The 123,448-nt window shown below is 46.6% G+C and overlaps 1 protein-coding gene across 1 annotated transcript; it reads left to right on the forward strand.

The window, feature by feature from the left end:
* Nucleotides 1-16,175: 16,175 nt before the first annotated feature.
* Nucleotides 16,176-94,922, forward strand: LOC126522209 (decapping and exoribonuclease protein-like). Its single transcript, XM_055066313.2, has 6 exons — nt 16,176-16,908; nt 36,064-36,293; nt 65,241-65,466; nt 74,274-74,409; nt 88,844-88,929; nt 94,419-94,922. Exons 1-6 carry the CDS (start codon nt 16,514-16,516, stop codon nt 94,537-94,539), a joined length of 1,194 nt encoding a protein of 397 aa, XP_054922288.1. The 5' UTR covers nt 16,176-16,513; the 3' UTR covers nt 94,540-94,922.
* The last annotated feature ends 28,526 nt before the right edge of the window (nt 94,923-123,448 follow it).

Consider the following 123,448-nt stretch of genomic DNA (forward strand, 5'->3'; position numbering starts at 1 on the left):
TGGCCAGTAAATGGGCCGTAATATTGTGAGCACCTTCGGCTAAGCCATGCTAGCGGACGATGACACGGAGACAGCTTGTACAATCCTTGTGTCGTGCTATTTGCCACAAGGTGCAAAACGAACTTATCAATGTATCTATCTCAATAGTTAGGCACATGTCCATTTGCAGCTGCTGCGGCAGCCCATGAGTGCGGATAGCAAAGTGGCTAGGGAAAAATTGGAGGTACCTTGACAAAACCGATAGGCCAAAATCAAAAGGTGTCCATGGCGGCTTCTCCCGTAGACGCTGTGCAAGGTTCCTACACTAACCGCCATATGCAGAAATGCATCTTAAATTGAAGCCCATGCTTTTCTTGATTTACATGACGGCTATCATGAACACGCCGAAGGAAACGCTGTGAGCGTCTGTGGGCACGTTAACGCCAGGTGTCATTTAAATCAAATAAAGCATGGGCTTCAACTTCAGTTACATTTGTGAATACGGGAGTAAGGATGTTTTCCGACTGAATAAAAGCTGCCGCGAAATGCTACCGTCGGTTACCCTAGCTCGTTTACTCGGTAGCACAAAAAAAAACCGTATCTGCCTTTTCGAAGCCTCTCAAAAGCCTAGAATGAATCATTGCTCGTCACGACTAAAGGCTCTTAGGATGATAAGTCATTTCTAGCCGACGAGCGGCTATGCTTTATCAGGAACACTGATAACGCCGGCGGGACAAGCTCCGCGGTGAAGTGCTGTGCACAGGGTTAGCTTTTAATTCTTGTATCTTTGCTGTGCTGACGTCGCCACTACGTCACCGCGCGAAGCTTGAAAATCTAAGGACATTACGTCACGTGGTGGCACTCCCGCGAACTAAACCCTCCTGACGTCCTCAGATATTTCTGGTTTAACGTGACAATAGAGACGAGTCAACTCATCCGTGAATACCGCGACGTTCTCTTTAGGGAGCTTCACTCAGGCTTTTAGTAGAAGTAAGGCTCTTTTTCTTCTGACGATGCTTGTGAAGGTCTTCAGGAACTCGCTGCAGAACACATGTCATGTCGTTAACGAGGACTCTCGATTTTCAAACCAAGTCCTGGCGGAGTCTCCTAACGAAAAATTGGCGTGACGCAACTTTCCTTCGGGGTTTCACTTGTCGTAGGCTGACACTCTGCAATGTCTCGAGCCTGGTCTCCCGGTCTTCCGACGAAGGTACCTCCACGGAAGGTAGGTGGCTCCTTGGGTTGCTCAAGCACTACCGTTGATGGCGATGCTGTTGCTATTATCGTTGCTGCTGACTCGTTGATGTTTATGCTTCGCTTGGGTAGAAGACCGTGCTCCGGGGGCTAGTTTTGTGGTCTGAGGCTTGCTCAATGATTCGGCGCGACGCTGGTGTTATCTTCAGGCTTTCGGCTTGGATCGCAGCATTGCTGGGGCATCCACTATATGAAAGTAAAGGCACCTCCACCAAATGTCACGTAATGGTGATGGTCAATAACACAGCAGAAACACTGTGAATGACGAAACTGTTGTCAGTGTTATTGGCGCATCACTTCGTACGAGGACTGGGGGACGACAGACACAAGTGTAAACCTTCAACAGCTTTTAATGGTAGGAAGTCAAGTGGTTTATCTACGTACATAAATATGACGTAACAGGAGACATCATAAAATAGGCATGTGCTATCAGCAAGACAGACTTTCACACGTGCAATAGCAAGATAAATTCTAAATAGTAATAAGATTAAAATTATTCCCGTGTTGATTAGTGTATTGCGCCTTCTAATTCCCATTTCTATAGAATGTCGAGATTTTCTACGACTGCTGGTAGAGTAGGGTAGAGGGTGTCAATTTATGCACCGTCCTGTGTACGTTACTTTTATGATATCGAAGCCTATCGTTTAGGCATCGGCCTGTTTGGCCAGTGTACTTTTTCCCACACTAACTAGCGCAAATCAGTACCCTTCTCAGACAAAAATAACTTCTTATTGTGCCAACTTGTGTGGCCACAAAGGAAAGTTGCACTGAAAACACACCGACAGCGTCGTCATTTATTTATCACTCGTCGGAAGTTCCAGCGTAATTGCTGGTGCCCGCGTGCATTCCAGGAATTACTACACACATGTCGCGCATGCGATCAGATTAAACAAGGTTCGATGGGAGTATGCACAACAGGTAGAATCAACGATAACATTCTAGTAAATTCGATATTATGGGGGCGCGTTTTGCCCCGAGTGATAATGTTTAACATTTGTTAGCCGTGGAAAAGTGGTGACCGTGTGAAGCTAAACGAGTACGCGTTTCAATATTCTACGAGACGACAGCAGACGAAGTAATGATCAGCGGCCTCAGTTTCAATAACAGCTGTATACATCGTAAAATTTCAGCACTGGGCATCAATACGTTAACCGCAGCATTTGACCAACTTTCCAGATAAAAATTATTCTTGGGTTACTTGATGTATTCCGACTTGTAATCCCCCTTTCGATAGAAGGCCGAGATAGCGAGCGGTGGCAAAGTAGGGCGGAGGGTATGAATGCTAATTTCTCCTAGCACACACGCGTAATCTTCAAGAGAAAGGGATTACAGTGCTGCATTGAGTTCAGACAAGAACAAGCGTACGTTTCAACAAGGAAGCCGGTAAACAGACAGTACAACTATTCACACCTTAGACGAGCATAGTTGTAAAGTAACCACTTGAGCTTGCAAAAATTAAAGTAGTATCTTTAATTCAGGCATGATGTCTTTCACGAACACGGTCACAACCCCTCCCCTACGCACTGCCAGTATATGAAAACAGTTCATGGCCGGGTATGGAATAAGAAGCAGTGGTATCGGCTGAAAAGTTTAGTAATCCCAAAACACAGACATCAAAAATAGACAGGAAAGACGACATTATAGCAAAAAAAAACGATATTACAGTTTTCTGATGCTGGGGACATAAAGATGGATGGCAGTAAAAGCATTATGCATATTAGCAATAAAAAGGTGCCCAACGAGAGTGGACGGGCAACGCTCATATTTAGACAAGTTTTTTTAACGTCAATCGGAATATCAATGTCGACGAGACGGGAGTCTTATGCCTTTCTAGCCAGCGCCATTCCGTTCCGTTTTCAGGCAAACTTTATTCCTTTTCCTTTCTTCTTATGCGGTGCTGACGAAACAAGTTCCGGTTGGCGCGCGTCAAATTATCATTGAAATATAGACGAGAGTTCAGATTCATGCCATCCAAAAGGAGATTCGGGTGACTATTGACAGCATCCAGCCGCTTTTGCTTGATTGCTACAGTCTCCGTTTGAATAATGATAGCCGGAATACAACCAATGCAAGCTCGCAGGCTGTGTACAACGGAATCATTCGAAGGCCGATGCTGTATATCTAACTTTCCTGCCATTTGGCCAAGTACAGATAACAGGTCTTCAGTGCCCTGTACGGAGAAGCCATGTATTTCAATTTGCACCTTCTAGTATACTGTTCAGGAGCATTGATCACTGTGGTCATGCTATGGATGGCTGTGGCCTAAGAAGAAAAAGTCGAGGAAAGCGCCTTGCACTGCGCACGAAGCTGGCCATGTATGGCTATCCGGCCCCGCAGGGTCTACGGAGTTGCATTTTGAGGAGGAAAACTCGATAGACTTCTGCATTTCTCCAACAGTCTCAGCCAGCCTTTTTTCTCGTGGTTTTCAAGGCCAAAAGTTCTACTTAAACTTTTGGCCTTGAAAACATGTCAAAAGTTAATTAAAAATGTTTTCGTTCATTGCAGCGCAGTTTTCTTTTCGACACATTACACATAGATGTGCTCTTCAACCCGCATAACACGTTTTTTTGCCAGTTGAACGTAATTTTTAAGACATGAACATTATTTCTTCCTTAAGGCTGCATGCATTCTGGCGTAGTTCGTATAGATGCCATCACGTTAGATACCGTGCTTCGCCAAATACTTTGTGGAATTGGTTGTCGAAGTGAGCCATCTGTATAAGGTGATTCATTGCCACGAACATGTTATGTCACTCTTTGATGCCCGCAGGGGCGTCTGCATAAGCAGACGTTTGGTGTGTTGCGACACCACGTACCCGAGCATACGAGGGTTGGCCCCTCCCGCGTGTAGCCGTGCACGGCTTAGCCGTGTCTGGGGAAAAGGGGATCCTGGGGGTCCGGCGGAGGCAACACACCTCTTCGGCCTCGGCTTCAGATAGACGGCTCCTACAGACTGACCCACCTGGAGGAAATCGGCAGTCGCCTTTTCCTGTCCTCCTCTCCAATCTCCGTCTTTCTCTCCCACTTTTCCATCTTTCCTGTCTTCTCTACACTTCTTATTACTCCCGTTTTTCCTGGCGGCAAAGGTTAACCGTGCGTAATATTTGCAGTCTTGGGTATATATACATTAGGTTATAGCGGTGATGCATGGCTGGCGTCTGCAGGTATCATTCCCAACCTAGTAGCGTCCCCTAATTGGACTCGGTGGTGGGTGGCTACCATCGCCGCCGAATTTTCCGATGGTTAATGGCAAACGCTTCCCCCCCTCCAAGATCGCCCTCAAAAACGAGGGAGCACCGAAGCAACATTTCAGTTCATATTGAAACCAAATCATCAGACCTTCCCAAAATTCCATGTCCTTCATAGTGAAGGCAACACAACTATGAGAAAACTATCGCCTTTCTTAGTATCGAAATGCCTATCAAACACGATTGGATCAGGCTACAAAACATCAAAGATGGCAAGCGGAGACCTCCTCCTCGAACTAACAAAGAAAGAACAAATCGAAAAAACCAGTGAACTGACAAGTATCGGTGACATTAACGTCACAATTTCCCCACATCGCTCGCTCAATACCAGCAGAGGAGTAATATCAGAAGAAGATTTTTTGAACCTTAGTGACGAAGAGCTCCTTGAGGGATTCCAGGAACAAAATATTGTCACGTGGTCGTGACGTTGAATAACACAGTAGCAGTACTGTGAGCGACAAAACTAACTTTTATTGGGCGAACTTGTGCCCACAAAACAGGCTACACTTATAGCACAACGAAAGCGGCGAACACAGTCGGCGATCGTCGGAAATCTGATCAGCGGGTCAAGCGCGTCGGCTTTTATACAGAATCATCGAATGTTCCAGACTAATCGTTAGGACCCGCGTGCCTTCCACAAAGTTCTACAGCATTCGCGTTAGGCGAATAAATCAGATAACACAAGGTTGGGCGACAACAGACTGCGGATAGAAGCACCGATAACTTTCCAGAAACTTCGGATACATGCAAGCGCGTCCCGCGCTGTGCGATAAGATTTGTTAGGCGGCGAAACGTGGTCGCCCGATAAAGATAAGTACACGTGTCAATACCCCCCTCTTAAAGAGCATCGTCCCGATGCTACAAATGTACGAGAGCGAAACACAAAAGGACACTTATTAAACATAAGTAACAAAACAACGAAAAGAAACAAAGTCCAAAGGTCAGTTACGCGAAGCCCCAAAGTTCATTAACGCTGGTAGTAGGGCTTGAGTCGCACAACGTGGACTATTTCCGGTCGTGAGCGGCGCCGCTGTGATAGCGAAATGCCGTCTGGCGCGACCTCATAGTCCAGTGCGCCAATACGTCGGATGATCTTGTACGGTCCGAAATAGCGACGCAAGAGCTTCTCGCTCAGTCCTCGTCGGCGTATAGGGGTCCAAACCCAAACACGGTCACCGGGCTGGTACTCGACAAAGCGTCGTCGGAGGTTGTAGTGTCGGCTGTCGGTCCTCTGCTGGTTCTTGATCCGCAGGCGGGCGAGCTGTCGGGCTTCTTCGGCGCGCTGGAGATAGCTAGCGACGTCAAGATTTTCTTCGTCAGTGACGTGGGGCAGCATGGCGTCGAGCGTCGTCGTCGGGTTCCTGCCGTAGACCAGCTTGAACGGCGTGATCTGTGTTGTTTCTTGTACCGCCGTGTTGTACGCATAGGTTACGTACGGCAGGACCGCGTCCCACGTCTTGTGTTCGACGTCGACGTACATTGCTAGCATGTCGGCGAGGGTCTTGTTCAGGCGCTCCGTGAGACCATTCGTCTGCGGATGGTAGGCAGTTGTCCTCCTGTGGCTTGTCTGGCTGTACTGCAGAATGGCTTGGGTGAGCTCTGCTGTAAAAGCCGTTCCTCTGTCGGTGATGAGGACTTCTGGGGCACCATGTCGCAGCAGGATGTTTTCGACGAAAAATTTCGCCACTTCGGCTGCGCTGCCTTTTGGTAGAGCTTTAGTTTCAGCAAAGCGGGTGAGATAGTCCGTCGCCACGACGATCCACTTATTCCCGGATGTTGACATCGGAAACGGCCCCAACAAATCCATCCCAATCTGCTGGAATGGTCGGCGAGGAGGTTCGATCGGCTGTAGTAATCCTGCTGGCCTTGTCGGTGGTGTCTTGCGTCGTTGACAATCTCGGCATGTCTTGACGTAACGGGCGACGTCGGCGGTCAGACGCGGCCAGTAATACCTTTCCTGTATTCTCGACAGCGTCCGGGAGAATCCGAGGTGCCCAGCGGTTGGATCGTCGTGTAGGGCGTGCAGTATCTCTGGACGCAGCGCTGACGGTACAACAAGAAGGTAGCTGGCGCGGACTGGTGAGAAGTTCTTCTTCACGAGTAGGTTGTTTTGAAGCGTGAACGAAGATAATCCACGCTTAAATGCCCTAGGGACAACGTCGGTGTGCCCTTCCAAATACTCGACGAGGCCTTTTAGCTCCGGGTCCCCTCGTTGTTGTTCGGCGAAGTCTTCCGCGCTTATTATGCCAAGGAAGGCGTCGTCATCCTCGTCATCTTGCGGCGGTGGGTCAATGGGGGCGCGTGATAGGCAATCGGCATCTGAGTGTTTTCTTCCGGACTTGTATGTTACAGTGATGTCGTATTCTTGTAGTCTGAGGCTCCACCGCGCCAGCCGTCCTGAAGGGTCCTTTAAGTTAGCTAGCCAACACAACGCGTGATGGTCGCTGACCACTTTGAATGGCCTGCCGTAGAGGTAAGGGCGAAATTTCGCCGTAGCCCAAACGATGGCGAGGCATTCCTTTTCGGTTGTAGAATAATTGCCTTCCGCTTTTGACAACGACCGGCTAGCGTAAGCTATCACGTGTTCATGTCCATCTTTTCTCTGGACTAGGACGGCACCGAGGCCTAGGCTACTGGCGTCAGTGTGTATTTCGGTATCGGCGTGCTCGTCGAAGTGCGCAAGTACGGGCGGCGACTGCATGCGTCGTTTGAGTTCTTGAAATGCGTCGGCCTGCGGCGTTTCCCACTTGAACTCGACGTCACATTTAGTTAGCTTTGTCAGCGGCTCAGCGATGCGTGAAAAGTTCTTGACAAAGCGCCTATAGTAGGCACACATGCCAAGGAATCTGCGCACTGCCTTCTTGTCGGTTGGCTGCGGGAACTTTGCGATGGCAGCTGTCTTCTGTGGGTCGGGGCGTACTCCTGATTTGCTGATCACGTGGCCTAGGAACAAAAGTTCATCGTAAGCGAAACGGCACTTTTCCGGCTTCAGAGTGAGCCCTGATGACTTGATGGCTTCTAACACTGTCGCAAGCCGCCTAAGGTGATCGTCGAAATTTCCGGCGAAGACAACGACGTCATCCAGGTAAACAAGGCACGTCTGCCACTTCAGTCCGGCTAACACCGTGTCCATGACGCGCTGAAACGTTGCAGGCGCCGAGCACAGTCCGAATGGCATGACCTTGAACTCGTAGAGGCCGTCTGGCGTGATGAAGGCAGTCTTTTCGCGATCTCTCTCGTCGACTTCTATTTGCCAGTAGCCAGACTTGAGGTCCATCGACGAGAAGTATTTAGCGTTGCAGAGCCGATCCAATGCGTCGTCTATCCGTGGAAGGGGGTACACATCCTTCTTCGTGATCTTGTTCAGTCGACGATAATCGACGCAGAAGCGTAGGGTTCCGTCCTTTTTCTTTACCAGGACTACAGGAGAGGCCCACGGGCTTTTTGACGGCTGGATGATGTCGTCGCGCAGCATTTCGTCGACTTGTTGCCTAATAGCTTCCCGTTCTCGCGTCGAAACTCGGTAAGGGCTCTGGCGTAGTGGTCGAGCGCACTCCTCGGGTATTATGCGATGCTTGGCGACTGGTGTTTGTCGAATCCTCGATGACGTCGAAAAGCAGTCTTTGTATCGTCGAAGCAGACTTCTGAGCTGTTGCTGCTTAATCACGGGGAGACTTGGATTTATGTCGAAGTCTGGCTCGGGAACTACGGTCGTCGGGGTAGATGCAACAGAATCCGAGAGGACAAAGGCATCGCTGGTTTCCTGAATTTCCTCGATGTATGCGATCGTCGTGCCCTTGTTGATGTGCTTGAACTCCTGGCTGAAGTTTGTCAGCAACACTTTCGTGTTTCCTCCGTGCAGTCGAGCGATCCCTCTTGCGACGCAAATTTCACGGTCTAGCAGTAGACGTTGGTCACCTTCGATGACGCCTTCTACGTCAGCGGGTGTTTCGGTGCCGACCGAAATAACAATGCTGGAGCGAGGCGGGATGCTCACTTGATGTTCGAGCACACTCAAGGCGTGGTGACTACGAGGGCTCTCCGGCGGTATCGCATGATCTTCCGACAGCGTTATTGACTTCGACTTCAGGTCGATGACTGCGCCGTGTTGGTTGAGGAAGTCCATGCCAAGAATGACGTCTCGTGAACACTGTTGGAGGATAACGAAGGTGACAGGGTAAGTCCGGTTGTGAATGGTAATTCTTGCCGTGCACATTCCTGTCGGCGTAATCAGGTGTCCTCCAGCGGTCCGAATTTGAGGGCCTTCCCATGCAGTCTTAACCTTCTTCAACTGGACGGCGATGTGTCCACTCATGACTGAGTAATCGGCGCCTGTGTCGACTAAGGCGGTGACTGCGTGGCCGTCTAGAAGCACGTCGAGGTCGGTGGTTCTTTGTCTTGCGTTGCAGTTGGGTCTTGGCGTCGGATCACGGCTGCGTCGTGTTGAACTGAAGCTGTTACGTCGCGTCGTGAAGTCGTCTTTCGTCGGTGTAGTCTTGGCTTCCTGACTTCCTCGGGACGGCAGTGTGTCGTTATTATGTCGTCGAGATGGTTTCTTCGGCGTCTTCGTCGGCGGCGGAGGATCTTCGTCAGTTCGACGAACAGCAACCGCACCTCCATCGGTTGCTGCTTTTAGTTTTCCGGATATGGGCTCGCTGACCGGCCCCGAGCTGGGCCAGTGTATGGTCGGCGCTGCGGCGACAGGTAGCGGCCTGGTGATGGTGAACGCGACGGTCGTCGAGAACTCCACTGAGTAGCCGCGAGGTAGTCAGCGATATCGCGAGGGCGTTCACCTTGCTGCGGGCGCGGAGCGTTGACGGCGAAACCTCGCAGTCCCATTTCCCGGTATGGACATCGTCGGTAGACGTGACCCGCTTCCCCGCAGTGGTAGCAGAGCGGGCGGTGGTCAGGAGCGCGCCAAACGTCGGTCTTCCTCGGGTGGCTCCGCTGGGCGACGGGTGGGCGCGCTGTCGGCGGCGGCGGCGGTGGTCGACGGAATTGCGGCGTTACAGGGCCCTGGCGCGGTCGCTGAGGAGGGCCTTGACGGCGTACGACGGCGGCGTAGGTCATCGCTTCGGGTTGGGGTTGCGGTAATTGAGGTTGCACCTCCGGAACTCCAAGCGACCGCTGAACCTCATCTTTGACGATGTCAGCGATCGAGGCCACTTGAGGCTGCGACGACGGGAAGATCTTCTGAAGCTCCTCTCGTACGACTGCCCTGATAGCCTCGCGCAGGTCTTCGGAGGCCAGTGATTGAACTCCGGCATAGTTTGTAGCGTTGGTGCGGCGGTCGAATTGCCGGTTTCGCATCTCGAGTGTCTTCTCGATGCTAGTGGCCTCGCGAAGAAACTCGTCGACAGTCTTCGGTGGGTTTCGTACCATACCGGCGAAAAGTTCCTCCTTAACACCACGCATTAGTAGCCGGACTTTCTTTTCCTCGGACATTTCCGGGTCGGCGTGGCGGAATAGGCGGCTCATTTCTTCTGTAAAAATCGCGGTGGTCTCGTTGGGCAGCTGCACTCGGGTTTCCAGTAGTGCTTGGGCTCGTTCTCGGCGTACGACGCTTGTGAATGTCTGCAAGAAGCCACTTCGGAAAAGCTCCCAGGTCGTTAACGTGGCTTCTCTGTTCTCGAACCATGTCCTGGCAGCGTCTTCTAATGCGAAGAAGACATGTCGCAGTTTGTCGTCGCTGTTCCAGCTGTTAAATGCAGCGACCCTCTCGTACGTCTCGAGCCAGGTTTCCGGGTCCTCGAATGTTGAACCGCGGAACGTGGGGGGCTCCCTGGGCTGCTGCAGCACGACGGGGGATGCTGGGGCTGCCATTGGGGAGGACTTGGTGGCAATCTTCCTGCACGTCTCAGGTAGGAGTCCGTGCTCTGGGGGCAGTCCTTGCAGCCGGCGGCTAGCTCGCTGGTCTTGGGCGACGTTGGTTTTGTCCTCCGGCTTCGGGCTTGGATCGCGGCTTTGCGGGGGCGTTCGGTACATGAACGCACAAGCACCTCCACCAGATGTCACGTGGTCGTGACGTTGAATAACACAGTAGCAGTACTGTGAGCGACAAAACTAACTTTTATTGGGCGAACTTGTGCCCACAAAACAGGCTACACTTATAGCACAACGAAAGCGGCGAACACAGTCGGCGATCGTCGGAAATCTGATCAGCGGGTCAAGCGCGTCGGCTTTTATACAGAATCATCGAATGTTCCAGACTAATCGTTAGGACCCGCGTGCCTTCCACAAAGTTCTACAGCATTCGCGTTAGGCGAATAAATCAGATAACACAAGGTTGGGCGACAACAGACTGCGGATAGAAGCACCGATAACTTTCCAGAAACTTCGGATACATGCAAGCGCGTCCCGCGCTGTGCGATAAGATTTGTTAGGCGGCGAAACGTGGTCGCCCGATAAAGATAAGTACACGTGTCAATATCATCAAGGTACAAAGGATAACACTTCGACGAAACAACCAACAGATCCCCACAAAACACGCAGTACTCCCATTTGGTTCCAGTACTGTGCCCAGCTCACTCGACGCAGGCTGCCTGAAAATCAATGTCCGAACATACATACCGAACCCGAGGCGGTGCTTTAAGTGCCAGAGGCTCGGACATGCATCACAATCATGCAGAGGAAAGGAAACATGCGCGAAGTGTAGTGCCAACGACCATCCATCTGACAACTGCAATGCTCCCGCACAATGTGTCAATTGCAAGGGCGATCATCCAGCTTACTCGCGGAGCTGCCCTTGCTGGAAAAGAGAAAAAGAAATAATTGCAATAACTGTAAGGGAAAAGATTTCATTCTATGAAGCGATGAAAAGGCTAGCGCACTTACCTCAAGTAAGCTATGCCAGTGTGACGCGGCAGGGGGTACCGCCACACCGGTCTCAGGAATCTACAGGGTCCACGTCCGGTACTCCTGTAGAAACCCCAACCACCCCTTGGTGGCTGCAGCCTGTGCTACTCCATCAGCAACGAAGACGGGCCCGCAGATAACAGTGCCGCAAGGTCCGAAGTTGAAGCGTACCCCACAGCCCGAGACGCGCGTCTCGGCGCCTGGCTCTCGATCGTCCAGTGCCTCGGAAAAGGCGATGGAGGTCGATCCTAAAACCCCAGCGTCATTGACGCCAAAAGGCCCGCGCTCCTTGGAGCGCTCACAGAAGGAGAAGCATATTATTAAAAATTAAATTATGGGGTTTTACGTGCCAAAACCACTTTCTGATTATGAGGCACGCCGTAGTGGAGGACTCCGGAAATTTCGACCACCTGGGGTTCTTTAACGTGCACCTAAATCTAAGTACACGGGTGTTTTCGCATTTCGCCCCCATCGAAAGAAGCATATTATACCTTCGCTGAGAAAGGGAAAGGTAACCTGAACGGTCACCGCCCTTCATAAGAGTAATCAGCTTTTAAATACATGTCACCTACAATTTGTAAGCTCACACACATAAGTATTTTTTTTTCAATTCCAATAAGATGGCTTTCATCATTCATTGGAATTGCAGAGGACTAATTCACAATCGAGGTGACATCAACGACATCATAAATAAGTTCTCACGAGTTGCATTCTGCCTACAAGAAACATACCTAGGACTCAAACATACACATTTTCTTAAAGGTTTTACTGTCGTAAGAAAAGACCGCGAGCACTCCAGTCGTTTATCAAGAGGTGTCGCTATTGTCGTCCAAAGCGGCATTCCCACACAGAACGTTTTATTAAATACTGCGTACGAGGCAGTACGAGACCGTTTTGTCATTTAAGACTGTCACCATCTGCTCATTGCACATTCCTCCCCATAGTCATTTAAAAACTCGAGATTTGGAAGATTTAATTGACCAGCTGCCGGAACCTTTTGTTTTAGTTGGAGCTTTTAATGCTCACTGCACTCTTTGGGGTAGCGGTAAGAATGACCAAAGAGGAGAACTTATCGAAGATATTATTTTGACTAATAACATCTGTCTTTTAAATTCAGGTGCGCGAACTCATTTTTCACCGAGTTCACGTACTTTTAGCTGCATTGATTTAGTATTCTGCTCTTCCGACATTCTTACCGATATTAAATGGGATGCACTGGAGACATCATATGGCAGTGATCATCTACCTGCTATAATAAACCTCACCTCAACGCTACCCATTATGTCACACAAACCGCGCCATTGGAAACTACAAATGGCAGACTGGTCTGTTTTCACAGAAAGTGCCAGGCTAGAGGAGCTTACTTTAACATACTTAAGCACTGACGAAATTAATGAAAAATTTACTAACCGTATTATTTCTGCAGCCGAAAAGGTCATACCGCAATCTTCTGGCGTTGTTCGGAAGAAGCTTAATCCTTGGTGGTCGCATGAATGCACCGTAGCAAAAAAGCAGCGAAATAAGGCCTGGGGAATCTTACGCAGGTACCCAAGTATAACAATCTTCTAAAATTTTAAACAAGCCAAAGCGAAAGCTCGATATATTTGGAGACAGGCAGAAAAATCTTCCTGGCAAAAATATGTATATACAATTATTAGCACCGTCACATCCAAAAGGATGTGGGAACAGGTCAGGAAGTGTAAGGGGGACTACCCATCATACACGATACCCATACTTACACCTTCAGGCACTCGGACAACACTACAAGAACAAGTGAATATACTTGGGGAACATTTCTATAACATCTCTAGCTCGGCTAATTATTCAAACACGTTCTTAAAATACAAGCTGTCAGCAGAAAAGGAGAAGCTACCAACTGCTTGTATGTCAAGGGATGAATACGACTCTCCATTCACGGCACAAGAACTTAACAGGGTTCTCTGTGCTGGCAAAAAAACTGCAGGAGGTCCTAACCGGATCCATTATTCTATGCTCACACACCTGTCCCAAGCATCCGTAGATGCTCCCCTTAAATTTTTTAACAAAGCATTTGAATCTGGAAGCATGCCAAAAAGTTGGAAAAACGCAATAGTTGTGCCTTTTTTAAAAACAGGAAAATCCCCCACATCCCCAAGCAGCTTTCGACTCATTGCCCTGACAAGCTGTTTGGCGAAATCGTACGAAAGTGTCGTAAATGCGAGGTTAACCTTCACGCTTGATAAACGGAACTCCATTGATTTTCACCAGTGCGGCTATAAAAAAGGGTGTTCAACGACAGACCACATCGCCCGACTTGAACACGAAATACGTGAAGCATTTTTACACAAACAGCACTACCTGGAAGTGTTCTTCGACCTAGAAAAAGCGTATGACACCACGTGGAGATTTGGAATCTTACGTGACCTCGTCGCATTAGGAATCCGTGGCAAAATGCCAAACTGTCTCGCTGATTTTATGTCCAACAGAACATTCCGAATCCGTCTAGGCACTTTGCTCTCGCGCACATTTATCCAAGAAAACGGCGTGCCGCAAGGTTGCGTACTTAGCACAACACTCTTTATAGTGAAAATGAACTTTGTCAACAAAGTCATTCCGACCTCTGTTATGCACTCCATATATGTCGATGATCTGCAAATAGCGTGCCGCGCCTCAAACTTACGAACATGTGAAAGGCAGCTCCAGATAACAATAAATAAACTAATGGAGTGGGCTGAGAAAAATGGCTCCCGCTTCTCTACTCAGAAAACTGTTACAGTGCTTTTTTCGCAAAAACGAGGGTTGTACTTAGACCCGGATGTAAAATTGAATGATGTCGCGCTGCTGGTAAAACAAGAATATAAATTCTTGGGAGTAATCTTTGACAAAAAAACTAAACTTCCTATCCCACATTAAAACACTAAAAATTAAGGGAAATAAAGCATTTAATATCCTCAAAGTTTTATCTCATAAGCACTCGGGTTCCGACCGAACCTGTCTTTTACGTATTTACCGGTCTCTTGTGCGTAGCCTTTTAGACTACGGCTCCGTGGTTTACGGCTCATCCAGACAGTCCTATATCCAACGACTTGATCCAGTACATAACCTCGGACTGCGACTGGTAAGTGGTGCCTACAGAACTTCACCTATTCAAAGTTTATAAGTCGAGTGTAATGAACCCTCCTTACAGCAGCGCAGAGCATAACTCACTTTTTCCTACGTACTAATAATTCAGTCATCACCCCAACACATAAGCTACAATAACCTCACACAATGCAACTCACGCCTACACTACACAAATAAACCGAAGATGATAAAACCGCTTGTCCTGCGATATGTAGGATATGTTCGGGATTATGACATTCCTTGCGAAGTCCTCCACGTTGCCAGAAAGCCACAGCGTTTGCCCCCGTGGAACGATTTTGAACCGGTATGTGACTGGACATTGACACATTTAAAGAAGAAAGACACCCCACACGAACACATTACACAAGAATTCCATGCACTTCAGGACGAATGTCAAAATAAAATGCAATATTACACTGATGGCTCTAAAACGAAAGAACACGTGGGTGTGGGGGTCGTAACGGAAAATTGGGAAAAAAGTGTTCAATTGCCACAACACGCCTCTGTTTTCACGGCCGAAGTTTTTGCTATATGGGTTGTTGTTAAAAAGATTATGGCTGATAAACACAAACATGCCGTCATATACACAAATTTTTTAAGCACACTGAAGGCTCTACACCTGAAATCTGAGTGTGAACCCCTGATTGGAGACATTTTAAGCATGGTGGCTTTTAACGAATACGGGAGGTCAATTCGTTTCTGCTGGGTCCCAAGCCACGTTGGGATACCGGGTAACGAAGCAGCTGATAGATATGCATTGATAGCAGCGCACAAAGACATTAAAAACAGAACACTCCCATATAATGATAGCATCCGTGCAATTAGAAAAGCCTTCACGGTAAAATGGCAACGCGAATGGGACCGTTGTGCTGACAACAAGCTACATCTCACGATACCCATAGTTGGCAAGTGGAAGTCATGCTACCATCAGGAGCGGTTCATCGAAGTAGTTCTATGCCACCTACGCATTGAGCACACACACCTCACACACAACTACTTACTTACGAAAGAAGACACACCAACATGCGAGAAATGTCAACAGCCACTAACAGTTATGCACATATTACTCACATGTACGCAGATTGAAACACACAGACGAAAGCTTTTGCACAAATTATATCAACTACATATACGTTTACACCCTGCTCTAATTTTAAGTGATGATCCGCTAGTCCCATTATGTGACGTCCGTAAATTTCTAGACGACACGGGATTTTTACATAAAATATAGATTACTAATACAGCTTTCTGCTTCATAAACTGGATTTGAAAACACCTCGTGTTTGGCGCAGCATAGCCTTAGCTGCTTTTGCGCCATTAAACCCCATTTAACTAACTAACTAACTAACTAACTAACTAACTCTTTGATGCTCTCACACCTATAAAACATGTCGGATGCGGGGTGACTAACACTTAATTTGACTTGCAGAAAATACAGAAAGACTTTGACTTGCAGAAATGCAGCCAAGCAGAAAATACAGAAAAAAAATTCTGGCGCAGCACACTCAGCGTTACGCTGATAGGATTGAGAAACCTATGACACGCTTCTTCGATTCTACACAGCGCGAGAGAAGTCGTAATTTTCGATCATCGAACGCAGTGAGCAAGGTTAGGCCCACATTTTAAAACTCCACAATATTTGGGATTGACCCACACCTTTACACGGCAAAGTCTTCGGGTTCGGCCTATATTTTTGATTCGGTAGATAGGTGGAAACAGAAACTTGTCCAACAATGACAATGAAGGCTATTCGCACTAAAAGGCAACGTCAACAGGGACAGCGGGACGTTCCAAGCAGCAGAAGAGCGCACTGGAAACGATGGGTCCAACATCGAGAGAATCAACCCGCGTGGCTTGCATTGCCCATCAGCATTCCGGCGTGCCTTCGCAGGGTGAACAGATTGCTTCCTTTCAGATATACAGCGCATTCGCTTGCCGCAGGGGCAAGCGCCGCCACATCGTCCATGCGCACGCACATCACGGCGAAACATAGGGGACGCTGGTAATGCTTTCAAGCGCTAATGCGCGAAGATTAGCTGAATCGTCTGCACAGAGGCTGGGACGCTTCTGTCAAAAATGATAGGCGGCGGTTTCGGAGGTTCGGCAGGTTCGGCGGCGGCCGACGCAGTTCACCGCGGTATAGGTCTTCTTCCCGCTGGGCAACGTGTCGCAGTCATAACCGTACGCGAGGCACTCACGCGGTGGACCGAAGACTTTGCCGGATACGGTGTGCCCTGCGAGATCGGCCATTACTCTGTGCAAGGGGAACGGCGCGAGTATGTCGATGGTGCCATTCAAAAGAGGTACCTGCGTACGGCAATCCCCTTGAATCCCGACTGGGATCTGAACACCGGATACGAAAATGCACTACGCAGAATGGGAGAAAGCTCGTTGCCGACGCATAACCTACTTCGCTGGGTTATGCTCAACAAGGACAAAGTGGTGTCGCCTTCGTCGCAAGAAGCTAAGAGGTGAGTGTGTTGTACCAATGTTGCGAGGCGAATCCGAGTATGCAGCAATCATCGCGTATCAACAACTCTATATCGCATATTGCATGAGGTACAGGGGCCTAGCCAGCGTTTGGCCACCTGGGAACGTGCCTCCCAGCACTTGCTTCCCCCACCTCCGTAATTTTCGTACCACGTCTTCGCGATGACGACGCACCGCTTTGTATCGTGGAAACGCAGCCACCAGTTGCGCGTGATTCAATGCAAGTGGGCACCCCATTCTTTCGACGTGACAGTAGGCGACCCTCTAATCTCAAGTATACATGGCACAAATTAATTTTCGACCACTATTTCCAAAATGTCTTTGAAAAAAGCAGTTTGTTCCCACAATACACATCGCACTTATGTTAGAGAAAAGTGCAGAGTAGCACGAAGTAAACCAATATTTGCCCCAACCACAACCTTTTCTTAAAAACGTAGGAGCAAGATAGAAGGCATTTTCTTTAACGCTTTCACTGAGCACACGTTTTTTCGTCATGCGCCCTGCTGTAGGCCTCGCTCGGCGCTCCGATCTATAAAAGGTGCAAATTTTCAGCTATCTCCGAGTCGTCGTATCAGATATCCGACTTCACCGGCTACTGCCTGATGCAGCGATGAGCAGTGTAAGCGTGAACACGTGAGCGCGTGATGATGATGAATTATTGGCATTCCCTTTGTAACGATGCGGGGACAAATCGTCGCCTAGCTTGCTTGAGTGCATTCACTGCGGTCGCGCATAGAAGTAAGCCTGCAAATGCACACTAATGCCTGGAGGTGTGTCCTCGTGTCGTCTGCTTCATTGTTCACGCGTCCAAGCTGCGTCACAACGAACAGAATTTCACTTTCAATAGCATGTCGCCGTCGCGGCGAAGCAAGCTTCGTCTCTGTTTACCACATATAAAATGCCGGCGGGTTCACCAACATGAGACAAAATTAGCTGCGTAGAAGTCGGCAAACGTTTCCGTAGAAACAGTTTCAGCCTTCTGATTAGCTCTACCTTTCCACGCAAGAACCATGTACCTTTTGGCTAAGCGAAAGCAGTTTGCTGAGATTGATGCAGTTTATTTGGCTCTGGATGGGGCATTGAACCTCCAACTCGCAAATGCAATGCTGACTTCAGATAAAATGTGTTCCTGCTACATTACTGCAACTTAAGTTCTATTTGCCGCATGCCACTTGGCAGGCGAACAATGAAACAGGTCATTCTCTCTGGACTCAGTTAGCCTGACCGCTCTTTTTCTTCTTTTTTGCGCTTTGTCTATTGTAGTCTTGTCTTTGATTCATGACTGTGTGCGATCACATTTGTGGTTTTCTTTCTCTAATATCTTTTGAAATGTTTGCGAAAGTACTTTCGCTCTTTTCCATGTGAACGTGAGCAGTATTCGCAAGCACTCGAATGATTTTTCCAAGTTGGTTCTGTACGCCACAAAGCTGATATTTTTGTATTTACTGAAATATTGGGCGAGGGCATATCGGTCGGTTTTCCGTCCAACGTTATCACAACCATTTTTTTCGCGCAAATGAACCCGCCATGGTTGCTCAGTGGCTATGGTGTTGGGTTGCTGAGCACGAGGTCGCGGGTTCGAATCCCGGCCACGGCGGCCGCATTTCGATAAAGGCGAAAACACCCGTGTACTTAGATTCAAGGGCACGTTGAAGAACCCCAGGTGGTCAACATTTCCGGAGTCCTCCACTATGACGTGCCTCATCAGGAAGTGGTTATGGCACGTAAAACCCCATAATTGAATTTTCTTCTTACGCGCAAGATCTTGCCCTGGTGCTGGAATTGGGGTTTTGATCAAAGATTTCTGTATTTCGAGTCCTCTGAGTATAACCTTTACAGCTGCTAAATTGCTAGCGTTTGTATTTATACACAGCACCTTGCCATCGCTTTGCTCGGTACGTATAGGCCTCCAAACGCAAGCTTCAGGAAGTTTGTGGATGAGTTACGTCTACTTACTTTTCCTTCTGGTCACGTGTGCATGATAGGTGACGTTATTACTGACATGCTGAAGAAAGAATGGCACATCATAACTGAATACTTCAACACGCTTGCTGATGTTGGGATAGAAGCCGTTATCAACATTCCAACACGTGCCCAAGATTTGGGCGCATCAGTCGCGTCTTCATGTTAGATCCCGTGAATTTCCGTACGATAACGACCAGGTCTTTCTGTTTATTCTTGAGCAAAAGCTGTCCAATTACTTCATTGTGGGGTGCACCTTTTTATAGTGACAGCACATTACCGTCCAGTCACCGATACCAGAAATATTGATTTTTGATAACAGAAAACTTGACTCGTCGTTACAGCATTACGATTTGCGATCTTTGCTTGCGGAAATTCCCGGTAGTGAACTGTATGAACCTTTTATTGCTGTCTATAGACAGATAGTGCGCGCATGTTAAAGGGTGATCGTCATAAAACAAGGAAAACCGTGTTGCCCATGGATGAATGGAAATGATTTATCCGTGACAGCAGAAAGAGAATCAGCTGGGGCGAGTTATCGTCGTTCCCCTAAGAATAAGTTTCTTCGTGCAGCTTATAAGAAGGCTCGCAATAAAGTTACTGTGGTGCTTAAAGATGGAAGACGAAAACACTTCGAAAATGAATTTTCTGAATCTAGGAATAATCCATGTAAGGCTTGGTTTGTTATTAACGAAATAAGGGGTCGTACCCGTAAAGGTGTGTACCAAATATTTGCTGAAAATTTTGCAATTGCGCCTATTCCGCTAGCAGCCCAATCCAATAACTTTTTTCTCGTCGATTGCAACAAGCTGGTCTGGTAATACGACCAGTGATCCTGTTGCTCAATCGGTGGCCAAGTCTGCCTTTCTGCCAGAGTGCACTGAAGAGGACGTTCGTGATATCCTATTCAACTTCAAACAGTGCAAGTCAGTGGGATAAGATGACGTGGCTGCGGCCATTCTTCGCAGAAACAGTGTGACCCTGAAGCATGTTACGCTAGCAGTCATAAACATTGTAGTAACACAAATCATACCACCTGGCCTCAAGGAAGCTCTTGTAGTTCCCCTTTTCAATAGCGTACAGGTTAGTTTTGTTGCCAACTACAGACCTATTTTCATACTTTCATGCATTGCTCTGATACTTGGAAGTCATTTTTCGTGTAATGAAAAGCTTCATTGACGCACATGACCTGCTATCCCCAAACCAATATGGATTTACGTCCAGACGCGGCTCTAGGTTAGCTTTAGCTGAACTAACCGATCTCCTGAATTATGCCCTTGAAAACAGCACGTTTGTTCGCGCATTATTTTTAGATTTATCACAATTTTTATTCTGTGAACAAGTTTTTCTGCTTTGTGACCTTCATATCTATTTTTTCTTCCGAGGGCCTTTCCTATCTTTCCTTGAAAATTTTTTGCATGGTCAGACTCAAGTTGTAGTAATCGGAAATATTAAAATTAGGCCCACACAGTTGTCTAGCTGAGTTCCTCAGTGATCGCTTTTATCCCCCCTTTTAATTTAACTTATGTTAATTATCTCATTCAATTCATTTTTAATTGCCGGGTTTTTCAGTACGCTGACCACGCGCTTCTAGTATCCCGTCATGCTAACTATGATGAAGCCATGGCTGAATAAGAAATTGACGTCATGAGTTGGTGCTGTAATAACCTAAATTCTATCAGTCAAACTAAAACTAAACTCGTATGTTTCCACAATCCCCTGAAACGCATTCCTGTCATCATTCCTTTGTTTGGTCATTCTCCGCAATGTAATAATTGTGCCTGCTGTCTTGTTCCACATCTTTCAAGTGTCAAATACCTGGGTGTTGATTTTGATTCGAGCACGTCTTGGGATAGTCAATTGATTAACGTTTCTTAACAGCTGCGTGAAATAGCATGTCTATGCCCAATCCATATGAGGAAAATGACAGCTCATGCACTAGGATACAGTGTGCTGCGCTATGGAATTCGTTCTTTTCATATTGTTCAGTGTTTTGATGCAATAAACTTTATTGCTCATTAAAATCTATATTTAGTGCCGTGATATATGGTGTTCGAATTCCCAAAAATTCTATTCGTTTTCTTTTTGCACACGTATGCCTTCGTTCAGGTTGTTATTTAAACAATGTGTTATTCTTACGTACCTGTGGAATAAACAATTTAGCCTCTCATATAACTGACCCTCGCAACGTTTAACACCCGAACCCTCTTGAGTGAGACTAGCTTAGCAGGGCTCCTTGAGGAACTATCAGGGATTGGGATATCATCGGCCTTAGTGAGAGTAGAACGGGTGAAGCTTATACATTGCTCAATAACGTACAGATCATCTGCTAAGGAGGTCTCTTAGATGAGAAGCAATATGGGGTAGGGTTTCTAATCCATAAGGACATATCGGGCAACATTTACGAATCCTACAGCCTTAATGAGAGGGTAGCTGTAGTCGTAATCGAACTGAATAAGAGGTATAGATTAAAGGTAGTACAAGCCTACACTCCAACATCCAATAATGATGATGAGGAAGTAGATCAGTTTTATGAAGATGTTGAATTAGCCATGTGAAAAGTGCAAGCTCAATATACTGTAGTAATGGGCGACTTCAATGCAAAAGTGGGCAAGAAGCAGGCTAGGGACCTAGGGACGCTAGAGGAGAGATGCTGGTTGAATTCGCAGACAGGAATAAGCCTCGAATAATGAACACCTTGTTCAGGAAGCGTACACTCTTAGAAAAATTTACACCCTTTGAGTCGTATATTGCCACACACCAATAAACGTCATCTGTCTTGTACGCATTTCCTTTCTTTAGCGCTGCAACCCCTTACTTCCCAGTAACTAACGGCATGCCCGTTATCAGCATGACATGGCACTGCGGACACGAAAGTAGCGGGCGCGGCATCTTCAAGAAAGGAAATGCAAGCAAGTCAGGTGACGATTATTGTTGTGTGGCAGATATGCACACCAAAGACTTTTTTTTGAAGTGTAGCAACAGAAAGTGGACCTAGATAGGGTGAAACAAGAAATGAAATTCATTTCATACTTTCTGCTGATCGCAGCATAGTGGAGAATGTAGAAGTGATAGGTAGAGGGGGGGGGGGTAAAGTGCAGTGATCATAGGTTAGTGAGGGCAAGGATTCACCTCAATTTGAAGACAAAAAGAGTAAAATTGGTCAAGAAACAGGTCAGCTTAGAGGTAGTAAGGGTAAAAGCAGACAAAATCAGGCTGGTACTTGCAAACAAATTTGTAGCCTTAAAACACATAGGGAGGATGACATAGAGGTAATAAATGTAACCGTGATGAGGTTGGGGGCTCCAGAGGCAGCAACTGAAGTGTGAGACAAGGCACCAAGGCAACCAGTAGGCAAGCTGTCCCAAGTAACAAAGGACCTAAGGAGAAACGACAAAGAATGAAAGTGTCGAACTCAAGAATTAAGACCGAATTCTCAGAACTCTCAAAACCGATCAACAAGGCGAAAGCAAGTGATATTCGAAACTATAACGTGAGAAAGACTGAAGAAACCGCCAAAAATGGACGCAGCCTGAAATCAGTGACAAAGAAACTTGGCATAGGACGAACCAAGATATATGCACTGAAGGATATGCAGGGTAATATCATCAGCAATCTGGAATATATAGTAAAAGAAGCGGAAGAATTCTATACTGACCTCTACAGTACCTAGAGGAGTGGGGATACCTCCCTTAAAATCCGTAATGAACAGAACACAGAAACTCCTCTTATACCTAGCGATGAAGTCAGAAGCGCCATGCAAGACATGAAACGAGGAAGAGCGGTAGGAGAAGATGGAATAGCAGTCGATTTAATCAAAGACGGAGGAGGCATGATGCTTGAAAAACTGGCGGCTCTTTATACGACGTGTCTATTGACTGCAAGGGTCCCATAAAACTGGAAGAATGCAAACATTCTAATCCGCAAAAAGGGAGACGTTAAAGAATTGAAAAATTATAGGCCCATTAGCTTGCTCCCAGTATCATATAAAATATACACCGAAATAATTTCCAACAGAAGAAGGGCATCACTGGACTTTAGTCAGCCAAGGGAACAGGCTTGCTTCAGGAAGGGATACTCTACAATGAATCACATCCATGTCATTAATCAGGTTATCGAGAAAGCCGCAAAATACAATAAGCCTCTCAATATGGCTTTCATACATTACGAAAACGAATTAGATTCAGTAGAGATACAGCAATCATACAGGCATTGCGTAATCAAACAGTACACACCGCTTACGTAAATACCCTGGAAAATATCTACAGAGACTCCACAGCCACCTTACTTGTATACAAGAAAAGTAGGAAGACATCTATAAAGAAAGGGATCGGACAAGGAGACACAATTTCTCCAATGCTATTCATTGCGTGCTTGGAAGAAGTAGTCAAGCTATTAAACTAGGAAGGTTTTGGAGCAAGGATCGATGGCGAATACCTCAGCTACCTTCGGTTTGCCGATGACATTGTTCTATTCAGCAACACTGCGGACGAGTTACAACAAAGGATTGAGGACCTTAACAGGGAGAGTGTAAGAGCGCATTCGCAGGTCGGTCGGTGGGATCGGTCTTTTGATGCAAGGGGCTAACGTCGAGCCCATCCGTGGGAAGTGCGTAGACTTCAGGCTCCCAAAAAGCAATAGAGTTACCTCGTATGCGCCGGCGATCGCACATAATTGGAGGTGGAGTCCGGGGTAATGGTGCGACGGCGTGGGGGGTATATTGCGATTGGTGCAACGATTATGATTGCCCGAGGCAGTCATCAGATCCCCTGGTATAGGCACTTAGGGAAGACGGCTTTATTAAAAGCGGACACCCTTGATGCTACAAGTGTGTCCTGGTGTGTGCTGACGTCTGCTCACATCCATCTCCTGAGACATGTAGTAAGCTCGGGCATTAAACGTGCTCCTGCTTGAAGTGGGGTCCTGTATCTGGAGCCAGGGTAAATATGTACAATAGACAATTTTCTTTCGCTCGTGCTCCCGGACGTTCGTACTCACGCCTGTGAATAAAGAACTGCTGGTTTAACTGCTACCCCCAGCCGATTCAATGAGATTGAAGCAGCAGCCAACGCCGATTGGTGCTCTTGACTGCATAGTTTAGGGTGAGTGCCTGGCTTTGCGCTTGAGATTCGTCGGGTCTTATAGCCTAGGCTTACTAAAGAACCGATAGAGCGTGCACGAATCCCTCTTGTGATACTGTGGTTGTTGCGCATCTCAGCAGAAAACAGCTTTCATCATAGATCTCAACCAGCTGCTAAAGCCAGATCTCATACTTGCGTGGGAGTAATTGGAACAGTGGAGATCTACCGGAATTAGAATCTCTTAAAGAATACTAAGGATTACGACTTCTTGTAATCGATTAGATACACTAGACGGCAACTTCGGGACTTGGCACTACTTCTTTGTATAGGCGTTTGGCTTCTTCTATAATAGCCAGGCTTCAAATTCTCCTGAGAGAAAGAGTATTGAGCCCCTGGTAGATTTTTAATTACATTCCAATTTGTTTCGCATCAAATATTGTGCAATTGCTGAGCCTGACCTTAAAGTAGCAACCATGGTCCTAATGAGTTTGATGAAGGCTAGCTTTTTGCGGTTGTGGGAAGAGCTGGACGTAGAAGTAGAGGATGGCAGCTCACACACGAAAACTCGAGTATTCATTTTAGAAAGCAACAGGTATAATAACACTTCGGCAAGCTAATTCTAAAAGAACAGGAAACAATGGTAGACCTCTATGAATTACGATGAGGTAAACTACCAAATAGAATAATTTTTTGCAAAGTACTCCTACCGTCTTTTAATTGTCGATCCATAAATGACAACTGGGTACTCTACAGGGAAAAATTAACTACATTAGTAGAACGGTACCTCACGATAGTCTCCATAACTAACGACAGATCCAGCCCTTGGTTCAACAAGTCTCTTCGCAAACTAAGGAATAGAAAGAAGCGTTCGTACAACAGGGCTAAACGCGTGCGCACTACCGAGGCTTGGCAGATATACAAAGGCTCAGTGGCGTAGCCAGAAATTTCGTTCGTGGGGGGCTCACTTTGCAGCTCGGCCTCCTCCTTATAAAATTAGTCGAGGGATCTATATATATATATATATATATCTGTCATTCAACAACCTTGTTTACATTTTCGTACATATGCAACGACCAGGGGAAAATCTCAATGACGCTGTCCTTTGTTAAAATGTATTGCGCAGGAGCAGCTGTCACCGCTCGTGTATTGCGAGCACATGTAAAAAAGCAGCAGTTCTGCAAAATATACGAGGGCGAGTCAAATGAAAGTGAGCCAATGCGAATATATGATAAACGGGGTACTTTATTTAAAAGTAGTCACCATGAGTATTTAGACACTTGTCCTACTAACGTGTCGCGTAATTCCCGTCTCATAAAACTCCTTGCATTGCTGCCTCAAAAATCTGTAAGTGACTACACCTCATCTTCCGACACGAATCTGGTTCCCTTGAGCAGTTTTTTCAAATTTTACCAAATGTGGAAGACGCAAGGCAACAGGTCTGGGCTGCATGAGGAATGTTGCAACGTTTCCCACTCGAATTTTGCCAGTTTCGTATTAACCACATCAGCGACGTAGGAACGGGCAATGTTGTGAAGCAAGATGTTTCCAATGCTCAATTTTCCACGTCGTTTGTTCTTGATTGCGACACGCAGCCGATCCGACCTTTCACAATATCTGAAATGATTTAGAGTCTCTCCAGGTTTAGAAAATTCGATCAATAATAGCCCCTAACGATCTAAAAAGAAGTCAACACTTTTCCGGCAGAAATGACGGCCTTTGTTTTCCTTGGGAGGGGTGAATTCAAATGCTTCCACTGTAAGCTTTGCAGTAGTGTTTCAGGCTAGTAGTAGCGGCACCATGAGTCATCCCCGGTCACAATTGCAGACAAAATGTCGTCACCCTCATCTGGGGTTCTTTGACGTGCACTTAACTCTAAGTACACGGGTGTTTTCGCATTTCGCCTCCACCGAAATGCAGCCGCCGTGACCGGGATACGATCCCGCGACCTCCGTGCTCAGCAGCCCAACACCATAGCCACTGAGCAACCACGGCCTTTTTAATTGTGTTGGGGATGATTGCACGGTGGCTTTGACCCGGCCATGGATAGTCTTTGTAACTTTCATGTCCTTCTTTGAACAGTTTGCTACAATGCTTCACACTGGCCAATGAAACGCAATGTTCAACGCATACGGCAGCCATATGGCGAATAATTTCTTTTTGGGAAACATCTTCATTTGTCAAAAACCTCACGACACCAAGCTGTTCTACTTTTGGAGTGTCCATTATGTCACGTAACCTTGTTCAACCCAGTGTATGAGAACATTAAAGAACATTTAACCTCACCTCTGCATGTCACTTGTAAATGAGATGCGTATGTGCTACGCGCATGCCTCGAAAATAATGAACCGAACCATTATTGCGCGGGGCGGCTTGTCTCACTTTCATTTGACTCGCCTTCGTACATTAGAAATTCGAAGATACAATGGAATATACAAATGTGAAGAGACAGCGTGATACAGGGCAAAAATTGGCAATGGAAACAAAGTTCACTGCGCATATACGGAAAACCTCGCAACAAGATGTTTAAATATGCGTATAAGTATCCAATAAATCTACGTACCTAAGAAAAAGTAACTAAATATAATGCGTCAAACAAGGCAAATAAACAGGTTGCGCAACCACAGATTCACAGATCACAGCACCCCCTCCCCCTCCCTCCACTCCCAAAATGTATCGCGTGCGGCAGAAGGCGGCGCGCTTCCTTCCCGCTTTTCTTCCTTGCGCACACAAGCGAACGCGTTGCAATCCGTCGAGTCCCCGCAGTGCTGGCGGCGAGCGACTATGCATTGTTTCTTTTTCTCGTCTGCTAGCCAGAAAGCGTCCAAAACTCTGCCAGGTGAAATTGCAGTCGGCCAGAGAAAAACGTACTTCATTAAAACTTCTTTCTGGGCGAGTTGGTGCATACTTGGCATAAAAATTGTAACAGCGCAAACACATGCAACCACTAAGTAGCAAAGACGAGACACAAGCGCTGTGACACAAGCGCTTGTGTCTCGTCTTTGCTACTTTGTGGTTGCATGTGTTTGCGCTGTTACAATTTTTATGTCAAGAGAAAAACGAACGCGCATCCAAGTGCGCTGCGCGGTTGTCGATGCAGCACGAGAAAAACGCATGCGCTCTGGCTGGATCGGCAGCCCGCGGGTTGCGAGAACAAAAAAAAAAAAACATGAGAAAGAGGCCTAATGTATCCTCGCGAATAAAAGTTTAGGTAGAAAAATCAATAAGAACTTAGTTAGAATGGTGGCTTTAATGTCTTGACATGGATGCTTTGGCGCAGGTGAAAAAAAATTCATATTCTTTTCTGTGACCTGATGGCACAAATGAACCACCACAACGCTTTGTCTCATCGGACCTCGCTGCGTGCTTTGTCAACTTGTATCCCGATGTACGACTTTAGAAAGGTCGATGCACCTTTGGCGTCAAATGTTTACAACAGCATTAAACCCACAAAGTTCCGGAATCGAACATCTAAAGCACGACTTTGGAAATGTCAATGCACCTTTCGCATCAAAATGTTATTGGAACTTTATACCCACAAAGTTTCAGAATTGAAATCCAAGCGCTCCGTAGATTCCGCGGCCTCCACGAGATGCCGAGACGAGCCCGCTCGCCATCAAAACGCCCTTGAAATTTTGTGCTCGGTGGGGCTCCTTGCGTTACGATATGTGACTCCCCATGCATCGGCGTTTCCGCGAAATCCAGCCCGATTTCTCAATGTTCGCGCTAAAATGTCTTTTCGAGCGTGAATTCAGGACGTTCTAGACAAAATCGAGCATGATTTCCGGCGCCGAGAGTTGTTTTTGTCGGCGGCGCATGACAGCACGAAAAAATTTCGGGGGGGGCTCAAGCCCCATAAGCCCCCCCCCCCTGGCTACGCCCCTGCAAAGGCTGTGTAAACAATTACTGCCCAGCGATAAATACATACCTATTTCTAGCGCCGATTGCCCCACCGTATTCAATACGTCTTTTTTTTTTCATCTGTTTTGACTCAGGAGGACTTTTCCAATGTTCTAACTTTTCCCGTACTTGACGCCGCATACATGGAACCAATTTTTATCACTGTTGAAGGCGTTAAATTACTCATTAGTAACCCCAATATATCCACTTCAGCCGGTATTGACAACATTAATTCCAAGATATTGAATAACACCGTCGCTGCCTCAAGCAACATCTTATGCCATATTTTTCAACAATCCCTTGCATTGGAAAGTTACCTGCCGATTGGTTAATTGGAAAAATAATCGAAATTCACAAATCTGGAGATGTTCACTCGCCTGATAACTATCGGCCCATATCTTTAACCTGCATATCTTGCAAAACGCTTGAGCACATAATCACTTCACACGTGTACAGCCACCTCGAAGCTCACAATTTTTTTTTCTAATCAGCAGGGTTTTAGGAAGCGATTTTTCTGTGACGGACAATTATTTGAACTAACGACTGACTTGCACTTTAACATGGACTGCAATATTCAAACTGACTGTGTCTTTCTTGACTTTGTTGAAGCATTTGACCGCGTGCCCCCCTACCGCCTAATTTCTAAATTATCTGCCCTACGACTTGACTTTTTAACATTATCCTGAATTCGTAATTTTCTTTCTTTTCGAGAACAGAGTACTGTTGCTAAAGATTTCTCTTTCCCGCCTTCTTCTGTTACCTCCGGTGTGCCACAAGGCAGCGTCCTCGGCCTCCTTACTATTCTTAATCTACCTTAACGACTTACCCACCCAGAATACTTCCTGCATGCGCCTTTTTGCCGATGACTGCATAGTCTACCGTCATATTCACACGACTGACGATCACTCGGCACTTCAAGCAGATCATTACCTTATCGCTAACTGGTGTAACAAATGGCTCATGACCCTACACTTTACAAAGTGCGAGGTAATGTGCTTCAGCCGAAAATGTGTAAAATCCAAATCTTCGTATCACCTATAACACTTTGCTCTGCCACACTTCATCATATAAGTACCTTGGTGTTCTTCTTACAGAGAATCTTTCATGGGTCCCACACATCGCTTCTACATGCACGAGAGCATCACGTTCTCTTGGCTATCTACGACTCGACTTGCGAATCGCCCCGACAAACATTCGAAAACTCGCTTTCCAAACATTCATTTTGCCACAGTTAGAACTCGACTCCTCAATTTTGTCCCTTCATCAAAATTACCTAATCAATATGACGGAAAGGATAGAAAATAGAGCAGCCTGGTTCATATCACGTAACTACGGTATAAACTCAAGCATTACACAAATTGAACTAGGCCTTCTACTGCCGCCATTAAATATAACATAAAATGCCCCCCCCCCCCCCTACTTTAAGCCATGCCATAGGTCCTGTAAGGTTCTTTTGAATAAATTAACAAATAAATAAATAATTAGGTAAATAAATAGGTAAATGAATAAATAAACAGAAAGATTGGAACATCATTTTGACGACAAGCAGCAAAAATGTGCCAGGCACCCGTGGAAGCAGAACACGGAAGGTGCGAAGAAGTAGCACACTTCAACCGATGTTAGGAGGAGATGCTAATTCCTGTGACCCTAAATGTACGTTAAGGGGTGAAGCCAGGTTCGTAGACCGCGGCTTAGTTGCTGAGGAGACCGTTCATGGGGACCGAATTGAGTACAACTGTGCCAATGGAATGCTACAGAAGCAGGAAGACCAGCTGTGGACGATTTCGCACAGCTATAAAGGGAGTACGTCGCGAAGGCAGCTGTTGCAGAAGTCCGAAGTGACCCCGGCTCATTAGCCAAGAGCCCCAGCGCTGAGTTCATTCGGTCGGAATAGTGCTCTAAAGCACAATGTAAGCAAGGTAGTCAAGTTGTGGACAGCTCCCAGGGTAACGAGCTTCGTTGCACAAAATAAAATAGCTGCATCGTCCCAAAGTGTTTAAAGGTCGCCGCCAGTCGAGGTGGCAATGACAAGGGTGATTTACCCGCAAATCATTCAGACTGAGCAGGTGAGGTGGCATTCGTGACTGACGGTATCAGTGTGGCTCACCCAGTGTTATACAAGCGAAAAGTTCAGAAATGAGCACCAGACAGCGTGCTAGAGAAAGGTGTTGCAGAGTCAGGAATGCAGTAGAGAAGGCAACGCGGCCGAATAAAGGGAACGGCGCTAAACTCTGGGAGCTGCGCAGTGAAAGCGTTAGAAAGGTGCGTTGGTCGCTTAGAATGTTTGAAGTAAGAGCACGTTCGAAACTGCCAGACGAGGCAGAAACACAAAGGACGTTTGGTGTGAAAACGAACAAAAGCCAGGGGCAATTATGTTCCCCTAGTTGGGTTCTTTCGAGGTATATTAGGCATAACACAGAAGAGCGAGGTGGCAAGTGGATCAAAATTGGTCGCGCAATGCACTGGTGCCGACTACAGATAAGTCACCAAAGAAGCTCTCCGCTAGGTGACAACGACCACCGGATTATGTAGACGCGGCAACAACTGCGAAGGCCAGGCTTCCCGGGTCACTGCAAGTTGACCGTCATGTAGAGGCCGCTAACTTATGCAAAGAGCCAACGTCGAGGACATCCGTGGGAACTTCGTTGACTTCACGTTGCGCGGGCGCTCACGGAAATTTGGAGGTGGAGTCTGGCGGAATGGTGCAACTTCATGGGAGGGACGTCATGTGAGGGATTTTAAGAATGGTTCGACAATTATGATTGGCCGAGACAGTAATCAGATTCCCTAGTCTAGTCACCTTGGGAAGACTAGTTTGAAAGCGGACGCTATTAGTGCAGTGATTATGTCCTGACGTGTCCTGGCATGAATGTATTCAGACATGTAGTGAGCTTGGACATTTCAAAGTGTTTTTACATGAAATGAGCTCCTATATCTGGGGCCAGTGTGAATGCGTAGGACAAATCTTTTTCATTCGCTCCTACTCACGGACGTACGCACGTTGAGGATTCTGACCTAAATGCTACCCTAAGCTGAAACAGTCTCTAATGCAGACTGCCTGATGTTTTAAGGTGACGCATTGTTTACGCCATTCAACGCACTTTGCGGCAGGCTTTTGCGTTGGTCCGTATGTGTATGTTACGACGGTTAATGGCTCAGGCCTGACGTTCTCCGAAAACATGAGTGCTTTTGTAGAATCATTCGCCAATAAATTATCTGCATTACATGTGCAATCGCACTACATCTCACTGCTCATTGGCGATAAAGGCATAGCAGTCCCAGCATATAGGCGATTGAATGGTTACGACATGATTAGCTAATACAAAATGCGTGACCAAACCGGACACAAAGTAAGAAGGGGCACGACGGATGGATGCTTACAACGAATGCTGTCAATCGAAGTTTGGCAGAGCCCATTTCACGATGACTGTCGACGGTAATGCATTAAGCATTTAATCAATATAGTGACACAACATAATCCCACCGTCAAAGCGATTGATGTATGAGCGCAGCGCTTCCCTAAGAACAATCCGCGCCATCTAGCGTCGCTGCTCCTAACCCAGTGCGTGGGCTCCGAAACTCATGGCGCCTCTGAGCGTACGAGTGCTTAGAAACGCGTCGTGGGGCAACTGGGCTTCTCTCTCGTGCTTCTGTTAAACACGCTGGGCCGTAAATGACGCTGCCAAGAAGCAGGCGCCTGATCTTTGGAACGAGAAGCCTTGCGCGCCTTGTCTGCGAACGCTCAAAATTGTTCCCTCGCTTTCTGCACGCCCACAGGCACAGACGCAGTGACACAGGTTTCAGAGATAATTCGTTGAAGAGCGGCACATACCCAGCGCATTCGTGCCACAGCTTACCAGAGCGTTCAATACTTTCATATTGGCATGAGTACTTACCTACCCCTTTGTCGTGCAATGCTGTTCGTCAGCTAATAACTTCATGTGGCCGATCAGCGATAGACGCGCCTACATCATTCAGAGCTTGCTCGAAGGTTATCGTTTATTCTATCTGTGGCGCTGTTGTCTCCAAACGCTGTGTAATCTGATCGAATGCGCGACGCAAATTCTTTTGTGTATTCTGGGGCGCGATCGGAGATCTTCGTTCGATACGCGTTCTGTTCAGTTGCTGCAACGTCACAAAGTTGCAGTATGCAAAATTTGTGACAGCGGGGCGGAGAGAGAAGCCAATCAGGAAGCGGTGACCTCCCCGGAAGTTTACTTCCGTCGTTTGTCGTCTGCTTGCAAACAGTATACTACAAAACCAAATGTTTCACGTCTTCCAAATGAATTAAATCTTTATCTAAAAAAATGTATTTTTTCTTCTCAAGCCCAAACACGTTTTCAAATAGTAGTACGTGGGACTACTGCAATTTATAACTATTAGGTTCTTTGCGTCGTCCCTAGGTGGTGTCGCGCACAGCGAGAAGAAAAAAGAAAAAGAAAACGTCGGGAAGAGTGGCGCACTTTTCAAGGGGCAGCGACAACATTCCAGTGGCTCGCTGGCACCAATGATGTTGTCGATTTCTCTGTACAACCAACGAATTATTTGTTTCGAGAAACAAAAACGACGCCGGAATTCACTTTCTGCCATTTCTTCAAACGCGTTTCGCACCGCCACCCGCTCTCCTCCTTCCTCTAGAAACGCCAGTGCAACAACCTAAGTTCCCAACGGAAGCGCCATTTTCTCGAATTAAACTTTGGATTGGATTCAAACGTGCTATTCCGCAGCCGAAAAGGCCGCCTGTTGGATCCAATCCAATCCACCAGACGCGCCATGCGAAGCCGTATGATCGCTCCAAACTTCCCAGCTCCCGTCGGGTTCGGCGCCTAGCAGACGAAATGCTCGGTGGGAGGATGATTGACAGGAGCGTGTCGTCATTTTGACGTCACCAAAAACGTGGCCGCGCCCCGCGGCTGGCGACGTCGGCGCGGAGTAGGCCAATCGCGCGCGCCGGTAACCGAACGAACGCGCCGAACAACCATCTCCGAACGCACCCCTGGAAGGCACTCCGGCACCTGCGATTTTGCTTGTACCTTCCAAGGGTCATGACAAGAGCCAACGGGCTTGACGCGCAGATCCGATTTTCCACGATCGAGGACTTTTCTCGCCAACTTTGCTCGCCGCTCTCATTGTGCTTGAATGTTACTTCTATTACTGGGCCTAAGCCCGTGCAATGAAGGGTTAAATTTCTAAGTCGTTTTTAACAATGCGTCGTTCTTCAGTCACTGCTACGTCACCATGCAAAGGTGGCACATACTTGCTGCATTTGTAGCGTAGCCTGCTCAGGATGCTCTCCGTGAAAAATCTTTGTTGCTTAGGTTCGATTCCGTACAGCAGCGGATAAATGTAAGATATTTTTCGTCATTGTAGAGGTACCTCCTTCTCAATGGCGTCATGCTCAAGTTGGCATCAAAGAGGTTCATTGAAGACCAGCACAGATGAATCGCACACACTCGGTGACCCATGTCGGTCTCAGAGTTTTGTTAAACAACGGAACTTACATAGCACTGCATTTAGACTACCATGTCGGCGTGAGAGAGATTCGTTGAAGAGCGCCACATGCCTTTCTACACATTTCAACATAACACATGACCCAAGTTTGCGAACGCTGTTCCTTCAGCACATCAGCGCGATGCACTACTCATTCAACCATGGACAACGCAGTGGCTCACGTAGGCTGGAAGACAGACAGATAACGAAAAAAAAAACCTGTATGTGTAGAGCCAAAGTGTCCTCTCCCCATCAGTTGCCCTACTGTCAACACCATAAGCTTGATTAGAATTCAATAACAAACTGACGTCGATGTGATGACGAAGGCTCTTGTATGATGACGAGGGCACGACAACGTGCTCACAGTGTCAGGGCGCATGGTTTGACGATGACGTTATTTGTTAAACGTCTGCAATATTATATCGTTCAGTGGAACGTGCCAATCAAGACATTTACAACGTTGTAATTGCGCTGAGTGACTCCGAAGAATTAGGCGATGGCAAATTAAACTTGAAGTAACTGTCGTGTTAAATTTCTTTTCATCTCATGCCAGCAACACAATGCGGAAAAACGAAACAGATACCCAAGAATGGTGGCAACGCCACTTTGAAGTTCTTGATACAACTATGCGTTAAGTACTTCGTTCAAGAGGTGCCTCGTGGCCTTTTTCTGGAACGAGACTCAACCTAGAACCAACATTTTCTGTCTGGTAAATAAAACGACAGTATTGATGAACTATTCGACCAACCTAGGTTGGTTTATTATGGCTATTTAACGTTATTTCATTGTCACGACTAAAGATAAGGCAGGCAAAAAAAGCCGCGCCAGCAACCTGAGCCGTGTTTCTTGCAATTACTTTTGTTCAGTTTTGTAAATTTTTATTGCCATCAGCATTGCTTCGATAAGAACCTTGGCCGCATCGTCAGCGTGATTGGCTATTCGGCACCGTATCTAATAAATAGCTTTACAAAGAAGTTTTCACTTGAAAATGGATCCCAGAATCTTTGAAACTAATTATTCGCGAACCATTAAGAATGTTTTCGCTAAATGATATCACGCAACAGATCTTTGCAGCCACTAATAAAGCGAGAATTGTTCCCACCACTTCTATCAGTAATTTATTTGCCTTATTTTTTTATTTGCGATATTCTAACAAGAATAATGCTAAGACGGAAAGAAGAGGTACAAAAGAAGACATAAAGAAGCGCATTAGTCTCTTTTTATCATTTTGTGAATAAGTCCTCTAAATTATTTTAATGCTTAATTTGCGTCACGCGAATTCGATTGTTTGCTTTGTAGCCTTATTTGTCTTTTGTTCGGTGCACATTACCTCCGATGTGGCCAATCCCCCTAGAGGGTACAAGTTTGGAACTACAAAAACAATGTTTATATACGTTTCCTCCTATTTTTCTGGGCGCAAGTCCAATTCCTGCAAATTTTTCATGTAATTTATCCTGGCATAGAAGTAGACACAAATCTTAAGTTTATTGAACACTTAACCAAAGTAAAACAGAAGATTTCCTACGGGATTAGGTTACTTCTCAAAGCACGAAACATATTTAACCATCAAATATTTCTATCATTATACGTTTCATTTATTTATTCCCACATTAACTACTTCGTTACTTGCTGGGAAAACACTTACGTAACCCATTCAAACACATTGCAAATCCTACAGAATCAAGCTATTAGGATAGTTACATTTAGCCCATATAACAACAACGCCTCATACTTTCTACGAACTAATCACATTCTTTCAGTCACGCAACTCGTTAATTATAACCTAAGTACCTTTTTGTGCCGTCAAATTAAGTACACATGATGCGATAGCTTGATACCACAATCTTCTCTAATAAATACTAATATTACCAGGTTTGCAATAAATAGGAACTTCATTTTACCCATTACACATACTAATTATGGCAAGCAGAGTGTCCATTTTTCATGTATCGCATTCTTGAACACACTACCATTACATATAAAAACACTTAAAATTCACGAATTTAAGAAACGACTAAAAGAGTACATTCTGTCGAATGCTGATGTCTAGTTCCTACTCACAACCATTATTTCAGGGCGCTTTCATTTCACTTACATTGCCTTACCATTAGGTTTCTGTCTCTGCCTTACATATCCATTCGAGTTAGCAAATTTTGCTGTTTGTCACGTCAGCTTTATTCATTGTCAACGAGATTATGTTATGGTGCTTTTTTTTCTTGACATTTATTCACATGTAATTCTTCAATCATGCTGTTCATACTAAAACCTGTAATTCTTCCATGTTAACAATTCATTGAAACTGCTCTAATTTTTTTGGTTTTATAGCGTTTACACTGTAAAAGAGGTCCCATTGCAGTCTTTGACTTCGGGACCTCCTTCTGTATATTAACATCTTGTAATCTTTCTAATCATCCGAATAAAAGCGATTCTGATTCTGAACCCAAACATTGCTGTGAGACACCTTGTCTGCTGTTGTACTTCACTGGATGTGTAGTTTTCCTGTTCACTATCATGAACTGTATAAGTCTATCTTGCTGCAATCGATGAGTGTTATTTCGGCTTACACATTGCTTGGCATTCCGACGACGGTCGCTGCATAGATGGTGCCACTTCCCCTCAAATCTTGTTTTTTGACATTGCTGCTACAATTTTCCCGGGATTATGTATTTTCCCTATGATGAGCACATCCCGTTTCTTTGTGCACAGCCCACGCACGGATTTTATCTGCGGCCGGTACACTTTGGCAACACTTCTGTGCACACCGTTCGAGGAAGGTGAAGCCTGGAGGATAGCGGCGTGTCGGCATAAAGACATCGTGTACATCCGTGGCATTCCTATGAATGAAGGAGTTGAGCAGTCCCTCAGTGAAAGTCGCGACCGGTATCGGGATCGCCTGCGCTACTGGAGCCAGAAGTTCCAGCTCATCATGACCACGGGTGAGTGGTGCCCAGCATACACAAGAACATATATGGAACTTAACGTTCCATTTGTTATTACGACATGATGCATTATTTTCGCGTAATCAGACAGCAACCAGAAGTACATTATGTAATTATGTGTAGCATAATATTGAAAACAATCAAGCGACAATGCGCAGTAGAATTTCTGAATAAATAAGTACTCACGTTGTCTGAGTAATTGGTGATGCATCACAGCTGAAACCAAGAGTAAACGTGAAGAGCTTTTCAGTTAAACAAACAGATTGTTCTAATTCTTCGTATTACTTGTCTTTCAAATAAAGCCAAATAAATGCATTCTTAAGATAATCTAAATTATCTTGAAGTCAGTAGACGCAAATATATTATGTGTAGACCGATAGATATCGTGTGCCTGTGATTTAAACTAACCATAGCAGTGAACAGTCATCAAAAAAAGTATCTTGGTGACCTTCAACCCTGTGAAGAAGAATGACCAGCGAAGCTGTGTATGTGGGCCCCTTAATTGCGAACTGTACCTCCACCGCGGGTCGGCCCGCCATTTCACTATATTCGGGATCGGCCCACGTGTGGGGAGTGCTTAACGCCTGCTTCACTTCGGCCGCGGGTCGGCCCGACATTGCACTATCTTCGGGATCGGTCCTCGCATGGGAAGTGCTTAACGCCAGCTTCACCTCCGCCACGGATCGGGCCGGTATTGTACTATCTTCGGGATCGGTCCTCGTACGGGGAGTGCTTAACGCCTGCCTCACCTTCGCCGCGGATCGGGACGGTATTACACTATCTTCGGGATCGGCCCTCGTATGGGAAGTGCTTAACGCCGGCTTCACCTCCGCCGCGGATCGGAACGGTATTGTACTATCTTCGGGATCGGTCCTCGTACGGGGAGTGCTTAACGCCTGCCTCACCTTCGCCGCGGATCGGGACGGTATTTCACGATCTCCGGGATCGGCCCATGTATGGGGAGTTTATCTTACGACGACACGAAAATTTCCTTGGACGGTAGAGGTATACGGCTTCGCTGTAAAAGTGAGCAATGTTAGAATCTCTACGGGATAGATTTGTGAAACAGACAAAGGCGTTTGCAAACATCAAAATAGGCAAATACGTAAGATATGTACGTTTAATCTTCGTCAGGCATACATGCACAATGGATATTTTTATAGTAAATAGACTTCCTTGATGAAGAACAAGATGCCAAATAGAGCTGTAGAGCTGTAATGACAGCTCTGTGACTCCTAAATCATAGTAGGTGGTACGTGGCTACAAGGCTATATCTTGAGCTCTTTTTACGCACCATCAAAACATTGTATTGTTGGTGCATCAACAGACCAGCGCATGATCTGCTTCAGCAGATGTTTGGTGGCTTGCGATACCCTGTATCCAAGCACATGAGAGTTGGACCCTCTTTCGTGTAGCCATGCGTAGCTTAGCCGTGTCCGGCGAATTGGGGATCCTGTGGGTTGATTCGATGCCGGGTGTTAGCACCTGCAAGGTCCCTCGGCGGAGACCATACACCTCATCGGCATCTGCTTCACGTAGGCGGAACCTCCGGAATTACCCATATGGGGGAAATCAGCCGTCGCCTTTTCTTGTCCCCTCTGTGATGTTTTTGTTTCTCCAATATTCACTTCCATTCTCTTCGTGTCACTTTCGAATTTTCAGGTAACAAGAGTTAATATTGCATATTATATAGAGCCATGGGTATACCGGGTGCCCCAGTTGTCTTGGACGAAGATTTTTAAGAAATACCTAAGAGCTCTAGAGAAATCGTACCGAATGCATAGTAGAGGCACTCGTGTGTACTTACAGCCAGTACTTTTTGCATCATGAAATATTATTTACTGAATTGCTGTTTATTAGTGAACTTTTTGATTATTGCTTGAATTGCACACATGTCAATTATAAATTTGTAGGCAACCTTAAATAACCTTCGAAGCAAGCATTTATATTGTGCTGGAGTGTGCCTGGTTCTTATTTTCCACAAGAAAGGCCCGTGAAATACCGGAAGTATGAAAGAGATGCGCGCCGATACTCCGATCAACCTTTGATAGATATACGGGTGCATGCATTTATCGCCGCATCGTACAAGACTTCGTAATACAGGATGGTTCGAGAGGTTTCGCGACCTAACTAGCGTGGTGCGATAAGCGTCTGGTTCTGCTGACGCAAAATGCTGACGCATGTTCCTCGCTGGAAACTGGCCTCAGCTGACTGGAACGCTTTTAAGGAATCCACTTACTTATCATGTCATATTGGAAATAATTTTACTATATATCGTGCTGTATCATTGTTTGCCGCTTTTCTCATTGACGCCGCTGAAAAGTTCATTTCTCAAACATGTAGCACTTTATTCAAAAGACAGATGCCCTGGTGGAATGACGATTGCACAGAAGCACGAAGGAGACAAAATAAAGCTTGGAGTAAACTGCGTAAATGTCCTACGGCCGAAAAGTTAATTGAAGTTAAACAGCCTAAATCCCGGGGCAGAAGAACGCCACGACAGTCAATGAGGGCAAGCTGGCAGAAGTTTATCTCAGTAATTGATTCATATAGTCAAGAGGCTAAAGTAGAGGACGGACTGTGAAGGCTAAAGGGACCAGAAATTAATCCGTTGCCCGTAGCGAACGACGAAAGGAACAGCTTGGACGACCAAGCTGACGCTCTTGGCGAACACTTTGAGCGCGTGTCCAGGTCCTATTATTATTCCGAGGCATTCCTAAAGCACAAAGATATAGCACAACACGATGCCATTGAACGCGATGCCATTGACCGCAAATGAAGACAGAGCGAATTCTATAACCTGATTTTAATATTGCTGAGTTGGCAGCGTCCTTGACTGCATGTCAGAACTCTGCACCTGACACAATCACACCATGACAACACACACACCCAACACACACCATGACACAATCATGTACGACATGAACAAACATATCCGCACTGTTGCTCAGATAATGCTATTCGCACTTTTCAATGCGATATGGGCTGCTGGGTTCCTTCCTATTACATAGAAAAAATTCCTTGTCGTTCCCATTCTGAAACGAGGCAAAGAACCCACATTAATAACTATTACCGTGCAATCGCCCTCACAAGTTGCATTTGCAAACTTTAAAAAATATTAAACCGTCGACTTTTACACTTTCTTGAGTCAAACAAACTTCTTGATCCATATCAGTGCGGTTTTAGAGAAGGGCGGTCTACAGCCGACCATCTCGTGCGCATCGAAGCAAACATTCGCGATGCCTACGTACATAAATAATAATTCTTATCGGTGTTTTTTGATATCTAAAAGGCGTACCATACGACTCGGTGATACGGAATTCTGCACAACCTGTCCGCGTTGGACATCAGGCCAATATGTTAAACATTATAAAAAGCTACCTGCACAATAGTTCATTCGGGGTGACAACAGGTAATGCACTGTCGCGTCAATTTTTACAGGAAACTGGTTTACCTCAGGGAGGCGTACTCAGCTACATACTCTTTATCGTTAAGATGAACAAACTGCGTGCCTCAGCACTACCGGCTGTATCGGCTTCGCTGTAAAATAAGGCTGTGTTCTTGTTCTCCTTCGTCTCCTTAGACGCTTTATCGCTTCGGCATCACTCGGCCACCAACACGCATTTGCGCCGTCATGCGATAAAAGCCGCATGCCCAGATACCTACACCAAACAAAGAACTGTCGCGAGCCTCTCTCGCTGCAGCGGAGCATGTTCATCCATCGCACGCTTGAAAGAAGCATAATAACAGTACGCAATCGCCTCGTCAACTGATATTTTTTAACATTTCGCGGGCTTTCTTCGGAACGTGGAAGAACCACACGAGATGTATCGTGTTGGAAACAATTGAGGTTTCTCAGGCTACTCTACAACTTTGCGTATCACGCTTGGGGTCTGCTGCCAATACATTAAAAGTTGATTAATGAAACATAACTAATCCGGTAGTTAAGGGGAAAATAAAAAAATGCCTGAGCAACTGTAGGCCGGTGCCAACATTATGCATTCGGTTCAGCTCGCGTCCAGAGTGCCTTTCATTTTAGAGCTTTGGCTCAAGTTATGTGGGACAACCTGTACATTAGGTTATAGAGGCGGTGCATTGCTTGCCTCTGCAGGTAATCTTCACATCTTCTAGCGTACGCTTGTTGGGTTCTCTGGTGGGCGCCGAAATCGGTTAGCCTATGTGGCATCAGCAACGTTTCTTAAACTGCCTGATCGCCCTCTCCAAAAAAGAGGACACACCAAAGAAACAGCTGAATTTCCTTTCAGCGCAAGAAAAATTTCGCACGCTGTCATGTCTTGAAGCCAAAGCCCTGAAAAACGTTTGGCAACCCTTTCACTGTTGAAAAATCACTCACCGAAACACTGTCACTGCTACAAAATTACGTATGTGGCTAGCGGCAACCTCCTGCCTGAGGTCCGCAATGAACAATAAAAGCTTCCGAACCTAGTCCTATTCGATGTGCAAATCTCGGTGAGCACACATCGATCCAGGAAGACAATGAGAGGAGTGATTTCCGATGATGACCTTATTAACTTCAGTGAGGAAGAGCTCCTAGAGGGCTTGAAGAAACAGAACTTTATGGAAGTTCAAAGAATATTATTCAAACGGCAAAACAAGAACATTACAAATAAACAACTCATTCTAACCTTTGCGCCAAGTGGACTGCAAGAAATCAGAGGAAAGTTAGGAGTGTGGTGCATGTTAGATCCAACTAGGACGCGCACGGAGACGTCTAACGTCATCCGACGACTCATGGGACAAAAAAGGGCTCTGAAAAAGAACCACTCGAACACCTAAAACGCACCTACACCGGCGCTGCCCAGACATCCTCACGCGTTATGAGAGCACACCAAGGACAGGGTAACTCGAGCATGGACGCCCCCATCACCTTCTCAGAGCTCCACGCAGTGGCACAAACCTTTAAGAACACGGCTCCAGGACCAGACCAAATCACCAACGCAATGCTGCGCAATTTTAGTGACGTAGCCCTAAGCACTACGACTATTTCTTCAATGAAGAGATTTGGCGGCCGAACGGAAGTCTACCGCGAGAATGGAAGGAGGCAGACATCGTTCTTGTACCAAAACCGGAAAAGCCGCGCGAGCTCAACCATCTCTGACCCATATCGCTCACGCCTTGCATGGGCAAGCTCTTTGAACGAGTAATTCTAACCCCACTCGAAGCTCCCATCGAACGAAACTCCCTCTTCCCTGAATCCATGTTCGGTTTCCGCAGGAGAATCTGTGCACAGGACTTCTTTATTCCATTAATAGATGAGGTGCTCGACCCTCCTTCGGGCAGTATGGACAGATTCCTGCTAGCACTCGACGTCGATAAGGTATTTGATAACATCTCACACACTACAATACTACAAGGACTGCGAGATGTCGGGTGTGGAGAAAGAGTATTGCATTACGTGCAAGACTTTCTGAGCAGCCACTCCACGAAAATAAGTCTGGATTCAACACGTTCTGCCCTGCATCGCCTACCAGATGAGGGCACCCCTCAAGGAGCCATATCGTCACCACTTCTCTTTAAAATCGGCTTACGTAGAACGGTTCTAGACTTACAGAAGAACCAGCACCTTGGCTGCGCCATATATGCCGATGACTTTACGCTTTGGGCCTGCAAAGGATCCTACGGAAACCGACAGGACTCGCTTCAACAGGCCATCAACACCGTTGAAACCTATATGAAGCGAGCAGGCATGAGGTGCGCCCCAGCGAAATCAGAGTACATTCATATTAAACCTAGACATATCCGAGCGACCAGGGCTCCAGATCTGCAGCTCACCTTGGAGGGAGAGCCCATCAAGGCAGCATCCGCATCCTAGGAACGGAACTTACCATGGATTATTGCGTGATCTGGTGACCGGCGCACACAGGGATAGCGGGCAACGATTGGGCGGACCGCTTGGCTCGAGGCATGACTGACCGAACCGCAGGCCACACCTCCGAAGAAAACACCAACACACCCGGTACGCCAAGCGAAATCCTCGAATTACAACGACTAAGTAGGTGAACCAAAGCCCCTCCTCACTCAGACCTAGACAGGAGGCAAGCACGGCACTGGTGCTGCCTCCAAACAAACACTTGTCCACATTTATAGAGACTACACAAAATGTACCCAGACAAATACCGCAACAAATGCCCGTGGTGCGAAAGTACACCGACATTGGAACACATAACATTCCAGTGCGCGTTACGGCCGGCGGCTGCCACGTACCTCGCCGCTGCGATACAGCACTCTCCATAACTGATCATGGGAGGCGCGACTCACTAAAGTGGAATTGGGAAGCCGACTGGCGACCCTTGATGAGGGTCGACGGGCCGCTGTAACCAGTGGAGCCCTGGAAGAGGGGTTCCATCCACCTTAACCAAACAACCTCTACTACAATGAACGTTTACTCTCTCTCTCTCCCGAGCCCGGAAAACCTGCACGAAGTGCGGTGATACTCACCGTGGTTGCTCAGTGGCTATGGTGTTGGGCTGCTGAGCACAAGGTCGCGGGATCGAATCCCGGCCACGGCGGCCGCATTTCGATGGGGGCGAACTGCGAAAACACCCGTGTTCTTAGATTTAGGTGCACGTTAAAGGAACCCAGGTGGTCGAAATTTCCGGAGTCCTCCACTACGGCGTGCCTCATAATCAGAAAGTGGTTTTGGCACGTAAAACACCATAATTTTTAAGTGCGGTGACGATGATCACCCCTCAGATGCATGCATTGACGCACTTCACTGTCCGAACTGTGACGGCGGACAGGCAGCTTACTGCCAGGCTTGCCCTGCGTGGAAGAAATAAAAACGTATAAATACCCTCAATGTAAAGGATGATATTTCCTTCCAGGAAGCGCGAAAATGCGTATAATTTCTTCATACCGCAGGGCACGCTGAATCAGTGCGTATGGTGGCAGCGGCGCAGCCCACTTTGGCATATGCCCGGCCCACAAACGTCGTGGCCGCGGCTCTTCCACCTGCCCTCATGGCGACTGCCAAGGCTAACTCGGCGTGCCCAAGCAGGGCCCGTTGGTCTTCGAGTCGTTAGTTTCCAAGGCTTCATCTCTTTAGGCGACGTCTTCACGACAATCACACCGCTTACGACAGCTGATGTCCAGCGCCTCTCAAGAGGCAATGGACACTACCGTTAGCCAGGTGGCGCAGCCAGCGCCGAAGGACAACCGCCAGTCTGAGTACCATGGCAACAAAGACAAACCTTGACATACTGGGTCCGTGAAGGGCCCTGTGAGCCTAATCATTATTTGCTAGCTATCCACACAGCGCACACAGCTTTCTTAGTATGGAAGCACAAACATTGCAATGCGACGTCGGGGGCTTCTAGATTACTTTAACGATGCCAAGGAGCTCGCATGTAAATTTAATCCAACAGTTCTGTGTCCAAATGACCCATTTCAAACTTACACACAGGCTTTCTATCGCAATTCGCCATTTTTCGAGATGACCGTTACGACGCTAATGCCTCTTCCGGCGGTATCGCAAATGCAGTTGATTTGCGAGTAGGAAGTCAAGCTTTAGCACACCGATTGCCTCTTGACGCAGTTGCGGTTCGAGCTTTACTCTTTCTAAAACTTGTTACAATCTAGTCTCTGTAAATACCACCCTACTATTACCCCAAAGAACTGAATTTGAGTCTAATGAATGCGCTGCCTGAGCCTTACGTACTTGTTGGTGAGTTCGATGGGTATCATACTCTCGGGGAGGGTCTCGATGCGATGCAAAGGACTGTTTAATATAAACATTCCAAAAATAGCTGGCGTTCTATAGCACAGCAGATAACTTACTTTGGGATATATTTCACTATGTGTTCTGCCAGGCCTCCAATGGGACGTAGTTAAAGACCGTCGCGGGAGTGATCACTTCATCTGCCTCAAAACACTACAGGAGGAGAGGAGGAGACAAAGGAGAGGAAAGACAGGGAGGTTAGCCAGCGTAAGTACCGACTGGCTACCCTGTGCTGGGGAAAAGGGTAAAGGGAATAAAAGGAGAAAGAAGGAGAAGAGGAAAAAAATGGAAGAAAGAAAATTCACACAGTAACGCGAAACTACGGGCTACAACGTTCAAAGGCGGTCGCACAATTCGCATGTCCTTAAGAACTTCAACAAAGCCCTTAAGGCCTTGAGTGCCGAAGCCCGTCTGGACCAATGTCCTAGAGCTTTTTCCTCTGTAAAGGGGCGATTGTCCAGTTTTGCGAGAGCGGTCACGAGCACTTTTCTTCGCACTAAGTAACGCGGACAGTCACAAAGGAGGCGTTCAATCGTCTCCTCACAGCCGCAGGTGTCACAAGTAGGGCTGTCGGCCATTCCAATGCGGAATGAATAGGAGTTTGTGAATACCACGCCGAGCCACAGGCGGCACAGAAGTGTTGCTTCCGCTCGTGGCAACCCTGGTGGTAGGCGGAGTTGCAGACGTGGATCCAATTTGTGGAGACGTGCGTTCGTGAATTCACTGGTGTTCCACAGATTCTGTGTAAGCTCGCGGGCGAGGGAACGAAGACTTGTGGCTGCATCTGTTCTTGACAGCGGTATGGGTATATTCTGGGCACCATCATGAGCCGACCGGGCAGCGTCATCCGCACTGTCATTTCCTGAAATTCCGCAGTGACCCGGTATCCACTGGTAGATGATGTTGTGTCCCTTGTTGATTGCGTGATGGTGGAGTAGTCGGATGTCTGCGACTAGTTGCTACACTACAGAACCATTCCAAGCTAGACTTCCGAGACTGCAAAGATGACCATTGTGGATTTTCCTGAAAAAATTTGGTTAGATGGCTTTTGTCTGAATAAGGCTTCACCAAGGTATTTTCGTCGCAAAAGCTTTTTAATCACGTGAGCGCGCTTTGAAGTTTCCGGGAATAAGCATAACTTGGTTGGAGGTAAATTTCTATTTTATTCAAGTATGAAAGTAGGTGCAATAACAAACTTTATTTTAGAGCATTATGCTGGCACCGTTCTATCTTCTTACGTTATAATAGAATGCATTTTAAAATTTCCGCATTTATTTCGCTCAGTAAGAAAGGTGAAAAAGTTGAGTTTCAGAAAATATTTTTCATAAACTGCGTTACCTTTTCAGCTGCAATAAGTTGCCCCCTTTTTTTCTGCTGCTATATTGTATGCTAAAAATATTTCCACATTAGTAAAGAATATATTTTTTTGAGAAAAATACTTCCAAATTTGAAAAAAAAGGCTACTTTTTTGGGAGATTCAGCCAAATGTAAACATTAAGCCCCTCCCGATAAAAATATGTCAAATATCTCAATATCCGCACCGACCTCCTTGCTTGTGATATACAAATTTTCATTCGAGTACATTTTGTTTACAGCGAAAAAAAAATTTTCGAAGTCAGCAACCTATGTCCACCACTGGACACTGCCGAGCTCAGTCTTCACTGCACTATGCGTATGTTATTAATAATAATAGTATTTATTTCATACAACAAGATCTCAGATACAAGAGCGAGAGGCAGATGTGTTCTGCCTGGCGGAACCCAAGCACCCGAATACACACACTCAGAGCCTGTGGCAACAGAAAGAACATAATAAACCACCGTCACATACACAACACAGTTTTATACAAAGTAAAAAAACCGAACAAGGTACAAGCTTTTACAATCTTAAAGAAAAATTCATACATATAAGGAACCGGAGGATCAAAAAGAAACTTTATATACACAACCTATTGATTGTTATGACAGGAAAGAAGGTAAGCTTTAACATTATTTTTGAAAGAGTTCAGGGACACGCATTTCTGAATAATTTCTATGGCCCGTGTATGTCTGTTGAGAAGACTGGGAATTAAGTATGAAAGCATTTGGGTTCCGTAGTTCTTCCTCACAAGTGGAGCTCTGTAATGATCGTGCCTTAATTTGTAAGCCACATTACTACTAGAGTGCAATTCAAGATATTTATAAGGATCGAACTTGATTTCGTTATAGACGTAAGAAAGCAATTCAAATTCATATAGTTGATTCACTTTTAGAACAGAGTTTTCTAAAAAGTACAAACCTGTATGGTCGTCATACGAGACATTTTCGATATATCGTATTGCTTTCTTCTGTAATGTTATCAACCTCATAAGATTAGTTTTGGTTGTAGACCCCCATATCAGTATACAATAGTGAAGATGAGAATGTATTATAGTGTAGTATAACTGCCATTTCAGCCATTTGGGAACAAGGTTTCTAATTTTGTAGAGCGCACTGAGTGACCTAGATACCTTGGCATGAATTTTATTAATATGCTGGGACCAGCTCAAGTGTTCTTCGAACAGGACACCTAAAAACTTGTAGAAAGAAACACGTTCAATTGTGCCGCCAGAGAGTTTTTGGTCTCGCATTGCACTCCGGCTCTTTGCCGAACGAACGTTGGCTGTGTCGGCAATGTCGCTTGACGTCAGTCTAAACACATTGTAAATGGCCTGTTTTCTTCAGTTCCCCACTTGGCATTTTTGTGGCTCGGGGCAGTCAGGCTAGCGAACACAGCATCGATGTGGGCGTCTTGTAATAGCACTTAATGGCTAACTTTCCCTCCAGTTCGGTGGGGAGGCAGAGGGGGAGGCAACATGATCACTTATTTTTTGCTGTTCCACAAGAGAATGAAGACGGCCGGTGACCGGGCCGCCGACGCTCACAGCTGGCGATGGAGCCTGAAAACTGGAAATTTCTTGTCAACCATATCGGTCGCCTTCCTTTTTTTCATCCACTGGTGTTCAGCTCATCAACGCATGAAACTTTACAGGCAAATTAGGACCTCCTTAGTATTCATGCCCACTTTTTATTCAAACTTCTCCAGTGTTTGAGCATGAGTTGACAGCAGCCCGAAGCGTTGAAACCGTCACTGCTTTGAAGTGGTGGAATAGTCGCGTTCCTTTAACAGCGGTTGCCATTCTGAATCTGAAACCGAGCTCTGTTCTTTTTCCTTATGTCTTGTAATTTGGTATCCAGATTGCTGTTATTCCCTGGATATTACTTTTGGCCCAGTGAAACAGATCCTCTGCAGATTGAACCTGGTTGTAATATGGCCGCTGCAGGTTTGCTCTTGCCGCCAGCTGTTCGAGTACGCCGCCGACACTATCACGTGCACTTTTCCTGTGTCAAGTGGCGAAGAAATTGCATTCTGCCGATAGATTAAAGTCCTCCTGGTGGTAGCAAAGATTCAAAAAGTTCTTTATTTCCGATATTGTGATGCTCAATGAAAGACAATGTTTTGCTAACTCGAGCACTGCACTCTGAATTGTGTGTGCTGCGAGTGTACCATGCTGCAGACAGTCAGAAGCAACAGCGAAACGCAGCACAGAGACCGATTCAGAGTTACTTTGCTCCTTCCAAAAATAGGCAAATACAGGATGTATTATGGCTTGTGTGTTAACCCAGTGGCCCGACTGTGGTGCGTCATGAAGTATAAAACTAATTTTCCGCAAATTCCAAGATCATGATGACCTCGTGTTGGCTGAGATTAAACTTTAGTTCTCGTAAGTAGCGAGGTTGCTGCTTACTCATGAAATGGTGGATATTAAGTTGGTTCAGCATGTCGGTGGACTTGTGGCGACTAAATAATGGTTTCGAGTCTACAGCGGATTTAACTTATGCATTGGCGGACAACTATGTCGTCTACTCTCGGCGACATGGGCAAGACTTTGTTGAAGTGAATCCTCAATGTGCTTTATGCTAGATAAGGATGCACATTTCCCAAAATGCAATCTTGATTATCAAATCGTCCTACAAGTGCAGCCGAGAGCTCTTCAGTTGTCTGCTTGAAGCCACTAGTATGAAGCATTAGTATAAAGTTGTGATTACTCATGCAGACACAAAGTGTGTGTGTACCGGTTCCACCAGCCAAAACAATGTGGAGGTCGTAAAGCGGCGAACGTTGAGGAACCACACTTCAAATAATAATAATAATAATAATTATAATAATAATAATAATAATAATAATAATAATAATAATAATCTTTATTACATCCAGTCATGTCATGGTTACAGATCCAGCATAAGCCCAGCCAGCCCGCATAAGCAACATTGCTTGTGTGCAAGGCTGGGCAGTCAGCTGGTAGTACTGATATGTGTACAAATAAATAAATTATTTAAAAAAATATAGGAAAAAATGATATTGCAAAAGTGAACAAAAGATATTATTTGAACAAAATATATTATTGCATCAACAGGGGAAAAAATACATATTGACATTAGAGATGACTTCGCAATCAGGTTCGCATGCTTCAAATCCCGAAGAAAACATCAAAGAATATGGACATTACGTATCACCCATGACCTTAAATGTGATTTTATTTGTTTAAATACATTGTAAGCCTTCTTCTTTTCCTCATGCATTTCCGTCAGGCTCGTCAACAATAGTCGGTTTTGGTGGCCTTTCAGAGTGCCCTTTTTCCCTGGTAGGCAATGAGACACTAAGTCATCCTCGTAGAAAGCTCTGGCCGATGACTTCACTTCCTCACTAACTGGGCAAGCACATCTCTGTGACCTGCCTAGAATCCCACTGTTAGACTTAAATGTCATTGCCTCGCGACCTTTTCATTCCGGTGTACCAAATAACTCCATCATTTTTTTAAGGAGACCAAGATTTGGGGGCTAAAGTTATGTGCTGTATTTCTTTCTCGGCCTTGTTCTCGAAAAAACTTTCTTTTATTCAGGTTTTGCATCAATCAGACATAATCATTTAAGAGGAGTTCGGCACCCTCGTGTTTGTCAAGAATCGGTGGTTGGTACAGTTCCGGGGACGTAGCCATTATTACGTTCGCGTTTTCTCGCAACGATTGCACTTTCTTTCTAGCGTACGAGTGTCGTCCGCACTGCACTTGCTTCCTTTTGATGCTGCTGCCAACACCTCATTCTAAGGCATGCTTTTCTGTTCCACTACTACATGATTCACGCTCATGTTCACTACCACCGGACAGAGTGTCGAGATGTTCTGGCAATACGAAATCTGCAATCTTTTGAATACTTACTACTGCGGCTTGGAAGCTTCACAGGTTCGATTTTCTGGAACTAGGCTGAGGGAAGGGTGGGCATCCACAACGGCCAGTCAGATGACTATCGACCCCCGGCAGTGTTTCACATCTTTAAAGAATGGTTCGGAGCGCAACTTCGAAGCGATCTATAAGTGTATTGGTGAAGGTAAAGTTGCTTGTGGTGCTTACAAATCGTCGCATCATCATCTAGGCTTCACTTCTAGCGAAGCACAAGAGGGCTCCGACCTGTGTCCGTCAGACGACGCACAGTTGTCAGTCGCCGCTCGCCGCAGTAAGTGGTTTTGTGGCAGCTGCTTGGGCCGAAAGAGCATGACGGAAGTTCGCTTCTTGAAAAAAATGTGCCAAGCGTACATGTAAGCCAGCAGAAATAATCTCGTCTTAGCCGCACTGTATTCTGTTGGTCTCATTGTCTAACGTCTTGACTTTGCTGACACTCTACAAAACATGCCGCACTGTAAATGGGGCGATTAGAAAACCTGTCTGTTCACGAAACCATCGCCAAATTGATATAGCAAGCATCGTTTTAGATGCCTTCAAATATTAGTCTCGTGGGAAAATCTGATTCATTTCAGGCGCCCTAGGCAAACTGCGTAGATTCTAAATGGTAACTTAATGCTAGAAACATTTTTTACCTTTATAATTGGAAGAAATTGACGCTGGAGGGCACGGTACTGAAGCTAGAATTTCATATCCATTCTCATGGTGTTGGACCGAGTACTCTGCCTTATTCTTTCCGATGTCCTTTCGTTGCGACTTCGTTTTTACGCATTCTATTCAAAGTCGCTCAAACGAAGCCTTGTCTGCCGCCTTCTGTGTCTGTCAGCTCATCACACTATTCCCATCTGAAACAGATCAATATAGAAGTAAGGGCAAAGAAAAATCCCCTGAAAGATTGAGAAAAGCGCGACAAGGAGGAAACAGACGACGACACGCAAAAGACGACAGGCAGACAAGCAGAGCGGCAGCACGTACGGAGTGCCTACTAGTGACATGGGTTCTTCACTTCAAAAATTTTTTTCTCGCTTCAAACAAATTTTACTCGAATAAAAATTTCTATATTACAAGCTAAGAGCTCGGTGCGTGCATTGAGCAATCTGACATATGTTTATCTGGAGGGTCTTAATGCTTAAATTTGCTCTGAATCTCGCACAAATCGTTTTTTGCCAACTCTGCAGGTATTTATCGCAATAAATTGATCTCTTAGTAATTACGAAGTATCTTGAGTACACACCGTAGGAACGGGCGAAGAGGCAGAAAAGTATTGTAGCTGAAAAGTTAACGCAGTTTATGCAAAGAGTTTATGAAATTGCAACTTTCATTTTTACTAAGCCAAATAAATGCAGAAAATTCTAATATGTATTCAAATATAACGTAATATGAAAGAAGAATGCGAGTATAATTCCCTAAAGTAAGATTTTCCTATTGCACCTACTTTCAGACTTGGGAAAAAAAATATATCCAACCAACTTTTGCTTCTTCCCAGAAATTACAAAGATCGCTCACGTGATTAAAAATTTTTTTCCCGACGAAAACATTTCGGCATAACCTTATTTACACAAAACATACCTAGCTCAAATTTTTTCAGGAATATCAACCATGGTTGCTGTTCACGTCTGGGACAAATCCTGGCCACGGCGGCCGCATTTCGATGAGGGCGAAATGCCAAAACACCCGTATACTTAGATATAGGTGCACGTTAAAGAACCCCAGGTGGTCGAAATTTCCGGAGTCTTCCACTACGGCGTGCCTCATAATCGGAAAGTGGTTCTGGCACGTAAAACCCCATAAATAATTTAATTGGGACGTTTCGCGTAGAATGAGTCTAGAGCAAGATGAATTCCTCCCAAATACCCTGGCGTGAAACGTTGCATCCGCTGATTAGGAAAAAATTCGGAAAATGATTCAAATGCATCGAAACGCTCTCACATACTTTAGCATAAACTACGCTAATGCTTCTTTTATTGTTTTTATAACTTACGCTGCATTATAGCGCATTCCGCAAACTAATGCGGCTTCGAAGAAGAGGTGCGTGCCGTGGTGGAATGAGCGATGCAAGAGTGCGCGTAAAGAGCAAACAAAGCCTGCAATTTGCTGCCTCAGTCCCCAACGCTGGAAAACCTCATAAAGTTAAAGCCCGGCAAATCTCACGGCAAACGAACACGGTGTAGTGCTAAAAAAGGAAGCTGAAAACAAAAATACGCTTCAAGTTCATATACGAAATAAGTTAAGAAACAGGCTACGAAAATAAATTAATCGGCAGGATTACCTTTTGCCCTTGGTTGATCATAAGCCAACAAACACCCTTCAAGGCCAAGACAACGCTCTTGTACATTATTAATGGCTTGTGTCTTGCTCGGCAAACAATTTATTTACTCCAGAAGTATAAACAGATAGAAAGAAAGGCACTCGACTGTAACTCTAGTGAAAATTACCCGTATAACCATCTCTTTATCGTTGCCAATTTCACAGCTTCCTGCAATGGTTACGACAAATCCGCGCCAGCATGTGACAGTGACGTACATTACGATAAGACACCTTCACCCTGAAACAAGCTGGCTCTGTTCTCTCTACAACATTGTTTGAGTAACAGGAAACATCCCATCGCCATGGGAAGAGGCGATTGTAGTCCATCTTCAAACAACGTGAAGACATCTTGTGTGGCAAGCTACCTGCCCATAGTGCTCGCAAGTTTCATAGGCGAACTCTTTGAAAAAAGAATAAATCGCTTCATTTTGCGCTTTCTTGAATCAAACTCCTTGATCCACACCAGTTCCGTTCTTGGGACCGCCGATCAACGACAGACCACCTCGTTCGTATTCAAGCATATATTCGCAACGCTTTAATACACATAGTTCTTTTCTTCCTGTGTTCTTAGATATGGAAAAGGCATACGATACGACGTGACGGTATGCAATTTTGCCCTGAAATGAGCATTCGCGGACAAATGCTTAACTCCAGTTATTCGTCAAATAGCACATTGCGTGTTAAGTCGCAAATGCGCTATCTAGACCTTTTATGCAGGAAACTGGGGTGTCGCAAGGTGACGCACTTAGCGTCACATTTTTTACAATAAAAATGTCTTCCTTACCTCCATTATTACCGCGTAGCATGTTTTATTCTGTATACGTCGATGAAATACTGATTGAATTTAGGTCGTGTCACCTCGCAAATCTCTCAGTAACAAGTTCAAGTTAGTCTGACGAAGGCGCCTAATGGGCGTTGAAAGTGGCTTTAAGCCCAATACCAGCGAAAAGCACCAGTGTTCTTCTGACGTGAAAGAGAGGCCTGAAAGCGAATCCTTATGTATAGCTTCATGGACAGCGCATACCTGTGAACACAATCACAAATTTTGGGCATCATAGTAGACACAAAGCCAACTTTTATCGCGCACATAAAGCATCTTAAGAACAAATGTGTGAAAACAATGAAAATTCTTAAAATTTGGTCGCACTCAATAGTAGAGATAGCAAACGGCTCATGAACCTCAACAAAAGCCTCATACGTACAAGCTTTGACTGCGGGGCCACAGTGTATCAGTCTGCTACGCCAACCACCTTGAGGATAGTGGAGCCTGTTCACCAGCTAGGTGCCCGCCTGGCAACCGGCGCCTTCAGCAAAAGTCCTGTAACGAGTTTCTACGTCGAAGCTAATGGGTGGCCACTGTATCTGCAACGATCAAACTGCGTATTTTTTAATGCGAATGCGAACTGCGAACATCCTTCCTGTAAAGCCGCAAACGATGTGACATGTAATGCATTAATAATCGACCGGCCCGGGCATAACCCTTCTAATGGCGTGTGAGAAAACTTAGTGACGAAATAGATGTTCCACTCCATGAATATAGCCTGATGGCCCCAGCAAAGCCTCTGTGATGTGATGCATCATGCGTAGAGGGGACAAAGCAGACTCCACAGGCACAGATCAGAATGCACTTGATCTGAATTCAGTGCAGATACTCATAAAGAGTTTTGCACTGATGCTTCTAGGTCATATACTGGGGTGTCTTACGCAGCAGTCGGGCCATCCTTCTCAAAATCTGATGTACTCCAGCCCGAAACAAGCCTCCTTACGGCTGAGGCATGTGCGCTTTTGCCGGCTTTGATCCTAAAAGCAAATCAAAACTTGAAAAAGGAATCATATTTACACACTTTCTAAGCGTCAAAAAGGCCTTAATGCCACTCTGTAGGCCATCTGAAAAAATCTATAATCGCCGGCTCTTACACTTTCGCGAATCCACCAAATCGGGCGAGATCTTTAAATGTGGATTTAGAGAAGGTCAGTCCACAAGTGATCACCTGTAGGGAGTTGACGCGTAAACTTGTAAAGCTTTTGTTCCGAAACAGTTCTTGGTGCCGGCGTTCCTTGGTGTTCAAAAGAACGAGAGAAACGGGGGTTAACCGAGGGGCGCGATTTTTATTATTCATATCACAAGAAGTCAACAATCAGCAATCAAGGACAACACAGGGTAAATTACTTGTAGGTACTTATTGAATGAAATAAATGATAAAATAATGAAAATAGAAATAGGTGAAAAAACAACTTACCGGAGGTAGGGAGCGATCCCACGCCTTTGCATTACCCGTGAGATGCTCTTGCCAATTCAGCTACCGTAGCGCCATTTTTTCATCTACTTTCTGGAGTATTTGTGTGTTATTACAAAAGCTACTTACTATTTGGAGTGTTAGCCAACGCCACAACTCACAAACCTTGACACGAATGTGGAACATCCTTTCTTCCGCAGGCGTCACGAGTATGGGATCCTTTTGGGTGAAGGCAACTGGTCAGTAAACCCACATAAGCTACCTGAACGCATCAGCTTTGCCGGACTCGAGACACTCATATTTAATCAACGAGAGAAAAGGGCGTTAACCGAGCGCCAATTTTTAATAATCATATCATAAGGCAACAAACAATGACATCAAGGACAGCACAGGGGGAATTACTTGTACGCGGACATCGAAGATGGTTGGCCGGGGTCGACATCAAAAGAGTCTCCAGGGACGTCAACCAAAGACGAAGAGTCGAGGAGTTCCACGAAGCCAAGGCATTCACCAACAAGCAACGTAATAGGCGCACAGAGGGGATTGTAAAAGTATATATTGCTGCAGCCGCCAGCCATGTCAAGCGTCGCGAAGGGTAGTGGGAAAGATTTACGGCTCATGAAGACGTCGGACGGTGTGAAGAGGACCGTTGCATCAGCGATGGCATCGCAAGAGACGGGTACGAGGGCGAAGGAGCCAGGTGGAATATCTGTGTCCTCGCTCACGGTAAGTTTAGAAGGGCGGTCGCAATCTTCGTCCAAGGGCGCGTCACAAGGAGAAAATTCAACTTCGGCGCGTGCGCAGTCGATCACGGCTTTATGACTGGATAAGAAGTCCCATCCGAGGATGACGTCATGCGAGCAGGTGGGAAGAACAATACACTCGACGATGTAAACAATGCCGTGAATAAGCACACGTACAGTACAGGCTGCGTGCGGAGTGACGTGCTGCGCGCTTGCCGTACGAAGCGACAGTCCAGAAAGCGGCGTGGTCACCTTGCGCAGCGAACGGCACAGTTTGGCGGCTATCACAGAAACGGCTGCGCCGGTATCCACAAGAGCGAATGCAGGAACACCTTCTACACAAATTTCGACCACGTTAGCAGGAGAGGCGCGAGGACTTTGAGAGTTCGAATGGGGCGCAGTTCTTGCCTCGTGAACTGCGACGTTCAGTTTTCCTGGTCAGGTGGTGCGGGTCGCCGACGCATTGGGGAGAGCGAGCGTCGGCGAGGGGATGGCGAGCGACGCGAAGGAAATTCTAAGATGTCAGCACGAGCGTACGGTTGGGGGGAAGGAGCGGCGTATTGGCGAAATGGCTGGCTGCCGTACTGGAAGGGTCGCGAGGCGTCGCCGAACGCTTGAGGGCGACGGCGGCAATATCGGGCGACGTGTCCGGGAGTGCAGCAAGAATAACAGATGGGTCGATTGTCAGGTGTCCTCCAAGGATCAGCTCGCGGTGCGGTCCAAGATGTAGCATGGGCTTCCGGTGGCAGCGGTTGGGACTGGGTCGTGAAAGACGCCTCTGGAGTCCTGCGTACTGCCTGCGCGTACGTAAGAGGCGCGGCCACAGGCAGGACTGGCTGCGCATAGGTGAGAGGCGTGGCGACAGGCTGCACTGCCCGCGTAGAGTTGAGATTCGCGGCAGCAGGCGGCTGATGGTGTGCGGAAGGGACAACTTGGGCGACCTCTTCGGAAATGAGGGTGCGGAGCGTGTTTGGAATACGGGAGGTGGGCTCCTGAGTGAAGGGGACTAAAGAAAGTTGGCGGGCAACTTCCTCACGCACAAAGTCCTTGACCCGCTGAAAGAATGAGGATGGGTCGTACATGTTGTCAAGGCTCGCCAACAAGTCGTCGCTTCCCAAAGGACGCCGAGTCGAAGCGCGTTACTTCCTTAACTCATCGTAACTTTGGCATTGGCTGACAACTTCAGACACAGTGCGCGGATTCCTGGCTAGGAGCATCTGGAATGCGCCGTTATCGATGCCTTTCAGTATATGGCGAATTCACTCAGCTTCGGGCATTGCGGCGTTGACTCGTTTACAAAGGTCCACGACGTCTTCTATGTAGCTTGTGAACGTTTCTGCCGTCTGCTGTGCTCGGGCGCGCAAGCGCTGTTCGGCACGCAGCTTGCGAACAGCGGGTCGGCCGAACACTTCCGTAAAGGTTGTCTTGAAGACTGACCATGTGGGCACGTCACTTTCGTGGTTGTGAAACCACAGTTGGGCAACACCAGCCAGATAAAAGATGACGTGAGTTAACTTGGCTGGATCATCCCACTTGTTGTGTGCGCTCACCCGTTCATATGACGCAAACCAGTCTTCTACGTCCTTCGTCGTCTGCTCCGCTGAAGACCTTGGGGTCCCGTTGTCGTGGAACGCCGGTGCAGGTGACGGACTGTGGCGTCGGTGCCGTTTGGGAGGAGCTGTCGGTCATGGCGGGTGGTAGCGTTCTTGATCTCAGCTCCAGGGTTTCAAGCGACGGGGTTTGAGTACCCAGCACCTCCACCAATTGAGAAAAGGTTTATTGGCGGCTCCTAATGTAAAGGCACAGCAACCGGGAACGGCGAAGCAGCCCGAAGCACTGTCCAAACAGACTCCAGCAATCAACAGCGCGAGCCGAGACGAGCCGCGCGTTGGCGATGCGGCTGTGCCGCGAGGCGCGTCTTCTTCTTCACATAACTTTTACAGCGAAGTTGTTTATGTGATGGACCTGTATGAATGAGCCGTGTGCATTGATGTATAATTTGTATGAGAAATGTATGACTATAATGTGTTTTATTTATTTATTTATTTATTTATTTATTTATTTATTTATTTATTTATTTATTTATTTATTTATTTATACATACTGCAGCCCGTTAGGGCTATGGCAGGAGTGGGTGTACATGCGAGGAAAACTTATTATGATATGCAGAAACAAGAACATAGAAATATAGAAATGTGAAGGAACTATACATCAGCAATAGCATATAAAAATTGAGAAATGGGTAACAAACGAACTTCGGCAGGTAACAAATTCCACTGTTCAATCATGCGGGGGAAAAACTGTATTTGAAAGTGTTAGTGCGGGGATGGAGTGGTCTGATATAGAGGCATGATAAGCTCTAGTTGAAGTCGGGCAAGCAGGCATTAAAAGGGAGGGATCTGATAGGTGACAAAGAGAGTTCTTATAAGAATAGAAAATCTTCAGAGATTCTATGTGCCGCCGTCTAGAAAGAAACTGTAGGTTTGATTCCGCAAGAGCAACTGACGGTGAAAAGTCTCGGTCGAAGCGACGGTAAACAAAACGAACAGCCTTCCTCTGGACCGATTCGATACAATTAATTTCACATTGCTTATACGGGTTCCATACGGAGGAAGCATATTCTAAAATTGGGCGAATCAGTGTTTCGTATGCTACTAATTTAGTGTCCCTCGGAGCAGCAGACAACGTCCGGCGGATGTAACCAAGTTTTTTAACGCTTTACTACAAATGTAATCTATATGTTTAGACAAAGACAAGGTGGGTGTAAAAATGACGCCTAAATATTTGTATTGAAAAACTCGTGTTAGTGGTACACCGTTGCATATATAATCATAATATACGGGAATTTGTCTGTTAGTGAAAGACATTATAACAGCTTTATCAAAATTTATGCTCATTTTCCAAGTAGCACACCAGTCACAAAATGAAACAAAGGCATCTTTAAGGCGCTGATGATCAGCGAGTGAGTCAACTGAGCTGTACATAGCACAATCATCTGCATAGAGGCGTATCTTTGAAGTAACATGGTCTGGAAGGTCGTTAGTAAACAATAAGAATACTAGAGGGCCAAGTACGGATCCCTGTGGGACTCCTGAGGTGACGTCAACTACAGACGAATCCGCAGAATCATAGCATAGCACACGAATTGGGAACGCAAAGAAAGGAAACTGGAAATTAGGAGCAAAACGAGAACAAGGTGAAAGCACCTCATCGTCTGCTCATCGTCTGCTCATCATCTTGAATTTCCGTCTCCCACCTTCCCCGTGTTTTCCCTTTATAGTATGATTAAATTTTAAATTCTATGAAATGTATCATTTTAATGAGAAACCTAATAATTTAAACAGCTTCGCTGGCTAATGCACTACCACATGGTTGGTTCGGCATGAAATGTTTGAATTAAAGAAATGATAAATTGATTCATCTGCCAAATAAGGAAGAACCACTGGGCTTAAACAAGACACACTTCACCAGAACAGGAATAGGCCTCCACGGTGCCGTATTCGGCCAAACCCTCCAAAATTACTCATTCGATCAACCAATGGCCCTCAGTCCCCAGCGGCTTCGCAGTACCTGACCAGGCGGCTGTCAGATCTGTAGCGCAGCAGAGGGGTCAAGAATCTCTAGGCCGAGACAGACCACCAATTTAAACTGACCCTGACAGCTTTAACAGCTGAACTCTGTCGAATGAGGCTAGCTTAGCAGGACTTTTTGAGGAATTATCAGGCATTGTTCTTGGTATATTTGGCCTTGGTGAGATTAGGGGAACTGGTAAGGCTTATACAGTGCTGACTAACGACCATGTCTACTCCTATAAAGGTCTCCCAGATAAGTAATGCGGATAGGAATCCTAATCTATAAGCACATAGCGGGCAACATCGACAAATTTTACAGCGTTAATGACAAGGTAGCAGCCGTAATTATCAAACTTAAGAAGTATAGATTAAAGTTAGTACAAGCCTACGCTCCAACGTCCGGTCATGACAATGATAAAATACATCATCACTTTTATTAAGGTGTTCAATCAGTGATGAGAAAAGTGCACTCAGTATACTCTATTATTGAGCTACTTTTACGCAAAAGGGGGGAAAAGGCAGGCTGCTGAACAAGCATCGGCAACTACGGCGTTGATTGTAGCAGCGCTAGAGGAGAGTGGCTGGTAGAGTTCGCGGAAAGGAATCAGTTGCGAATAATGAACACCTTCTTCAGGAAGCGTAGCAAGAGAAAGTGGTCCTTAAAAAACTCTAATAGTGAAACAAGAAACGAAATATATTTTATACTTCCTGCCGATGCCAGCGCAGTGAAGGGTGTAGAACTGTTAGGTAGAGTAAACTGCAGTGATGATAGGTTGGTGAGATCTAGGATTCACCTCAACTTGAAGAGGGAAAAGCTAAAATTGCTCAGGAAGAAACAGGCCAACCTGGACGCAGTAAGGGTAAAAGGAGACCAATTCAGGGTGCTATGGGCAAACAAATATGTAGCCTCAGAACAGACAGATTAAGATGACCTAGAATCATTTAATCAAACCTTAGCTAGCCTGGCTGCAGAGATAGCAAGTGCGAAATAAGGCACCGAGGCAAACTCTCCCACGTAACAAAGGACCTAATCAAGAAACGACGAAGAATGAAAGTGTCCAACCAAAGAGATAAGATAAATTCGCGGAACTGTGAAAACTGATCAGCAAGGAGAAAATAAGCGATATCCGAAATTATAACTTGAGAAATACTGAGGAGGCCATGAACATTGGACGCAGCGTGAAATCAGTGAGAAAGAAACTTGGCATATTGTAACTCAAGTTCTATGCACTTAAATATAAGCAGGTTAATAGTCCTAATCTCGAATGTAAATTAAAGGTAGCGGAAGAATTATATATTGACCTGTACAGTACGCATAAGAGCCACGATACCTCCATTCGAAGTAGTATAATGAACAGGCTGCGGAGACTGCTTCTGTACCTAAAGATCACGTTAGAAGGGCCTTGCAGGACAGGAAACGGGGAAAAGCGCCAGGAGAAGGTGGAGTAACAATCGATTTCACCAAAGAGGGAGGAGACATAATGCTTGAAAAACTGGCACTCTCTATACGAAGTGTCTATCGACTTCAACAGTCCCAGTGAACTGGAATAATGCAAACATTATACTAGTCCACAAAAAGGGAGATGTTAAAGAATTGAAAAATTATAGGCCCATTAGCTTACTCCCAGTATTATATGTCTTTGTATGGTATCTCTATATGGCTTTCATAGATTACGAAAAGGCATTTGATTCAGTAGAGATACCAGAAGTCCTAGAGGCAATACGTAATCAAGGAATAGAAGCCACCTACGTAAATATCTTGGAATATATCTACAGAGATTCCACACCTACCTTAATTCTACACAAGTAGGAAGATACCTATACCGGACGGAGTCAGACAAGGATACATAATCTCTCCAGTGCTATTCACTGCGTACTTGGAAGTATTCAAGCTATTAAACTGGGAAGGCTTAGGAATAAGGATCAAGGGCGAATATCTCGGCAACCTTTGGTTTGCAGATGACATGGTCTTGTTCAGCTACACTGGAGACGAGTTACAATAAATGATTGGGGAGCTTAACAGGGTGAGTCTCAGAGTGGGGTTTAGGAATTATACGCAGAAGACAAAGATAATGATGAATAGCGGGGCAAGGGAACAAGAGTTCCGGATTGCCAGTCAGCCTCTAGAGTCTGAATGAGTAGGCTTGCCAAGGTAAATAATTCACAGGGAGCCCTAATCATGAGAACGAAATTCACGGAAGAATAAAAATGGTTTGGGGCGGATATCACAGACATTGAACCTCCTGACTGGAAGCTAACAATTATCACTAAAACGAAAAGTGTACGATCAGTCTGTTTTATAAATGAAATAAACTATAAATTATAGGAAGTAAAAGAGGATGAAAAAACAACTTGCCGCTCGTGGGCAACGATCCCACAACCTTAGCATGCGAAACTTGTGGGACCGAAGCAGCGTGGCGTAACGGAATCTTGCGAGAGCTGTCGGGAATAGGCACCCGTGGAAGCATGCTAAACATTATAGAAAGCTATCTGTGAAATTGTACCTTTCGCCTCAAAATCGGCAATGTATTATCGCGTTTCTTTATACAAAAAACTGGTGAATCTCAGGGAAGCGTGCTGAGCCGCACACATTTTATCATTAAGATAGACGCATTCCGTGCTTCATTATCACCCGCTCTATTTTATTCCATCTATGTAGACGGCATACAAAAAGCTTCGAAATTCTGTAGCATTGCAGTGTGCGAGAGACACGTACAGCAGGGCTTGAACAAGATCTCTACGTGGGCAAACGAAGACGGGTTTAAAGTTAACACTGCAAAGGTTGGTGTGTTTTTTTTACTGAAATGAGAGGCCTGGTTCCAGATAAAGTGGAGAACTGTATAGAGAAGAAACCTGTGCCTAAAGAACACAAGCTTTTATGCATAATACTCGATGCTAAGCTGTCTGTGATACCGCACACAAAACATTTCAAGGCAAAATGCTTAAACAATGACCCTAGTGAAAATTTTATCATACACAACATGGGACAGTGACAGAAGGTGTTTGACGAACCTCTGCAGGAACCTGATTCCAAGACGACTGGGTTATGGTGCTGTGGCAGATTACTGCCACGACAAGTGCGCTAATCATCATGTCCACCACCTAGGCATCCGCCTGGACACTGAAGCCTTAAGAACTGGTCCTATTGACAATCTACGTAGAATCAAATGAGTGGCCACTTAATCGGCAAAGAACACACATTAGCTTCACGTACTTCCTAAATGTTTACTGCAGCATTTAACGCCCTTTTTATGCTACAGTTAATGATTTGACGTATGCTACATTTTTTCCTGATCGAGCATCTGTGAGACAGCCTTTCGCACTGCGTGTGAGGGAACTGAGTGAAGAAATGAATGACCCCGTTCTCGAACATAGCCTAAAGCCTCCAGGCAAGCTGTTACCGCCTTGGAAGTGGTAGCTGGTACAATGTGACGTATCTTTTCTAGAAGTCTCAAAGGGCGCTCCAGAGATCGAAATACGAATGTATTTATTGGAGCTTCAGTCGAAGTACTCCTGCTCTGAATACTGCACTGACGCATCGAAGTCGCATATCGGTGTATCTTATACAGCAGTTGGTTCATCCTTGTCGGAGTAGAATATTTTACATACAGAAATGAGTATCTTCACGACGGATGCGTATGCCGTATTGTCCGCTGTTAAACGCATCAAGAAAACAAAGATAGGGAAGGTTGTTACATTCGCTTACTCGTTACCTCTCGTAAGATACATAATGTCCGTCACTAAACACAAATATCCCGTGCTTAATTATCTTTATTCGCTTCTGTGCACCATGTATATAGCTAACCAGCAAATCATAATATGCTGGGTACCTGGCCATAAATGTATTGAGGGCAATATGCTTCCAGACGAAATCGTCACATCAATGGCCACTGAAGCCACCAGCATCTGTGTAGCTGTCTCTGCTATAGACTTGAAACCTCTCTTGCAGAAAAACCTTAGGAGCTATTGGCAACACTTATAGGACACTGAAACGTCCAATAAGCTACACGTCACTAAACCGCAGTTGGGAAACTGGCCACCCCAATTAGGACGAACCGAGATTACCATCTGTCGATTGAGAATCCGCCACACATATGATACACACTACTACTTGCTGACTGGTGAAGAGCCACCTACCTGTAATAAATGTGGCGAGAGGTTGACAGTCCTGCGCGTGTTGCTGGAATGTGATTAGTGAGACACTCAGAAAAAAAAAACGCTTCCGTTTACCACACCATCAAGCAGTTCCACTACATCCGGCAATCTTCCTTAGCAACGACCCGCTCTTTGATGTTAAATCAGTTGTGGCTTTTTTAAAGGATGCAAGTATAGTGCAGTTTATAGAGCCAAGTGATCGGTAGTACTGTCCCTTATCAGAGGCTTCTGCAGCGAAAATATTATTGGCTCAGGTGTCTGCCGTTTCTTGCGCTCAAGGACCTGTGAAAAGCTTTAGTGCTATTTCCATACGTCTACATTTTTATCTTCTGATCACATTGGAAAGTATATTTTATGGTCACAGAATATCTCACTTGTCATTGTCATCTTGCACACATAATTTTATGCATATAAACAATGACTTTTTAGGCACCTTTACAGCCATGGTACATCCTAGACTTCAAATAACATTGTTAACTCACTATATCATATGTTTGGCGCCCTTTGGTCACGAGTGGCCCTTGCGCCATTAAACCCCAATCATCAATCGTTTACTTCTTATGATCAAAGTGTCCTGTGAGTCACTGACCTTGATATACGTATTCCCGCATAGATTCTAGAAGTTGGCAAGCAATCATGAATTCTTGTTCCCTGGCCAGGCTATGGAATATCGCCTTTGCCTTCTACATGATAATCTTCAACCCTAGTGTTACTTTCTCGATTATGGTCCTCAATAATTTGTTGCAATTTTTCCCCAGTGTTGCTCAACACGATGATTTCATCCCCAAACGCAAGGTTGTGGGAAAAAAGACTAATGAACGTGACTCGTAAGCCTTTCCAATCTAATAGCTTGAATACTTCTAAGCATGCCGTGAGTAGCATTGGAGGCATTGTCTCCTTGCCTGATCTCTTTCTTGAGAGCTGCCTATTTCTTGAGAAACAAGGCACCTGTCCAACCTTTGTAGATATTTCAGAAGATATTTACATATATATGCCTCCCGTATGCCTCCATTACGTAATGCCTCCATAACTGCTGGTATCTGTAATAAATCAAATTCTTTTTCATAATATGCTAAAGTCGTTTAATGAAATTGATTGATTGACGTTCCTGCCTAATTAGAAATATTGCAAAAACTAAACCCATATTTCAATATCTTTATAGCGTTCTATGTGGATCGCGCGAGGTCTTGCTGGTCACCTCTATGAAATGAAAAGGCACCTTGTTTACGTATGGTAAATTATAGGTTGAAACTATGGTTAATGTGGTAATAATGTGAAATAAATTTTGTGCGAATGAATTGTTGGATATTGCATGAATAAATATCGTTTAGGGGTAAGGCTATAAAGGGATTTTGTTACGGGACACCTAAAAATTTGTTTCCCCTGCTCGAAAGAAATAGCTTCAATGCGCAATTTTGGTCTGCGAGGATGCACAAGTCGGCTGTCTTGTTAGATGCACTTACGGCACTTCTCATGTCCTACTAGGCTTCCTCTGACTTTGGCGTCGTTGAAGGAGGTGTCTTGTTTGAGCAGTGTGCGCGAACTCATGTGATGTGTGCTCTCCAAGTTGCTTTAAGCGCCTGTTACCTTACTGTGGTATCGTCGCTTGTTGACAACGGACGTGGGAGGAGCTACAAAGTTCACGGATTGCGCGCCGTGCCTTTCTTCTTTGCTTTATACGCGAGCTCGTGGCTTTGCCTAGTATGCTCCACCAAGTTTGTCTGCACCAGTGTTCACTTAGTGCGCAATTGTGAAAGCCAGTTTTGGAAAATTTTGGCACATCAACTAATGTAAAAGAATGTGTATCAGAATAAATGGCAAAATGTTTTATGTTTGCCTTCCTTGCCGAACGCTAGTGGCTGACTTGTTTTCGTAGTTTTTAATGTGTGCTTTGGCTTCGCTTCATGGGCACAATTTCACGTGAAATATTGTGCTTAGACTGTGATTAGATAACTTCGGGTTACATCCCGATCGTCAAATCTAATGGATATCAGCTAAAGTGATGACAGAGGTAACACACGCCGCAGAGCTTGTGGCCTGCGTCAAAGTTCAGCAGAACTGAAGTCAGGCAAAAGAAGCGAAAGATAACAGTATATTTTATTGCTTCTTGTGATACATCCATCCTGTAGAAGGCAGACGGTTTAGGGAGCCAAATATGCATGTGTGCACCTAGGATAAGAGTTATCAAGTTATTATATATACTTCCTGTCGATGGCAACGTGTGCTAGAGGTATCCTCACAGGAATTCTTGGCGAAACATTAAGACTTACATATGTAGCTCAATATCAGTGTGCCGCTAGCATTTCACGGACTACAAAAAATTTATCCGCGGCCAGCGTTAACTCCCCCACATTTATGTCTCTCAACGCCTTACAGCGTTTATTCCGCACTTGACTGAACAGCTCCGGACGTCCGCATGCATTAAAAATTATTGGCGGCGCATCCATCTTTTCGAGATTGCCGACTTTTATTATCTGTGCAAACTGCCATTCGTTTGGGGGTAATTGTTGACATCTTTTATATGATGTTTATTGTCAAAGGCGGCGAAATACCCACTGACGCATGTTGACAAAGAATGGCATTAAGGAGGCTTATTTTAAACACGGTGCATGCCGGTACAGTACCATGGGACCGACATTCACCTCAAGGCTTCGCTATGCAGCATCACATACCGATAGTTACATTCCAAGTGATTGAAGTTGGTCTGATGACTGTTCTTGAACCCGGTTGCCGAAGCGCAGAAGCCCTGTACTCTAGCAATTTGACCATGGAATACCAATGACCCAATGTGACGAGAAAGAGGTTAGACGAAGATGTAGAGACATACCGTAAATTGTTTGAACTTCCCAAAGAATGCTAATAGCATTAATAAAGCGGATGTGAATACCGGAAGCAATATTGTGCTTAAGCACATACACATTCTTGTGCGACGCAGACGAAGCCGGAGCTGCTGCCCCCAAGGAAAATGAAGTCGTCACGGAAGGCGATGCATACAACGTCGTCCTCCGCGGTCAGCTGGGATCGCACACTATCGTGCTAGGAGCACAATTGAAAGCGGTGAACCCTAGTGTTCCATGCGAGCCAGGTTCCACGGCTGGATACGTGGAGTTCAAGACATGTCGCGACAATTTCAAGAGGTCCCAGCGGTACAAGTTCTACAGGTTGGTGGTAAACAAACGAACTCAACACAACGGGGTGCTTATATCCTTCTTAAAATCGTTAATCAGGTCGTGCGAGATCGCGAGTGTTTCTGCACTATCTTTAAGCACTTATTTTCGGAAACAACTTTTGCAGGAGTAAGAGCAGCGGAATCAATATGAAGGTGTCTAAAACATACAGGACCTACTCATTGGGGGATAATCGTGAAATATTCGGAGCACAAATTATTGTGGCGTCGGGGGCTTAAGGTACGTGTTTCTTTTTACGTTTTGGTTGTCGCATGCCGCAAATACCAGCAACCAAAGGAAGCACACGAGACAAAAATATGGCTTTATAGTAATGCATGTGTACTTGCTAAAATTGGTGGTAATTTCCCCTTGTAGTGATTTCCCTATCCGCAACATGCTTTCGCATATTTCGAAAATGTGCGACCAATGGCTGTTGCCAAGGGCGCGGTTTCCACATTTTTACAAGCTTCATGTGCGGCTCGTAGTTGCGTTACCCTTCAAAATCCGGCAGATGCTATGTGTACAAAATTGTTCATGTAATCGATTACTCGCGAACAACTTTCTGTGGCGATAAACGGAAAGCTGCGAAGCCATACAGCCACATGTAGGAGAGCCGACAAAAATAAAGAAGTTGCAGTTCCGTCCGAAAGGTGAAGCATCGATTGTGATAGTAAATGGGTGGACAGCTAGCTATACCAATTAAGGATAGTAGCTTTAACGGACGTGTAAATTTGTAAACGTAGGCCCACTAACTAGATTACCAAGCATGGCGTCGCGTGCGCACAAGAAAACATGAACACCTCTCACTCGGGTACCGCGGGAACTCGCTGTGAACACGCTGGTGTGAGGAATCGCGGCCGCAGCAGCGAGCGAACCTGACCTTCGTGCTGCGCCTCGCATCAGTGTGAACGCGCGCAAACTCCGTCTCTGTGGTAGATGACTTTCAAGATACAGCGCCCCAGGCAGGCGCGCGCAGCCACCCGAGCCGCCCAAAGTATAACGTGTCTCTCCCTCCCCTCCCTGATCCTTGCGCGCGACAGAAGACGGCGCGCTTCCTCCTCGCTTAAGTGCGCGAGATAGAACCACGATCACCAGCTCACCCTCGCACGCTCTCACTCAAACATACAGCACACGGCGCGTGGTCACCATTTAATCGCCCTTGGGCATTATACGGAACCTCACGGCGGCGCGGACGACCCTGGCGGAAATGTGCTGCGAGTACCCATTTGATTGCTATGCCAAAAAAGTAGCAATTTAGCCCGAAATGTGGAAAGTGATTCTTAGAGCTAAATATTATCCAGTTATAAAACTAAAGTTAGTGATTTTATCGGCAGCATAAATTGCAGTGAACATTCGCTAACTAATAAAGTTACAAGCATGGTATCACGTGCGCACAAGCAAATCTGAACAGATCTCTCGATGAGCGCGCACTTGACGAGGTCACGCTGATGCGAATTTAGTCCCATCAAGGTAGACATCAAGTTTTTGTAGTGCAAACTCAATGGTGTGGCACGCGTCAGTAAGGGAATAATTCCGGTATCAATGAGCGACTCGTAAAAGTCAACGGCTGCAACACGCCATCGTATTCATGTATACCTAAACCCAAATGTCTCGCGTCAGTCTGGACAACGAACAGAACGGTCAGGTTGGGGAGTTGCAGCTGAGCTATCTCCGCAGTGGCGCTAGACCGATGGCAAAAGGCCTGCTGGTGCTCAGGTCCCCGCTACCACTCGGCCGACTTACCCAAGGGCTTGCTCAAGGGCGCCTACACTAGGACATAGGACGGGATGAACGACCTTTAAAAATTGGCCATTCACAAAAAGTTACGAAGGCCACGTACGGCCTTGTGCGCGGGGAAATCGAGGATTGCCCGAAGTTTCCCCCGGTCTGGCTCGATGAAGCCCCCCGCCTAGCGTAAAGCCTAATAAATGAAGCTGGGTTTCCGCTAGTTGGGCTTTCGCAGGATTGAAAGTCATCCCGGCGGCCCACACCCTCTGAAGCGCATCGCCAACATGGGCCAAGTGTTCTTTGAAGGTTCGTAAATAAATCACGATATCATCGAGGTAGCGGATGCAGTATGACTACTTTGCTTTCCCGATGATGCGGTCCATTAGTCTCTGAAATGTCGCAGGACCATTGAAAAGACCAATAAGCCTACGAGTAAACTCAAATAAACCTCTGCGGGACATGAACGCGGCCTTGCACCGATCACGATAACTCATCCGGAGCTGTAGGTAACCTTTTGAGGCATCCCTACCTCGCACTGCCCAGGGTTCCCTACAATGAAGCTAATCGTAAGGAGCAGATAGGCATCCTTACGAGTCACTCGGTTCATATGGCGGTAGTCTACGCAAAACCGACACTGCCAACTTAGGCGCTAACTCAACTGGAAACGCCCAGGGCTGGAAGAGTGGCAGGTAATATCGGCCGATAGCATCGCGTCCAGCAAACCATCGGTCACTTACCTCTTGTCCAGGCTGACGCAACGACGGTTGCACTTCAAAGGAAGCGCGTTTCCAGTTACGATCCCCTGACTCGCCAAACCGGTGCTGACAAGCGAGCATTCTGTTTATCATCTAAATGAACTTCACACGCAATCAGAGGATGTGGTGCCTCCTCATGCCGTTTCATATGATCCGGGATTTTGAGTACACAATCGCATAGCGCAGGGACCTGTCCCCGCATTCTGCACGCGACACGGTTCATGCCGTGCCTCTGGATCCGAAAGGAGACTTTGAGCGGACGAGCATACAGCTGGGGGCTTGCCCCCGAAATCTTCACTCGTCACGTTTTCGACGCCCTATCTGCACAGGCAAGATCGCACGTCGTCGGCTGATGAACAGCTTTAGCAGCGTGAACTGTCCGTCGTGATAGCTGCCATTTGCATTATCCAGAACAATTCCGGTTTTAAGAAGAAAACGCCTTTCGTGAATCACAGGAACCCTGAGTCCGGGGAGATCACTGAAGCGCGTCTCATTCGCTTTTCCATCTTAACAGTCAGCGTTGCGGCACCAGCCGGAACTGGCCACGCCTTTCACAAGATTTAATGTCGTTAGGCAGTCCCGCAAGTTCACTCAGTGCTTCTGCAAGTGGGACAACGCCCGTACGCCTAACAACGATGCCCTTGTGCCCATGTCCAGCAGCGCCGAAAATTCGCGGCCAAAAATGTTCACCGGAATAAAAGGAGCGTGCGCACTGGCATTACCACCCGCTCCCAAAGGGGTGAAGCAAACGTTCGGTGGCAGTGCAGATATATTGAAGGTGCGCTATCACAAGGATCATCTTGTATACTCGCTGTCCCAGCTAACTTTAGCCAGAATTGAAAAATATGCGAATGCGACGCAGCTGGAAAGAACCAACACATTGTTGTTTGCCGCCGCAATTATTCAACTTCTCAAATATTATACTTGGACGGAAATAGTCAATGATAAAATTGTACAGCAACATGAAGAACGTCTTATACAGCTTTCTGCTGCTGAATACGTGCTATATAAAGGCGTTTTTTCGTGCATGAAAGCAGCCCGCGAATACACGCAAAATGCTTCCAAGGGCCAGTTGCAAGGCAATTTTGCGTGCATTGCGGGCTTTTTTCGCGCTCGGTAAAACCCGTTCATGTACCACTTTCTGGCCAGCTATGTGGCGCTCTCATATTTTAAAACTCCAGATAAAGTTAGCTGGGACACCCTGTATATGAAAAGCTTCGCTAAAGTCACGCGCAAGTTACTATGTATTGCATCTAAAAACGCATACTTTTTTATAATTGGTTCAAAACCACATTTTTACAACGGCTAGCAAATGAGCCCTTGAGTGATACGCATGCTTCCGTAGATCATTAGATATATAGGCCAGTTTGGCCAATATGGGAGCGGCCGCCCGGGTAATTTATTAATAATCACGCATGCGCACTCAACAAAGCATCGCACAAAGCAACTTGCACGCATATTTTACAGGGAAGCTGTTAGCCTCCAGTTGGTCTGCACTTTTACGTGGGCTCGTGCTCGGATGAATGGATGGATGATGGATGAGCGTCCCCTTTAGAACGGGGCGACGGGTTGCGCCACCAAACTCTTGTTATTATATTGCTTGATGTATTATATTGCCTATGTTAAAAAAGGGAAACGAAAAAAAAAAACACGAATTGTCCTAACCAAACTTTCTGAACCGCTGTTGTGCACTTCGTTTTTGCACGCCTTCGTTGTTTGTCGATTCCATACTTTTCCAATTTTCTAATCGCCTCTTATTATTCTCTACTGCGGACATGTTTAGCTTCCCCTGCTCTCGCTGAACCCAAGGGCTTCAAGGAGCCCTTCGGTTTCCTGGTCCACCCTGGCCCACCAGTCCGGCAGACCAGGGTGGGTCAGGACGGAAATTCCTGGCGAAATCAGAAGCTCCCAACTCCGGCAAAGGCCCGGAACGGCACCCTCGGTCAGCAGCCAGCTTCTGCTTCAGTTGCTTCAGGAGTACTGTGGATCGGAGGTCCGGGTGCAAGACGTCCAAGGGTGTCTTGACCATCCGACCACGCAGGAGCTCACAGGTGACACGGCCAGTGATATTGTGGGGCGTGGTCCGGTACTGGAACAGTATCCGGGCAATCTGCGTCCGGAAATCTCCAGTCTGGCTCTTCATGAGCTTGTGCTTGATGGTTTGCACCACCCACTCGGCTGCACCGTCTCAAGCAGGGTGGTACGGCGGAACCATTGTCCGGCGGATACCTTTCTTCGTCAGCCAGGCCCGGTACTCTGTGCTGGCGAAAGCAGGAGCATTGCCGGACACAGTGATGTCTGGCTACCCTTGGGTGGCGAAGACCTGTCGTAGCGCTTCAATGGTCGGGCCTGCTGGTGTAGTGGTGACAGGTACAACCTGTACCCACTTCGAAAAGGCGCCCACCACCACCAGGAAGTAATGGCCCTTGAAGGGCCTCCCAAAATCCACATGCAGGCGGGACCAGGGTTTGTGTGGGAACGGCCACGGGTGATTTCCACATGACGTGAGGCCCGCTGATGCTCCTGGCAAGTTTGGCAGCTCTGCACCATGTGAGCGATTTCCTGGTTCAGGCCAGGCTACCAAACACGGGGCCAAGCCACCATCTTGGACATTTCCACGCCAAGATGACCCGCGTGCAGCAACTTCAGGAACCTCAACCGGAGACATTGTGGGATCACCACCCTGGAACCACACATTAGGCAACCCTGCTGCAAACTCAGCTCAGCGGCCTTGTGGCTATAGGCCAGCTAAACCAATTACTCATCACGGGACACCACCTTGACCACTTGAGACAGGACCGTGTGCCGGTTGGTCGCTTGCGATACCGTAGATCTGGAGATCACCTCCGGGTAACCGTGTTCCAGCATGAACACTTCAGCAGGTTCTGGAACAGTATCAGGCACCTGGCAGGCGGCTCAGGGCATCAACAGATCCCAGGTTCTCAGACGGTAAAGCAGCTAACTGTAAGCTACCAGCCTCAAGGCCCAGCGTACCACTCGAGGTGATGCCTGCATGGCAACTGCCTTGTCAGGCCCCAGCAGCCCCAAGAGCGGCTTGTGGTGCGTGACTGCCTCGAACTTCCGGCTCCATAGATACTGGTGGAAGCGTTCAACACCGAACATGAGGGCCAGGCCTTCCTTGTCGAGCTGGCTGTAGCGTTGCTCTGCAGCATGAAGCCGACGAGAAGCAAAAAACACAGGGCGTTCCCGGCTATCCTTGTGCCGGTGCGCCTAGACAGCTCCCACACCGTAAAACAACGCATCCACTAGCAGGAAGACAGGCTTGGCAAGATCGAATAGTACCAGCACTGGAGCCTTGTTGATTAGCTCCTTGCTGCACTGGAAGGCCCGGTCATGCTCCTTCTTCCAGACCCATTACTGACCATCTCGAAGCAGAAGATGGAGCGGCTGTAAATGCTCCGACAGGTTCGGCAGAAAACTCCTGTAGAAGTTAATGAAGCCAAGGTAGCTCTGAAGCTCCTTCTTGTTCTGGGCCTTAGGCGCCTTGAGCACAGCATCAACATTGCGGGGAGCCGGGGCTAGGCCAGTCTGGGAACCGACATGTTTCAACTACTCTACTCGGGAGGCCAGGAAAATGCACTTTTCCAGCTTGAGCTTGAGACCGGCGTCTTGCAGTCGGGCCAGGACGTTATGCAGGTGGTCCCCGTCGTCGCTGCCAGTAACCATAATGTCGTCCAAGTACACCGCCACGTGCCTCATGCCCCTGAAAAGGTTGTGCATGTCCCTCTGAAATAAGGCTCGGGCTGAGGCCACGCCAAACGGTAAGCGCGTGTACTGGAAGAACCCCAAAGTTGTAGATAATGTGACATACTTCCAGGAGGCATACTGGAGAACCAGCTGCTCGTAAGCATCTCTGATGTCGAGCTTGGTAAACTTCTGTCCACAGGACAACGCTGACCAGAGATCTTCAATCCGGGGCAGGGGGTAATTCTCGACGGCATTGACGGGATTGATGGTAACTTCGAAATCCCCGCAGATCCGGACGCTGTCAAATCGCTTGAGGGCTCGTACGATAGGACAGGCCCATTCAGACGTTTTGACGGGCACCAGGATGCCCTCTTGCTCCAGCGTGACCCCATCCTTCAGGGCGAAAGGCAGTGGGCGAGGCTTGAAAAAACGTGGCCGGGCTCCCTCAGGTACATAGATGCCAGCCGTCGTGCCGGCGAATGTGCCCACCCCTGGCTGGAACAGGTACTTGAACTTGGTAAGGAGGCTGGGGACGTCTTTCACCACATGCAGGCTAGCTTCCTTGAACTCTGGCAGACGAACGCCCAGCGCATGAATCAAGTTTCGGCTCAGCAGCGTCGGCGACGACCCCTTGGTTAAGTAAAGGGGAAGGGTTGCCTCCCTGTCGCCAAAGCGAACGCTGACCTGTGCGTGACCCTGGAAGAGATGCCCGAAGTAGCTGCGCAGCATCACTCCCGAAGACTGGGGCCTGCTGCCGCACGCTCCCGCCCCGTACCCTTGCGACGACTGCCTTGGCCGCGGGCTTGTGTAGTACCTGGACATGAACCAGGCTGCTGCTGCTGTTTGCTGTTCGTCCTCCCCCTTCGGCATACCGGTGCCAGGTGCGCAGTTTTCCCGCACGTGAAGCATTGTGCATAAGGGAACTGGCACTGTGAGGGGAGGGGGGAGCGCACCAACAGAGCGACCGCCGGTACTGCCCTTTGTCACCAACTTGTTGACCGCCGCTTCCGCCGACGGTGGGCCAATCGCACGGGCAATATCACCGGCGTCCTTGGCAGCAGCTTCCATTGCCAGCGCTGCCTTAACGGCGTCGTCCAGCGAGGGGTCGCGAAACTCCAAGAGTCGCGTGGACATGGCGGGGTTGTTGATGCCGCAGACGAAACGGTCCGGGATCAGCGAGTCCAGCTGGTCCCCGAAAACGCAGGCACTTGCTAACCCTCGTAGAGCAGCGACGAACTGCCCAAGAATCTCTCCTTCCCGGCGGCTCCGGTTGTCGAAGCGGCAACGCTCCATTCATGTGGACTGTGCTGGGCTGAAATGAAAGCGCAGTATGGCGAGCAGCTCACCCAGCGTCTTGACATGCGGCGTGGCTGGCTTGAGAAGGCTGAGCAGGAGACTGACGACGCGAGTCCCGCAGCTACCCCCGGAAAATGTCCCGCTGTTTGGCCTCAGGTTTGTCGTTTGCCCGTAAGAACACGCGGACTTGTTCCTCGTAAAACTGGCTAGGCGGACCCATCTCCCTCGAACGGCTCGAACCTTCCGTGCAGCGGCATGGCTGCAGCGACAGGGGCGGTGTTTCGCCACTCGCGGCGGCGTGGGAAGATCCGTGGGTACTCCTCGCTAATGTTAAGATCCGCCGAGGTTCTTGAACGAGGGAGGGCTCGAGCCACCCTCTGTTAGACAGACGCTCCGCAGCGTGGTGCTGATGAACGATGACTGACCGCCGAGAAGCTGTGTTCATCGGTGTTTATTGGGTGCGGTGACCAATGTTGCTTACCGAGCCTGGCGGGCCAATGAAGATTATGCCCGCGGGGGCGTCGCATGCTTGTTACAGCGAGCATCGGCAAATTGCGTTTTAGTCACGCGTCAGAAGTCTGCTTTGCTTGGCTGCGCATGCAGCAGAATTGACCATCTATTAATGTTAGTGCCGACCCGCCGCGGTTGCTCAGTGGCTATGGTGTTCGGCTGCTGAGCACGAGGTCGCGGGATCGAATCCCGGCCACGGCGGCCGCATTTCGATGGGGGCGAAATGCGAAAACACCCGTGTACTTAGATTTAGGTGCACGTTAAAGAACCCCAGGTGGTCAAAATTTCCGGAGTCCTCCACTACGGCGTGCCTCATAATCAGAAAGTGGTTTTGGCACGTAAAACCCCATAATTTAATTTAATGTTAGTGCCGACCCGCCGTGGTGGCGTAGACTGGAGTTGCCATGCGAAACTGGAGCGCGCTTGATGAAATCCCGGCTACAGCGGCCGCATTTCGATGTGGGCCAGTAACGGCAGTGCACCGTGCATTGGGTGCACGTTGAAGAATCCAGGTGTTCAAAATTATTCCGGCGTCCCCTGCTATGGCTTGTTTTATATTCATATCGTGGTTTTTGTGATGTAACGAAACAAAACATGTTATTCGCGTCGATGAAACTTCAAATTTAGTAATATAGCTACGAAACTTTTGTAGTAATTGCTTACCTGTCCTAATTGATATTGGTTACTTTGGGACACCACTGTTATTTATCGTCAGATGTGGCAAGGGATGATAGGTGAGCAATGTTTTCTTCACTGTTTTCCTGTATGGCACTAAAGCGCATTCATTTCTTGTTTCCGTCACAGGCACACGTTGTTACGCTGGTGGGCCCAGTGCCGCTTGGCTGGCGTTCCGAAGGCGTTTTGCGGTTTTCGCAAGGAAAGTGGAATCCTGTTTTCTATCCAGGAGTTCGACGTCATGAAAATGCCGGAGAGGGCTACGGTGAGTTGTGTGCCACCCCAGCCGCAATGTGTCTTTTTCATGGCGCGACGGCGTATGTGCCCTCCTCTAGCGTATTAGTCGCGAAACGTTTTGGAAGGGACACGCGCGTGGCCGTTGCGTGGCCGCGCGGCCCGACACGAGGGAAAGTCCCCTCGGGACGAAAAAAAAATGGTACGTACGCGCACTGCAGCCAACACCTGTGCTATGTACTGCGTTGAAACTTCACTGGTATATAGCTCTACGTCGCGGTAGGTGCCGAAAACGAGCGTAGCGTAAACTCCATTTTAAAAAGTAAGCGGCCAGGACTTCGTCTAGACTACACCCTGAACCACGTAGTTGCCGCCTTGCATTGATGGCTAGCATATTAAGCTATAAACCCTTGGTTACACTTTGGCGACACTTCAAAAACGTCACGCTGCTGACGAAGTCTTCATGAGCGTCGGCCTTCTCTTGCTGGTGGTGGCAGCGCGTGCCTGACTTCACGTACTCGTTAAAGACGCGGTAACACTGTTGCAGTACGAGACCCACAATACGCTGACGCCAACTATTCTGCCCAGTGTGTCGCTCAGCCCATTTTCTCCTAATAGGGTGACAACAAAGCAACCGATGGGCTTGAGTTATAGCGCGGCGGGCTTTCTTGTCGACGACGGCACCGAGAAAATCAGCGTGCCGACCGAGCGAACCTCACGCGATTGGTCGCAGAACCGACAGCGTGATAGGCGCAGCACCTTCCCTTGTACATATAGTTAATCGGGCTCAAAATAATTTGAAACATAATTTCGAAGTTTTAATGTACAAGCTTCAGTCCTCTCAAGCCGTGCACATCAAGTTTGAGCGAATGTTGATCCCGTTTAGCAATGGTTGAGTTAAGCTAGGCCCCGTAAAGTTCGTGCAGCTGCTACCGATGGACATGAACTACTGCTCACTTCGCACAGCGCAACACAATAAGCTGCAAGCGGCAGCACAGCGCTGTGCCAACATTTGTACGGGCGTTACCGTTCCCGAAGGCTGCCGGTTGCATTCGCTACGTAGATGGTGGGTCTGTTGTTATGCTGACATTTCTTAATTCCTGAGAAGCATTGTTTGCCTCCACGTCAAACGGGAAAGAAGATACAGTGCATTTGGTACAGCAGCCCAAACAATCGCCTTGCTCAATTACCAATGGTGTCAGCGATTTCGTGCGCGTTTTCGCGAGAGAACAACACGGCCTATAAGTGAGCTCTCATGAATAGCACAGTTTTGTCTGATAACACTTTATGGCACGCGCAAACTTTAAGCATGATGAATGAAGCATGAAGAAAACCGAGCATAAGTAATAACAGCCAGTAATATATGTGTGTGGATCACAGTTGGCGTTGATTAAGTGGCTCGGCCGCTCATATTGGCCCGTCTAAGGGTGGAACAACGCGGCTCATATGCGCAGATATGCCTATTGCCTATTTAAAGTTATTTAAGCCACAACCCTAAGCAATAAATGTCTACTAGAAGCTTTCGTGTTTAATCCAGACACTATTGATGTTCTGTATCAGGAGCTATAACAACATTGTAATGAGTCATGGTAAATGTGGCAGTAGCTTTGTACCAGCTGCTAGACAGATAGTACACAACTAAATGAGCTTCTCTGCAAATTAAACTAGCTACATGCTCCAATTATTCGCCTGAAAAAACCTATGATATTTTTGTGTTCTCGATGAAATTATTACAACAAATAGCATTACGTTTTAAATTATCTGATGGCCACTATGGCAATGCAAGGCTTGAAAACAACATATGAAAACATTGCATCTGCAACGGACTACTTTCTGTCACTCTTTAATTAGTTTAAGAGAAAACATTCAGCATTTTTTGAAGTAGGTACAGCCTGCTGCTTACACATCACAGCAGTGTTGGTCAGACATGCCGCGAATGAACTATATTAGCTCCATGATCAACCTGACTCTCACACCGATGTGATGGGGATCGTTATCTCTGTGCAGTCACTAAGGTCCTGCTAGAGTGAGCCTTTCATTCTACATAAGTCGCATATATTTGACACTTCGTAATAGCAATAAGCGCTAGTTAGTGCTAAAAGTCCTGAAAATGTTGCAGGCTTTTCTTAGTAAACAAAAAAGCTATAAAATAGGTAACACATAGCAAATCGCCGAGCATGTTTTAAACTGTGCCATCGGAACCAGCTAGTGTAGAAGTAGACTTAGGACTATATGTGTGCTATTTGGCCAGCTATGATCAATCCATAGTTCAACCACTCATTCATCAGACCTCTAAAATTTTGCATAATATCGTGGCCATAATGTTAATAATAAAAGAAGTGAACTATTGGTTTTTCTACACTAATTATTCGCAACACTTACTACACTTCAGCAAGTTGCCAACAGTACCGTCGATATAAGCACAATAGGCTATCTTCAACTTATACTCATGTTCTGATTTACTTATTTAAGACTAAATAACTGTGATACAATAGTGTACACGCCTATCACAGTCTCCACACGTACGGTGTCGAGGGCCTCCTCTTGAACCGTCTCGCCCAGAAGGCAGCTTTTACCCCCGAAGCGCGACTTGCCGCGGAGCTCACCATCAGTAAAGACGGGGCGCAAAAGTGCCCTGGCAAATTTCCAATGGCCACTGTCACAGGCCCAACTCAGCTGATCGAGGATGCTCTTATCAATCAGCGTCCAGCCGCTTATGTCAACCTGTGCACAGAAAATTAAGCGACGCTTTAGAAGCTCACTTTCGATCACACAGAGCATAACGGTGGACAATTTATCATCAAATAGACTAGCCATAAAGTACAGCAGAAAAAAAAACAACAATTGTGTTGCAGCATCATTGCACGGTTTGCATTGCAGAGGCATTTCTCTGACAGTTGCTTGCAGTTAATGACACTGCGGTGTGTGCGCGAATTAAAACAAAAGAAGACAGTGAGAGGCAAATATAATTTGTTCAGAAGTAGACTTGGTAGTTGCCGGCTGGTTGCCCACAGATACACAAGCTGTTGGCAGTGAGCGTGATATCGTACAGGATCATTGTTAATGATGGCCAAATAGCATATAGTACCCACAACTTTCCTGCGACGGCTTGCCACTTTTCACGATGCCGGCCAGATATCAATTTTAGTCATAGTCACACAATGCATATGATCAACTGCAAATCTAAGTTATCCACACATACCCCGTTCACCATCTCAAGTGATTCCAGGGGCCAGCAATTTGGGAAACGCTGATTTAACATTGCTTTGCTCACGGAATCACTTCAAGTCTACTATATCGCCAAAAAAAAGGGAGAGCAACTGGCAGCCCACAATAAGCGTACGCATTTCGATGAAGGAGAAATGGAGAAATGCCAAAACACCCCTGTACTTAGATTTAGGTGCGCGTTAAAGAAGCCAAGTGGTCAAAATTTCCGGACTCCTCCACTACGGCGTGCTTCATAATCAAAAAGTGGTTTTGGCACGTAAGACCCCACAATTTACTTTTTTTAACACAACAAGCGTATCTATGTGCACGCAATTATTGGATCTTCTTCCTTGCTCTCAACGTTGTTGATTTTTCGTAGCCTCTTTACCCTCTGGCCAGCTTCTGCATAATAAGCAAACAGTACAACCACTGAATAAAAGTATTTAAATACTTCAACCATTCTGACGAAAAAGCACCACATGCTAATTCCTTATGCCACGAATTATCCCACACTTAATAATGAACATTGCGACACTTCTGTTCTTTTTGTGCATCAGTCGCTGATGCGTGATTTGGTTAACCTGACATTTAACGTGAGTCGGGTGCATGACACTTTGTGATAGCAAAATGCGAAAGCTGAGTGAAGCCGAGAAGCCTTCTATTAAAGTGTTTCATGTCCTCACACATGCTCCACAGATAGTTTTGAATTTAAGAATAAGCATGTATATTCACAAAATTTAAAAAGACATTTTTTTTCAAGCACCATAGGGAAGGTAAAAATCGGTACGATAAACACATTTTAGTTTTTTTTTTTTTTTGAGATGCCACAGTATTCAGTATTCCTCATAAATTCTAGTACGGATTGAAGACTAACGGGTGCAACAATGCTGCAGTATGCTTTTTTTGTCCCGAGTCATGGAGTTCCTTGCATCAAGCAGCTAGAAGGCCTCAACACCTACACACCCATAAATATTACAGGGCACGAGCCCAGGAGATTTTTATGTGGAAGGACATGTTCAACTGGTTCTTGTTATGTTACCACTATTTATTCAGTGTGGCCAAGTAGATTCGCACATGCAGGGAAGGGCCTTAAACATGCTTTTTACATTCACACAAAGCTTTAACCTATGGTATAAAAATGTTTCCTCCTGTTGATGTGTCATGCAAGTTTCCACCAGCATCGCACACAATGTGCCCTGCCTTTTTCTTCAGATGATGCGGATGCCACTATATAAATAATTTTATAAAGGCAGTATTACCTGTCAGCTGCCCAATAAAATGCGATCAAGGATAAGAAATGTATATAAATGCTTGATGTTAATGTAACCAAGTGTTTCTTGCTACCAGCTACTGTGTTAGCAATGTTTTTGTGTAACTGAATGAATCGGTTGAATATGTTTATTGTTCGCTACATATGTTTTAGGTATATTGAAGTAACAAGAACCAAATTCTTTCACCGAGTTTTTCGCAGAACATTTAAAAGAAAACTTCAAAAGAATCTGCCTGATATTATGACATCTTTATGGCAATGCACTTTTCTGCGTGGAGTACATAAAAGCAGCAATTTTGGTGAGTCTTCCGAAAGGAAAAATAACCCAGATTTGGTGCAAAGGTTGCATCTTTCCTCTCATTTAGAGGCTTGCCTGCTTTCAGAATCTTTCTTTTTCTGGTTTATTTTTTTGCGCGAAGAAATATATTCAAGGTAACACCAGAAAAAATGTATTTTTCTGTGATATGCCACAGCTTTCTGAGTAAAATCTTGTTTTTTATAATATCGTGTATACGCACATAATTTCGTAGAAATAGTTTTGCAGCATGAAAAAGATATCCAGGGCTGGGAGAGAAACTGGTGGCGTCGATCGCACGCGCTCTGGGTATTTTTTTTTCTACTTCTTTACAATACGGTGGTATTTATTCACGAACGACCAACCAGCCTGCTTCATTGGACGATCCGCGTTTATTAGGCATGACACGGTATCGGCAACCACATTTCTGCATAATTATTTTAGCACGATACAACAAAAAGACGGTCTGCAAATTTGATGTTCATATAAACGGCTGTGGCATGGGCCCTGCTGCAACAGTAACAGGGTCAAGCATCAAGTTAAACATTAAAATTCTGTGGTTTTACTTGCCAACGCCACGATCTCATTACAACGCACGCCGCAGTGTATGATTCTGCATTAAGTTTGACCACAACCCCGATCCTTAACGAGCACCCATATCCAAGCACGAGCGTTCTTTTTTTTTTGCATTTTGCCCCATCGAAATCCGGCTGCCGCGGCCGGAGCTGAACCCGCGGCCTCAATCACAGTAGCGCAGCGCTATAGCCGCTAAGCTACCGCAACGGGTAGGGATGAGCATGAAAACACAGGAGCAAGCGCCCCTGTTTCAAGTGGCTTCGTGCATTTGAAGTTTGTAAACAGGGATAAGGTGCCTTAGAAAGGCTGGCCAACGTTTTGATAGGAGGACCTATCTTTGACGAAGATAGGTCCTCCTATCGAAACGTTGGCCAGCCTTTCTGAGGCATCTTATCCCTGTTTACAAACTTTATACCACAGTGTGCTATTCCATCTGTCAGCCCCTTTCTTGTTTTTGGACTTCGTGCATTTGAGTTCTTAAGTGGTTCGATCGAGATAAACTTACCTACCTTGCAGTACAGATGAATAGGCTAGGCTGCTAAATACACAGCTTAAACAGATGGCATGCCTCCACCTTGGTTCTCGATCGACCGAATGCGCATGCAACACGCTACACATGCACCCCGAACCGGCCCGGCACAAGATGTTTTGACACCGGCGCCGTGCGCCATGCGTGAATCAGACATTCAGCTCGGAGATCAGTCGTTGTGACTCACTCAGCACGAGCACCGCGGGCGCAAGGAAGTCTGCCCGGCGTACACCCAGCTACGAAACAATCTTCCCGCGACTTCTGCAACACCAGTCAGAACCTTGCCGATCAGTTATAGACACAATACGAGAAACCTGCTTACCGTTGGATCAGCCGGCGCTCTTTTCTTCATGCACGTTTTCACGCAGCCCAGTCGGTTGCATTGGGGGCGAGGACTTACAGAGACGCCATTTGTAGGAAGCGCCTCCCATGCGTAGTATGAGGGATCACGCGGCGCTATCCTCATATATGTTTGGATTACGGCGTTCAATAAGAACACCACCGGGAGATCTATGTAAGTACTCTCAAAACACTGGAAGTCTTTTACTGTCAAAATAATAATCTTAGGCAAACTGGAAGCACGGAATCGTTTACAGACCCTGCCTCTTTAACGAATATGTAGTGAATGCCACAGCGTGCAGTCGCCGCCATGCAGTCACCCGAACCGGCTTCTTGCGTGAAAGGTAAGCAAACGCTGAGAGCAGACTATGTGAAATGTCTTTATCCTGGGCTGTCTGTATAACCGAATGGAGCACAACGTAATGAAGCCTCAAATCAGTGATCTCACTGGTTCGCAGCGACCGACTGCGCGTCTTCATGCATGTCCGGGCATCAATATTTTGCTTTCGCTGTGAGCACCTTTTCGCACCGTGCCATGAGCTTTAGGACGCAGAATGTGAGCATTTGACAGTAGACAAGCAACCATTGTTGCCTGGACGCTATCAGAGCTGTTCAAAAATAATTTCGTTATAGAGACTTCGACGCCTACAGCCACTGTGATGTGCCGTCGCGACGATTCAATCTTTTTTTCTTCTAAATCTTGTACGTTTCAATATTATTTCTCAAGTTGCATCGTACTGTATGTTTACTGTTCTTCTCAGCGTGCGATTTCCCGCTGCTTCTTTTTCGCAGTCCAGTACATTAATTCACAACACAAACATGACCATGTGCCATACCTTTTTTTAGTCTGCTTCTTGCCGCTCCCTTTTCATTCCAGCGAACATGCAGCAATCTAGCATCAACGAGTTCATAAACCAAATAAAGCGTCATGGCATTAGCCGGGCAGCGGGCACAGGCGAGCGTCTCAGTGCGCGTTTTCTACTACTCGCCGAACATCGCAGTCCCGACGCCGTATACATATAGCAGAAATCTTCCTCGCGTCTGTGCTTGCTGCATACCCCCGTTCTAGCCGATGGCTGTTTGCCGGTTATAAGTTTCGCGAGCCAAGCTTCACGAAGCTTCTGGTCCTGCCGCTACGTGTGAATAAGTCTGACACCAGGCTCTGTTGCGTACGTCCGGCACTGCGGCACCGAGCAGTAGCCTACCATGCTGCACGCCTCCATAAGCAGCCACTACCTATTTCAGTGCTTTCAAATGCTGTCAGGCAGACACCCAAGTCGGTAGAACCTCACCACTTAATCAGAACCGCAGTCCAGGTGGGACTTTAGACTTTCACTTTCAGTTCGCTTCGGCGCTGCCGAAGCAGCCGACGCGGCCGCTGTGTCCACGCTCATGCCATGTCGAGCCAACGGTGGCGTCAGCTTTTCCAGTGGTGGAGCACGCCACTCCTAGCACCGCCTGCCGGAATCTCTCCGTGACGTAGAAAGCGTCATCACGTGATACCGATTGCGAAGTGTTCGACGTCTGGAGTGGCTCGGTCGTTTCAGCCATGTTGTTTTCGTGTTGCAGGCGTTGATCGTGTGCGTCTTAGCTGCAAAACAACCTGGTGTGCAGGCCAGCAAAGGTACTTACCGAGCCAACGTACGGCATCGTCCGCTCTCGTCAGAGCGTGTGCACGCGGCGCCATCGACGACGAACGTGAAGAGGCCACTTGCGTATATGGGAGATCTTATGAAATTTACCTAGTTATCTACAACTCGAAGCACTCACACATCCCGCGTACATTTACATTTACTGAGGCAAGCGTGATTGCGCACGCGTATTTCTTGCTATTGCGCGCATGGTGCGCGGCTGAGAGGTAAGATTGCGATTTCCGTTGATTGACGTGCAGGATTCACGGCAACGCTTCGCCCTAGTTTTGAGAGCGTAATTAAATTGGCGACGCATATGTTGCTTTGATATTGGTTATTAAGTTCTCATGATCTTCAGTAAAGGTAGTCATACGCACGCTTGGCACAACAACAGTACTGCTCACAGCATTCCTCCTGGCAAGTGCAGCGTGCCACTTTCGGCACAAGTATCACGGGTCGATGGTTTATCCCCGATATATTTTAATAAGTAAAACTTCAACTGATTATATTCTTGTGTCCTCAATCCGTGCTTCAACTATTTGCGCTTGTCAGCGCAGGATATTTTCACTGATGTGATATCAAGTGATCAGGCTGCAAGCCATGTGTGCATCGCTTACTCTACCCTTAATTACGATCCCCATATGTCGTTTTCAGTGACTCTGCTGGTCTCTAGCATCAACCAATTCGTTCACCAGCAGTTCAGCACATCACGGCTGCTAACAGAACGAGAGGCAGTGTGTGGGGCTGGCCACGTTCGAATATGCAGCATAAAGGAACAGCATGAGGACAAATTCACTCTCGCCGCCCTTGTTCTGCAAACAGCTGGAATAAACGTTCCTTTCCGCGAGGTCGTGATGAAGGGCCGAGTATGGGAGACCGCATCGTGTAGTTACAAAGAAGGATAAGAACGTATGTTCTTACTCGAAAGAAGCAAGCGTTTACTTCGGTACAAAACTGATTTTCCGCTTGCGCCTAGCTTTTGCATAGTCTACGCACATATTGTATGCATAAATATGTATTTATTTTTTCTCAAGCTAATTATACTACTATTGAAACAGAAGTAAGCAGGCAATAAGCGTGCGTATTAAACTAAGTTTATTTCTTCGTACTAATACATAGTTGACTATTTTTTACTATATTATAGGAAACGCAAATACAAGCATATGGTAGCCTTGCTCCTGCACATAGATGCAAGACAGAACTTTCAAGTGGTATCCTCAACTGATTTGCCCCAGCGGTGGGCCAAAGCTCAGAGGGCAGGCGTAGCAGAGACGTATTCACCAAGAAATGTTATTCACTTGCCATGTGTGAAAAAGGTAAATAAATACATATTCGAGTAAGTTGTTTGGATGTTCCACAGAATGAGCATATTTATAACGGATAAAAAATTTACTGATTTATATATATGCAGTTATCATAAATTATAATTTTATCTGTTTATGGCTGATGCAGTTCAGGTGACGGATCCTGAAAATTGTTTTGCATTTGTGTTTTGTTTCAGCCAAAGAGAAACAATGTTGTGCCACGGCCGCTCGATTTGTGCTTCCTGAGGGGGACACTCTCACGAGGTTCTTGCACCAGCTGCCATACACGTCACCTGTACCTTGCCACAGCCAACACAATATGTACATGCACCAAAGTGACGAGAGTCTGATATATTGAATTACTTGTTGTAGTGTGTCATACGCTAAAAAATACAAATACTTGGGCCAGTGGGTCACACTTGAAAAGGCTCAGTGCCTATTTCATGTTTTTGCTTTATTCATTTTATTTGTCTTGGCACACTTCAAAGCTGTGCTGTTTGCTTTGTTCTCTTCTTTCCCATGTTAGCCAGCACGACATTATATACAAGGTGTCCCACCTAAATTTAATTAGAGTTAAAAAATATGCGAATGCCACGTAGCCGTGCATAACGAAGGTAATGTTGTTTGCCGTCGCTTGGAGATACTCAAATTATTTTTATTCCACCTAATTAACGGATTAGTCTTAACTTACTTCTAAAATATCATAATTAGATGAAAAGTGACAAGGCGAAAATTGTAGAGCAACGTGAACAACTACCGATACAGCTTTCTGTTGCTCAATAAGTGATACATAAATGTGTTTTTTCCGAGCGTGAAAGAAGCCCGCCACTACACGCAAAGTGCCTCGAGCGGTCAATCCCGCGGCAATTTTGCAAAATTTTGTGCGGTGACGGTGTTATTGCCCTTGGACTTTACATGCAACTTCACGGCAACGAAGACGGCTGAAATGCGCTTGGAGTGTCCATATCATTGCTCTCGCAATAAGAACTTTACGTAATGAAATCACACCGAGCTCTTCACAAAGGCTAGCAAATTGTCAGGTTCCGCATTGCACGTTGCGCGGAACTTCTCACAAGTTATGCAGCCTGAAGGAAATCAGCCGCAAGCTTATCTCAAGCTCCTGATTCCTGCGAAGCTCGGTGTGTTTTGGATGGTCCAAGGGCTGGACGGCAAGGTTCTGCAATGGCACTGCTCCGGGAACAAGGCACCGTCTTTTCCAGCCTGGCGCGAATAAACGTCGTAAATTCTAGTACGCACAGTCCAGGGAACAGATTTTAGCTCCAACGCCGCACACAAAATCTTCTCCGCGGAAGTGCTTGCTACACGTGCGAGAATGAATGTTGGGCTGTTTCCCCATTCTCATCTTTATTAACCATGCATCCTGCACTTCTCTTATGATCATCATCCATCCCAGTACTTTCACTCCCCTTCCTTCTTCCCCAGTGCAGAGTAGCAGACGAGAGCACACTAGCTCAGGTCGACCTCTCTGTCTTTCCTGCCAATAAATTATATTCTATTATTCATGCATCCTGCTGCTGCTTGGCTTTGGGGTACACATGAAAACTTCCACTGGGCTCCGTCGAATACGTTCGGCACAGCGGCATCGAGCAGTGCTAGCGTGGCTGGCGGCGGCAAAGGCGGGCCACGTGATGTCGTTTGTCACGTCACAGCGCCGATCTTCCCTGTGGTGTCCCTCGAGGCCAATAGATATTCAGCTATTAGTCTCCTACGCTCTTCGCAAAAACGTCTCTTGTCGCGCAACAGTAGATGACAGCGCGCACACATGCTTAGAGCTCACGACACACGCAACGCGCACAGGGAGACCCCGACAAAAAGCAAAATTGCGCCAAAAGAAATGCCATACTGACCAAACACGCCGAGAAAAAAAAAAGAGAATACCAATGTTGCTTGTTAACTTTCTTAGGTTTCGCTAGGTTTGGTGCAAAACTTTCAAAGATATTTCTTTAGAGAAAAACTCGTGTCATTTTTTTGCAAAGCTGTCACCTATAAATAAAGTGTAATAACGTACGTCGTTTCGCAAATGAGAATTGTCTGCGTTGACATAATGCTTTAATATCGAGGGAACAATGTTGAGGCATAGCCTTCGAGATCTCCCCAGTGACGGCGCATCGTTACAATCTCGAAGAGCACAATTCGATGAAGTTGGTCACGAAGCGAGCAATCGCAAATGGTCGCAATTCACTGGTTTGGCTCATTCACTAAGTGCTCGATTTTTCAGCGACGCGAATGCGGTGTCAAAGCTAAGCTGCTTAACCAATGCGCTGAAGGTTATTTTACGCGGCAAAAATCGCGCGAGAAGAGGTCAACGGCATCAACCGACAGTGCTTTTATTGTGGCAACGGGCAGGTAGCACTTGCTTGTGCGAGCATAAGTCTCCATGAGTCGCGTTTCGGTCGCCATTCGTAGATGTAAAACCTGAATAAATCAAGCAGACTAGGGGACTAGTTGTCTCCGCCCTGTCTCAAAAATGTTTGATGCCGATGAATATCATCATCATTATTGTAGTTGGTCGCATGACCTTTTCTAATCGGTGGTATAAATGCGCTTAGAGTGTATTTTGTTGCATACCTTGGTGTAATATAATAGTGAAAATTTACGCGAGGTCGTCTTTCCGTAGGCTCTGTATCGGTGTAGCAGCTTGCGATGCCACGTAATATACATTTCGGTAACTATATATATATAGTAGGATCCGGGCATCGACGTACCGATAGGCTAGAAACAAAAATTCAAAAACCGGTTACCTGTCACTATTCTGTATGCTGCTTCATGTATTGAGGAAGGCATGAAGCTACGTCTGCTGACGCCTGCCATGGTAACTTATGAGGGGTATTAGCGCAACAAAAGACGTGCTGAGTGCTTAGTTCGTGGACAGTAGAAAGCGTAAGTTTGTGCTTACATCGCAAGGCTGCACCTGGGCAGAGAGAAATAAAAAGCTGTCAGTGTTTTCTTGCAGGCTGTCTGTATCTGCCAAAAGGGAAGGCGGGGGATAGGGGGACGTGACCCCCTCCATCCATCCCTCTCCTTTTCGCACCCGTATGTAGCAATACATGCACAACAATATACTTGAAGGTGCACGCATGGCTTCCTGTCATTTAAAAAGATGACAGAACTTCGGCAAGGTTGACGTTTGGGCGAGTTTGTACAGTTCCGTGATAAAGCTAGAGTGAAGCCCAAGGACGCAGAAGTAGGATGAATACTACAAGTGCCTTTGTGCATGTTTTAGAATAAAATTGCACGATTTCTACAACAAAGTACTGGGAAGGACATTTGTTCCTATAGGAGTACTTAATCAGACGTGCAGTTTGGCTTCATTATATTGACACCTTCGTGAGAGTTTCGAGAGCTGTAAGGACCTGCATATTGCCAACTGTTTTCGATAATTTCAATGCGCACAATGCGTACACACCAATAAGCAGAGCTTTAATTTGGCTATTGTGTGCTATTTTGCCTCAGTCAATGTGACCCTGCTGTACACTGCACAGCCAATTTCTGTGTATACTTTGCACAGTGAGATGTACCCCTTCTCTCCTTGGGAGTATTATGTTCAAGCTTTACACTGCGACACGTGCACTCAATCTTTCTCGGGTCTTTCATTGCACTAATAGGGTACATTACCATAGGCACATTAATTAAAGCAAGGTGAACCACTCCGGATACAGTGCATTTGGGGCTGCAGTGGGTCAATACAGAAAGAGTGCATTATCTTTCAGCCGCCTTTATTCTGCACTGGAACATACTACTGTTTGTGCAACAATATATTTAACGTAGTAGTTCTGCGGAAACCCGCAAGGTGGAGAGAAGTAATGAATAAAGGGAAAATCAGACTTCCACCGGTTCGTAGCAACGAACCGGTGGAATTTCCTGTAAATTGTATGTCACCTCTCACTCGCTCCAGTTGTTGGCATTTCACGTTGGAAAATCAATATTATTTCATCATAAAAATTACTGTGTAGTCATCAATGGAAATTGTGGCGAACTACCATTGTGCTGGCTAAATGAATGATGAAATTTTGTGGAGTTTCAATTGAATTATTGAGAGTACAACAGATCATGAATGAAAATTCAACAACCATTTTTGTAAGGCATACGTGATAGGCAGATCGGCGTATTGCCGTGGCCATGCGTGCGCTTTTGATTTCTGAAGCATAGAATAAAGCGCAAGTGTGTAATAATATATCAACTGCAGTTTAAAGCATGAAGTATGCTGTACTTAAGAGTCGACTTTCGTAGAGTATTGTCATAGACTACACCTGAAGTACCAAGATTTCTCCGCCAGGCCTCGCCGCTTACTGGTTTTTGAAACTTTCCTTCGGAATTAAAAATTACAATTACTACTTAAATCTCGAAAGTGCTGGATTCTATTAGCCTAAATCATAGTCATTTAACTTCTACGAACGTCTCAGTCCCGCCACTTGTCAGTCCTGAGTTGTCAGTCCTGTCAGTCCTCTTAAATTTTCTATTCCAGAACCAGTATTTTTCTTTCCGTCCACCGTGCGACCAGCCTGCAGTTCCTGGCGAGAGGACAGTAACAAGTAGAAAAACATTGACACTGCTGCTCATATTGAACCATCTGGACCTTGCTCTTATGGTTCGTGATGGTCAATATGAAACGCTGTTGAAAGCCTGAACTGCAAATTAATTTGTTAGAAAGTGGCGACTGATGACGTAGCATATTAAGGGCAACTAAAGACTATCCGTACACGTTTTCGCTAAGTAGATTAAGTACGGGCAACATACTCTCCTCCTCCTCCGAGCTTCTCCCTCGCTCAGCCCCTCAGCTTCCGGTGTCAAGCGGAACTTACGTAGTCCCAGTTTTTGGATTCAAATGCAAGCGTCGTCAATGCTGCGTATAGGTGTGAGCGTGCAGCACGCGAAAATTCAAGAAAAGTGAAATGACAAAAACAGACCCGGAAACGTGATCCCCGGAAGCGGAATTGCGGAAGCACAATTGGTTTGAAAGAAGAATCGGGGAACAGCGGCGCTCATGAAAAGTTGGCGATACTTAGCAAAAGCGCTGGTGGCGCGTTTGCGGAGGGTGTTTTAGGGGCAGCGATTCGAGGTACGACCGGTTACTATATGCTCGCTTGGTTGGAAGAATACATAAGCACTGTGAATACCTTGAATTATGAACTGATCCTAGACAAATCTTCGAACGCAAGTTGGCAAAATGCTCGATTTCTCATTTCAGATATTTTGACTCGAACGTAATTTCATGGCAATTCGTTTTGTTTTCCTGGTGGCTAGGTTTATTGAAACGCTGGTTGTGCTGCGTGCTTTTTGTTTTTGATTACAGGGAAAGTGGTCGGAAGACATATGCATGAAATTCTGCGACCAGCTGCTCTCCTTCATCAAACGGCATGTTGAAGAGAAAGATGGAAGGTCAGTGAAATTCCCATTGACTTTACACCACCACATTTTTTTTTTGCCTTTTGTAACAACCTATATATTTAAGGTGTTTTCATCGTTTCGACAAAATTACCAGTCGTAATTGAGCAATACATATAATGTGCCCAAGCGTTATGCTTCTGAGCCTCATCAGCAGGGGTTCGAAGATCATCGCGACGTGATGTCTTAAAGCGCACGCACGTGCTCCAAAATGATTACGAACAACATTTCCGCACTTTATTGATAATGTGTGCGATAGCAGTTATGGCGATATTTTCTGGCGAAGATGTGAGCACATATTTTTCTTAAATATTCCGCCTAGCTAGTCCTTTTCCACCGCACTTTGTGATATACACTGGAGAACAAAGCATGATTGTCTTTGTTCTGCGTACTACTGAATGCGTAGTTATAACCACGGCACATACATACCAAAAACATAAAACGAGCAAAAACGAGCAAAATCGGGCCATACATGCAGCGCTGAGCTGCAACTATTGGCTTATTGCTCAATGAGACACATTAGTACATCGTAAGTGCATGTGCTAGGAATGTGTGCGATGAGAGAAAACAAGTAGAGAAACATTTCTGTCGTCATGTGTGGTAAAGACCGATTCAAATAGCCAGATAGTGGCGTGCTTTTCTAAAAGCACAACTGAGGAGCAAGAGAGACACGTGTCCTTCCACTTGGTGATTTCCATGGCTTCTAAATTGTCTTAGAGGCTGCTGTAAACATGTGCGCCAAGTGTTACTGCACTGCCTGCAGCAGGTAAATTGCAGTATCGTATGAAACGCAGCAAAACATTGCACTCGCTTCCACCTTATCATGCAGTCTCATCGAAAGCAGCTAACAGACCAGCTCTAGTGGCTGATTTAGCGATCGCAAAAACATTCTCAGTAACACATAATTGCTATATTTAAGTCTTATAATTGGAACATATATATGTCTGTGATCTTAAATCGACCGAAAATAATTTCATCTTTGCACTGCCGTCTGCGTCAGCTGCGCATAGCCTCCGAGATGTCAGCCGCATTTTGCATAGCTTAGTCTGTCGCAGCCGCCACGGGTTGCTGCGACGAGTCCTTTCTTTGTACTTTTACGAAGGGTGGCTGAATGCTTCCGTAGCGGAGAGAATTCAGAGTGGCGCAATTAGGTATAGAGAGAAGCGTCTTGGCTTCCCCTCTGTATAGCTTGCAGCGCTCTACCTTGACAAAAAGACAAAGTGACACGTCGATGCGACAACTTCACTAATTCTTCAAGCTTTAGAAACGTTTTTGCGTCATGTGATTAGTGAGACGAAGTCCTTTATGACGAGTTCATTCTATTATTTGTTTAACAGTGTTTAAAGGCCACTTTATTCTAGTGATGTGCAGAGGGGAGCCTCACATTGACGCACCTGCCTTTCTTTCTCTATAAACCTTATCGTAGTTGAAAAGAATGGAGTAAAAAACTCGCGCGGTACAAAAGATAGAAGCGGTTTTATGTTATTTCAAGTAACGCTGGAATTCTGGCGAGTTGGTCAAATATTGTCTCGGATAAACCCGCTGTCTTTGTACACAACTTTAAAACGGGGTGGAATGCGCACCGATTTGTGTCGCTGTCTCTTCGCTGACTTCCATACCATATTAAAGTAGTTGCATGCAGAATAAGAAGATTAAGAAGTTTGCAGGGACGGCATGGCCGCAATTAGTACATGACCGGGGTTGTTGGAGAAGTATGGGAGAGGCCTTTGCCCTGCAGTGGGCGTAACCATGCTGATGATGATGATGATGATGATGATGATGATTCAGAATAGCGCGTTTCTCCAAAACAGTGGCACAGTTCTTGATTGGGCAGTTACACGATTCCTTCTTTTCTGCCACTTACCTTTCTACACAGCCCGAACAATTGCACAGGTGTACAAAGCACCATATGAACACTATATTTCCAGGATATATTTTCCAGAGTGTGGGAAACGGTGTGCTTATAAGGTACGACATACCATCATGTCTTTAAAGCCCTTATTATTGCGTCCTGATGCGTCCGTTTTGTTTACCTACCATGTTGCCACTGAAACCATGAGATTTGAGAGGTCCCTGAGTATGTGAAACGGCGTACTTGGTTCGTGAAGCTAAGTTCATAATGTGGTTGAATGACTTGACTAGCAATCTGTGGAAGTGAAAATGAGCAGTCGTGCTTTTTGCTATATTTGATTGTGGCTTTTGTAAGGGATGTACCAGTTCATTGCTCTTCACTTCATGAAACCGCAAATTTTTAGAGGCGATATGTAGGCTAAGCGCAAAAAAAAATGTAACAATTACCACCAAATTCTGGCCCGGAGCCATTACATATATTGTCTGATTACAAGCAGCGTCACCTTCAAGGGAACAAAAAGGTTGTCCTTACGGGTGATTACAATCTACCAGGTATAAAATGGGATTCGTACGATGCTGGTGTTGTCGATAAGGACAGCGCTGATGCGATACTTGATATGGCCTTCAATAGTGGTTTAAAGCAAATTATTCAGCAACCTGCACCTGTCACTTCGTCGAACAGCACAATTCTTGATCTAACTTTTGTGAGTGAAAACATTCCTGTAGAGAACAAATCATGGGAAATTATTGACGGAATTTCGGACCACAAGGCAACCAAATGCTGTCTATCACTGCCGTCGTCAGCACGCTCAGAAAAATTGATCACACGAATATATGATTGTAAAAACGCAGATGACCTTTTTGATTATCACTACCCAATTTTTCTTGTCTTATCCACAATAAATTTGTCCACAATAAATTATCCACAATAATAAGATGAATTATGGGCGAAATTTAAGACCTATGTATAGCACTGTTTATCAAACTTTGTACCCATGAAAAAAAAAAAGAGTGCATAAAAGAAACCCTTGGATCACGGACTATAATACACATCAAACGTAATATGCCAAGGCTGAGGAAACTTAAGAATAAGACACCAAATCCCTGCTACTCTGAGAAAATTAGCAAATTGGCGCATGTGTTGAGAGCAGGGATAAAACAAGCAAAACATACGTACATGAACGTCACACTTAGCAACTTCATCAAGGCGGCTCCTCAAAAATTTTGGAGATATTTTAACGCGAACATGAATAAGCAAAGCAATTTGCCGCCTAAGGATGCTTTCCAAAGAGCAAATCAGATCAATAACTATTTTAAATCCATTTTTACACAATACAACGGAACTTCACCAGATTTAAACCACCAGCCGAGAGGAACCGACGACATACTTGGTGATCTAGAGCTAACGAAATCAGGTATACTTTCACTGCTGCTTAACATCGACATTAACAAATCTTGCGGCCAAGATGGGATTCCAGACACTTTTCTCAAGAGATACGCAGAATGGGTCTATAAATACCTCTTACTTATCTTTAAAAAATCTCTAGAATCGTCTGACGTTCCCAAAGACTCGAAAATGGCAAAGATTGTCTCGATTCTCAAATCAGGTGTCGCAACAAGCCCATCAAATTATAGACCGATCTCGCTAACTTGCACATCTTGCAAAATTCTCGAACACATCATACTAAAACACATCGTAACTTTTGCGGAAGATAATAACTTGCTTAGCAACAACATGGTTTCAGAAAAGGTCTGTCTACTGTTCAGCAACTGACACAAACTGTTCATGATCTCGCTCTAACAATTGATAACCGCGGGCAGACTGACATAATATTTTTAGATCTATCAAAAGCCTTCGACCGGGTATCCCATCCTAAACTCCTGGGCAAACTACAACACATTCTCGGATCTGGCTGCATAATAAACTGGGCAAAAGCTTATCTTGCAGGTCGACAACAGTACATAGAAATCGAAAGTCAGCAATCTGATTGGGTAGAGGGGTCATCCGGAATACCACAAGGAGCAGTATTCGCACCAATTCTCTTTTCACTATACATCAATGACATGGCAGATAGCATGAAATCAACGATGCGCATGTTTGCAGATCGCATTATATATAGGGAGATTAGGAACCATAATGATCAAGTAACACTAGATCATGAGCTTGCGCAAGTAACAAATTGGTGTCATGCATGGCATATGAAGATTAATTTAGACAAGACTGTTTTTATGAGAGGGCGCCGAAAAAAAAACCCACTAGAATTCACCTACACGATCAAACAGCAAAAATTAATGATAGTCGATGATTATAAATGTTTGGGCATTGTCCTATCATCTGATATGAAATAGGACAAACATGTGTTACACATCTTCTAAACGATGAGCAAAACGTGAACAAGGTGAATGCAGGAGCCAATGTTTCGACAAGTGGACTTGTCTTCTTCGAGGCCTTCTAAGCCCTTGAAGAAGACATATCTTCTAAGGCATTTACAACACTTTGTCCACTTAAACGCCCTTTAAAATCTGCCTCGCCAGACACTAAGATGCTAGCCTACGCCTCAATCGTTCGTCCTATACTAGAATATGGTATTACCTGCTGGTTCCCCCGTACCAAATAATGCATAAAATGCCTAGAAGAAATACAGACAAAAGCCGTCAGATTCAATTATAATAGGTACAAACATAATGATTCTCCGACAGAACTCCTTGATAAAGCTTGCCTCCCGACTATTTGCAAGCGTGCTATATTCTTACGCCTCAAGCTTCTATTCCACCTCCTTAACGGGGGCTGCAAATTAAACAGTGGTGCATATGTATCTTTTTCTAAACAGCGATACACTAGAACTAAACATTTTAAACATTTAATTGAATACAGGTCCCACACAGACACATTCAGGTATTCTTTCTCTCCTCAGACAATCAAAGACTGGAATTAGTTGCCTAGTGATATTATAATTTGCTCACCTGACGATTTCCTATGCTGCAAAAATACGTCTATGAGTAAGCATCTTGATTTATAAGTATCGCCTACAGACACCACATTTTGTCTCTAATTGGTTTTGATGTTCTTTTTGTTGTTTATCTTATGCTTCTGTATTTCAGTTCATTAACCTTTAAGGGCTGACTCAGGAAGGTCACACCCTCTTATTGTATTGCTCAACTACGTCTTCTTGTAAACTACAATATTGACAAGTGTATAAGTTTGTGATTCATATTTTGATAAAATGTATTTTCCCGTGTCCTGCAACGGCCTCCAAATGGAGGCTAGCAGTATGTATGAAATAAATAAATAAATAAATAAGTATAATTACTCGTATTTCTTGAATGCCAATATGAACGGTGTAAGAACTCAAAATACAGTCAAAATACACTCAAAATAAATTCAGTTTTTATCTAAAGTGATTACCATCGGAGGAGATCATGTTACCCATATAAATGGGCGCAGACAGTCTGTTACTGGAACGTGTATTATATCGATATGCTTTATCGCGAGGGTGTCACCGCTTTCGGAAGACAGCGGGCATGGGTGTCTTACTTGTGTTGCGCTAGAGATGTTTTTTTTTAGGGTGAACTTGGATGTACGCAATATTCTTTCGCTGCTGTCAGCAAGCTGAGTGTTTTCTGACCCGCAGGAACGCCTACCTTTTCGAGTACGTGCCCACTTCGGGCGAAGTTGTCTGCAAGCGCCTGACAGATCCCGGGAACTTTTACGGGCTGCCAGATTGGTTCCTGGAGGCATTCGAAGGTTACTGAAGTGTCCACATCAGCTGCTCTTCTAATCGCACCTCATGCGATGATTTTACGACAGCTGTTCTTCTAAAGACATTTTACAAGACAAAGGGATTGATATTTTCTAGGCGCCCCGCAAAACGTTCTACTTGAAGATGTACGACGGTAGCACATTGCCCTATGGAAGATCCGAGGTATATTGTTTACATCATGTCATTCTTGCAAAATTGTAGCTGTTTTTAATAATGTTTCATAGAGCTAATGATTGCAAACTTTAACGTTTAATGAAAGTGCTCTCTAAAGATTGAAATATTTCATGTATTTACACTAAAAGGTAAATGAATGCCTACAGAACTCGTAATATTCACTGACAAAGATGCATAAAAAACAAAACATTTGTTACACCTGCGTGATTGTCATTATTTTCGTTGGTATGACGGGTACAGCAGTGTCTTGGCGGAATTCCTCGAATATGTGATCTGTCACACTTCTACAGTTCGCTCTCGGTCCTCGAAACGAGTGTTATTTCTAACAACCGAAGTATTTCTTTGCGAAGTTGCAACATCTTTAAGCAGCTGCACCACAATGAAAATAATGTTCTTAGAAAGCGGGCACAATGGAACCTATTTTGCCATGGCGCTTCCCTTGCCCGCCACGATATTTGGCGTGCCAAATTTCTTGGCCTTAGAGGAACGTGAGGAAATCCCACACGAATTATGCACAATAATGAACCCGTAGAAGTAGCAAAACAAATAGCGCAACTAAGAAACACCTTCATGTCAAGCGATACACTCGTAGTGGCAAAAGGTTCAACTCGTGTGGTTTGCATAGGAAGTCTCCTGAGCTGCAAGAGGTTCATGGCCTTAGTAAGCAAAATGGGTGGACAGGCCAGTTTACATACATAATAAGATGCGACTTACACTGGGCTTAACGACGTTGACATACGATTGTTCTACGCCCTAAATGCGCTATGATTTCATCTGTGCTAATTATGATCTGTACTTCGCAGTTAATTTCCTAATTTTCGTAATTATTGGAAACAATATAGAGGGTCGATACAATTTCCAAGCTTTCCAGCTTTCTGCTTGACTACATACTCCTCATTCATTGTTTCGCACACTTTTCTACTACGATTTTTTTTCTAAGCATTGACTGGATTAAAGTGGTTTTCCTATTCTTAATAAAAGGAGCTTAGTAGAAATGTTCTCAATTACTGGAAAATATCAAACGGTCCTATGCCTCTCCGAAATTACAATGTCTTCCTTTTTATGCTCTATTTCCCTCTTTACAAATCCTTGTTACGAACGAAGTTTCGAGGCTAAAGCCTCGTAGCAGTGATTATGAGTCTTGTAGCGGTCAGGCTAGCTTTTTCTACGTGAGCAGGAAGTGTTCCAAGATGCAAGGTAATAATGTGGACAGTCACGTTTGTTGACGTACGAGGTGCGGTGAGGAGGACTCGAAGGATATATAGTCGGACAGGTTGCACAGTTGGACATATAATTAACACTCCACTCTTGTACAACACACAAGGTTAGCACAAGACTGTCCTCAAATGCGCCGAATCCTACGACGCGGCACACCGCAGTTCCCGTCCATCGCCCACTAACGCGCGAGGACCGGGCGTCGAGGCATAAGGCCCAATTGAGTTTGCTCACACGTGGTTGCAATCTTCGTTGGGATGCGGTACGCGGCGGAGACGGCTTGGATTGGGTAGCCAGTGGCGGTGACACGGCGACAAGCCGCTGGCGTGGAGGCTCGAGATCCCTGGTAGTGCTGGAACTCCGAGAGCACAGGAACCGGCCAGGGACAGGACACGGCAGGAACATGGCTCGATGGCCCTTCAGGAGGCTGTCCTGCGGTACACCCTGGGTAGCCCTCTCGGGACTCGTTCACGAACCTCCTGGGCTCGTTCGATCCGCCTTCGCGTCCGCAGCTGATGATGATGATGGTGCCTCGAATAATGAGAAAAACCCACTATGGGGGACAGGCTCGTAAAATCGGCTGGTAATGTGATTGAAAAAAATTAAACAAGTTAATAAATAGATAACACGAAAAAAGGAAAATGAATAGTCCAAGATGAGAAATGAACTGCTATTAAATGAGATACAGTAGTGTTTAATACGGTAGCCAGCATTGCTTTGATCGGAGTAGTAACGAGAACATTACTGAAATGCATAAAGTAAAGGATATACTTAAACATTAGCAGGTTAAATTTCGGATAATAAAATTAACAATATTGTGACACGCTGACGAAGAACATGTTTTAATCATCGTCGGAGGAAGACGATGTTCGGGGTTTCGCGCGCTGTCTACCATCTTGTCAGCTGATATAATTACAGTAAATATTCTGTAAATACACGTCTGACTGTTTTTAACCCCGTAACATTTTTGGTGGAGATTGCGGGATCATTATCAAGACGGATTTACGCAGCGGGCCCTCCTTGGCTGCATCTACAATGCCAGCTCAAGTCGAGGATGCTTTGGGCCCGTCGGCACCCATGCCCACCGTCATTCTAGCACAACCCCGTGACCCAGGCACCTTTTCTGGCACCGACGACACTGATGTTGAAGAGTGGCTTCAACTATATGAGCGCGTGAGCGCAAGCAATCACTGGGACCAGACCATCATGCTCGCGAATCTGATATTTTACCTCGTGGGCACGGCATGCGTCTGGTTTCAGACCCATGAGGAGGAACTTACCAGCTGGGACATTTGTAAACAGAAACTCAAAGATTTGTTTGGCAAGCCTGTTGGACGTCAGCGCGCCGCCCAAAAAGACCTCGCTTCGCGTGTCCAGACGTGCAAAGAATCCTATCTCACTTACATCCAGGACGTGCTCGCTCTGTGCCGCAAAGTGGATCCGAAGATGTCCGAACCAGACAAGGTTGCACATGTCATTAAGGGCATGGCAGATGATGCCTTCCATCTCCTTGTCTTCAAGAATTCTTCCACTGTGCAAGCCACCATTACCGAATGCCGGGTGGTTTGAAGAAGCCAAGAGTCGCCGCAATGCCCAGCCATTTCCCCGCCTTCCCAACACGGCTGCTACGTCCACCTGCGAATACCTGCGCAGTCCGCCCACACCCAATCGCTCTGATGACATCCTCCATGTCATCGGACGTGAAATGGAAGCCGCATCTCCTGTCACGATCCCAACCCATGGCCCCGAAAATTGCCAGGCGACCGTCTCATTGATGCAGTCCGTCGTGCGCCAAGAATTGGCCAACGTTGGCTTGACCAACGTCTGCTCAGTTAATCGGCCTGAATACACTCCGTCCAGCACGGACATACGCACCCGCAGCCAGAATGCCCCAACATGGTATCGCAACCCGGCCGAATGGCGTACTCCAGACGACAGGCCTATATGCTTCACTTGTGGCCGTATCGGCCATATTTCACGTCACTGCCGGTCTTCGTGGAATTCGACCCCCTGGTCCTACCACCCATCCCACGGCCTTCATGCTGCTCCTCGGTTCGCCTCGCAAACACAGCAAATTCTGGCGACACTTCTCGTTCTACCCGCTCTAGCCGCTCTCCCCTTCGCCACGTCGCCGCTTCTCCCGATCGCCCCCATCTCGCCGATCACCGTCCCCTAGTTCCTTCCAGTGCACCCTTCCGGAAAACTAACGGGTGCAGCACCTGGAGGTGATGCTGCCAAACCGACCCGACGCAAAAATCCTCTTTTGACCTTGCTCACACATCGGAACCTCATTAACGTGAACGTGGATGGTGTAGCTGTTACGGCTCTGACTGACACTGGCGCGCACGTATCTGTGATGAATGCTCAGCTTCGGAGTCGTGTCAAGAAATTCCTCACTCCTGCCCCTTCGCCTGCGGTCCAAGTCGCCGACGGTGGAACACCAACCGTTATTGGCATGTGTCCGGCTCGCGTGAGTGTCGCCGGACATCATACTTCTGTTTTATTTTATGTACTACAGCACTGCCCTCACGACCTCATCCTGGGCCTTGACTTTCTGTCTACACGTTCCGCTTTGATGTACTGTTCTGCTGGTGTTGTGCAACTCGCTCTACCTGCTGCTATTGACCCTCCCGATAGTGGTCCGATACGGCTATGTTTCACAGAGCATATTCGCCTCCCTCACCGTGCCGTTACCTACATAGGTGTCTCCCCGTTCCACCTGTCATAGACGGTGACTACATCGTATCTCCTAATCCGGATGTCCTGCTCTCGCATAACGTCGCCTTCCCTCACGCCGTCGTTACCATTTCGGACAACACATCCTGCCTTCCGCTTGTGAACCTTGGACTCTGTACACAAGTACTCCCGCGCGGAATATCCCTGGCTCAAATAACGCCAGCCAGAGACCACCACATTTCGGCTTTAACTTGTGACAGCTCCTCGTGTTCAACGCTTGCTTCGCCCCCTGTCCCTTCAGATTTGAATGCCCTAACAAAAATGATTGCACCCGACCTTCCTCCCAAGCGTGCTCAAGAACTACGTCGCCTCCTTGCCTCATAATGGGACATATTCGACCTTGTAGAACGCCCTCTAGGACAAACATCTGTCGTAAAACATAGAATAAATACCAGTGATGCGAGCCCGATCCATCGGCGACCCTACCGCGTCTCGCATACTGAGCGACATATCATCCAACACGAAGTTGACAAGATGCTTTCTCGAGACATCATCGAACCTCCTTGCAGCCCATGGGCACCCCTTGTTGTACTAGTTAAAAAGAAGGACAACAGTTGGCGATTTTGCGTCGATTATCGACACCTCAACGAGGTAACAAAGAAAGACGTCTGTCCGCTACCACGCATTGACGATGCCCTGTATTGCCTGCATGGAGCACAATATTTTTCGTCCATCGACCTTCGCTTCGGCTACTGGCAAATTGCCGTCGATGACATCGACCGCGAGAAGACAGCTTTTATTACTCCCGATGGCCTGTATCAGTTCAAAGTCATTCATTTCTGTTTATGTAATGCCCCGGCCACATTCGAACGAATGATGTACGCCCTCCTACACGGTTTGAAGGGGTCCATCTGCCTCTGTTACCTGGACGACGTGATCGTTTTTTCTCCAACTTTTGCGACACACCTCCAGCACCTGTCGACGATCCTATCTGTTTTCCGTCAGGCGGGGTTAGAACGAAATTCGTCCAAGTGCCACTTCGGTCGTCGTGAAATTTCTGTGCTTGGGCATCTCGTTGATTCTTCTGGTGTACGCCCTGATCACGATAAAATATGGGCAGTCAAAGACTTTCCCGTGCCAGCATGTGCCAAGGATGTTCGCAACTTCTTGGGCCTTTGCTCCTACTTCCGTCAGTTTGTCCGCAATTTTGCGAACGTTCCGCGCCCTCTCAATCAGCTCCTCAAGAAAGACGCTGCATTCATTTGGGGCCCTGAGCAAGCCGGTGCTTTCACCGAGCTGATTGGGCTGCTTACGTCCCCGCCCATTCTCGCTCGCTTTGACGCGTCAGCTTCAGCAGAAGTCCATACCGATGCCAGTGTCCACGGTATTGGAGCTATCTTGGCACAGAAACAACAAGGGCGAGAACGTGTTATTGCCTACGCCAGCCGCCTTCATTTTTCTGCGGAGAGCAATTATTCTTTCACCGAACGCGAGTGTCTGGCTCTCGTTTAGGCAGTGGGTAAATTCCACCCCTATTTGTACGGCCGCCAATTCACAGTCATCACTGATCACCACGCTCTGTGTTGACTTTCGTCCCTCAAAGATCCTTCAGGGCGCCTTGGCCGCTGGGCTCTGTGCCTCCAAGAATACAACTATTCCGTTGTGTACAAGACCGGCCGGTTACATCAAGATGCGGACTGCTTGTCGCGCCATCGTGTCGACCCTCCTGACGTTTCTGCCGCCGGCATACCTGTCACCGTTCCCTCTCTGGCTGCTTTTCGCGACATTGGAGCCGAACAACGTAGGGACCCCTCCTTGTAACACCTTATTCAACGGCTCACTTCAACGACGCCCGACCCTTCCCTTCCCATGTTTGAACTTCAAGATGGTATATTGTACCGCTGTAACGTGCGCCCGGACGGCCCTGCCCGACTCTTCGTTGTGCCTGAGCGTCTGCGTCAGACTGTTCTCGCCTAGCTTCATGATGTACCGACTGCAGGTCATCTTGACGTGTCAAGGACTTATGACCGCGTTCGTCGGCGCTTCTTTTGGCCTGGTCTATACCGTGACGTCTGCCGTTATGTCGCTGCGTGTGATCTCTGTCAACGACGCAAAAGCCGACCACACTCCCTGCTGGTCACCTTCAACCACTTGACGTACCATCAGAACCATTCTTCCGTGTAGGTGTTGATCTTTTAGGCCCTTTTCCTACGTCTGCTTCGGAAAACTAGTGGATTGCTGTAGCAACAGACTACGCCACCCGATATGCAATCACACGGGTTCTTCCGACATGCTGTGCAACCGATGTCGCCGACTTCCTCCTAGAAAACGTCATCCTTCACCACGGCGCCCCTCGACAGCTCCTCACCGACCGAGGCCGCTACTTTCTTTCTAAAGTTGCCAATGACATCCTACACTCGTGCGCGACTAAACACAAACTTGCTACTGCTTACCATCCACAAACGAACAGTCTAACCGAGCGCCTTAACCGCACCCTTACTGACATGCTGTCCATGTATGTGCTTACCATCCACAAACGAACAGTCTAACCGAGCGCCTTAACCGCACCCTTACTGACATGCTGTCCATGTATGTCTCCGATGACCATCGCGACTGGAACGTTGCGCTGCTGTTCATTACTTTCGCCTATAATTCGTCTCGCCATGATACCACTTGCTTCTCTCCATTCTTCTTCTTGTTTGGCCGTGACCCTACGTTACCTTTCGACACCGTTTTGCCCGCTAGTCTGAATTCCACATCCGAGTACACCCGTGAAGCCATCCTCAAAGCACAAGAAGCACGCCATATTGCTCGACGTCGACTCGTGGAGTCGCAGGACAATCAGCGGCGCCTATATGACGCCCGCCATCGTGACGTCCATTACACACCGGGCGCCCTGGTTCTCCTTTGGTCGCCCTCGCGACGCGTTGGCCTCTCGGAGAAGTTACTTTCACGCTACTCCGGCCCTTACCGTGTCTTGCGTCAAGTAACTGGCGTCACGTACGAAATCGCCCCTCTTGAGCCAGCCGTGGCTCAGCATCGCTCCGACGTCGTCCACGTCGCGCGTCTTAAGTTGTACCACTCGCCCTCCTCCTAACCAGCACCGAGCCGGTGCTTCAGCCGCCGGGGGTCATGTGACACGCTGACGAAGAAGATGATTTAATCATCGTCGGAGGAAGACGATGTTCGGGGTTTCGCGCGCTGTCTACCATCTTGTCAGCTGATATAATTATTGTAAATATTCTGTAAATACACGTCTGACTGTTTTTAACCCCGTAACAATATTTTGACTGTGAAATTGATCTTACTTGAATTTTCTAAATTGAAAGAGAAGTAAAGCAATTATGGAAACTAGGAAATATTAATAAGCCCGTATTTTTGTGTCAAATAGTAAATTATAAATGGCTCTGCACGAGTGAGCTACCCGCACACTTGTGTCTTCCGCTTTCTCTTCCGCCAACCCTCGGGCGTGTCCTCTTATTTCCCGCGTCGTGCCGCCTCTGCCGTCGTCGTCTTTCACCACACAAGCCACTGGATTACTGTATGCCTGTCGTGTTTCGTAAGGCCGAAAACGAGTAAAATGACCGTAGAAGTGGAAAGGAGGTGATATCTCAGGCACTTTCAGAGCTTCCCGCTAAGTTCATGGAATGTTTGATAACGTTAAGAGCCCATATTCAAATGAATATGAAGCAAATAGTTAGTGAAATGGTTGAATAAAATTCCGCCATTAACAGCGATCCGGATTTCCTACTATGCAGGGGAAGTAGGAAATGAACGGTCGATTAAGCCTGATCGGTGCGGCATCGAGAGCGAAATCTCTCCAACACGAAACGCGTGAACCGCTCCCTTTTCCATAGGCGGAAAGTTTTCATTTTACCAGGGGGAGGGGATATATATATATATATATATATATATATATATATATATATATATATATATATATATATATATATATATATATATATTGCTACGTGTGGAAACACAAAGACGAGAGATGCTATGTACACGCTATTTACACTGGAGCCAGGCAGCCAGGCTGACACTCGCTCGTGCCAAGGGCACCGACCAACTTCGTCGTTCTCGCGGCGGCTCGTCTCTTAAGCATCGCTCAATCATATCGTAATATTACACCACGGCGGCAAAAGCACCGTCACGGTGCTGTTAAATATACAAGGTTCATGGAGAGTTGTAGGGCTTGAGTCGGGCCACGTGGATAATGTCACTGGTTGTCACAGCGGAGGACGTCGTGGGCGTGGCTAGAACGATTTCATAGGTGACATCGGTCACTTTGCGTATCACGCGATAGGGGCCTGTGTAACAGGAAAGCAGTTTTTCACAAAGGCCGACTTTACGCGATGGTGACCAAAGCAACACGAGGGCGCCGGGCACAAGATGGACATCTCGGTGACGGAGGTCGTAGCGTTGTTTCTGCTTGTCTTGAGACACTTGTAGACGAGCGCGCGCAAGTTGGCGAGCATGGTCAGCGTGGGCGATTGCATCACAGGCATAATCGCTAGTTGAAGCTGTGGCGGACAGTGTCCAGTGGTAGAGTCGGTTCACGGCCATACAAGAGGTAAAACGGGGAAAAGCCAGCAGTTTCGAGACGGGAAGAGTTATATTCAAAGGTAATGTAAGGTAGAGCCAGGTCCCAGTCACGGTGGTCGTCTGAAACGTATTTGGATAGCATGTCTGTAAGGGTACGGTTCAAACGCTCAGTGAGGCCGTTCGTTTGGGGGTGGTAGGAGGTGGTAAATTTATGCTGTATTGAGCAGGCACGCATGATGTCGTCAATGACTTTGGCCAAAAAGGTGCGGCCGCGGTCTGTAAGCAATTGACGCGGAGCACCATGCATCAATATGATATCATGTAGTAGGAAGTCCGCAACATCAGTTGCACAATTGGTCAGAAGAGCACGGGTTACGGCGTAGCGGGTCGCGTAGTTCACCGCGACTGCAACCCACTTGTTTCCTGATGTAGATTCCGGAAATGGGCCTAGAAGGTCCAAGCCGATGCGATGGAAGAGCTCGGCACGGATGTCGAGCGGCTGCAGGTAACCAGAGGGGAGCTGGGAAGGCTTCTTGCGTCGTTGGCAAACTTCACAAGCGGCGACGTAACGTTGTACGGAACGGGCAAGGCCCGGCCAGAAAAAACGGCGACGTACATGGTCATAGGTTCGAGATACGCCGAGGTGTCCTGCCGTTGGTGCGTCGTAAAGCTCTTCTAGAACGGTGGAGCGGAGGCGTTTAGGTACCACAAGCAGGAACTCAGAGCCGTCTGGATGAAGGTTACGACGGTACAGAGTACCGTCGCGGAGGACGAAGAGGCGTAGAGTAGCATCGGCCGGAAAGTGTTCAAAACGGTCGATGAGTGCTCTGATGTAGGCGTCACGGCGTTGCTCGTCGGCGAAATGAAGTAGCTGGGATACAGAGAATACGCAAGAAGCAGTACTGGCAATATTGGAGGAGTCAGAGTCGTCAACAGGATAATGCGACAAACTGTCAGCGTCTTGGTGCAGGCGGCCGGACTTGTACACCACGGAATATGAAAATTCCTGTAGCCTCAAAGCCCATCGACCAAGCCGGCCTGTAGGATCTTTTAGCGATGAGAGCCAGCAAAGAGCATGATGGTCAGTGACTACGGAAAAAGGGCGACCGTAAAGGTAAGGACGGAACTTTGCAACCGCCCAGACAACAGCAAGGCATTCACGTTCCGTAATGGAATAGTTGCGCTCCGATGGTGCTAGGAGGCGGCTCGCATAGGCAATAACGCGATCCTTGCCACGCTGACGCTGGGCTAAGACGGCACCTACGCCATGACCGCTGGCATCTGTACGTAATTCTGTAGGGGCATCAGGGTCGAAATGGACGAGAATGGGTGGTGAGGTTAGAAGAGTGACGAGATGAGAGAAGGCGGCGGCTTCTGCAGTACCCCACGAGAATTGTACGCCTTTCTTCAAAAGATTAGTTAGGGGCCTAGCAACTGTCGCAAAATCTGGAACAAAACGACAAAAGTACGAGCACAGCCCTACAAAACTTCGAACGTCTGCGGCTGTCTTCGGAACCGGAAACTCTCGGACAGCGCGAGTTTTGTCAGGATCAGGCTGTACTCCGGAAGCGTCAACTAGATGGCCCAGAAGAGTAATTTGTCGGTGGCCAAAACAACATTGGGATGAGTTAAGTTGCAGCTTCGCCTTTCGAAATACATCAAGTATAGTTGTGAGACGCTCAAGGTGAGTGTCGAGCGTTGGCGAGAAGACGATGACGTAGTCGAGGTAACAGAGGCATGTGGACCATTTGAAACCTTGGAGCAAGGAGTCCATCATACGCTCAAAGGTGGCAGGGGCGTTGCATAATCCAAACGGCATTACTTTAAATTGGTATAGGCCATCAGGTGTGATGAACGCGGTTTTTTCTTTGTCCATATCGTCAACAGCAATCTGCCAATATCCCGAACGAAGATCAATAGACGAGAAATATCTGGAACCATGCAGGCAGTCAAGGGCGTCGTCTATAGGTGGGAGCGGGTAGACGTCCTGTTTTGTAATGCTGTTCAGGTGACGGTAATCTACACAGAAGCGCCCCGTGCCGTCCTTCTTCTTAACCAACACCACAGGTGACGCCCAGGGACTCGATGAAGGCTCAATGATATTTTTATCGAGCATTTTGTTCACTTCCTGTTGAATTACTTGGCGTTCCGACACAGAAACTCGATACGGTCATCGGTGAATAGGCACAGCATCGCCAGTACGAATGCGATGCTTTACCGCGAGCGTCTGGCCTAAAGGGCGATCGTCGAAGTCGAAAATATCGCGGTAGGACGATAATACTTCGCAAAGGTCTTCAGCCTGCGTAGAGGACAGGTGCGTCGCAACCATTTTCTTTATGTTGGGATGGACGCCTGAGGCTGGCGCGATGGGCATGCTAAGGTCGCGAGAACCATCGGTCGATAACGCTGCCACGTATTGGTCGCCGAGGCAATCAACGGTGGCAAGGCAAATATCTTGCGGTAGAATTTGCTTTGCCAATCCAAAGTTACAGACAGGCATGCGAGTGGGGTTGCAGTAATAGTAAGTATACTGCGAGGCACGGTGACGTCATACTGTATTGGAATGTCGGGCAGAGAAGTGACAAGGTACTCGCCATCAGGAACTGGAGGGAAAGACAACAGTTCAATGTAGGCTATGGACTTTGGCAGCTGGCGAAGAAAGCCGGTGTGGCATAACCGGCAGTGGGGTGCGTCAGAAGGTGCTACGAGCATCGGCAACTCAAGGCGAAGGGTACTGGAAGAGCAGTCCATAAAAGAAGAATGTGCGGAGAGAAAATCGAGGCCGAGAATAAGGTCGTGGGGGCAATAAGCAATTACGGTGAAGAGGACTGGAGTGTGGCGGCCGGCGATGCTGACACGTGCCGTACACATGCCGATGATAGGCACAGTACCGCCATCCGCAACGCGGACGACGCGTGCCGACGCTGGGGTGAGGAGCTTGTTCAGTCGTCGTCGGAAGGCAGCACTCATAAAAGAAAGATGTGCTCCTGTATCGATGAGTGCCGTGACAGGATAGCCGTCAACATCTAGAAGGTTTCGATTAGTAGGTAACGTGAGCAGAGGATTTGAGGGCAGGGTCGACAACGCAGCTTCACCTCCAGAAGCTGCAGTGCCTAGTTTTCCGGCTGGGTGCGGGAGGCGATAGGCGGCGAAGAAAAGCGGCGGGGTTGGGGCGAACGAGACTGGTGGCGTCGAGGTGAGGGCGAGCGGCTGTAGCGAAGGTTCGGAGCAGGGACATCAGCGGTAGTAGGTTCATGGCGGGTGGCATAGGGTACAGAAGGTCCAAAGGTGCGGGAATAAATGGGGGCGTAAGTCCGAGGAGGTGGTGGCCATCGGTTGCGGCAGTGACGGGCGACGTGGCCGATGCGACAGCAGTGGAAGCAGATCGGCCTGTCATCAGGTGTGCGCCATTCGGACGGGTTGCGGCGAGATGTGGCAGAAAAGGACTGCCGGGGACGAGGGGGGCCGCTAGATAACTGGGGAACGCTGGGTCGAGACGTGGAACACACGGTGTTCAGACCTATGTTTTCAAATTCCTGTCTGACGACAGCCTGAATCATCGCAATGGTGGTTGCTGGCGGATCGGGAGGCGGCGTGGAGAAGGCTGGCAAACAGGCAGCCTCGAGTTCGCGGCGAACAATACGGGTGACGTCGTCACAGGTGGTGGTCTGACGTGGTCGACCCTCACATGTCGACGTAGCAGCAGTATTGGGTAGGCGTGCAATGTGGTGTGAGATACGGCGGCTCTTAGCCTGTTCAAGGCAACGGCATTCCTTTATAATGGCGTCGATAGTCGACACGTTGCCGAAAACAAGCAAATTGAAAGCGTCGTCGGCGATGCCTTTTAGCACATGTGCCACTTTATCTGCTTCGGACATATGATCCTCAGCTTTACGGCATAGAGCCAAGACGTCGAGAATGTAAGAAACGTATGGCTCTGTAGGTGACTGAACACGAGACGCAAGAGCCTTTCTCGCGGCAGCCTTGCGCCCAATGGGGTCGCCGAACAGATCCCGTAGTTTTTCTTTGAAACTGTCCCAACTGGTTATTTCGTCATCATGGGTTTGGTGCCACACGCGTGGGGTGCCGCCGAGATAAAAGATGACATTGGCGAGCATAATCGTTGGGTCCCACCTGTTATTAGCGCTGGCATGTTCATAGAGCTTGATCTAGTCGTCGACATCCTGCCCCTCCAGGCCAGAGAACACACCTGGGTCACGATGTGGGGCAACCGTGACGATTGGAGCAGTCGGACAAGCCGAAGCCGTTGCGGAGGCGGGCTCGTCACTGGGAGGCATGGTGACAAGCTCGGTGTGCCGACCACTTCGGAGTTCCGTGGTGAGGACGGGGATCGCTGACCTCCACCAGAAATGTTACGTGTGGAAACACACAGACGAGAGATGCTATGTACACGCTATTTACACTGGAGCCAGGCAGCCAGGCTGACACTCGCTCGTGCCAAGGGCACCGACCAACTTCGTCGTTCTCGCGGCGGCTCGTCTCTTGAGCATCGCTCAATCATATCGTAATATTATATATATATATATATATATATATATATATATATATATATACAGGACATTCGGAAAGTTGGTCGTACGTATGTATGTGTATTTCTTGCACTTGAAAAAAACTTCCTATGACCACGAAGAATTGTTTACTGAATTGACGACCTTGTATAAAAAATTTACAGGACCTCATAGTAGGAGACAGTTCAACTTCATAGCCTGAGTCCTCTTCCACCACCAAGAATCTGGCGTCTCTTGGTAATGCAATCTTCCTTCGCGTAATTGTCGTATACTTCGGGATCACTAATACTGCTTCGCTCTTCCGGAGAAACTGCAGCCTCTGTCTTTTTATTTTTTATTTTACTGTGAGCCCAAGCAAAAGCGCTCCTGCATATGACTGCTGTTGATTCTGACTTCGAGTGAATCTGGCTTCGCCTCATTCGGTTACTGAGTGAATTATATAGGCTGCCCCAACTATTAAGCACCAAGAGTTAAAGAAAAAGCAGTTCCATTACTCGAAGAAAATCTAGTGCATACTGTTTCCACTACAATGGAGTAGCCGCCATTAATTCTTTCGTTCCTGAAATTTCATTCGACAATTGCAATGAATTATATAATTCAAGAAGTAATGCCCTAAGTATCAAAGTGTCAATGAGGCATTTGCTGGCCCCCTGGCACCCCCAAATGACATTTAACTGCTGTGTTTTCAGCGACGTACTAATTGCGTGCAATTTTTTTCCGACTGCCAAACAAACCTCACGAAATATGAAAAAATACCACATCAGTGCTCTCCCACCCGCATCATTAAGCAGCGTCCTCAAATAAGCTGATTGAAAGCACTGCAGCTTGCTCATAGCCCCGTAAGCAAGCTTGCTTACGGGGCTATAAGACATTGCTTACGGGGGTATGAGCGATCGACGAGAGTTTTCGACATGCTCTTCTGTATGTTGTATGCGTGCTTAGAAATAATGTAAACACTGTTCGCTTCCCTTAGCTGATTGTTTGTGCCCTCTGTTTTACGGGGCTATGGCCCATTGCATTTTTTTGCTTCCTTACGGGGGTATGAGCCATTGATGGCACTTTTTGCGAGCGGACATGAAAATTCTATGGCACACTAGCCATATACAGCTCCTCTGTAAAAGGCGAGTAGAATGCGCTATTCTGCCAAAATGTATGTCTACAGAACGGACAGAAAGTGGTCGCTTGCACAAATGCGTACACCCTGAATGATGGTGATACCTTACCTGTAAGGCAAGAATAGCAGAAGTTGGACACCTGGTTGAAGTTTGCACACAATCAAGCCAAGTCCGGCTAACTATATGATACCTCAAGAAGAGCTTCATTTAGAGCACAGCTGTTAGGCGCGCGTTCCTGCGGCTAGCGTCGGTGTTTTCCGCCGTAACCGAACGACGGGGCACAGCGAAGGATGAAAGCGAACCCGGAGCTCAGCGGGAGATGAAAGACGGCGATAGCTAAGAGAGTGCGAGAAGGAAAGCGGTGGAGGACGGTGCAGCAAAACCATGAGACGGGAAGCGAACGAGGAGCGTATGGCGAGGGCGTGTGAAGGAAAGCGTAGTGCGGCGGAAGGCAGGCTTGGCAGCGACCATGACTACAAGATGACACCAGAGAAGCGCGCGTCGTCTGTGTGGAAACAAAGTGCTACATGAGCGGAGGTATGCCTGCGGCGGTTGCTGTGAATTGCGCCCACGTGTCTCCCACGCACTGCCTCTCACGATCTTTCGATGAGCGAGGCAGTCGCGGCACACTTCGCTCCGTTGGCAACATGCCGCACCCGACAGATTGTCCGCGCCAGCCAAAATATCGCGAAATAAAAATACGTATAGAGTTGCGCTCAAATTTCACGTTAAGGATTATCGTAATTGTCGGTGAATTTCTTGTGAAGGGCGTCTAATCAATTCGACGACACTTGTATAATTGCAGAATTATCGCATACCGTAATAATAAATGCTTGTGATGTGCGATGTTTCAATGACATGTGGAAATACTTATGTGGGTGAGACAATGCACCTTGTGAACTCGTAAAACTGCCACGCCAGACCTTTTTATTGATTTCGATTCTGAGGCATTACGAGGCGAAACCACGATTTAATTATGAGGTACATTGTATTCGGGAATTCCGGAATAAATTTGACCACCAGGGAACCTTTAACATGACCAGTGCCGGATTAAGAACAATGGGGTCCTGGGCTAATGCGCATGCAGGCCCCCTTTCCATATACTGACCCCCCCCCCCCCTCTGTCGCCCGCTACGCTACTGGAAATATTCCATGTTTCATTTTAATTCCACCAAATTAAAAAGAACGAAGTGCGATCAACGGGATTATTAATATTGTTATTATTAAAAGGAAAACAAGAGCGCTTGCTTGAAACGCGTGCTGTTGTAAACACCAACTCATATGCTCACTTTGTGATTAATCTGCATTCTATTTTCAGCAAAAGCTAGGCTTTAAGGAAAAGTTTAGTGCACTCAAGACGCACAAGAGCGTAGAAAAGACAACACAGTTCAGATGTCAATCCTTCTGAAGCTAGGCTTTGTTTGCATCACTAAGTTTAATTCTGTGAGGAGGCGCATGCTTGTATCCAAAGCATTCTTTATTAAAATTCAAGCATCAGACTGCAGTAATCGTTATACGCGTTTCTCTATAAATATGCAATAGATATATAAAATACTTAAGGCAATAAAAACAACATAAAATGCACTAGAATACAGATGAAAATTACCAACTGTAATTACAAAACACTATTTGAAAATATTTTCGTTAAAGGTAAGACAAGCAAGGACGACACCAAATAAACGGGGCACTATCAAAAACAACAAAAATACAGTTATTTAAAGCACGCTAAATATCACAAGAAGAACACAGAGACGAACAACGAAAATTTTCATATCTTGAATTACACTGCTCAGCGTTTCATTGGCAACGTGGGGGCTGGGAGGTGACACAACGAACTTATTGGAACTATTCATGTATAGCGTAAACAGTCCTCTTTTAAAATGGCATCTTTTGCGCCTTCGCTTTGGCGAAATCAGATATAGTATGTTCGAAGGACAGATCGCGGAGGAGGTCATTTTCAACGGACATGATAGCAAGCAAGTTCACCTTGTCGTCAAAGAGGCTCGAACGAAGGCGATTTTTTATCAGCGACAACTTGGAAAACGATCGTTCGGTCTCACAGTTTGCCACGGGTATGCTTAAGTACATTCGCAAAGCAATAGAACGGTTCGGAAACACATCAATAAGCTTTGTTTTGTGCAGGAACTTCTTTATTCCCAAGGGAATCGTGTCCTGGCAAACATAGTTGTGCAGAAAGTTCACAAACTGAACAATTTCAGCGGAAAATGCTGGCTCCAAATCACTTTTTATGTTTTCACCAACTTGTCAGCCTGTTGTGCCAGAGAGGCCTCGCTCCCAGCTCCTGTCAGAAAATTTAAGAATCCGAACCTTTCGCAGAGTTCAGTGTAGGCAGCCTTTCGCACTCGCAAAGCAGAGCCTAGACTGTCAAGTACAACATTGTAGGTCTCTACGATAAACTTTTTCCTACCTTGTAGCGCACTATCGCTTTTTCCGTCCGGGTGCTTACTCAAAACGATGCGTTTGCCCTCATCCTGATAACATTGATTGGTACCTTAGCGTGCGTGCGCTCTCTTCGAAGGTATCAAAGAGAGGTCGCAAAGAATTAACAAAGCCTTCTAGAGAGCTCAGCAGGTCTACAGCAGTTGAAATGTCTAGGCCTGGTTTCTGAAGTGCTACGCTCGTTTTGTCAAAGCGCTCCAAGATTTCACTCCAGAGAATCGCCATGAATGCAGTCTCTAGTTTTCTCATTTTCTTGAAGAGAGAGTGCGCTTCGTTCCTAGTGTCACCGTTTTCTTCCTCGTTCTTTTATATAGCTTCAAGGTAACACAAGACTGCGTTGAAATTTTTCAAAATGGCCTTACATTATTCAGCCTGTCTTTATCACCTGGTCTCAGAGAAACATTTCAAAACAAGCTGCTGGCCAGTTCCACCCATGCTGTCCAAAAGATACCTCCATCGCTTAGGTGAGGCAGCAAAGAACACATACAGTCTCTGAATTACAGTGAAATATTTGACTGCCTCAAGGAAACTGTCAACGCTACACACGCCAACTAAGTTCAGTGAATGACCAGCACACGGGAGGTAGACTGCCAATTCGTTCAGGTGTTTGATTTGAGCTTGCAGTCCTTTGGTATCTTCCTGACATATTACTCGCATTATGATAAGCTTCGCCCCAACAATCATCAATTCAGATGGCATTGGTCGCCAAGAGGGACATCACGGTATCGAAAAGATACAAGCCGGCATGCGATTCAATTGAAACAAATCCAAGAAAGCGTTCGTACACTTCCCCATTTAAATAATATCGTAAAACAACTGACAGCTGATCAACGTGAGTAAGGTCTGGAGTCGAATCAACCATTAAAGAGAAGAATTTTGCGCGTTTCACTTCATCAACGAGATGTTCCTTGACAGCCTTTGCCATATGTTCGATAAATTCATTCCAAATAGTTTTTGACAGATACCATGGGTGACATTTTCCTTTGTTCCCGTAGCGTTTGATGTGCTCCTCTAGAAAGGAATCAAACTTGGCAATGGCCTCAAGCACTCCCATATAATTGCCATTTCTCGGTGAACCAAAAATCTCCTCACTGCCCCTAAACACTAGGCTGCGCTCAGCTAAAAGCTTAACTACAACGACTACGCGCTTCAACACTTCTGTCCAGTAAGCAGTCACAGTGACAAGATGCTTAACCAGCTCCTTGTCAATTGTGCTGCTCGAGTTAGAGCGGGCGAGCCATGCTTCCACGTAGTTCCGGTGCTCGACGATATTTTCAGGTGCGCAAACCCTTTCTTCTGCTCCTTTCCAATCAGAAAAGCCGTGCGTGGTGAAATCACTGGGGTTGCTTGAAGTCTAAAATAGTTTGCGCATGAAACAGTAAACGGAACCTTTGCACTCCGAGTACATTAACAAGTGTCGTTCGTACGCCTCCCCATTTACAGCTTTCGCACGAAAAGATGGGGTGACATACAGAGTTTCTGAGTTTTGTATTGCCTTTCGAAAGACGGAAAATTTTCTGCCCGATTTTGAAAATACAATGGTCCTTTCTCAAGGCATACACTCCAAAAGCTGTCAGTAATAACGTTCGGCTACTTAGCAGGGTCACTTTGGAGAATATCGCAACGTACTTCTTGCTGCGAGGGTGTCTACTTCACTGTTGACGCAACGAGAAGCCGTCTCATTCGTCCTCTCCAGGCACACTTTGTGGGTGGGAACATGATTATTTGAAGCCAAAGTAACAGGAAAACAAGTGAGTCGGTTCTTGGAGTGTTGTTTCCTGGCGCTCGTCAGTAGAAGGAGGCTCATCGGGGAGGTTTGGCACCTGTTGATCAGCAGTAGTAGAAATCGGGCGTGGCGGACCGGACACCTGAAGCTCTGTGGCAGGGGCCCGGCCAAGTAGCGTAGACGTTGCTGACTCGGGAACAGGACAGGGCTCGGTTAGCGTCGGTTGCTCAGAAATATGGACGACCGAGGTCGGCGCCGTTTTCACAGGATCCAGACAACCAAGATGAGTCAAACCTTACTTCTTGCCAGGAAACCGTGATGATGGAGTTAGCAAGTCCTCCACACAAGCACAGTCGGTACTATTGGGAGTTTGACATGGACTCTGGGTAGAGCGATCATACTGCTCCGTGGAAGCTGCGTTGAGTAGGTACTTTGTAATCTTTGGTAGCTTCTTTTCACGCCCTTCTCTTTCTAACTTCGCCTTTCGTTTAGACGCACCACTTTGATGCTTCCGACCGAGCATTTTCGCATGAATGAATGCTAATTGTTCACCGGGCACTTTGTCAGTCCGACGCGACCTCAGGTGTCAACGGTGGCCGTCCCGATGACTGGCGCACGCTGCCTGGATGGTCCGTGGCTGGCCGAGAGTGGTACGTCCCCCGCGAGCTCCTCAGCGGGCGGTCTTATGCAAGCTTAACCGGCGGCTCGGGGCTGAATAGCAGCCCGCGATCAACTGCCTTTTATAGACGCGCGCCGCGTCTGTCTGTTACTAACGCCAAAGCACGAAGAAAGGGGGTTAACCGAGGGGCCCGATTTTTATTAGTCATATCATAAGAAGCCAACAAACACTGACACCAAGGACAACATAGGGGAAATTACTTGTGCTTAATAAATGAAATAAAGAAACGATAAATTAATGGAAATTAAAGTGGATGAAAAAACATCTTGCCGCAGGTGGGAACCGCACCCACTACCTTCGTCCTTGGTGTCCGTGTTTGTTGGCTTTTTATGATATAACGCCAAAGCAGGCGTTTACATACGCATAGAGTTCCTTGTACAAATTCCCTCCTTCTCCGTACAAATTCTCTCCTTCTCCCGTTCCGGTCTCGTCTTCCTATTGGCTAGGAGCAATCGTCTGTTCTGCGAGGTTCTCGATTTTTCTTTCGCCTCGTCGACGCCGAGCGCGAGAACGAAGGGGAGAGAGCGACTCCTAGCGCGGGCGAAGTTACGCGCCCTCCGTCGCCTCTGAGTCATCTTTTTCTACTTCTTTCTGGAAAGTTCGGTGGCCAGTCTGACCTACTTTTTCCGTCGAGCGCGCGCGAGTGTGCGCAGCCACTAGGCAGGAATGGGCCCTGGAGACAGGCCTTTGTGTCGAGCTCTCCAATTTTCCCCTTCACTCTTCCACAACCCTAGCCTGAACAGTGAACATTCCATGCCCCACGGCACGTGGACAAAAGCGCGTGTGACGTCTTCTTTCCTTTCCTGCCTAGACTCTGCCATCAGACTCATCCTCCCCCGCCCAAATTACCATCACGGTAAAAAAAAGTCGAATGGGAGGCATTGTTGGGTACTGCAGCACATCCTGTCTATGAGGACACCGGCGGAACTATTTGAGAGGTGGAGGGTGGCGTGGTAGTGACGAGGGGCAAGGGAGAACTAGGTCCTCATTTCATATTACATGTTTTAGGTGTTTCCCCTTGCCCCTCCTCTCCAGATAGCACTGGACAGACGGACTGAGAGGAAACCACGAAAACTCTTCCAAGCAAACGCACCTCGCATCGTAAGAAAGAGGGCCCCGCCGGGGTGGCGGGGGATTCCTGTTCTTGCTGCTCGACAAGCTCTCCCCAAATGATCAGGCTAAACGCATGCTGTTACGTTAGGCGGGAGGCCCCGTCTGCTCGTTCTGGTTTTCTCGATTCATGCATGTCGCTCGAAGTTCCGTTGCCCATGTTTTCAGATACTAAGCAGGTTAGAATAAATGGGCCCACTTCTCCTACTGTCCGAGGTAAGGCCCTGGGCTGCAGCCATCTTATCCCCCCCCCCCTTAATCCAGCGCTGAACGTTCCTCCAATGCATGGGACACGGGTGTTTTTGCATTTCAACCCAATCCAAGTGCGGCCGATGCAGCCGGAATTTCATCCCGTGACCTTGGGCATAGCAGCGCAACACCATAGCCGCTAAGCCACCGAAGCGGGTTTGTTTTGTTTTTGAGCAACCTACATTATTGTTGGGTATTATTATAGGGAGGTAGTAAGAATAACCGCAATAAAAACATAGAATGAAACACCCACATCTGTCGCTTCAACAATTATCGAAAGCGTAGATCTTGCGAGGATGAGGAACACTATGGGAACGTCCACAACACTGGCATTCCAGAGATTTTATCCGCAAATCTAAGAAAAAGGGTAACGAAAATCAACGTGTCGTACTGGTACTGCAGCGTCTTAGCACATGAACTACCAGTTTCTTAAGTCGCCAGTATAATTAAAACGTGTGGACGCATCCATGCTTTTACTTGGACACATATAGGCCTAAAGGCAAACTGTTCGAAAAATCGGTTCATCAGATTTCATCTCGCGACGATGTCTACATTAGGGACATTGCCGATGACTTTCAAGGAACAGCACAACTCTCTTTTCCCTAGTAGATTCAAGTGATGGAAGCATAGTCAATTCACCAGATGGAGTTCTTGCACTGGCGAGGCAGTTTTACAAGACTTTGTATGCCGAACCAGTTGCCTCTCCAGCTGTCTTTCCATTTGTTTCACCAGCTAAGCCGCCGGAAGTCTGTGACTCAGCCATAGACGAGGACGAGCTATTTTCAGCCTGAAAGTCTGTGAAGCATAGTCGCAGTCCAGGATCCGATGGTCTGACAGTTGAATTTTATGTGAAGTTTTAGACATAGTTAGGGAAGCCGTTCACATCATTGATGAACAGGCTACTCAGTGAAGGGACTTTGTCAGCGCCTCAACGAGAGGGGCTAATCACTCTCCTTGTAAGAATGAGTCGAGAAGCTGAGATCTAAGACCATGGCGTCCAACCACACTTCTGAACTGCGATTACAAGGTCATAGCAAAGTGTCTGTGTATGCGACTCACGCCAGTACTCAACAGTTCTGTGTCCATACGAGGCATGTTGTGTCCAGGGGCGCTCCACTCAGCTTCACGGTTTAGCAGTGAGGGGCCTTCTCCTGTGGGCAAATATTAGAAAACTTCCAGGTATTCTGTGCTCCTTCGATCAGGAGAAGGCTTTCAATATATTTAGCCACAGGTACCTTTTCCGTGTTTTGGAATAGGCTGGTTTTAGTGGGGGTTTTCGGCAGATGGTCCAATCTTTGTATTCTCGACCGACTTCTGTTGTTCTCATACAGGATCGCGTCTCGGAGGCATTCTCTGTGGGACGTGGTGTACGGAAAGGGGACCCTCTATCACCTGCCCTTTACGTACTCGCTTTTCAAACGCTTCTGCAGAGGTTGTACTATGACAGTAGAATTGACAGGTTCCTACTCCCACCAGGTTCCCTTCCGGTTGCACTCTTTGCCTGCGCTGATGACTTGTATATTGTAATCCCGGATGAGGCATCAGCTTGCATCGTCTTGGATTCTTGGATGTCATGGACAGTTACTGCAGGGCAAGCGGTGCAATGTTGAATAGGTCGAAAAGTGCAGCCATGTACTTGAACTCCACTCCGTCAAGTCCCCGGCCCGTTTCCTGTCTCCCCGTGAATACGCAATTGCACAATTTAGGTTTCCAATTCGAACCAGACCGTCTCTCTCCTGAAAACTGGCAGCAGGCTAGGAGAATCTTGAAACCAGGATTCAGGAATTCAGCACGTTGTCATGCCCATTGACTGTTTGAGCTAGAATTGCTCGCTCACTTCTGTTTTCCTTCCTGACGTATGGGGCGTGTGTGTCTCCTGTTCCAACCCGAAGCAAGCTTATCTTGGAGAGGGTCCTGTTTCGCTTCCTATGGAAACGGACAACTGGTTGTGTAGCTTGGCAGGTGCTCAACTTGCCCAAGGATAAGGGAAGACACGGCATTCCCGACCTGGGCATCGTGGCTACTGCACTACACGTCAGGGGAACCCAGGACGCTCTTAACTCGGATATGCTCCTGACTCGAAGCTTTACTTCCTTTTTTCTTAGCACCAGACTCCGCTTGTTCTCGCAGAGCACATTTTCCCACTGTGTGCCTCGCTCAGGTTCCCCGTCCAGCATTTATGCGGCGGCTGCCAATTCTCTGGTAAGCCTGCGCAAGGTTCACCCCGACATCGACGTAGTTTCAACTCCAATCCAACAACTGGTCGCCCCAGGTCTCCCCCCGCGTTGCCAAAGGTGAGATCTGTCTATCCACAATCAAAGCTGTAAGCTCATTACGGCCAGTTTCCTCGAAGCTAGGCGAGCTACGTTGATGTACCGCCTGGCGCAAGGGTGCCTGCCATTGAGTAACAGGCCCTTCACAGCCGTTCCGGCTCGTGGAGTGTGCCCTTTTTGTAGCGGTCGTAAGGACACGGTTCATATCTTTACGCAGTCTTTGCTTCCTGCAGCTCTTCTCCAAAGGATTGCTAGTCTCTTTAAGCTCCTAGGTGTTTCATATCAAACTGTTCGATTTTTGCACCCTTTGCCTAAACAGGCTATCGACCAGTTCGTGCTTTTTGTCGAGTACTCATACCAAGTTTAGTTGGCACGCTGTTATGCGGTTTTAGGGCGACAGGCGCCGGGCCTTCACGAAGTGCTTCGAAAGCGTGGAAGGAGGTCTGGTTCATCTCAACCGGGAGCAGCATCGCATGGGCGGCAATAAGTTTCTCGAAGTGTGGGCTCGTCCTGCCGTGATTTTTGATGAGTCAGGTGGAAAGCTCTCCATTAAGTTATGATGCATGCTCCTAATTAATGTCGCTCGACTCGGCCGTGTGTGCCAGTCGATCCACGGGGTTTTGTTTGGCTCAGTGGAACCCAGAGCCGGAACCGGTCGTGGCGCACCCTCTTGTGGTCGCGCTGCTCCGAGGATGGGTTTTGATGGTCTCTATGGTTGTATATACCTTGGCCTCTTTTGTTTCAAAGCAGCCCAAGGGTCAGTCAGGCCTTGCGTCCTGTAAGACCGACATGGCTGTTTGTATGTTGAGTGTATTAATTCAGTTGTGCTGCACCACAGCAGCCGGCCCCCTTGTCCGGGAAGGATCGTTGGCCCGAACCAAAGCCCCCGGCCCTGTCAGCCCGGGTAGAGGGGCAGCGCTGGGGTCAATAGAGACTTTTAGCTCAGCGGGTTTACGTTTCGCTCCGCTCGCGGTCTCCACCGTTGCGCCAGCAGAGCGGCTCGCGAAAAAAGAATTTTAGCCCGGCGGATCACTCAGCCGCTCGAGCGGCGTGCGTCTATTTGTCGTACGAAAATCCCTCACGTGACCTGATCCTAGGTGCCTAGGGACAGCATCATTTAGGGATTTTTGAGAAGGCGCGATGCTGGCGCCGAGCGACGCCGTGGCGTGTTCGTCCTCGGCGTGATCGTTCTCTGGACCGCGCGTTGTTCAACATTGCTCATGTAATCGTGCGTGCGTTGCTTGTGTGTTGGTTGTAGGTTCTGTGTTACTTAGCGGAAAGCCGTGAGTAGTGGCGGTGCGGCAATGCGGCTTTGGCCTCGATGAGCTCTGGCACTACAGAATCTGCGTTGTGTGACCCGTGCTTTCTTGAGAACCCGGCGGTGGTGACAATTGAAATATCGAAGTTATCTAGCCACCATATCGAAGTGGCCTAGCGCCTCGGCAGCGAAGTTCTGCGAACCGCGATGTGGCGTCGCCGTGTCCGACTTTGCTTAACGGACATCGAGGCATGTGCTGCTCGCTGCAAGTCATGTAAATGCAACTGCGTCGACCGCCCACTGTTCAGCGCTGAATGTGTGTTTGGTGTGCTGTGCATGAAACGATTGATGCAGCGGGGGTGGCGGAGGAGCAGAGTGGCTTAGGGTTTGCGCGTTCACAGACATGTGCTCCCGTCTTGGTCTCATTAGTGGCTGTCGCGGGATTGTGGTGTGCTAGCTCCTTGCCTAGTATGAAGTTTACGACGCTAACACACAGCATGTTCACGCTTTTCCGCGCTATATGTCATTTGCATGACGGCCGAGTTGAAAACGAGACATATAGTGTTCTTTGCGTTTGTGTGTTGTAAATTACTTTCTATTGTGGAAGTTCTGGGAGTCTTATTACGCAAGGAGTGCGAACGTAAACATAAACACATATGTGTGTCTGAAATTTTGAATTACCCATAATGCCCTTTACGACTGATAAGTGGGCTACACGGCTTGTGTGAATCAGCTACCGTATGTTGCGACGCTCTTTCGTGTGGTAGAATGATGCATGGTGCGCGTTTATTTCTGTACTGTTGTAAAAACCATTTGTTTATTCACTCAATACAAATGTACGGCTTCTTCGCCGCAGTACGGCTTAGTTGTGCGGCGAAGCATACTAAAAGTGAGAGGGGGCCGCTATCAGCCAGCATAGTATGTCCACTTAGGCGACCTCAGAGGCGGCGGGTGCGCGAGTGTATAATTTAAGAAGTCTTATTATGTCCAGTGACAGTGGAGATCATTAACTGTAGCACCAAAGTAGTGGACCACTACCAGAACAAAGGCATGTAGTATGCCCATCTCAATTCTTGTGCTTATGCCAGTCTTCTTTTTTACAGCAATAGCTGCTATGGGCTAACTCCCCTGGTTGTTCCGATGTCTACTGGTGTTGTCACTGGAATTCCCGAATTTCTTGCTAGAATATTGCAAATAAAGTTCTCATTGTGCTGCGAGGATTCAAACATACGATCAAAAGAGTGGCAGTCCACAATTCTACATTTCAGCCACTCTGCTGAAGGTACAATCGTGGTGAATACTGATACCGGAGAGCGTGATCTAGCCAACAGGTGCCTAGATTGGCTAACACCTGCTCAATGTCTGCGTGCTGTATATAGAGCTGGCATCCACACCTTCAAGTTCTTACACATGACCTTCCCACTTGTGAAGGCATTCCTATATTAAGTTTTCTTCTTGCATGTGATGACAATGATTGAGTGCATCTGCTTCATTAATCTTCTTCTAGTGCTTGGCTTCTCAGATTTACTGGATGGAGCTGTTGGTGTCTTGTTTTCCTCAAGCAAAGTGAGAGGCCTAGCAATGGGTAGCCCAAATATAGATTTGAGAAAACCAAAACGAATTCAGCAGTAAGAAGCTAAAGGGTTGTTTTGGTGTGGATCAGTGGCTAAGTCCGGATATGAAAGAGGAGGAAGAAAAGCCAAGTATTTCCACTTCAACACTGAGGCACAACTCCCACATATAAATAGGACTCTTACTTATTTTACTTTTTTAAGGAGATTACCGACTTGCATTGGCAAGTGTTCACTTCAACAAACACTGCATGAAGTAAGCTTCCTGCGCATATTTCACCAGCTACTGCATCATTGTTTCACATTATGAGTGAAACTGCAATTTTCTTTATGCCACAACTTGCCCAATCTAGTGTTTTGCAGTAGGATGTTAGCAGTGCTATTAAGGCACTTAAATACTCATGAATAGTAGTACAGAGAAAATAAAGTAAGAAAGCAGTGGCTTTTTGTGCGTAGACTATGCATACACCTGGTGTTCTTATGGTCATTTTTTCTCTATCCGCTAAACCATTCTAAACAAGAAAAGTTTATACACAATTAGTTTATACACAGACCACAACTAAACCACGGGTATCGTTGGTAAGCAAAGTATATTTATTCGGTGACATTTTCTGCAGCCCTGCTATTGAGCTTTCCTTCCTTCCTTTTCAGCTGTGCAGGTTCATTAAGAAGTGATGATACAGTTTGACAATTTTAATCGTTGAAAGACTTAGCGAAACCTTTTTCGGGTTGTTTTTTCTTGGTTTCAGACTCTTCACATTGCATTTTAAGGCGTGCTTTCTGTGTTTGTTGCTTTTTCTTTATGGGTAGGGCATGTCAACATATTTTACACCATTTCAAGTATGTGGTACCATAGACTGTTCTTAGATGGAGTCTTGCCCTTTCATTCTGTACAATATGATGTCGGTTTTTTGTGTCCAAGGCCGTTTTACAGCGTGATTGTAGCATTTTGCTAAGTTTTGCCTCTGTCACCCAAGCTTGAAAGATTGCTACCCACTGGTGGTGGCATGACACATGTCGCGTTTCTTCTTCAATGAAAGGAAGTCTATCACTTATCCTGTGCACTGTTTGTCTTTTGTGTCTTTGAATTGCAATTTGTTGCCTATATTTGCTCTTTTGTTGCATTTCAGATTAGGAATGGTTATCATAATTGACATTTAACCATATTGCACACAATGTGGATATGCAATTGCATATATGGCCACCATAAATATAATAGAAGTTAATAATTCAAGAATAGTGCCTTTGCATGGTGGTGCAGCCATGAATTGTGGCTATAAGGTACCAGCGCTGCAGATAGCACTGCTTGTGCAGAATGTAGTTCAACTCTACTACTTTCAAACATCATTGTTTTTATCTGCATTTGTATAGCTCCAGTTTCTGTGAACAACACACATCTGGTGGAAGAGTGGTTTGCACCTGCAGTTGGGTCCAATGAATAGCCAAATTTCTGCCTGTTTTCATGTTATTAGCATATTAGTAAAGGCAGTCGTTTTTATAGTAGCCTGTTTGCCCAGTGTAGAAGCCGCTGCAGGGTGTCAGGATCTCATACACATCTTCAGCTTTGCAGGGGACACAGCATCTGGCACATAGTTTGTCACAGGCCATGTATTCGGGGCAAGTTGAGTTCACTCACTAGCAAAGGGAGAACCAAGCTTCTCGGATATGAAGTAAACCGCCTGTATACTCAGTGGCCTTCATTTCGTGTTACATATGTGGTTATAGCGACCCTTGTTTTAAGCACTTCTTGTCCAGCAGCGGTCGTTTGCTTTTGAAACACTCAGGATAGCTTTCAGCAAGCTGGACAGGAATAACACTGAAAAACCAGCAGATGTTAATTGTTGCACTTATCATGCGAAGCTTCGTACAGTATGATGAGGGCGTAAATAAATTAGGGTGTTCCTCAAGGCCTTGTAGCACATGTCACGAGTTTGGAGCAACATGATGTATAGCACTTTTTTGATCGCATGCTATAGGTTTAGCAGGTGTGGCCATGGTTGAAGTGCAGTGCAAGGTCAAGAAAACAGATATCTATGAGCAGCACCCTGGTAAAGGAGACTCTGGGAAAACTAGTGGGAAGCCTGTTGAACATCTGGTTGACCCACTTGCTGGCTCCATCAGGCAAAGTATGATAAGGAAAAGGGAGTCATCAACACATCAGAAGGTTTTTACATATAAACACTGCTAAGGTCATAACATGCCAACAAGTCTTAGTGCGCAGGCTATGCACGACCAACTACATATGCCTTCTGTTCGGACATTGCTTATTGTAACTAACCAGGATGGAGTGGACAAAAAAAAAGAACAGCAGCTCCAATAATTTGGTTTCACTGGTATCAACAGTGTTTTGTATGTGTACATTGCCATACTCTCCAATGCCTTCTTGGGTGACATCAGCAAGGACCAGCTTGAGGCAAGGGGTTAATAGACGTCTTTACAAGCTAAAAATGCATGCATGCATGGAGAGCACATTGTGTCCAAAAAGTAGGCACTTCACAGGGGCACTGGAGAAGGAACAGGTTATTAACAGTGGGCAAAGACAAGCTACTAAGCACCCAACACTGTTGCCATGTAACAACCTCTGAAACAATCCCTCTTAAAGAGGAAATCATCTTTGTGTATCCATAAAGAGGGCAGATGGGCAAAGCCCCTTCAGTAATGCTCCCAGCTTCAAAAGCCCATTTTGCACATCCTGAATGCTTCCTTCTTAAGACTTTGCTGGGTGCAAGCATTCTACTGTCCAAAAGCTCTCATTGAGAGCACTGTTGGTTTGGTGGCAATAAAGTTCAGAAGCAATTGCAACAAACCTCCCTTCCTAGTTGGCCTGGATGCTCACGGTGCTTATGAAGCAGCACCATGAGGCAAGCAAGGTGAACCGATGCCTCCAAGCCCTTGTTCATTTATCACACTGTTCTGTTAGTAACAACCATGAGACTTGAAACCAACAAGCTCAAGCTCAGCACTCGCATGGTTACTGCGGAGGATCCATAAAAAGCACAAAAACAGAAAGAAAACTCAAGGGAAAGGATAAAGCACCATTTAACACTTAGTATTGCTACAGCCCACCCCCTTCTTTTATTTTGTCTGGTTGTGCTACATCTTTTTACTATATATAGGCATGAACTTAGGTGATATTCCCAATCAGTGTCCAATTTTTATATACACTATGTGCTGGTTCAAAGAGGTTCGAAACACTGCAATGGAAGCTTCAAGTAGAAAAGGTGCCAGGAAGAAAAAAAAAAGCTGTGCTGCAACCATCTCGGCAACATCTTGTCCCTTTAATAAGAATTGTGCTTCCATATTATCTTGAGCCCTCCAGTT

Source organism: Dermacentor andersoni, chromosome 6 (assembly GCF_023375885.2).
Source record: "Dermacentor andersoni chromosome 6, qqDerAnde1_hic_scaffold, whole genome shotgun sequence".
Taxonomy (NCBI): Eukaryota; Metazoa; Arthropoda; class Arachnida; order Ixodida; family Ixodidae; genus Dermacentor; species Dermacentor andersoni.

Excerpts from the sequence above, each read along its gene's own strand:
- LOC126522209 (XM_055066313.2), top strand. The coding sequence starts at position 16,514 with ATGATAGGCGGCGGTTTCGGAGGTTCGGCAGGTTCGGCGGCGGCCGAC. Across the intron at positions 16,909-36,063 it reads TCGTCGCAAGAAGCTAAGAG|CCCACGCACGGATTTTATCT; the intron begins GTGAGTGTGTTG and ends CTTTGTGCACAG. Across the intron at positions 65,467-74,273 it reads CAGCGGTACAAGTTCTACAG|GCACACGTTGTTACGCTGGT; the intron begins GTTGGTGGTAAA and ends TTTCCGTCACAG.